Raw genomic sequence first — 144,179 nt, 5'->3', positions numbered from 1 at the left:
TTATTTAATGGATACATTTAGAATTAGTATATTGTTGTAACAAGATATGACTCTACAAATGTGTCGTATCTCAGGCTCTACTTTAGGAGAATTGTTAGTAAGTTGTTTGAATAGTTTTTACTATAAGTGGACACTTATTATTTTATAATTGATCCATATTAGAGGTAGTTAGGACATTGAGCTTATAAATAGCTCATTGCAAGAGTGTTTTGTTGTTCGGGTGTAAGCTCTTGCAAAATTCCAGATGTAATTGTTTTTCTTATTAATAAAATTACGTGTCTGAGGACACTTCTGCCATTATTGTGGTATCAGAGCTCCAGTAATGCTACAGCTGATGTGAGGAGGAGATTCCAGCTCTACAGGCACATGGAAAACTCCATTAATTTGGTCAGTTAATATTTGGTATCTAATTTTTTTTTATTTTTATATTTAGCAGATTTAAAAATAAAAAAAATTTCTTCAACATAAATGAAAAATTGCTTTAGCATAAATGAAAATTTCTTTAATTGTTTGTGGCATTGAGAGTTTGAATCTAAGCATTGGAGTAGCCCGTATGACTTTCTCATCATCCCCCACCCCTGTGTTGAGAGTCGCGCCTTGTGGCAGCTCGATTATAACCATGACGACATTTCCATTGTCCACCATATAAATGTTTGCCTCTTCTGCATTTTTGGATGCCTTTTGATGGGGCAGTAGAAGCTATGGCTTTTATTAATCTGTTCGAGAGGGAATATGGAAATTTCCATCCTACTTTCCATACAGCTGGCTTTATGGACACTTTGACGACCTCTCACGAAGAGTTCAAGTTATTGTTCGTTTAATTGCATTCTTCGGAACTTCCAAACACACCGACGTTCTGTCAAGATACTCTGTGCTCTAAGGTGGTCGTGGAATATATCAATCAGAATTTTGTTTCATGAGGACACTTCTGCGCAGGGATTCCTTCTGCTCCTCTAACCTCTAAATCATAGCAGTGAAGCTATTAATGATTTTTGCGGGTTCAGAAAGATTCACTGAATCGCTTATTAAAGTTGTGTTTCAAGAATGGCAACAGGAGGAGGAGCATTGGATCTGGCCTCTGAAATGGGAGGCAACATTGAGAAAGAATAAATGTTGACTGTTGTTGAAGAGTACAAAAAATATCACATGTACTAACCTTGGGGACCCTCATGATGCATTGGGGAGGTTGCCATTAGTCCAACAGTCACAAAGAAAGCAGGGCCACCACGTTCCAACAAAGATGGGGTTTGTTGATCACTAATTTGTTAGCAGCATCCAGAGAGAGAAGTTGTGGATTTTGTAATTTGGAGAGATAAGGAAATTTCTATTATTTGTAATATGCAGATATAAGGAATTTACTATTATTTGTAATATTTTTGAAGAAAATTTTGTAAATTTTGGGGTAATAAGGAGATTTTATTTGTAATTTTTTATTTAGAGAGATAAGTGTGACATTGTAACTCAAAGTAATTTTACTTTGAGGGGGGGTAACATTTTTCTTACCAGGATTTGCAAGAGCATCATTGTAAAAGTCAAATTTTGAAAGTTACCTTATAAATATTTGAGAAATTGACTAGAGCCAAGTGTAAAGCTCAGTCATTTTTCTCCTGTTTCAATGAATATATGAGGGTCAAGGCCAAGCTTTGATAGATCATTTTTTATTTTTCCATAGTGTGTTGCATGTTGTGATGCCCATCTTGATATTTTTTTCTGAGCCTGATTCTTGGTGTGAAGCTTCAACAATACAATGTCAAAGTTGATTAATTTGTTTTCTGATTTTAACAAACTTGAAGGCACAAAATCTTACAAAACATGGCAACACCTCATCGAAATCACTCTCATTTATAATGAACTGTGGCATGATATATGTGATGGATATATTAAGCCAAATAAACCAGATGTCTCTACACTAGCAAAATGTGAAGTTAAGAATGCCAAAGCATTAGTTCTCATTAAATCTTATGTTAATGATGAAATGTATGTCCATAAAGCAAATGCTACAGATGCATGGTCTTCTTTGTGAATTTTTAAAGACTTTTTTGATACTCAGCCTGAATACATCTCCCGACTTAAGAATATTAAGCAGGAAATCATTAATGTTGGTCTTCAAGCAGTAGATGATAGTTTTATGGTCACAATTTTAATTGTTGGACATCCTTCTTCCTACACATATTTTTTGGAAACTTTATGATTAACTGGAAAGTTAGAGAAGCTAAAGCTTGATGAGCTCTGCGAGATGTTGACCCAACATGATAAAACCTTTGGGAAGAAAAAGAAAGTTGGTGAATATGTCTTTTTCACAGAGGCCAGCACTATTAAATCATCAACTAACAGTGCTAGAAACAGAGGCAGAGGGAATTTCAATCAGAATCAAGCAACACATAATGTACAAAGTAGAGGTCGAAGCCAAAGTAGAGGAAACAACTTTAATAGTGGCAACAGTTCAGGTAGGAGTAATTTTCAAGGCAGATGAAACAGTCAAGGAAGAGGAAATAATAATCAAGGTAGAAACAAAATTCAAAGCAGAGGTAGAGGACAGTCTCCAGGAAGAGGAAGAGACTTAAGTCAAATTGTGTGTCAAAGATGTAAAAAAGTTGGACATTATGCTGAAGATTGTCAAACTTCTATTGATAAAATCCCCAAGTTTCATCAGCACTCAGCACAATTTGCAAATGATCAAGATGATGATGGTTTAGAATATGTCTTTACTTCTTCGTTGGCATTAAAACTTTCCTCCCATCTTAAAAGTGATTATGAGGCTGCTTGGATCTTGGATTCAAGGGAAACTCAGCACATGACTTATTGACGTGACTTCTTTTGGAATTTTCAAGATTTCCAACTTAATTCCATCTTTCTTGCATATGATACAAAACATAATACTTATCGAAAAGGTGCAGTTAAAGTTTCTCTCCCTGCCATTGGAGAGAAAATGATTTGAAATGTATTGTATGTACCAACCTTTAAGAAAAATTTGTTATCTTTACTCACAATTCGACAAGCAGGACATCAGGTAATTATGGAAGATGGCTTAGTTAAGATTAATTTGGTCAAACAGATCTTGCAAACTGTGATGACAGGTTATGAAGATGGAAATTTTTTAAGGATGAAAGGGACAGTTATTCCAAGGCACTCTGACTTTGCAGGGGTAGTGACTACAAGAATTTCACCTATAAGATTGTGGCATGTAAGATATGGACATTTAAATTTTGATAGTCTTTATCAATTGCAAAAACAAGGGATGGTTAAGGGACTTCCAACTTTCAAAAAGGAAAATGCAAAATGTGAAGCTTGCATTTATGGAAAACAAAGTCTAGAAGGTTTTCCAACAAGTTCTTGTCGTACAAAAAGGCTACTGCAACTAGTTCACAGTGATTTTTGTGGACCACTACAAACTTCATTCGGTGGTTGAAAATATTTCTTACTATTCATTGATGATTTCAGTGGAATGACTTGGGTTTATTTCTTGAAGCGAAAGTCAGAAGCATTTGAAAAGTTTAAAATTTTTCACCAACTTGTTGAAAATGAAGTCAAAGAAAAGATAGGCACTCTCAGGACAGATAATGGGGGAGAGTTCACTTCAACTGAATTTAAAACTTATTGCAATGATAATGGCATAAGAAGACATCCTACAAATGTTTACACTCCATAGCAAAATGGAGTAGTAGAAATAATGAATCGCACCTTGTTAGGAATGGAGAGATCTATGTTAACTTTCAAAAAGTTAAGTTCAACATATTGGGCAGAAGCAATTCACATAGATGTTTACTTAAGAAACAGATCTCCAACTGCTTCTTTAGACGGAACCACACCTTATGAAGCTTGGTTTGGTTTCAAACCTTGAGTTAAACATCTTAGAGTTTTTGGATCAGTATGTTATGCCTTAGTTCCGAAAGAAAAATGAAATAAGCTTGAATCAAGAAGTTTAAAATGCACAATGATTGGCTATTCTGATGAGAAGAAAGGGTACCATCTTTTGACCAATGGAAAATTTATTGTAAGAAGGGATGTAATTTTTGATGAAACAAAGAGTAAGAGTGCTGAAAAAATAGAAAGGCTTCTTCAAAAGTTAGAAACTAAAGGCAGTCAAAGAAATGAAATATGCAAAGTCAACCAAATTCACCAAACTGGTATGAACTTGATTTTCCTTCATCTGAAGATGATTCATCCAGTAAATCTACTTCAACAACACCATCTAGATCTTCTAGCAGTTCATCTGCATCTCCAAGCAGCAACAGTTCTTCTGACAGTGATTCTCCACCTCCAGAATCTTCAACTGATCAATGAACATCAGTTTATATTAATCCTCTTTAAAATGATGGTGACTTTTCATAATCTCAAACAAGTAAGCATCAACTACCAAAATGGGCAGTTCAACTTTTGAAAGATGTAAGGCCTAATGAGCAGAATAAAACAAGAACAAGGAAGTCACACAAAAGTGAAGGAAATTTTGCCTTGATAGCAAATGATTTTTCTGAACCTTCCACATACAATGAAGCAGTAAAACATAAATAATGGCAATAGGCTATGATTGAAGAATATCGAGCGGTAATTGATAACAACACTTGGAAACTTGTTGATTGTCCTCAAAATGTTAAACCCATAGGATGCAAATGGGTTTACAGAATTAAGTACAACCAAAATGGAGAACTTGAAAAGTATAAAGAAAGACTTGCGGCTAAAGTTTTTGCACAACAAGAAGGAATTTATTATGAGGAAGCTTTTTCTCCTACAACTAAATGGAGCACCATCCGATTAACACTTGCACTGGCCGCTCAGAAAGGATGGAAAGTTCATGAAATTGATGTAAAAAGTTCTTTTCTCAATGGGGATTTACAGGAAGAAGTATATATGACACAACCATCAGCTTTTGAAATTGAAGGGCAAGAACATAAAATCTGCAAATTGATCGAGGTTTTATATGGGTTAAAACAAGCTCCTCGAGCTTGGTATGAAAAAATGGATTAATACCTTAGGAAAGTTGGTTTTCAGTGAAGTGAATCTGATGATACTTTGTATGTGCAACAACAAGGTAAATATCTGGTGATGCTTGTTATGTATGTAGATGATTTTATCATTACTGGAAACAATGATGATCATATTGCACAGGTGAAAACATAATTACATGCAAGTTTTAAAATGACAAATTTGGGATTACTTCACTACTATCTTGGAGTTGAAGTCTTCCAAAATCCACATCATATTTTCATTTCTCAGAGTAAGTATGCAACAGAGCTTCTTGAATGATTTGGAATACAGGATTGCAAGCTCGTTCTTACCCCCATGGAGAAAAACTTGAAACTTTCAAATTTGAAGGGGGGGACATGGTGGACAACACTATTTATAGACAGTTGATTGGCAGCTTGATTTATTTGACAAATACTCGCCTTGATCTATCTTATGCAGTCAGTATTCCTTCACGTTTTATGCAGGAACCATGAGACAAGCAATGGAATGTTGACAAAAGAGTTCTTCGCTATATCCAAGGAACAAAAGATTTTGTTCTTATTTACAAAGAGACTAAAAACTTTGTACTTGGTGGATATTCGGATGTCAATGTTGTTGGAAGGATTGATGATCGAGCATCAACATCAGGTTAAAAATGAACACAGGGTCAACAACAGTGTCTTGGAGTTGTAAGAAACAAGCTACAGTGACCACGTCTTTAGCGGACATAGAGTACATTTTAGCATGGGACGTAGCATGTGAAATTGTTTGGTTGCACAAAACTTTACAGGAATTGGGCATTTCTCAGGTAGAAGCTACGTCATTATTCATTGAGAACTAGTCAGCTATCAAGATTACCAAGAACCCAGGTTTTCATTCAAAGACAAAGCATGTGGACACCAAGTATCATCATATCAGATCTCTCATTGCCAAAGATGTCCTCAAGCCAATTTATTGTCCTTCAGAAGATCATATCTCCGACATTTTCATGAAACCTCTTGGCAGAATAAAATTTACTAAGTTGAGGGATGAACTTGGTATATGTTGTAATGTATCCTTGGATCATCGGGGGGAATGTTAGATGATCCAAAATAAATATTATCATAGGTTATAAATTCAGAATAAAATAAATACTAATTTAAGATATCAAATTAATAATTATTAATCTAGAATATTTAATTATTTTATGGAGACATTTAGAATTAGTATATTGTTGTAACAAGATATGACTCTACAAATGTGTCATATATTAGGCTCTAATTTAGGAGAATTGTTAGTAAGTTGTTTGAATAGTTTTTATCGTAAGTGGACACTTGTTATTTTATAAGTGATCCATAATTAGAGGTAGTTAGGACATTGAGCTTATAAATAGCTCATTGCAAGAGTGTTTTGTTGTTCAGGTGTAAACTCTTGCAAAATTCCAGATGTAATTGTTTTTCTTATTAATAAGATTATGTGTTTGAGGACACTTCTACCATTAATTTTATAGAAACATTCTTTTTCTTTTGCATGGGAATACACTGACATGAGATGGATTGATCCTAAAACTTGAATACATCATATCTACATTGAACAAAATGAAATACCAATTAGACAACCTCAGCAAAGAATGAACCCAAATCTAAAAGAAATTGTCCAGGAAGAATTGAAGAAATTATTAAATGTAAATTTCATTTATCCAATATCTAACAGTTAGTGGGTTTCACCCCTAGTAATCGTCCCTAAAAAGAATGGAAAATGGAGAGTATGCATCGATTACAGGGATTTTAATAAAGCAACATTAAAATACCACTTTCTGCTACCTTTCATAGACCAAGTCTTAGATACTTTAGCAGGGAAAAAAAAAATCCTTCTTGGATGAGTTTAGTGGATACAACCAGATTCAGGTGGCCCTTGAAGATCAAGATAAAACCACATTCACTTTTCCATGGGGAAATTATGCTTACCGGGTACTTCCCTTTGGGTTATGTAATTCTCCCACAACATCCAAAGGGAAGTCCTTGGCATTTTCTCTAACCTTATCCATGATTATGTGGAAGTGTACATGGATGGTTTCATAGTCTATGGGGATTGTTTCAATGAAGCACTAGAAAACCTAGAGAAATTCTTAATAATATGTCAAGAAGAAAACCTCTCATTAAGCCATGAAAAATGTTTCATGATGTTTAATGAGGTAATTGTTTTAGGTCACCATATTTCTGGAGATGGAATTAAGGTAGACTCATCTAAGGTGGAAGTCATTTCCAAGTTATTAGTGCCAAGTTGTCAAAAGGATGTTAGAATTTTTCTTGTTTTTACTGGATACTGTAGAATATTTATAGAAAACTTCACCAAAATTGCATCCCCACTCTTTAAGTTACTTACTAAAGATTGTGAATTAAGTTGGGATTATGAATGTCAAGTTGCCTTTGAAACATTGAAAAAGAGAATTTCAGAAGCACCCATCTTAAAAGGACCTAACTGGAAATTTCCTTTCCATATCTCAACAGATGCTTCAGATCCAACCTTAGGAGTTGTTTTAGGACAAAAAGATCTCACTCCTTATGCCATTTATTATGCCAGGAAAAATTCAACCCTTGCAAAGTTAAATTATACTGTAACTGAGAAGGAGTTCTTCATTGTAATTCATGCCATTAATAAATTCAGACATTATATAACTGACTATGAAACTTTTGTCCACACAGACCATTCTGCCATTAGATACCTAATGAATAAACCAGTCACTAATGTAAGAATAACCAGATGGCTCCTACTTTTAAAAGAATTCAACATAACTATTCTATATAGGCCAGGAAAAGAAAACACAATCGCTGATTTTCTATCTAGAATATAAAATGAAAACAATGACTAACCCTGTTGGTGTCCAGGTAGGGGTGATTTATCCACCTTGTTCCGACATTAATTTTATCAATCCAGGTGTGTATCCTTTCAAGGCAACGCACAAGGTATATGCGAGATCAGACGCGTAATCCTTTCCAACCAAGTGTTCGTGGTTTAAAATTCAAAACATAACTGTAAGATTAACAAATTATAGAACTGCAGAAATAATCATAAATAGTAAAGAACTATAACAGCAACCATAAACTGATAAATCACACACACACAAAGATGCAGCACCTAATCAGAATAACGGGACCAGCTCTCTGATTAGCACTGCGTTAGCCACTGATAGAACTAGAACAACAAAATAGATGATCTCTTATTACTCGGTAATAGATATTTACAATACTGATGGGTGAACCCCCATTCACAAGAACAACCTGCAATTTATACATAGCAAGGGAGATTAACAAATCTCTCGGAAACATAGTAATTGTAGATACAAAGATGTACATCGGTTGGAACGATATCAGCATCAGATGTCCGAGATAGCAAGAAGGCCTAAGAATAGTTCAGGGATCCCGTTCCCCGAGCTGGCGACCTCGTTCTGGCTGGTCGTTACTAGATTCATTGCAATACGCTGAAGTGAGGGTTCCTGTTCTCATGCTACAGTCAAACACATCATTTAGTACCACAAATAGATAGAATCCATGCGTTTTTACTTAATTAATTAAAATATACCAATTGGACAAGTAAGGGGAATTTAACTTGTAAGTTTAACATAACAACATAGGTAAATGAGTGCAAAAAGGTAAAAAAAGGTAGTGGAATTGGTGAGAAAGATGGCTCGATTTGGTACCCAACATCTCCCCCCAACTAGTCTTCTGCATGTCCTCATGTAGTTTGCTGCCCTTGCAAATCTGGGTTTTGTAGACTGTATGTTTCATGAATCTGGGCAAGATCATATTCCGTGGCCATTTATGTTCCTGGAACTTTAAATCCATTTGAAAGAACAACTTCCTTCCACCAATCATTGGGGACATCATAAGCTGGAGTATAATTTCTCGTAGGCAACCAGAGAACACGAAACTGAAACCGGAGCCCCATCCATCGAGTCCCACATGTCTAGACACATGCCACATACCAGGGCACCCTAGTAAGTACTCATGCAAAATTTCGTGCCCCAAAAGGTTCTCTATGCCGGACAGTTGTAGGTGACATCATCCACCTCCTCTGGCAGCAACTAAGGGCCTCCTTTTGAAATGTGGTGAGTTGCTTGACACAAAGATCAAGACACCATCTTTGTGTCCTCGCCATTCTATCCTTGTTTCCCCCAATCTCCAGAAAGGTTTTGTGCTTCTTGAACATTGTGTCTGACCTCTCATGGTCCCCTCTTACTATAAATGGCTTTGTAACTTGATTGGACTCAAAACTGTTACAAGCCTTCTGCCAGTGAATCTGGTTAAAAGTGTAAGAGGTGAGGGCCCTTACATGAATGTCCGCCACATACAGGACCAGGTTAAAATCTCTGTCCAGCCACAGTAAGTACCCGTGTAAGTAAAATTCACACTTCAGATGTTGCGTTGGTACATCGTGACCCCTCAAAATTCAGAGGAATTTCACACCATCCTCCATCTCATAGTTGATCTCATTCTTAATACTTTCCATGCAAAACAAAAGGAAACATTTGGGAAAAAATAAGGAATAATAAGAAGCAGTGGGACGACATGCCATAACCTCTTGCACTAGATTGAACATCTGCTCCTTGTCGGCCTTCAGTTCTGCCACTTTCTTCTCCATGTGCTCCATCTTGAGTTTTTGTTTCACATGTTGTAACCTCATAACATCTATCCACTCCATATATCCAAAAATTGTTGTGGAGGCCCTTTCCTCAGTCCTTCTGATCTCGTTTTTGTATTGCGCCATAGTAGATTTCCAAGACAATATTTTAGCTGTTAAGGCATACTCTTGATCTTCAAATAGTCGTTCGATCAAGTCTATCTCGGTGGAAATAGAGGTCATGACTATCTGGTCTACTTGGGTTTTTGTGTCAACCCCAATAGTTTTGGCCTTTTTGGCTTGCTACTTGTGCTTCTTTATTTGTTTCTGCATTCTGTGCACCTTCTTTCTGATTTTCCTTACTTCCATTTTGAGCCGCATCGTTTCCTTGAAGTGCAGCTGATACTTTTCTTTCACTGGGAGCCTTCGTTGTTTACATAGCTATATCCACTCTTGCTTAACTAATATTTCTTCAACCGGAGGTAAATCCCTCGAAACATATTTTGTTGTGTTGACTGGGGGATTTTCCTTCCTTGCTCACTCTTCTCCACTTATTTCGTTCCCAACAGCCCCCTCGCCTGACTATATCGTTGGCTCATTCATCGGGACCATTTCACTTGGTCCCTCCTTTTCGCTAACAGTGATCTCCTCTTTGTGCACATGCACCGCAACTGGAAATGTGCTGGCGAGATACTTTCTTGCTGCTATGTCTGTTTGGATTCCTCCTGGTTATCCAACCTCTAGAATTTCTTTTCTCCTCTTCTTCTCCAAGGTACTTGCCACCTGAGTGGCTTCCACTCTGTAAGCTTGTGGCCTTTGTAACAAATTCAAAGCCACTGGAATTGCAAAATCTCCTTTTTCTTCCTATCGTTGGGAACGAGTTACCCTCAATCCTCTTGGAATCAAGGTAAAGAAAGGGAACTGGGGTGGATCTTCTACATTTGGCCTCGAAGTTGACATTGGTTCTTGTGGTTCAGTGTCAACCTCACGCCTTGGTCCTTCTGCTACTTCCTCCACAGGTCCCACATTTTCCTCAACTATGGGCCCTTCTTGTCTTTGTCCTTCCTCTTCTCTGAGTTCCATGGTTGGAGTGGTCACCACCTCCGTTTCAGCCAGGTTGTCCTCCTCCATCATCTCCATGGTGGTAGGAGATCTCTGTGGGGTTCCTTCGATCACCATATCAACCGCTTCACCCATGTTGGCCTATTGTGGGTCTGCTCTCGTGACTGCTATCATCAATTTTCTCTGCTAGTTCCACGGGTGAAGCTGGTTCTTGTGGGACAACCTCATTCGTGCTACTAGTGGGACTTTCTACATTAGCCCTTATATCTGCCATTGCCTCCATAATTTCTTCTTGATCTTGGGGAGCTACCTCATCCCCCAATTCCTCTGTTTCCATCTCAATTTCTTTTGGTTCCTCCAGGTCAACATAATCATCTTCTACAGGATCCTCCTCCATAGCTTCGGATTCTTCTACCTTGGCGGCCATAACAACTGTTATTGTTTCCTCTGTGGAGTCCTAAAACAACTCCCACGGAATCAGAATCTGTCCAATGGTGTCCATTTTTAGCAGCTGAACCAACCCATGATGAGTGATGACCTCCAATAACTATCGCGCCCCCTGACCCAAATGTGCCATTAAGTGAAGGCTCCTTAGCAGGAAGTAGGGCACATTCATGGAGAAAGCTTCTGCCTATGGGAATCATAGGTGAGCTAACATGCAGATATGGTATTTGAACATTTTGGAGTATATTCCTTCACATGTCATATATTTTATGACGAATTCTGCTACTCCCCACAGATATGGTATTGAATTTTTGTCATACCCCCGACCTTTCTATGTTATACTTTCTCCGGATTGAAGGAAGGCCTCGGGGAATTTTGGAAGGGTATTTCTTCTCACAAACCATCATTGCCAACTTGAGGAAGCCCATTGACTTCCGTAATGTTTTCTTCTATTACGGGGATCTCCACTCCACGAACCCAAGAGCCTCCTTCTCCCAAGTTCAATGCAAATTCCACTATTATTTCTTCATTAAACCCCCTCAACCTATCAAAATACACATCCCATATTGCATTCTGGAAAACCTACCATACCTCCCGATTATTCTGAACTGCCCTTATGTTCTTAGGTTCATGTTAAATATATTGGCCACCCATTGTTGTGAAGGTGGAATCAGCACATCAACTGCAGTTGGTTGGCAAAGGAGAATGACAGGTCTCCAAACCGTTGGAGATTGAAATAACGTCATGGTTGATTTGGAAACAATCGAACGAACAATACTGGTACGTATGGGAATAATGGCAAGTTAAGATGGTACTGTGGTGTGTTCTAAAAATTAAATGTGGCGTGTGGGGAAAATGGCCGATATGACTTGGCGCATACAAATCCGCATCCCAACACTTTTAAAAGTATTATTACGGGCTACTGAAATCATTAGATTCTGTGAAGCGGGATTTATGTGCATTAAATGATTTTTTGTGGTACGCCGTCATTTCTTATGACAGTTTCCCCCCCCCAACTTAATGACGGCCGTCCTCAGCACGTTCGATTGTCCTTTTTGGAATATTTAATTAAATCCATAAAATGACAAAGACGTACCTACGGACTTACCTGGCAGAGTGATAGCACAGTGGGTAGTAGCGCAATGAGTAGAAGCAACAATGAGTAACAACAGTTATGGTGTAATGGAATTTGCGGAGTAACATCATTTATGGTGTAATGATAGTTATAGAGTAATAACATCTACGGTGTAATGATAGTTATGGAGTAACAGCAGTTATGGTGTAACGACAATTATGGAGTGACAGCAGCTACGCTGTAACGGTAGTTGCGGAGTAACAACAGCTATAGTGTAACCGCAGTTGCGAAGTAACAACAGCTACGCTGTAACGGCAGTTGTAGAGTAACAATAGCTACGGTGTAATGGAAATTGTGGAGTAACAGTAGCTATGGTGTAACGGCAATTATGGAGTAACTGCCCCGGTGGAGTAACAACAGCTAGTGTAACGGTACTTAGTGGAGTCATGGTAGTTAGTGGAATAACGACAACTACAGAGTAACATTAGTTACGGAGTAACAACTCTTAATGAAATAAGAACACTTAGTGCAGTAATAGCACTTAGTGGTATACACCAGTGGAATATAACAATATCTTAATGACTGATGAAGTGATAGCGCCAGGTGTTACATTTCTCCTTGCCATATTTCTTTGTTGTTCCTCCAAAAGATAAACAAGTAAACAGCACTATATATATATATATATATATATATATATATATATATATATATATATATATATATATATATATATATATATATACATTTTTTCTTAGAACAGAGTGAGGCTATCTTGTTATCTAATGACCATTAAATCAGATGAAGTAGAAAGATTTTTAACAAAAGCATCTTTAGAGGCTGGATGGTGATATAATTCAAGACAATGTTTGTTTACCAGGAATGAGGTATGGTTTTCATCTATTGTACTTAGTCTAACCATTCCATTGTCGAACATTGCGTCTACTTGATATGGGCCCATCCAGCGAGTGCAGAGCTTGCCTTTGAAATCCTTAAATCTGGAGTCATACAGTAACACCCAGTCCCCCACATGAAACACCTTAGTTTTGATAAATTTATCATGCCATTTCATTCTCTGCTGTTGAACAGCAGTAGTTTTTTGGACAGCCACTGCTCGAATCTCGTCCAACTCATTCAGTTGTTCTAGTCAGTGTTTCTAGGCTTCTGATAAATCTAGGCCTACTTCCAGAGCTGTTCTGAGTGTACTAATCTCAAATTCCACTAGAAACAAGGGGGATTTTCCATATACTAATTCATATGGAGAAAACCATGTTGTATTATGCCATGTTGTTCTGTATGCTCATAGAGCTTCTAGAAGTTTCTTTGCCTAGTCTCGGTGATGGCTTGCTACCGTCTTTGTCAAGATATTTTCCAATACCTTATTTGTGATTTCTACCTGTCCATTCTCCTGGGGATGATAAGGGGTTGTCACTCTATGTTTGACCCCATATTTCTGCATTAGCTTTTCTATCATATGAGATTTAAACTATGATCCACCATCAATTTCTCTTGGAGTGCCATACCTGGCAAAGATTTCTTCAAAAAGGAAGACTTCCACCACTTGCTTTGTTGCTCTCGAGACTGCCCTAGCTTCCACCCATTTAGTTACATAGTTGGTACAGACCAAGATGTAAGCCTTCTGATGCGAAGGTGGGTTGAAGGGACCAACGAAATCAATGGCCGATTTCTCGAATGGTTCAAGGACTATCTGGGGCTACAGGGGTGTTTTATTTGCGTTCCTAGGTTGTCCCATCCATTGACAACTATCACACCTATGCACATAATCCCGAGCGTCATGAAAGATGGAGGGCCAATAATATCCCATTTGCAGTACTTTATGACCTGTTCTTTTGTCTGCAAAGTGTCCCCCACAGGGTCCACCATGTTCTGCTTTTAATATCTCAAAAATATCATCTCCTGCCACACAACGCCGAATCTGCTGATCAGCTACTGTATGGAAGAGATATCCTACCATCCATGAATATTGGGTACTCTGGTGAATGATCTTCCTTTGTTCCTTCTAGGACAGATGACAAGGAACTTTACCTGTAGCGTGATAATTAGGAATATCTGCATACGATAGAGTGTTAGCAGAAACTGCAAAAAGATGCTCATCGGGAAAATCATCTTCAATTGGTGTTTCCTTACCATCAGGTTCTATCCTAGATAAAAAAATATGCGACCACATTGTCTTTCCCTGGTTTAGCTACTATAGTGATATCAAATTCCTTTAGTAGCAACAACCATCTTGTAATGCGACCAGGGGTAACAGGGTTATTCATTAAATACTTGATAGTTGCATGATCAGTGTGCACAAAAGTAGGATACCTGGTAATGTAGTGTCAGAACTTGTTGATGGCATAAACGATGGCAAGAAATTCTTTCTCAGTCACTGTGTAGTTTATTTCAGCAAAAGCCAAATTTTTACTAACATAGTAGACTGCGTAAGGTACATTATCTTCTTTTTGTCCCAATACTGCACCAATTTCTATTTGAGAGGCATCTGTATGAATGTGGAAAGGTAATGCCCAGTTAGGTCCTCTAAGGATCGGAGCACTGCAAAATAACTCTTTAATTTTTGTAAATGCTGCATCATAGTCTTTTTTCCATACAAATTCTGAATCTTTTGTTAGTAATTGAAACAGTGGGTGTGCTACTTTTGCAAAATTTTATATGAAACGTCTATAATAACCAGCACAACCAATGAAACTGCATACCTGTGTGACTGTTCTAGGTGTTGGGAAGTGCATAATTACCTGTATCTTTGCTGGATCCATCCTAGTTCCTTTAGCTGAGAGCAAATGTCCTAGAACGATTCCTTCTTCCATCATCATGTGACATTTCACTGTACTCAAAGAGACAAGCGCTTGTATACACCTTGCGAGAACTTTTTTAGACTTTTCAATCCCACCATGAACGAGTCCCCATACGGAGTAAAGTCATCTATATAGATCTCAACACTATCATTTATCAAGTCAGAGAAGATTCCTAGAATTGCCCTATGGAACATTGCAGGAGCATTACATAGGCCAAAAGGAAGGACCTGATATGTCCCCCAGGGTCATCTGAACGTGGTCTTGTCCTGGTCTTCAAGAGCAATCTGGATCTGGTTATATCCACTAAACCCATCCAGAAAAGAGAAATACTTCTTACCAGCCAATGTGTCTAACACTTGATCAATAAACGGCAAGGGAAAGTGGTCTTTCTGCGTTGCCTTATTCAACTCTCGATAATCTACATAGATCCACCATTTTCCATTCTTTTTGGGGACCATTACCAATGGTGAGACCCATTGGCTGTCTGAGATAGGGTAGATAAAACCTACATCCAGTAATTTCTAAAGTTCTTCTTTCACCACATTCTTCAATGCAGGGTTCATTCTTCTCTGAGGTTGTCTTATAGGATGACAATCTTCCTTGATGTATATGTGATGGGTGCATAAGTTGGTAGGGATTCCCTTCATATCTGCATAATCCCAAGCAAAGGCCTCTTTATGTTTCCGCAGAACATCTATAAGCTGCTCCTTCTGAGATTCTGACAGGTTCGGATTAATATTCAAGGTTTTCCCATGTTCCAATTCCACTTGCATACTTTCATGAGGTGCATCAGCAAGTGGTTCCTCTAATCCTTCTGTTGTTTCCATAGTTTCCTGAATCTCAAAGCTTAGGATAGATTTTAGGATCTGCTGGTTCGATTCCGAAATAGAACAAGGATCATCCATGAAGGAAGTGATTACATCATCTTCTGATTCCATTTTCAATTGTAGGGCCTATCCGATAGTAAGGACTGTCATGTGGATAAATCGTTCTTGCGGACAGGACCGATCTCCCTAGTATCTATGGATATCTAGCGACAAGAAAACCAAACAAATTCTATCTTTCTCTAAATATGCAATTTGTAAATAAAGGATAATAGATGTTTTAGTCCTACCTCGGGTCTAGTGCTAGTTTGTGGAAGCTACGCTCCTTTCATCCAAATGAGTTCCCTTTTGAAGAATCTGTAAACACAAACAAGCATACATATCAAATAACACCTGAAAAGCCAATATAATAAACCATATTTATCATGATGATCAAGGAATTCATGAAATAAACCATAGAAGACAATTTATTGAGAAAAATGAATCTGATTGTATTAAATTTAAACAAATAAGAACTTTACAACCTTGGTGCCTTGATGTTGTACAAGCTTTGCCCAGGGTCCAGCAAGAATCTCCTCTACTTTGACAAGTTCCACTCTCTTCCCAAAGAATCCAAAAGGTATGTAATCTCTCCTCTCAAGCTCAAATAGGAAGTCTACATTCCAACAACATTTACCCTTACAAATCTTCAGCCTTCAACCTCCCTAGCAACTAGCCCAATGCCTCAATTTATAGTGCAAAGGAGAGAAGTTACTAGGTACTCCTTCAAAGGGATAAGCTCCTCTCATCAAGGGGTTAGCTCCTTTAGTTATGGGATGCATGAACCACCTAGGAGTGAACTTGCCACCTCAAGATCCCTTCTAGAAGTGTCCAGAATTAATCCAAAGTGAGTTTTTAATAATAAATTTGCGCCTTTTTGACTTTTACAGGGGTCCGCACCCACTCCTTTAGAGACAGAGCGGGCAGGTCCGCAGGTAACATGACCAAGGGGTGGGGGACCACAGGTAATGGTAAGAGAAAGTGCGGAACCAGAGTTTTAAAGATTTTCAAGGACTTTCTATCATTTTAAGGCTTTGACATGAAGAGCTAAGGTTTGAGACTTGCATAGGAGGACAGTATGAGTGATGATAGACTCACGCTGACTGCAGAAATTCATGGTAACAATATTTTGTGTAACAGACTGCCCCCTAAAGTGCGAAGTTTGTAGTAGATGAGGATTTCATTTATCATCTAAGAAGAGTGAAGTACGAGGATCATCTTGTGGAGAACCCGATTGGAACCTGTAAAAACATTCAATACAAAATATATATATGAGATCATATCATCGCTGAGGTAGGCATTCCCATACTCAGATCAAAACTGACTAGAAAACTAACTAAACTGCTTTGATATAGGAATGATCTTGAAATACATCATAAGTATAGACACATGTAGACACAATATGGACGCAGCCATCTGTTTATAAATAGCCCACTGTATAATGAATACAAAATTCCTCGCAGCCTGGATGGTGAAAACTAGATCCCGGGTCTTGATTTCTACTTCCCAAAATAGTACGATTCTATCCATGTGAATGAATGTGTCAAAGTCGAACATGGTAGAAACCACTTGATTACCAGTCAATGATGTAAACTATTAACAAGTGTGAGAGAAACCACCATTAATGTCAATGGTTCTCAAAGTACTCAGTACAATCCATGAAATGTGAATAGATGGGTTGATGTCGAACATGTCACAGAATCCTTTGATCAAAGGTCAATGATGCAACCTATCGTCGAAGGCAAGAAACCTGCCATTGAGGCATGCAGATCCTAAGGTACTGACGATTTCTAGATCATCTTTCTAGATAATGAGCTGAAGTCGATAGAAAGCGATCCGTCGTAGACAAGCCCACTACACGAAATCATAGATCAAGTCTGAAGAAATATAGTTGCAAGGACTGACTCAGGGATGGTCAAGATGGATGACAGATATTTTGCAGATGAATGGTTTATTTGCACTGACCTCTTGAACACATAATGACACAACAGATGGTTTGGTGACAATTGACCCAAAGTTAATACCCAGAAACTGGCTGAAGACTTTCAATATGGTTTGATTAACTGTTAGGCAAAGGATTTCCCAACCCAGGTGAAAAAAAAGTGTTGTGTTCAAGAGTGGTTAAATGTTTTTCTGAGACACAAAGTATGACAAACAGGTTCATTTTTCTCTCTTTTCCCCACCATTTCTGGCAAGTACCTCTTTATTTTTGACAAGCTTGAGGAGGATAACATTTGCTTGATTATAAGCTCATCCTTCGAATGAGTCCAACTTAGTTTAAATTCCAACCCTAAGAAGGAGTGGTCCGTTCCTATTTGTAACTGAACAGGTCCTTTACTATTAAATTTTAACGAGTCCAGTATAGGAGAAACTCGGCATTTTCCAATTTTAGGGAGTCAGGAGAAAAGCTTAAGAAAACTCCATGGTTGTCCTTTTTCGTAAATTTGTGTCTCCCAAGCCTGAAAAAAGTATAAAATAATACTTGAGAGAACCACTTCACCGTTATGATCAAGGATTACTTTTCATAATTAGTGTCTCTGATCCGAAAAAAGTAAAAAAAAAAAGCGATCAACAACACGTCGTTTTATAACCAATATCGAATTTGAAACGACAAAAATTCGGCAATCTTTTCATGTTTTTATGGTCAGAAAAGAGCTGTTAGTGGACCATCCTTTTAATTCCATTTTAACGAGCTTAACAAGAAAAACTCGGAAATCTTTTCATATTTTAGGAGTCATAAAAGAGCTTAAAGATGACTCTAATGTTTTTTGTTGAAAATAATCAATCTTTCCTGAAAAATCCGTTATCCTGCACAAAAACCCAAACATTACTCATACCTGTTTAAAATAAATAAAAATGCTTCAAAAGTTACCTCCTTAAAGTGAAAAATAAAAAAATAAAAAATTTATTTATTCAAAAAATCTTATAAAAGGGCTTTTGTAAATTCATTTTTACCATTTGACTTCAGAGTGAGAAAGGAGAGCTTTTGGTAAGAAACTTCCTGCGAAGATTGCAGAAAATCCGTCTGTTGGAATCAACCACCGTCACCTCTAAGTAATCCACATCACTTTACTCTTGCTTTTCAACCATTTGAAATTTGTTTTTAGGTTTATATTTTCATTTTTAGGAAATATTTATGTTAAAAGACCGCGCGCGAGGGTCCGCAGGTGTAGCATGCAAAACTTGCGGACCCCGACTTTTTCGTATGCAGAAAAAGTCAAGGGCCCACACCCGCTATTAAGGCAGAGTGCAGACCTACGCACTGTCTCTAACCTAGAGAGTGCGGTCCCCGTGGCATAGGTTTTCAAACTTAAATTTTTCAAATTTCACCCAAAAACATTGATTTAACATGTTCTAATCCGCCTTTTCTTTCAATGTAGAGTATACATCATGCTTAATTGGCAGGAACGAGAGCACGAGGATGTGGACCTCGCCACAATCAATCATCAACCTTCAATTAATGCATTAAAGGCATGCAACTTATTCAAATTATGGGCCATACCTGGCATGAGGGCCCAGGTGGACTTTTTGTAGTGGCTGGTAGACAGGTGGAATGTATAGGACCAATGCTTCTTTATTGGTGGCCACTAGCTCGAAATGGAGCTAGAGGACATTTACTCTTTGATTGGTTTGCCTAAGAGAGGTGAACAATTGACTCTATTCGGGACTAGGCCAGGTGGCCAGTTTGTCGATAGCCTCCAGCTAGAGTTTTGTCACGACCAAACCAAGGACAAAGGGATTGATACCAAAACCATTTCCCATCCTAAACTCAAAGTGATTGCATTTACTGTCACCAGACTCTATGGAAGCACAGTACTACATATGGCCATTGGATCCCAAATGCGGATGGCAGTGGACTGCTTTCAAGGCACCGTCTTCAATTGGTGTGAAGCTGTGTTGGCTAATGTAAAAGGCCAACTGACTAGAGCAAAGAACGGACAACTGAAAAACTTTGGATATGGTTTCTTTGTTGTGAGCATTGGTCTAGAGAGGGTCCCAATGTTGGTCCCACAACATCTTTCCGTTGAAGCTGGACTTCCCCAAGAGCCCAAGCTGATGCATTGGGTTGTAGTTAAGGCCCGTCATCCTGAAGAGGGTTCAGAGGTTGTTCGATTTCCTCCTTAGTATTTTCATTGGTTGGAGAACCAATTTTTTGCTATTCAGGATTTTCCTTATGCTGGGATGGATTATCGTGGTGACCCAAACATGGCTCTTCCACCAGGAGAGCAATGGGATGACTCAGGTAAAATCATTTTCAACATTTTCTAATTTAATTTTATTTTTATTTTTAAATCGTCTCAAAACTGATAGTAAAAAGTTTCAAATGCAGATGTAGGTCCACGGCGACCAGCCACTCTCCGGCCTTATGAAAGGAAACAACTAGCTGCAGCAGTACCAGCCCCACGGGATGAATCTACAGAGACCCTGGCCGAATTGGAAAATCATCTAGAGCGTTTGACAACAGACATTCCAGAGACTAGCATAAGTGACATTCCTCTTAGGCTACAACACTATGTGATTGGGGTCCTCGGACCTTTCAGAAGGTTCCTTTGTAGGGTGGCCCGTGTAGTGGTTTCTTATCGTGATCATCACCAATGATAGGATGATCGCCTGTTGTAGACTCATATGACATTTTTGTTTTTTGTACTATCATTTTGCCGATCATAAGGTGTTTTTCAACCTATGATCGAAGACGATGTATATATGACACACTTCTATGCTATGCTATATCACTATTACTAGCTATCTTGTAAAACATGTTATGGAATGTTTTTAAATTTACCATTTGATTATTGCAAATGTCTACTTAACATTTGAGAAGCAATTGCATCTGCTAATGTATTTAAATATCTTGGAATATGATGATATTCAATATAGTCAAATTCACATTCCAAGAGACGAACTCTCAAAAATAATCTCAATAACACTAGATTTCTAATGGCATAAACTCTATTAAGTTGTAACACAACGAGTTCATAATCTAACCTCACAATCAAACTCCAAATCCCAAATGATATGGATTCAGATAATAACTCAATCACTGCACTATACTCTGCAATGTTGTTCATTGTTTGACTGAGGCTTACCCCATGCATAGATACCAACTCATCAAAGGGTGAATAGATTACCCAAGATGCGGAAGAAATGTTCTGTGTATTACGACAAGCACCATCAGCAAAACCAATGTATGTTTGGAGAGACGTTGACATCTGCAATATCAAGAGTAAAATCAAGATAAGCAGGAATAATGACAAAAACACTCTCTAAACTAAGCACACTTTTTAATCTAAAACACACCAGCTAGAAAGAAAACTATCCTAATTAAAAATCTCCACACCCAGATTTAAGCATAATATCTCTTCAGATAAAGACCATTTATGGGATTTCCTAAAGAGACTCCATTAAAGTCTACCAATTCATAGGCCCCTTTTTCTAGTTTTCACTTAACAAAATAAGGACCATGCCACATGGGTACGAATTTTCCAGCACCTAACTTATCGTTTTCTTGATCGTACAGTAAGACTAGGTCTCCTTCCGAAAAATTACGAGTAACATTTCGATCATACTGAGCTTTAGTACGTTTGGCAAGAGTTTCAATTGCTAGTGCAGCATCATGTTGATTCTCATCTAGCTGAGCCAAGTACAACAAACGTTTCTCCTCTTCTGAAGTGGCTGGAATTAATTCTATGGCCATTTGCAATGACGGGATTTCACATTCAATAGGTAACACAACGTCCAAACCATAAACTCGTTGGAAAGGAGTGAAACCAGTTGATGTTTTTACTGAGGTTCGATACGCCCAAAGCGCTAAAAATAACATGTTATGCCAATTCGACCTATGAATCCCAATGATTCGTCGGATCATAATGACTAGAACTTTGCTTATGGCTTCAACCAGACCATTAGCTTGTGGGTAATATGGGGTTGAACTATCGTGACATAGGTCAAGTTGATCTGTTAGTTCCGTCATCATAATGTTTCGAAAATTACGCCCATGATCAGTGATAATTGCTTGTGGAACACTGAACCTAGCAATTATATGATTGAAAACGAAAATCGCAGCAGTTTTGTCGTCTGCCAAAAATGTAGGCATCGCCTCGGCCCACTTGGTAGAATAATCTACCGCAAGGATGATATATGCATGCCCCCCCGGCTGAGTGAGGGTTACATGTAATAAAATCGATACCCCATTTCGCAAAAGTACCGACGACAATTATAGGGTGGAGAGGATCAGGTGGAGCGCACATCTTTCAATCAAAAATTGGAAGTTGTGGCATTTTCGGACTGCGTTAATACAATCTTTAAACAAAGACGGCCAGAAATAGCGAGCGCGCAATATATTTTTGGTGTGGCAAACCCAGACATATGACCGCCACACGCTCCAGAGTGACAGTCATTTAGAACCCTTTCAGCTTCTTCATGGGTTAAACAATGTCGGAAAACAGAGTCCGCCCCACGATGATAAAGTGTATCTCCAATGATTTTATATTGTTGGGATTGGAATCGTATTTTCTGACGCTGAGATCTTGAAATTTCAGGCCAACAGGATTGGGTTTGGAGATAAACGATGATATCTCCATACCATGGATCAACAGTGCTGATTAGAAACAAGGATTCGTCCGCAATGGGCTCTTCTGCCATAGTTTCTGTATCAGCACGCGGGAAGTCACACATCCATTTCGAAAAAACTAAAGATTTCTTTGACTTAGATTTTTCAAACTCCAAGTCAAATTCCTGTAGGACAATAATCCATTTGGAATACTTGCCCCCTAGAAATTTTTTGGTCAAAATATAGATCATAGGGTTGCAGTTGGAAATTACAGTAGTTTTTCATAGTAAAATGTAATGACGAAATTGTTGGACAGCTTGAAAAGCGGCCAAGGCCAATTTCTCCACATGTGAATATTTTAGCTCAGTTGGATTCAAAGTTCGACTAAGGTAATAAATCACATGCTCACTACCGAATTCATCTTCCTGAACTAACACCATTCCAATGGTGGAATGAGAGGCAGCGAGATATAAGAAGTAGTCCTGGTTGTAGTTGGGAGGATGCAGTAATGGTGCATGGGTCAACGCGTGTTTTAGTGCATCAAAAGATTTGTCAGCTATCTCATCCTAATAGAATGGAGTATTCTATTTCAACAACCTGGTAAAACCCTTTGTTATCTCGGCGTAGTTAGGAATGAATCGACGTAAAAAGTTTGCTTTCCCTTGCAAACTTTGGAGTTGGTGAAGAGTCGAAGGAGGAGGAAATTTGATAATAGCTTCAACCTTCGAGGGATCGACACGAATTTCGGCTTTCGAAACAACAAATCCTAGTAACTGACCCGTTTCTATAAGGAAAACACATTTGTGTGGATTCAACCTAGATGATCGGCTCTATGTAATGGATGAGTAGGTAAATCATCGAGATAAGGTTGCACAATGTGCTTGATGTCATGAAACGCATAAGACATGGCTCTTTGAAAAGTTGCTCCGACGTTATTGAGCCCAAAAGGTAATTTTCAATAAGCAAATGTCCCCCATGGACAAATGAAAGCCGTTTTTGGTTGATCAGCAGGTAGAATATTTATTTGATTGTAACTCGAAAAACCATCCATAAAGGAGAATATTTCACTGTTGGCACAATCATCAATGATTTGATCTATATAGGGAGTTGGATAATTGTCTTTTGGACAGGCTCGATTAATATCCCTATAATCGATACATATTCTTATTGTTCCCTGCTTTTTGTTAACAGGAACAATATTCGATACCCAATCTGTTAAGGGAATTGAATAAATGAAACCTTCTTTAAGTAATTTTTCAACTTCTGCTTTAATAGCAGCAGCATTTCGCGGGTGAATCTGATGCAAACGTTTCCAGACGGGTTTAGCCTCTGGGTAAGTCTTGATTTCATGAACAACAATTGCTGGATCAATTCCTGGCATTTCCTCATATGACCAGGCAAAAACGTCTTAGAATTCTTGAAATAGGGCCTTGTATGTTTGAAATTCATCTTCCGTACAAGAGGCACCTATATGAATGTTTTCAATAATTCCAGGTTTGACTGAAATGTCAATAGGAATTGTTCGAGAAATACTTCCCAAATTTAACTCAGAATTAGGATTTTGCAATGGATTCTGAGGTTCTTTAACATAATTAGCCGTAAAAATAGATGAAAAATCATTTTCAAAATGATCAATCTTAGGTAAGAACGAAGATCCGTGATGAAGATCTTCCCATGGTAAATCATCAACACACAAATTTCACGAATTTTCTTATTAGTATGAACAAGTTTGGAAAATGTTGTTGAATCTGAGTTTGATGTTGAAAGTGATTCTTCATGGACTACATTCATTAAGTCAATTTCGGTTGAAGAAGGGTCGGAAAATGACTGTATGGCCTAATACACAATTTCATAGGGACTCAAAGGCATAGCATCACAAAATGAATCTATCTCAAATTCGAAAGGTATGATCCAAGGATCATCATAAACAATAGTATTTGATGAAATCGTATGAATGGTTGCAGTAGAAGGTGATACGTTAGGAGGAGGAAAGGAAAAAGTTCCTAGTAAACTAGAATCTTTAACTATTGCTACTCTAACATCCTTATAAGGGATAGTTGTTTTTCTGACGTGCTGGATACTTTCAGAAGAGGCTGGGTCAGATGAAAAGTAAGTTAGCTAGTCTATAGTTACGATCTTTCCATTATGAGGAAAATTTATAAGCCGAAAGACCGATGAAACAACAGCAGTCATAGCGTAAGACCAACTACGACCCAAGAGAAGGTTGTAATCTAAAGGAGCATCAACCACCTCCACATCTAGATTAACAGTTTTTCCTTCAACCCCTATAGGTAAATCTTGTAGAATGCCAAAAGGATGGAACCCACGGCCATCAAAAGCCTTTAAAATCGTTGGGGATTGATTAAGTGTAGGAGAACCAAGTGATCTCCAACACTGGATCAACATAATACACGTTGAAGCTCCCTCATCAATCACAGTCCTATAGCAAGGTCTGTTTTTGACTAACATTGGAATCTGGAAAGCCATTTGATGAGGTAAAAAAGGTGTACTATTTTCTAAATTGAATATTATAAGGTTCTAGTCCTAAATATCAACAGCTCCTATAACCGACAATAGCAATTTACGCTGTGTTGGACATGATTGTAGCACCTCCAAAGCCGACATTGCTGAAGGTGAAATGGCTAAATCTTCAATAATGTTATAATTCTGAGTAGCTCTCACATTTGGATTAAAAGCTGACTTTCAAAGTATACCCTTGGTGGGCGGTTTGATTACTAAGTCTGGGTTAGGTTTCTCGATCTTTAGCTAATCGGAACCGGGAGTTGAAGTTGATGGATTCGAATTAGAATATTTTGCTTCCTTACCACCAACATGACTTTTATGTCCATAATCTTGCGATCATGTCGCAATCCTAACATGGGACATCATCATTATGGGTCCTTCTGAGGCATTTGAGGAAGAACTTATCTTGACTAGGAAAAGGATCCTTCAAGACAGTAGGTGTTTGAGAACCTTTGACGATTTTTGCAACCTCAGCGCGATGAGGGCAGTCTCTTGTAAAATGCTCTTTGTCACAAATGAGACAAGGATAACGAGGTTTACGTTTCTCATCAGTAGATTCCGTTTTATCTGGTTTCTCTTTCGAATTTTTATCTGATTTATTTTTCTTCTTCCCCTTTCTTTTACCACCATATTTTGATTTGGCCGTAAATGACTCTACGACATGAATATCAACAGAAATTTCCGTGGAAGAGTCTCCTATCGGGGAATCTGGTAAAGTTATGATAGGAGAATAATTCATGGAAGATTTCTTCTTACTTTTGGTGTTAATTGTACCAATCATACTATCAGCGGCGTGAGACCCTAAAGGAGTAGCAATTATTTGATTTTGTTTAGGAATGTCGGGGATTTTCTCATGTAAAGTACCTGACTACGTATAAACAAGGTCAAGGTATTGAGCTTGAGCAATTACTTGCTCTTCAGTAACGACTCCTGCCTTAGCTACATCCTCAGTGACTTTTGGTAATAATGATTTAACAAACCATTTTGCTAAGATCTGATCTGGAATAAAAACTTTCACTAAATGTCCTCGACGTCTCTATTCATGAATGTGATCTGAAATGTAAGTGGACGTTGACTGTTTTAACGAAGTTAATAATTCCGTGTCATTGTCATATCTGACAGGCAACTGAAAATGAGTTAAAAACGAAGTATCTAACTGACTAAAGTTATAAAAAGTGGCTCTCAGTAACTCAATGTACCACTTGGCCACAAGACCAATTAGAGTGCGTTGAAAAAGACGTAAACGAATCGAATCATCTGAAATGGAGTTAGATGCACACCAGAGGTGATAAGTCATCACATGGTTCGACGGATCCTCTCCTGATTTACCTTCAAACTTTGGGATGTCATTGGGCAACTTATTCGGCATTGGCGGCCAAAACGGAAGATAATTAATCGGATCGTTCGTAAGGCGCGACAAATCAGGCAGGTCCAAAGTTGCAATGAATGGTAGCTGATGATTAGGGTCTTGAAAACCCTGGGTCATGAGACCAGCCCCAAGAGTAGGATATCTAGGATAACTAGGAATTGGAATTGCATTTGGGATATTATATCCTCCCGGAAAACCAGGATTAACCGGACCGTACTGGGGTTGTTGAGGTTGCTGATAAGTATATCCAGGGTACGGTTGATACTGATAGACTGGGTTCTGCACAGCAGGACCGAATTGGTACTGTCCTTGGTACGGTTGATAAGTAAATTGAGGTTGACTTGTGACAACCGTACTTGGACCAGGTTGTCCTACAGGCATTTGAACTGAAGTCTAAATTGTAGGTCCAGACTGAGGTAAAGATGCTTGAGGAATTGATGCAGGGACAGTAGAAACCAGAGCTATCGATACTCCAGAAGTAGGTGGGGTAGACGGAACAGATGTTGCAGTAGTTTCAGCAATCGTTTGAGGCGGAGTTCGAGGTGAACAAGGCCCAGGCTGAGAAACTACAGAAGGTGCAAAGGTTTGAATAGTAGGTTGGACAAGTTGCTGGGTTGAACCAGAAACCAAGGGTTGTCCAGATTGAGATGAAAACTGCACATTCGGTTGCAAGATCTATTAAGATTGAGATGGATCCCATACTATATTCATTCCGGGGTATGGACCCATAGAAGGTTGAGCATATTGAGGACCATAACCAGGTTGAGGGTAGGATTGATAATTCAAAGGTACATTTCCAGTTCCTTGGACAAATTATTGACCTGAAGGTGGTTGGAAACCTTGGGTTGGGTACTAACCTTGAGGTTGATAACCTTGAGGCACGTACTGATACTGTGGTTGACATTGAGGTATGTACTGAGTCTGTGGTTGACCATGAGGAATGTACTGTCCCGAAGGTATGTATTGTCCTTGGGGTCACCCCCCAGGCGGTAACTGGGTACCTTGAGGTTTCCCCCAGGCGATAGTTGAGGACCTTGAGGCTGAACCCCAGGCAGTAACTAGCTACCTTGAGGTTGTGGATTTGGAATGGTACTTGACATCATAAGAATATCTTCTACACTCAACGGCTTAGTTCCATTATTACCAATTAATAACCCTTGTTCAATAGGTTGAGGAGATGCTCCTGAAAATGTACCAGTAAGTGACTGATACCTAGAGGGAACAAAAGGACCGCCATATAAAAGTGTTTATGGAGATTGAAAAAACATGGATGACTGTCTCGACATATTCAGAGGATAATAACCTCTAGGAATTGGATGAAAAGGAATGCGAGGTGGTGAAAAACTTATCCCGGGTTTGCTAGAAAATTGGTCAATGAAAGATACCAAGCATCCCTCCTAGGTGGACTGTAAAAGATCGATTCACACTCCCTAAGTTCTATAGTTGGTTGATTTTCAAGGATAGGTATACCTTCTTCAGGAGTAACAAGTTCTTCAATAGCAATTAGTCCAGAAGGAAGATTTTGGGTAATGACTCTTCCTACCCTAGGTGAACCAGGACCACTGGAAGTTGGAGAGGAAAATCATGATGATGGAGTAGCAGTAGGTTCAGTTTCAGGTTCAAATATTTCAGGTTCCTCGGCTAATTCACTAGTAGAAGAAAAACTACCAGTGACTTCGGAAAATGAAACAGGCTCAATAATATACTCTGGTGCTTGAACTTGATAATCAGGATGCACAACTAAGAAGGTTCTCCTTCTTCTGGTGACCCAACTCTACTTTCACTAGGAGTTACAAAAGCTCCTAGCCCTTCAAGATGGCTTGGTGAAAACTCAAGAGGTTGGCCCCGAAGTCTACGGGACTGTCTCGGTAATTCAGCCGCGATTAAAAAATTTAATTACTTCACACGCAAACAAAGAAAAATCTAAATGAAAACCACCTAATGTCTCTAAAGAACCAAACAATTTGAATCACATGCCTAAAGAATCTATGAGTTCAAACCACACACAAACTGTAACTTTCCGTACCGAAAACACTAGTTGGTGATGAAATCCAACCTTGCAGAATTCAATATAGAAATGGCGGTTGGAATAGTTACCCCGACAACCTGCTTAATGAATAGAATAGCATAAGTTTCTCCACTAAACCGTCTCGAGTGAAGAGAACCCCCCAGAAAATCCAAGTGATTCTAGTCGATGTCTGCTCTAGGTATAGTGGGATCTTCCCTCCACCGTCACCTTAGGAAAGAATTCTATAGATTATGGTCACTATGGTTACCAATGGAAACAAATATACCTGGGGGAACAGTTTGTGATCCGATACACACGCAAGGGTAGAGTAGCAAAGCTCAATCCCCTTGAAGGCTCCTTGACATAATCCAAGGTTTACCATCAAGTGACCCCAGGCTCCTCGACAATGGTTAATTCGAGGTTTACCATTTTTTATATGTGTATATCTGCTATTGTTCCCAATGAGGAAGGATTGATTACCCCACTGGTTCAGATATGACCTCATGCTTGACTCCTTTAAGAGGAGCTTCCCAGAGCATAGATGTAACAATTGGAATTTATCTCCAACTCTAAGATACAGCTACTTGTTTGTTTTTACTATCTTGGAGAGTTAATTACTCCCTACTCCAAGATACTAGCCTAAGCTATGTTGGTGATAAAGAGCCCTAGAAATAAAAATATTACTAGATATATTTTACTTTAAGCGTTATTTTTATGGTTGTTTCTTAAGTCAAAAGGTGCGGAGATGAAACTTTATGGTGTGAAGACTCGACTCCAAAACACTAAAAATGCACCTAAGATGATAAACAATCCTTTTTCTTCAATGAATTTCTAGCTAAAGAAAGAGTTGAGAATGCAATTTCTTGAAAAAAAAAATCTTCCCTTAACAAACGAATAAAAAAGAAAAAAAAAATTGTCTTTTTCAATAAACTCAAAAACGAGACTACTAATTATGCTCACGAAAATATCCCTTTCTTTTCAACACTTCAAATACTACAAAAACAAATCTTTTCAAAGGAGATTTTTTTTTTTTTTATAAAACACTCAAAACTATTTTTAAAAAATCTAATCTTGAGACCTATAAATTATAAAAGTCTAATTGAAGTAAAAGCTTACAAAATTTCTTTTCAAGGATGTTTTACTTAGTTATCAGCAAACTAAGGACTAACTTGTTCACAATAACAAATTAATTAAAAAAAAAAACAGCTTTTGTTTTCTTTTTTAAAAATGAAAATCAAAACTTTCAAAACAAGTTCTTTCGAAGCTTCGCAAAGAGAAAAACGAGATGTATTCCTCACCAAAGGAAAATTTTACAAATCGGTCGGACTCACAAGAAGACCAGCAAAAACGAGGGTGATCTGACATTTCTAAGGCTTCTAAGCTTTGAGTTACTACAAAGACCAAAGGAAAATCAAGCCAGGCACACAAAACTTCTAGAAATTCACCTAAAACCTAAGTGCCAATGGAATTAACCTACGAAAAGTTTTTGACAAGACATGTGCAGATCTGGGCAGAGGCTAAAACAAATAAACAAATCCTAAACTTAACTGAATGAGAAAATTTTAAGTTTTTCAAAATTTTGACAGGGTCCGTAAGCCCCCATTACAACCATGTGCGGTACCGCTTTGTGTGTAAAGCAAAAGTGCGGGGATGTCCGCACTGTGTTAGAAGCAGAACGTGCGGTCCTCTTCCAAAAGCATGAAAAACAAAGAATAATTCAAAATCTAAAGAAGCTACCCAATCCCACACACATCAAGAAAAAACCATAAACAGAGAAACAGTTTCTCAAGTCAAAGTAAAAGCAAAGGAAAAAACCAAATTTCAATTCCCCAGCGTAGTCGCTATTTTGTCGGGCGAATAAATCATTCTTGCAGAGAAGACCGATCTCCCTAGTATCTATGGATATCTAGCGACAAGCAAACAAAACAAATTCTATCTTTCTCTAAATATGCAATTTGTAAATAAAGGCTAATAGATGTTTTAGGCCTACCTCGGGTCCAGTGCTAGTTTGTGGAAGCCATGCTCCTTTCATCCAAATGAGTTCCCTTTTGAATAATCTGCAAACACAAATAGGCACACATATCAAATAACACCTAAAAAGCCAATATAATAAACCATATTTATCATGATGATCAAGGAATTCATGAAATAAACCATAGAAGACAACTTATTGAGAAAAATGAATCTGATCGTATTAACTTTAAACAAGGAAGAACTTTACAACCTTGGTGCCTTGATGTTGTACAAGCTCCTCCCAGGGGCCAGCAAGAATCTCCTCTACTTTGACAACTTTCACTCTCTTCCCAAAGAAGCCAAAAGGTATGTAATCTCTCCTCTCAAGCTCAAATAGGAAGTCTAAATTCCAACAACATTTACCCTTAAAAATCTTCAACTTTCAACCTCCCTAGCAACCAGACCAATGCCTCAATTTATAGTGCAAAGGAGAGAAGTTGCCAGGTCCTCCTTCAAAGGGATAAGCTCCTCTCATCAAGGGGTTAACTCCTTTAGTTATGGGATGCATGAACCACCTAGGAGTGAACTTGCCACCTCAAGATTCCTTCTAGAAGCATCTAGAATTAATCTAAAGTGAGTTTTTAATAATAAACTTGCGCCTTTTTTACTTTTACAGGGGTCCGCACCCACTCCTTTAGAGAGAGAGTGGGCAGGTCCGCAGGTAACATGACCAAGGGGTGCGGGACCGCAGGTAATGGTAAGAGAAATTGCGGAACCAGAGTTTTAAAGCTTTTCGAGGACTTTCTCTCATTTTAAGGCTTTGACATAAAGAGGTTTGAGACTTTCATATGAGGACAGTGCGAGTGATGATATACTCACATTGACTGCAGAAAGTCATGGTGAAAATATTTTGTGTAACAAGGACGGGTCTTACTTCTTCATCTTCCGTTCCATCCTCCACCGTTGATACAACCTTCTTACCTCCTGCTAGTTTTATAGGTGAATTTGGTTCTGCAGATGGATATTACACTAAATTCTTAGTGTTATGCCCATTAGAAATGACCATATTCCCTAAGCGACACCCAATGTAAGCGTTTGTAGTGGCCAGCCATGGCCTACTCAAAATTAGGGGATGACCGCCCACTGAAGATTGTGTATGTAATATCAGGAAGTCTTTGGGTTAAGGCCATGAATCCACTGAAATTGTCACATATTCCAACTTTCCTATAGGTTTGACTGTAGACTGATCTGCTAATTCCAGTACTGTAGGTGTATGATTTAAATTACGAAGTCCTAACACATGCATAGTTTTGGTGGTGATGACATTGATGGCAGCTCCCAAGTCTACCAACACGTTTGGAATCTCTACCCCATCAATCTGTACTGTCAAGATCGAGTTCCCCAGATCTCAATATTTCACTGGCATTGATTTTCCCATCATAAAATCCGACAACTTTCCCATAACATGTATAGTGAGGGGATCTTTAATTTTCTTGGCAGTTTTCTTTGAACAATATTCCCCAAGAGTCTTTGCATAGATTGGCACATCCATAATAGCTTGTAATAAGGGAATTTTAACAAATAAGTTCTGCAATTCTCCTAATAAATCAAATTTAGATTGAGGACCTGGTTTACTCATGATTAATCTCTTTGGGTAAGGTGGTTCAGATTGATGTTGCTTGACAGGAGGCATCTGGGTTCTATCAGTTCACTTTGGCTCTTTACTGACCAACTCTGTCTCCTTACCTTCACTATCAAGTTGTTCAATGATAACTGGAGGAGGTTGGATATTAACTATCCAACCTAATCGCAAATTCATTTCATCCAACTCTGCAGTGGAGATACTATATGAAGGCAAGCTAAGAACATCAGCTTGATGAGCTCCCTTATTTTTGGGGTTAGGGTTAGGCTGCATTGGGAGCTAATGACAGGCAGGCTGGTTACTAGGAGGAACATTGAGGGGCATTTGAAGCTGCTACTGGGGCATCTGTTGTGGCATCTACAGTGGCATCCACTGAGAAAACTAACTAGGAGTGGATCCTCGCCAAGTTAGAGCCCACAAAGAGCTCGTATTGGCTTGGGGATTCCATTATTACCAAGGTGGGTACTGGTATTGTGGCCACATGGGAGGATAAGGCATGGTCTGAGGATTCATATTACAATTATTAAAATACTGAGCTGGATCCAGGTACATACCTTGATTTCCCATTGGTGGTCAAGGCTGCCATGGCTTCCTAGATCCCATGAGGTACAACTACTCCGTTTCGTCCCCCGTTCCTTGGAATATTGCTTTCAAGCCTGGTAAGGAAGGGCATGAGATTGTCGCATGATTGATCTCGTAGATCACACATTCCTCTATGGAATTTAGTGGACATTCCCTCTCTGGATGCTTCTTTCTACACTTCGGACAAAATACTTCCATAGTCCTGTCCAACTCTAGCTGCTTTTCTTTTACTTGCAAAGTGTCCATCTATGTTGATAGGGTACTGAGGATATCTGTTCTCAGGATGTCTAGCAAATTTTTGATTTCTGCTTTTGTAACACCCTCGCCAGATCCCTTAATTGAACAAATCCCCTGCTTGTTTCTCGCAAGCCCCCTTGAGCACTAAATACATATTTTGCAAATATCTTCAAAATTCTCCTTGGAGATATCTCCCTTTCCCACAATCTTCAATAGTTCCATCGAGTCTTCTCGAAGGGATTTAAGGAGGATAATCTTTAATATTTTCTTATCCAGGTCAAAATGACCCAACCTCCGTAAGGTGTAGTTGAACCTCTCCACACAATCTTCCAAGCTTTCATCTTCTTTCTGTGTGAACTTGAAGAGTTCCTCCTTAATGTTCTGGGATTTACAGTAATCGTGGTATTTCTCTAGGAACGTTGTCTGCATATCCTCCCATGTGGAAATGGATTTTCCTCCAAGGCCCATAAACCTTCGCAAAGCCATCCATTTTAGAGTGGAAGGGAAAATCTTCAACTTCTGGGCATCTGTTGTATAGTCATACCCCCGACATACTATATCAAACTCAAATAGAAATGTGTTGAGGTCTTCTGAGATAAGCCCATGGAAGGTTGGTAGAGCTGTGAATGGAACAGGCTTTATTGGTGCACCATTCTCAGATCTCCAATAGGGAAATCGATGGTGGAGTTTGTAGGAGCCATGAATATTTTCCAATAATCACTGGGGATTTCAACAAGCTCTGCACAGGGTGCCTGAGGATTCTTTGCTACTGGAATTAGAGTTTCCTTGGTAGCACTTCCCCGGTCTCTTGGTGATGTAAGTATCTCCTCATCTCTTTCTCCTGCAGCCTAATGGATTGATCCTTCGACTGCAACTCCCTTTCTTTTACTAGAACAGTCTGATCCTACCGATGCTTTGCTTGCAACTTCCTCCTCTGCTAACACCAGCGCAAGATTCTTTGGATTAGGTCTACTACTAGATGTTTCCTCCATAGTTAAAGGAACCTGCTGTGTTGAGTCACCACAGAATACTGCAGCCAATACTAGCTGTTCCACTGATTGTCCTTCTGACTTCACCCTTCCTGCTCCTGGTCTCACAGCTACATGAGAGGATTCTTCGGATTCAGCCTTTCCTATGATCTCTTGTATATAAGTTTTTCTTCCTAGGTCTGGTCTTCCCCTCCTTAGGTCTCTCCCTCTGCCCCTTTTATTTGATTCTTTGTTCATAAAAAAGTTCGATTGATGGAGGGTCTTGGTATGAACCTATAATGCTTCAGCCCTAGAGTAAGGTGTCAAAATGACCATTCCTTCACCAAGATGAAAGAACTCACAAAAAGAAAGGCAACTATAGTAAAAAATCTAGGGTTTCAAGCCTAGAGTAGGGCATGGAAGGACTCCTCCCTCCCTAGGGACAAGAACCAAAAGCAATCAAAAACCATGGGAAGCCCTAATATTCCCAGATCTAAAGAAGGGTGTAAAAAAATTATCCCTCCCCGGGGTAAAAGCTAGGGATTTCCCACAAAGAAAGCACACATAGGTTAAAAAAAAAAATCTAGCTCAAGGCCTGGAGCAGGGTGTCAAAAGACTCCTCCCTCCCTGGGACAAGAGAATGGCCCAAAATAATCAGAAAAACAAAAATAAACAAACAAACAGAGTACCTACGCTCAAGATTTTGAAGTAGAGTGAGAACACTCATTCTCTCCCCAGGACAAGAGATTGACCCCTGGTCAGTCCAGATCATTGTTTGCACCTTGTTAGCATCCCCGGCAATGACACCAAAATGTTGGTGTCCAGGTAGGGGTGATTTATCCACCTTGTTCCGACATTAATTTTATCAATCCGGGTGCGTATCCTTTCAAGGAAACATGCAAGGTATATGCAGGAGTAGACATGTAATCCTTTCCAACCAAGGGCTCGTGGTTTAAGATTCAAAACATAACTCTAATATTAACAAATTACAGAACTACAAAAATAATCATAAACAATAAAGAACTGTAACAAAAACCATAAACTAATCAGTCACACACACACAAAGACACAACACCTAATCAGAAGAGCGGGCCCAGCTCTCTGATCAAGGTTGTGTTATCCACTGAAAGAACTAGAACAACAAAATATATGATCTTTTATTACTCGGTAACAAATGTTTACAATACTGATGGGTGAACCCCCATTCACAAGAACAACCTGCAATTTATACACAGTGAGCGAGATTAACAGATCTCCTAGAAACATAGTAACTGCAAATACAAAGATGTACATCAGTTGGAACAGTATAAGCATTAGATGTCTGAGATAGCAAGAAGGCCTAAGAATAGTTCAGTGAGCCTATTCCCATAGTTGCACAACCTCCTTCTGGCCAGCCATTACCAGATCCGTTGCAATATGCTGAAGTGAGGGTTCATGTTCTCATGCTATGATCAAACACATAATTTAGTATCGAAAAGAGATAGACTCTGTACGTTTTTACTTCATTAATTAAAATATACCAATTGGACAAGTAAGGGGGAATTTACCTTGTAAGTTTAACATAACAGCGCAGGTAAATGAGTGCGAAAAGGTCAAAAAGTGTACTGGAAATGGAGAGAAAGATGGCCCGATTTGGTACCCAACAAACCCGTAGAAGATAAATTTGTTGATGAATATCTTTCTTCAATATCTACTAAATCACCTTGGTATGCAGATATTTTTAACTATTTGGCCCCAGGAAAAATGCCGTTTCATTTATCTCCTAGAGAAAAAGAAGAATAGTCCACAATAGCACATCCTAGTCATGGATAAATGAGGAATTATATAAGATAGGAACATACCTTATCATCAGAAGATGTGTTTCGGAGGACAAAAATACTAGAAATACTAAAATCTTGTCACAATGAGCCATGTGGAGGACATTTTTCTAACAAGAGAACTGCTTACAAAATCTTGCTTTTAGGATATTATTGGCCTTCCATTTTCAGGGAAACTGAGGAATATGTTAAGAGATGTGACAATTGTTATAGAATGGGCAAACCTACTCTTTCAAATGAGATGCCGCTGCAACCACAAGTACTTATCAAACCATTTGAAAAATGGGCATTGGATTTTGTTGGACCAATCAGCCCACCTTCAAAGCAAAAGCAGTATATTATGGTATGTACTGATTATGTCACTAAATGGGTAGAAGCTAGAGCACTTCCTTTTGCTACTGAAAATACTGTAGTTTCATTTCTTTTTGAGGATATTTTTACCCGTTTTGGTGTGAAAGGAGAAATTGTAATAGATCAATGGACACATTTCACATCCAGACTAGTGTAGAAGCTTGTGGACCAATATAAGATAAAACATCAAAAGTCAACTCCATACCATCCACAAGCCAATGGACAAGTTGGGTCCACAAATAAAGTGATCGAGGCTATGCTTAGGAAGACTATACATCTACACTGGAAAGAATGGGTGGAAAAACTTCCAGAAGCCATATGGGCCTATAGGACTACATGGAGGAATACTACAGGGCATACTCCCTATGATCTTTTTTATGGGAAGCAAGTCTTACTTCCAATAGAGTTCCAGATCCAGACGTATAAGACAGTAGTCCAATTAGATCTTGACTTGTCAGAAGCCCAGAAGAAAAGGATCACACAATTAAATGAGCTCGATGAAATCATTCAAGAAGCCTTCTAGAGGACCAATTTAGTGAAACAACAGAGGTCAATATGGCATGATAAGTACAGTAAAGAAAGGAAGTTTCATCCGGGATATTGGGGATTTCTCTTTGATTCAAAATTTGAAAAGTTTCAAGGGAAATTCCAAACCCATTGGCATGGACCTTATGAGGTTGAGAATGTCTTTGATAATGGTGCGGTTAGAATTAGGACTATTGACAAAGAAAGAACTCCTCTATTAGTAAATGGACATTGACTCAAGCTTTACCAGAAACCATTAACAAGAGAAGAATTTTTCAAAATATTTTAGGATAATTCAGAATTGAAGATGGTGAAGAATAATTCTTCTTTTTTTCCACCTTAAAAATTTTCATTAAGTTTGTTCTTCAAATAAAAAAAAAAGGAAAAAAAATATAGCAAAATTATATTATATGTATATATATATATATATATATATATATATATATATATATATATATATATATATATATATATATATATATATATATATATATATATATATATATACATATAATAATATGAATATATGTATATATATATATATATATAGATAATAAAATTGTATAAACATGAAAACAACATGTTGTTGGCATGTTTATACAGAAAATTTAAAGTGAAAACCAATTTTTTGGCACCTAAAATTTTCTTTTCAAAAGAAAAAATAATAAATCTCATCTACTAAAACTTTCTTTCTCTTAAGCTGTAGAACAACAACTTTTCACAACTTGGACAACTTTACGCAGCTTGTATAACTTTCTGTAGCTTGGACAACTTTCTGCAGCTTGGACAACTTTCTGTAGCTAAACAAATTTTTGCAACCCAATAATTTTGAAGTCTACAAGGATGCTTGGTGATCTGGATTAAAGGATAGTTGACAACAATGCACATGCAGGAGATTAAAGGACAACAAATGAGGTTAGCAGCAGAAAATTAAAGGTACATGCTGCTTTAATATAACAATTGGGAAAGATATATAGCATGTATGAGTAAGAAAATATAGTACTAAAGTGCAATCATTACAATGTAAGGGTAACGACCGCCTAACAAAATATCATATGCCACCACTCTAAGATTAATGTCATGACCTTGTGCCAAATATTTCAAATTAATTACCAAATCATAATTTTGAATGCGCCCAACGGTCGAATCGATTCCCATAATCCTCTTGATAACCCATATGTTCTTCTCTATTCCTACACTCCTCTATTCTTTCACAGTCACTCCATCTTTCCGCCAACTAGCAAACCCTACCAGTCCCATTTTCCTATCAAGATAGCCAATCTTCAAGGCAAATCATCCTTCAACATGGGTGTAATTGTTCGAACTGAGCCAATAGGGAAGAAATTCCTAGAGGGGTACCCACAAAATGGTTGTAGTTCATTGAGAAATCTAAGAACTTCCACAAAGAGGTAACCAAGATATTTGCGTGCTCATTCGATGGAATGGAGGCCAAAATTGGGGACATAAAGCTCACATTAACGAAGTCTATGGTTGTTGAGGCCAACGAGTTGCCAAGACATGGATAAAAATGGTTTAAAAATAGAGGGATTGACAATGAGGACTAGAAGGTTTTCCTCAAGAATCTGAACATGGACACAACAATCTACAAAAAAGGTATTCCAAGCTCTGCTCTTAAAAACAAGTGGAGAAACTTATTTCTTATGCTTCAAAAGTTTATCACTTGTGAAGGTAGGTTTGGACAAATGTACTTTTATCATGTTAGAAAGATGGTGCGCTTCCTTGAGGATCATCAGATGAACCTCCCCTATTTTCTCTTAAATAACCTCAGGAAAATGGCTACAAATGTTCAGAAGAAAATTCAATACATAGAAAACACCATGTACCATCATGGTCTGGTAAAAATATTGGTCAAATTTCACCTCCGAAGTATAGGGGATGACTGGGAAAGTTTCTTAATAAGGAACCATTTCGAGGAAAAATCCCCAGAAAAACCAAGTAGCAGTAGAGCCCTCGAAGGGAGAAAAAAAACCATAGAAATTATAAAGGAACATGCACCTCAAACTCAAACAGAGGTAACAGAAGAAGAGCTACCTATAGTAAATATTTTACAAAGAATGAAGAGGGGAAACCCTAGAAGAAACGAAGCTAGACCAGGTAAATAATAACTCTCACAAACTAAAACCTCTCCTCTAAAAGAAAAATCAAAGAATAATAGGAGGAAAGTGCAAAAAACACAAACCCCAGGGTTGAGAAGGAGCACGAGGTTGAGCACGACTAAACAAACAACCTCAAAGACTACATAATACATTAACCTTGAGGAAAATGAGCCAAATGAAAAGGAGCCAACTGAAGAGGAGCCAATAGAGAAAACTCCAACAGAGATTGAGCCAATAGAGAACACTCCAACAGAGATTGAGCCAACAGAGGACAAGCCAATAGAGGATGAGCCAATTGGAAGCTCTGGGAATTCTCCAAAAGGGTCACCAAGATCATCACCATAGCCTTATATCTCACCTCTAGGAAGCCTGATATATAATCCAGGTATTGACCCCACACAACAAGAAATATATGACTACATAGAGTCACTGGAAAGGATGGCGACAACAACAAAGGAGACAATACAAAGCTCTGGAGAAGGAAGCAACCAGGTGAATGAACAATCGGCCTCAAACATATTGAAGCAACAGATCTTTGAACTAGAAACACTGAATCTGTATCTTAAAAATGAAAATCAAGCCCTGAAGACAAAGAGTGAGATACAGATTGCCAAGAGCGAAAATATGATTTGACATCTAAGCTTGTGGTATAAGAAAAACAAGAAGATGAAGAAAGAGAACAGAATTATGCAGAGAGAGATAATCAATTTAAAGTACAAAATTCTATCAAGGAAGCCTAGAATTCCAATCTCTACCAAAAAGAAGAAAACATTGAAACAGGGAGATGACAAACAAGAGACACAAGTAGAAGACAAGGAAGAAGTTTATGAGGACATACGATATCTCCAATCCATTGGAATGTAGAGTTTGAAGATTGTCCTACCATGACACCCTTTTTGCCCAATGATCCTCTCTTTTTCATATATATTTACGACTTAATAAAGCAATATCTACTAGGTTTTGATGAAGGTATGAATTAGTATGTTTTCTTATTCATATTCAATTGTATACCCTATTGTTTTAATTAAAGTTTTAATTGGATACCGAATTAGTTTGTTTCTGCAGCTAGTCTATGATTTCGTAGTTGTCTTCATTGTTCGTGGGGTTCCATAGTTCCAAGTCAGCAACGAAATGTGCGAATGGATAGAGGATGACTCCCTCATGAATACCTTCCTATCCACTTGAAACTGTCTGCTAAAATAGGCACATGAGATCACAGTCAAACTCTGAGTCAAAAGTCGGATTAACGCAGAATAGAACCCGAGATTAGTTTAAAACTTATCGTTTTGCTTTTGAAATAGCAAAACAACGGTTTCACAATATAATTTTAGATAGGATTAAGAGATATTAGGCTTAAAATCTTCATACAGTTATGCCAAGAGACCTGCTATAAAGCTAATGGTTGTTATTTGGGTGTGCACCGAATGATATGTTTTATGAACAATTTGTCAATTTCGTGTGAATGAATTTGGTTTTTGTGTGCAAGCGTTGTATTGATTTGAAGCTCTAAACTACTATATGGAGGGCCCATACAAATAGTGGCAGGTTTTAATCAAATACAATCTGATTTTCTTTAATTCTTCAATTGCTTTGTTTTGTGTGGTAATGATGTATAATGATCTTGAATTGTTATCTGCATAAGAACTTTAATTTTCTTTATACCTAGCATAGACTGTTACCTAATTTTCTTTATACCTGGTACTACACAGTTATTTCCTTTACTTATTATCCAGCATAATTGAAGTGTGTTCAATTCATAGATGTTGCTTGGATTACTTTGTTTGAGCAGAAATTGAACAACCGAGAAAACCTCTCCCAAAACAATTGAGTTCAACAATATTCCTTCATAGCTGATAGAATATGTTTCTTTTTGCACTTCGAGAGTTAGGAGCTACAACCAATAGATTTAAGATAAAAAAAATCCCAACAATCTAACATAAGTAAAATCACCCTCGCATCATCTACAAACTAATTTGATAGATATTAATTCCTATGAAACTTAATCAACATCCCTAAGAATTACAACACAATACAATTGACAAACATCACCCCATATTAAGTTTAGATCTTGACAAATACATAACGACGTAGTGAATAACTTCTAAGCACATATTGTGCACTTGTACTTCATTAGTCTACGCACCCTAGTTGACAAATTGTGATTGCAAATTCAAGGACATTGAATTGACCAAACAAGAGAGAGGGAGAGAGATGGAGTTGGATTGGAAGAGAGAGGGAGGGAAGAAGAAATACATAGAGTGAGAATGGTGAAGAGAGATATGGAGCGACAAGGGAGAGATGGAGAGAGAGTGAGGGAGAGAGGATAGTGGGAGGGAAGAGGGAGAGGAGAGAGAGGGAGGGAGAGAAGGACAGAGAGAGAGAGAGAGAGAGAGAGAGAGAGAGAGGAAGGGAGGGATAGATAGGTAGATATGGAGAGAGAGAGAGAGTATGTTTGGGGGGTGAGATAGAGAGGGAATAAGAAAGAGACACATCGATACAAATATAGATATTATTAAGTATTATATAACTAGCTTAGATCCATCTTAACCCTGGATCTATCAATCACTGGGAGGGATCAAATCTGTGAAGTTGCAAACCTTTCCTCAAGTTTTTCACTAAAAAAAGATGTTTTACCTCAAGATATTTCATCCATATCGACGTTTGATAGATCCTGGGTTAAAATAGATCTAGGCTAGCTATGTTTACAGGTAAATTTTATTTTCTTTTTCCAAAAATAAGGGGGTCTTACACACCAATTTGGTGTTTGTCTTGATATTATTATTATTTAGTTTTAATGATTAGATGTTGAATTGAGCGACAAATTATTTGTTTGAGAGTGATATTACTTATTTCAAATGTAGTGATTCAACCCTTACCCTTGAATGTAACTTTGCTATTGAATTTATTTTTCTGTCTTTTCATTCTTATTTCTTCTCATCCCCTCACAATTTATTCATCACTTTGATACAAGACATTTGAATACCTAGAGGTGAGACCAAGCTAATGACGGTCTTGAATAACACTTTAGTGGTAATACAAACTTGAAAAAATGAGAATCTACTAGATTGGATGAGTGATTAGAGATACATTCACAATAAATTTCAAAATTGTGTAAGAGTATGAAATGTAGATAATTTCATTATCTTTCCATCATCTTTAATTATGAGAATTTTGAGTTTTCCAATGATTGTTATGTCATTTTTCATGCAATCCGTAATGCATATTATTGCATTAGTGCAACCTTCAAGTACATAGAATATGGAATATTCATAGAAAAAATGGTGGAGTTCTAGAAAACTAAGTGTTTTTGTGCATAACTATTTTTTGAAATTTTTTGATCTTGATTCCATATTTTTTTTAACTCTGAAAAACATTTATATCCTTGAAAACATAATGCCTTTTGTTAATGAACTCTAAAAGAACCTTAAAATTATCAAACAATCTTATTTATTCTTACATTGTAGGTCTTAAAGTCATTTAGTGAACCATATAATTTTTTTCTCAAATGGAATAGAAATAAAAAAGGGATGCATTTCAATATTTCAATGTATGTCAAGAGAAAAATAGATTAAAAATAGTAAACACCATACATATATATATATATATATATATATATATATATATATATATATATATATATATATATATATATATATATATACATAGGTGACACGATATGTGTATATAGTTTCATGGACAATGGATTTGTTTACAATATCAAAAAATAACATCAAAGATAAAGATATACATAAATTTTCTAAAAATTGATATTTTCATGTATTTGTAGCCCAAACGCCACGTTTTTTTATCTTCAATGTATGTATGGATCATCCAATTCATCATGCACAGAAGATCTCCCCCCCCAAAAAAATAATAATATATAATTTAAATTAAAAAAATTGTGTGCATACTTCTAACACTAAAAAGACATTCATGATCCAAGAAATAAAAATATGTGTAAATTTCCTATGGGGGCATTTCAATTGGTGATGGCCTTGTTATGAAGTAATATGTAAAATGGGAGATTCAATGTTCAAACTCCCATGGGTTAAGATAACTAAAAAAGGTGTGTGAATTACTAGTAGGAGAAACCTTTAGCTAGGGTCTTTAAAACATATACAAAGTTTGAGGTGGAGTCAAGGTGTAGGGGGAGAAGGGGAGGGATAGATGTGCCAAAATGGGGGGAGGGTGGGGGGCTAGCATTGGGGTGCGGAGAGAGAGAGGGATAGAGAGAAAGCATGGTATGGGTAAGAATGAGTTAGTTAGGTGCAACGAGGGAAAAGTGAGAGAGTGAGATTTGAAAAATGAGAGAGATAGGGAAATAAGGTGCAAAGGGAGATAGTTATGGGAGACACAGGGAGGAAGAGAGAGTCAAGTTTTGAATGGGGTGATTATCAAGGAGTAACTTAGGGAGGGGGAGAAGGATAGAGAGAGAGAGAGAGAGAGAGAGGGAAATGTAGGAGACATGGAGGATTGAGATTTTGTGTGTGAGTGAGAGTGCGGACATTGGGGGCAAGAAATAAAGAGGAAAAGTGAGAGCTAGAAAAATGATGGTGGTGTTATAGACATTTTTGTGCCTTACAGCATTGAGCATGAAATGTCCATAATCTAAGGGATCCAAAGTCCCTAAACATGTTGTTCCTACCCCTAGAGTAACAAGGCTAAATAACCACAGCAATTCACAGAAGTTCTCCACATGAAACCACTCAAAAAAAAGTCAATTCAGGATCATGTCAACTGCTCCACTGAGCATCTACGCTGAATGTCAACTGCTGCACTGGCTACCTGCATTGAATGTCAACTCCAACACTAGCTACCTGCACTGAGCGAGTTTGGGCAAGTGGCAGGCTCATTCCTCAATGTGTCAATGCTCAGGAAGCTTCCAAAATGACACTTGCCTCAGGGAATTCGACTGGTGATGAGTAAGAGGTTCCAAATCTCCAAGTGGAAGCAAGAACCTCCAAGTGGACTCAAGAACTGAGAGAGGGAGAGGACACTAGTCAGATCTCAAGCTAACTCATCCTCTCTCCAAAATAACTATATATAGATCTCTCCTCCATGAGATCTAGAGGCTGGAATTTTGTTATTGCAAAGAATTGCTGTTGGTTTGAGACTGGAAACATTGGGTGCTTAATGCTTTGAAGGGAGCTGAAGAAGGAATTCCATTCTGTTGGGAAGGAGATGCTGGATTGGAGCCCTCTGGGTTGTATCTCTTCCTGAACCTTGTTATCAATCAATAAAGCTATCTTGGTTTTCTCCTATATACTGGTGTATTTGTATGATTGCATTAGTGTATTTGATTTACTTCTAATCATGAATCATTTGTGAATATGAATATCTGTCTTTGTGTTGTGTTCTTCTCTTGTCGCAAGTAGTTGTTCTCTTGTCACAGGTATCTGTTCTCTTGTGATCTTGTGGGAATCAAGTAGTTGTTCTCTTGATCAAGTGAGGAGGCAAGTAGTTGTGAACACCCAAAGAGAAGAGGATCTAGATCGAGGGACAAACGGAAGACAACGGTAAGTCTATCGATCTCCCCTCTTTCACATTTCACAAAGGAAGAAATCAGAATAGATGTATCTGTTTGTTGCTAAGGCACTGTCACACCTTAGGTGGATAGGATCGTCCTGCATAGGCATTTTTCCCCACAACAGGTGGGGGGTGGGGGAGAGAGAACGAGAGATGGGGGGTAAGTGACGGGCAGAGTATGATAGAAATAGAGATATAGTGGGATGGAGGTAGTTACAAAGTTGTAAGTGAAAGTGAAAGCTATTAATAATGGGGTTCTTGTGAAATAAGGATTTATGGAGGGAGAGAGGGATAGAGAAATAGAAGGGGATAGAGAGAGAGAGAGTAGGGTGTTTGGCTAGATATATAAAGAAGAAGAGAGGGGAGATAAAGAGATAGAGATATGGAGATAAGAATTGGATAGAGAGTATGTGTGTGTGTGATGGGGAGAAGTTGATAGAGATAGTGAGAGAAAGAGTAGGAGAGAGGGAGAGATGGAGATATAGAAAGACATGAAGGGAATGGAGGTAGGGAATGAGAGAGAGAGAGAGATAAACACAAATATATATATGTGTGTGTGTGTGTGTGTGTGTGTGTGTAGATATGGAAAATAAAGCGAGATTATGGGAGATAAAGATACAAGGCGGGGGTGAGATACAAAGAGGGGAGGGAGATAGAGAGGGAACCAGAGGGAAACATATTGGGAAGAAAAGGGAGATATAGGGAGAGTAAGAGGTGGTGATATAGGGTGAGTGAGAAATAGAGAGGGGGGATGGAGAGAGAGGAGGGGCAGAGAGAGTAAGACTAATAGAGAGGAGGGGGAAGAGAGGTAGGGGGAGTGAGGGATATATGAGAGAGAAAGAGAGAACGAGGGAGAGAGATATGGATAGAGAAAATTTGGTTGATGGGGAGAGGGAGAGGGTAGATGGGATGGAGAGATAGAAAAAAAAAGGGAGGGATAAATTGATAGAGATGGATGAGGGATGGAGACAAAATAAGAGATAGATAGATAAATAAAAATATGTAAATCAAAAATAGAGAGAGAGAGAGAGAGTAATAGAGGGTAGGAATAGAGAGAGGAGTGGATGGAGATTGAAATAGGAGAAAGGTAAGAATAATAATAGAGAAAGTGTTGAAGGGTGGAGAGAGAGAGAGAGAGAGAGAGAGAGAGAGAGAGAGAGAGAGAGAGAGAGAGATGGTAGGGGACAGTGGGGGAGCAAGGGGGAGAGTGAGAGGATCAAAGAAAAAGTTAGAGATTGAAGTGGGATAGGACATAGGAGAGAGAAGAGTGAAGGAAGATTGATGAAGGAGAAGGGTTACAAGTAATGTTAAATAAATGTGCATGCATTCCTGAATGTGTGCTTGGTTCTACCAAGCTCTAATAAACTAGATATGGAAAGAGAGGAATATATGTAAGGCATTCATGGTTGTGGCAATTTATCTTAGGAATGGATGTGCATAACTAAAGACACATGCACATTCATAAGTGTGTGTGGACATTAATGAGAACACATATTATTGGGATGGTGTCCCCTAGGTTAGTTTGAGGTTAAGATAACCCAAAATTTGGTACAATTTTGTAAATAATGTAAAGTCTCTGCGATTTGTGGATGTGGAGCGCATAGATGAGTAGGAGTCAAAGGGGATTATCCCCTTGTATTGGATAAGTTTTGAGTCAGTTTTGAGATTCACCCGTGGTCCGAATACCATGTCATCGTATGAAAAAGTCTATAAATAGGGGTGTCTTAGGGAGTAGAAAAGAAGAAGGTGAGATAGAAGAGACAAGTGCTTGGAAAGGCTTAGAAGAAGAAAGGCTTTGTAGTTGAGTGCGCAGAGGCCTAGGTACAGTCCACAACTGAGTGCGCGGACCCCTACAGTTTTGTGCATAGGGGAGTTTCAATATGTAATCCTTGAGTTAAATATCAATAAACACAATTTTCTGAAGAATTATCGAGTATTTATGTTCATGTCTATTTATGTTATATGTTGTAAATGAATGACTCGTTTTATTAAATATTACTCGAATGCTACACGATTCTCTTGAATAGATATTAATAATGTATGAAATGCATGTTTAGATACATTCGTGAAGACTCTAGTGATTCCTCTTACGTTTATTAACAATTTAAGTAGATCTGCAAGAACACCAATTTTGGATTTCTTTCTGATGCGAATAAGCAGGTAAATTGGTTGTTAAATGTTCGCAAGGACTGATCATAGACCATTGCAACGTCTAAAGGTTGTTTAACAAAGTTGTTGTAATGAGCCCTAAGATTTTATCGATCTGCGCAAAGGAAAATATAAGGCACTAGAAGACATCACACTAGTCTCTGGATGTAGAAAATTGGTTCTTGCATCCCCTCAAACTGCTTCAAGTGACACTGTAGCCTGTGCTAGGCAGGTTGTTTTAGAAAGGGCCAGTAGTGTAGGGTTTTGTTGGTTGGTACAACTAACTTTGAACCTAGGTCAGGACCCCCTAAGCCAACAAATGGTTTCGCTGTCAGGACAAGGATCTGCTTGAAAGAGATGTGTGATGTCACATCATTAGAATCTGACCAAGAAAGAAATTGAAAAGTGGTTGGATCAGAATATTCACGAGTTCGCAGCCCAAGAAAATAGGAATCCGTGCCTGTCAAAGGAAGAGTGGTTGAATAGGTATCTGTATATGGATATACACAAGATCTTTTTATACACCTTCCCCGTTGAACTCTATGAATGATTGACTAAATTGACATATAGTCCTATAGTCCGGACTCGAGAATTAGTGTGATGACTAGAAACCTCTGAAAACAAGATCACGTGGGCTGTCGATAATTGGCTCGATCGCATTCTAGGAGGATTTGTTATAAAATTTGCAGTTGATACCTCAGTCAACTATAGTGAAGCAGAGCAAAGATTCTTAAAAGGACTGCGAGGTAAGTATTTAAGATCATTGAATACTTGGATTAAAATGTTGTTATGTGAAAATGGGTGATGTCATTAACTTGATGTTTGGAGCTACGTGAAGTGGACGATTCTTTAGAAATCATGAAGGATTAGGAACAAGTATAGTCCATTGATTGGATCTCCTTCAAGTTATGATGAATGGATAGGGTAGCCTATGCCGCGAAGTGTTGTTCAGCTAATCACTCAGGGGATTCCTCGAGAAAACCATTCTTCCACTCCACCTCTGCCTCCACCTCCACCGTATACACCTTCGCCGACACCTCCACCTCTACCACCACCATTTAACATGGTGAACACAATGAAGATGTTGATCTTCAAATGAATAGGAAGTGAAGATGCAGAGAAGTTTTGGTTTGTTGCAAACAATGTATGGACAACGCAACAAATTACTGATGATAATATAAAGAAGGCACAATTTGTTACTGATTTACAAGATCGTGTGCTAACCTGATACATTAGGTATTATTCTAATAATCCTATTGCAATGCTAGCATAGACTAAGGCGGCTTTAAACAAAGAGTTTAGGAAGCATAAGTTTTACTCGCAATCAGTAATTGGATATAAAGAGTTCATGATGAGGGTCAATGAGATGCTTGGGAATTTTATCAAAGGTTGAAGTGTTAGATCAGAGAAGCTAACATGCAGATCACAGATATCCAGCATCACAAATTGTTTATAGCGTCGCTCTTTCCCCACTTAAAAATTCTCTGTCACAACAGAAGATAGAAACATAGGAAGAAGCCTTGGAGATCGCAATGAGGTTGCACGCATCACCTATTCAGGATAAGAACCTGGGAGTAAAGTAGATCCACTCACAATTAGCAAGCTTACACCTAGAGTTACAAAGTTTGAAGAAACACAAGGAGACTAAACCAGAAGTGTGTGCAAAAGTCTAGTGCTTGATGTGCAAGGGCCATGGGAACGATAAAGATCACTATCCAGTGTATGCAAATTATATTACAAAAGGGGGGCCAATTTCCCTTAAGCTAGAAGCCCCAGTGGGGCCGAGCACAGGGGCTGTGCTATGGTGTCCTATTTGTTAGGTTGTTGGACAACATGCGACGGATAATTTCCATATACTTCAAAATTCTTTCTAGACACCCCAGCAGTTGTTCTGTAACTTTTGCAAATATGTGGGCCACGATGAGTGCCACTGTCGAAGCTATGCGCTTATGATGGAAAGGACACCTACATACTGAATGCAAGTAGAAACTTTGCCTCCAGATCAAGACATCGGAGGAACGCACAAAGGTTATTAGGGTCGAGGACATGGCTGAGGAGGAGGAGGGCTTGGTCGAGTCCGCGGTCAGATTATTTGCTACAACTGCAGACAACTAGGGCATTGTGCATGAGATTGTCAAAATCCTACACACCCATCATGTCAATGCCGCAGACAGTTCGACCATACTATAGAGGAATTCTCAGTGCTAATATATAAAATGAAAGGGAAGAAAACACAGCCTTAGCAGCCTATGCAGAATCTACAGATGATGAAAGTTGAGCCCCATGAAGAAGATCAAAGTGTTAACATTTTGCTAAGAAGTAGAATGACGACTGGCACTGATAAGGGTAAACAGTCTGAAGAAGAAGGATGGGTCCGCAATGTGCCAGAGAAAGAATCCAAATTTGATCTGGATCATGCTAAGGAAACGTTTATGGAAGCCAAGAAGAGCTTCTCTGAGGCCTCCACCTCAGGGACTGTTAGGCCAGGAAGTAACTCCATAAGGCAAAAATGATTCGCGTGTTATTCCATCAGGTAGGTCTTCATTATATACATGAGGGAGAGACTGTTCAGCTCATCTCCTGATGACTGTTCATATTTCTTATTTATTTATTTACATATACTCACCCAATCACAAGGATTAGGTGTCAACATTCCCCCCCTTAATCTGAAGGGATGTTGGTGAGTCCAAGCATCATTCTGAATTGTTCACATGATGTCAAATCAGATGATATTTAGTATTGATGTGCTTCATTCGATCATGGAACTTTGGGTTCTTGGCCAACTTTATTGCAGAGGTATTGTCAATCATGAGTGGAGTTGATTGTACTTGTTTTACCTACAAATCTTCAAGAATTTTCCTGAGCCACAAAATTTCTTTTATTGCTTCAGCTCCTATCATGTATTCTGCTTCTATTGTGGATTCTAATGGAACTGATTGTTTGTGTGATATCCAATAGATAGCTCCTGATCCAAGACTCATAGCATATCCTAAAGTAGATACCCCAGTTTCTTTGTCTCCATCGAAGTCTGAATCAGAGTATCCAATCAAGCTGAAGTCGTCCACCTGTGTATACTTGATTCCAAAGTCTTGAGTTCCCTTCAAGTACCTTAGAACTCTTTTTGCAGCAGACCAATGTCCCTCACAAGGCTTTTTCATAAACCTGGAGAGGATTCCAATAGAAAACGAAATTTCTGGTTTGGTAGTAGTTAGGTATTTGAGACTTCCTACAAGCTATCTATACTTTGTTGCATCCTCAAATCATTTTCCTTCAATAGATGTGAGCTTTAAGTTTTGTTCCATTGGAGTAGTAAGAGGATTGCACTTTGTCATGCAAAACTTGTTTAACAGATCTCCAATGTATTTCTTTTGAGAAATAAATATGGACTTCGGATGTTGGGTTACTTCAATGCCAAGATAGTAATGAACATAACCCAAATCGATCATTTCAAAACTTTTCCCCAATTCCTTCTTTATGGATGCAATGTAGATTTCATTGTTCCCTGTCATCAAAATATCATCTACATATACCACAAGATATACAATTTTTTTGCCAACTTTCTTGACAAATAAAGTTGCATCATCAAGATCATAATGTTTGAAATTGAGTTTCAAAAGATGCTCAATTAGTTTTTCATACCAGGCTCGCGGTGCTTGTTTGAGATCGTACAAGGACTTCACCAGTTTTCATACTTTTTGTTCATGTCCTTTCACAGCAAATCCTTCAAGCTGGGACATAAAAACATTCTCTTTTAGATCTCCATTTAAAAAAGCAGTTTTTACATCCATTTGTTGGACTTTCCAACCGTTCTGAGCTGCTAGTGCAAAGAGTGTACGGGTGGTAGTCCATTTTGCTTTGGGGGCAAAAGCCTCCTCATAATCGACCCCTTCCTTCTGTGCAAAACCTTTTTCCACAAGCCTAGCTTTGTGCTTGTCAAGTGAGCCATCAGCTTTATACTTTTTCTTGTAGACCCACTTGCAACCAATTGGTTTGGTTCCTAATGGAGGATCAACCAGCTTCCAAGTGTCGTTCTTTATGAGGGCATCATACTCCTTTTGCATTGCTTCTTTCCATTCATCATGAGATGCAACTTGTTTGAAGGAAGTTGGTTCAAAATTTGTAAACAAGTTCAATTCAAAATCATAAGAAACATCCATATCAACAGGTGAATTAGAGTCATCCACATCACCTCCATTTTTCCGGTTTGAATTTCTAGTTCCTGTCTTTCCAACCTCATCAGGATGAAAACTTTCAAGTGTCTTTGTCAACCACTTTGGGGGACCTTTCTCAGATGGTCCAAGCTGCTCCATTGATTGAGTTTGGACTGAATCAAGATTGAGTCTCCCAATTCTATCAATTACATCACTTAAAGCATCATCCGTTGTTGGAGTTTCATGCGGGGGAGAGTGTTCTTCAGAAGAAGATTCCACATGTTGATCAAGTATAGGAATCCCCCTTCAAGATGTGGAATTTGATTATCAAATTCTTCAAATGATTTTGCTTTTGCGAATCTATCCAAGTGATCAAGGTTCCGCTCAATAACATTGTCAGTTTTGGATGATTCAAGAAAAATTACATCTCTAGATACAACAAAATTCTTATTTACTTCATCATAGAGGCGGTATGCTTTGGAGGTGTTTGAATACCCCAGAAAGATACACTTATGACTTCTAGCACCAAGTTTGTTTCTATGTACCTTTGGTATCAAGGCATAACAGGTGGAACCAAAGACCCTGAGATGCTTTACCAAAGGAACATGTCCATACCACATTTCATATGGAGTCTTGTTTCTTATAGCATTAGATGGACATCTGTTCTTTATATATGCAGCACATAGAACAGCATCAACCCAGAACATTATCTTTACATTTTGAAGAAAAGCATGGATCATACCATATTTAAGATTGTCCTATTCATTCTTTCAGCTACACCATTCTGTTGGGGATTATAAGGCACAATTGTTTGATGTTTGATCCCATGTTGGCGAAGATAGTTTTCAAATTCATTTGATGTGTATTCTTTTCCATTATCAGTTTGAATAGACCCAATATGAGATTGTGCATCATTTTCAATCCATTTATGAAAATTCTTGAATGTTTGAAAAGCATCAGATTTGTTCTTCAATAAATAAACCCAACCCATTCTGGTGTAGTCATCAATAAATTTCATGATATATTTATTTCCATTTGCAGAAGAAACAGACATTGGACCACATAAATATTTATGAATGAGTTCAAGTTTTCTATGTGCTCTTGAATGTGAATCATGAAAAGACTATTTGCTATGGTTTCCTAGAATGCAAGCATCACATTGCTTAAGTTTCCTAGGAATTGTAGGTAAACCAGCAACACCATTTTTCTTCAACAAGCGGAAGTTGTCATAGTTCAAATGTCCAAATCTAGCATGCCATAATAAACTTGATGAAAGAGTACCTTCTTCATGATGAGAATTGTATGAGAAATGTTGTGCACGAGCAGAGGTTCCTTGCATCTTGAGAAGCCTTTCTTCTTCTATTCCCCTTATGACAAGTGAGTGGTCAGATGCTTTTCTCACCTCAAGCTTGCCATCAAACATATGAATGGAGTGACCTTGTTGGTGGATGTGAACCAAGGACAACAAGTTTCTCTTCAGCTATGGGAGATATAGAACATGGTGTAAAAGAAATTCTGGAAGACCAGGCAATTTAAGCCTGATTGTGCCAAGCCCTGATGGGTTGATTTTTGATTGGTCTACAAAGTATACTGCTCCATCAACATTGTCAGTGAAATCTTCAAAAAAATCTTTTCTATTAGTCATGTGACAGTTTTGTATTTTCAAAGTTTTGTGTATCGATACCATGTCAGGCAATCGTAATGTGAAAAACCTCAAAGCATCATTCACACACCAGCGTTCTGTTAGCCAACGTTAAAAAATACCAGAGCATTTATTCGAAAGTGTAAATATTACCAAGAAAAAAACAACCCTTTACAGGCCAATCGACTGCGTATATGGAGCAGCGCCTTGTATCAGCGTTCAACTCTTCCAGCGTTCAACTCTATCAACATTCAACTATACTAGCGTTCAACTCTTCGAGCTTTCAACTATACCAGTGTTCAACTCTATCAACGTTCAACTCTTCCAGTGTTCAACTATACCAGCGTTCAACTCTTCACGTCGGGTCCAGCTCACATTTATTTCGAGCTATTTAGGTCATGTCGTCCCTAAAAACAATGTGCAGAGGGCTAACGCTGAGCACCACACATTGTTGTGGCAGAATCATTGTATATACACTATTAGGTTGCTTGTCTTCTCAAAATAGAGTGCAAACCGCCACAGCAAGGCAAATGGAGAGTATTTTGTCGGTAATGGAGGGCATGTAGGGTTTGAACGTATCAGACATAGTGAGTAATCAGAGTCGCACGGAAAAATGAAATTCCAAAATGATGATGCTACTCAGCATTCAGGCCAATAAAAAATAAGGCCACTAACACCAATGTTTATGAAGCAGCGCTTTGTATGAAACGTTTATGGACAGTCCAGAGAGCTAGAGAGCGCAAGCAGTGTCAGGCTGTGAATTATATGGACAACTAATTGTATGGAGTAGAAGCGCTTCTATAGGAGAGTAGACTAGAGAGTTACAAGCGACATAAGAGCTAAGAAAAGGAGCTGGCTCTGATACCATGTCAGGCCAGGCAGTAACTCCATAAGGAAAAAATGATTCGTGTGTTATTCCATCAGGTAGGTCTTCATTATATACATGAGGGAGAGACTGTTCAGTTCATCTCTTGATGAATGTTCATATTTCTTATTTATTTATTTACATATATTCACCCAATCACAAGGATTAGGTGTCAAGAGGGAGCCAGGACAAGATGCAAGAAATCAACGCACCTGTAGATGTTGATTCCTCTGTACTCACTACATTTTTGGAGACCTGCATGAAACTATTATGCAATAGCAAGGTTTTAGAAGGCCTGTGGGAATTAATAAATAAATGCATCAGAAAAGAGAAAGTCCCTGATGGACACTGAGTGGTCAGAAAAATTGGAAAACATAAGGCATGAACAAGGTGCAAGATGAGGCTCACCGCGTAGATAGGTTATTATGAGATGGACTAGGTCATTTTCGATCTGGGGTCCGATGCGAACGTATTACCGAAACAAACATGGGAAGGGATGGGGAGACCTGTGCTGCAGTGGTCTCAGATTTAGCTTAGGATGGTGAACCATTAGAAAATCATCCCCATGGGACAGTTATATGGAGTAATAGTTGATATAGGATGTGTGAATGTGGTGGCTAACTTTGAGGTTATAGAAATATTTGATGACAGTAATCCCTACCCCATGCTCGTGGGAATTTACTTGGCTATTGACATGAATGGGGTCATTAATTTGAAGAAAAGGAGGAGGTCGTTTGAAAGAAAGTCGTTGTTGGTTATAGTGCCACTGGATCCTGCAGAAGGGGCGCACTATGTTGAACCAGTCTGCTATATTGGACCAAATTTACAAGATAACATCATGGGATCAAGACTGGATTAATCCAACGGTAGATGGAGAGATTGCATGGAACTGGGAGAGTTCCTCCAACTCTAATTTAGACAAGGAGTTAGAGCATTGGCATAATTTCTTGCATGAAGTGTCTACATTAAGATGTTATATGATGACGAAGTTGTTGCATTGTGTTTCGTTGGAGGTAAGAAAATTAACTTATTATGATGGTTTAAATTCCATAGATCTTTTTTTGGATGAATTTGAGAGAGAAGTCCTTGACGACCACCACTTCCAAGCATTAGAGTTGGCACTGCACGCTACATCTACATGATGGTGGGGTACACATAAGGATATTTTTGCTGGATGGTGAGATTACAGAAGAATGATGAAGCTACGGTTTGGGTGTGCTAACACTAGAATGACTGAGAAATATAATGGAAGGGACAATCCGCGTGATCACCTAGTGAAATGGACTAAAGCATGGAAAACAAAACTATAACCAGAGTGGGTACACATAGTCTTCCATACCTTGGATACAATAACCATGAACTGGAAACATAGCTTATGGCACTACGGAATGGGATGTATTGAAGGACAAGTTCTTATTTACTTTCAGTTTTGAGGACAGGTTTGTGAGCATCGATGAAGCACTGTAGGAAATTAAAGCGGTTATCTTCATAACACTGATGGAACTTATGGAATGGACCCAACCAGACTGGAGTACCTAACTGCGCCATGCACTAGAATGCTATAAGGTGACCTCTGAAGAGGAATAAGAAGACCCTAGGAACATCAATATCTGGAAGCTAAAGGACATCGCAAAGTAGAGGGGCCACAAATGGAAAACCCAGACATCTCCACACCTTTGAAAACAAAGCAGGTAAACATTGGCACTAAGGAAAAACTAAAGTTCACGAAAATTGGAGATTACTGGGGTGACACTACAATAGATAAAGTTGTTGAATTACTTCGCGAATACGAGGATATCTTTACAACTAAGTTTTCATATCTAAAGGGCATAATTTGTGACTTGGGTGTTATGAAGATCACATTAAATCTAGACGTGAAGCCTATTAAACAAAGGCCTTATCGCCTTAACCCTAAGTATAAGGAAAAGGTTCACCAAGAGCCGGATAAGATGCTAGAGGTAGGAATCATAGAACCTGTTGAAGAATCTGACTAGGTGATCCAGATGGTGGTTCATGAAAGGAAAAAAAGGGCAAAGTAAGAATATGCATAGATCTGTGGAAGCTTAATGAAGCATGTACCCACAATCTGTTTCAGACGTCGTTCACTGACGAAGTGCTAGAAAATGTTGGAGGGCAGGAGGCCTATTCCTTTACTTATAGGTTTTCAGGGTATCATCAAATCAAGATCGTGCCAGGAGATAGAATCAAAACGACCTTCACGATGGAGTGGGGTTGTTTCTAATACACTGTGATGTTGTTTGGACTAAAGAATGTGCGTGTGATATTTTCCCGCATAGTCATCACAATGTTCAAGGGGTTCATTCATAAGTTTCTAGAGGTATAATTTGATGACTGGACGATGTTTTGATTAGTGAAGTTCCATGTAGAAAGTCTGCGCCTGATTTTGGATACATGTCGCAGATACTATATCACGCTAAATTTGAAAAAATGCATATTCTGTGTTTCTTCTGGAATCTTGCTAGGTCATGTGGTGTGCAAGATTGATGGTGGACCCTGTAAAGATTGTGGTAATTGCAAACTTGGAGGCCCCTAAGAACATTAACTAGCTGCGCACAATGCTAGGACATACATGATACTATAGAAAGTTTATTAAATTCTATGCTCAAATTATTGTTGTCATGGAGAAACTACTAAAGAAGGACATCACATTCTGTTGGGATGAAGAATGTCAATGCAACTTAGACGTGTTGAAAGAAAAGATGGTCACTACACCGATATTAGTATTTCCTGATTGGAAAAAGGAGTTTCATGTACATGTGGATACCTCTTGCATTGCATTGGGTGTAGTGTTAACGCAGACCGATGAAGGAAAAATGGACCATCCTATAGCCTTTGCAAGTAGGAAGTTATCGAAGGCAGAGAAAAATTATTCAATGACTGAGGCTGAAGGGTTGGCCATGGTCTATGCATTGCAAAAATTCAAGCATTATCTGTGAGGAGGGCATTTCAATATGTACACTGATTATTCTCCCTTGAAGTACCTGGTGAACAAGCCTATGTTGGGGGGGAAGATCTGCATATGGTTGCTATTATTTTACGAATATGACTTTGAAGTCATTGTGAATCCAGGAAGGTTAAATGCGAGACCTGACCATCTGTCATGAATTGAAACAGGAGAGGAACCTAGTAATCTGGAGGAAGGGTTTCCAGATGTGCAGCTATTTGCGATGCGTGTAGCGGATGAACATTTTACATAAATTATTTATTTCTTGACTATGGGGATGGAATCAAAAGGATATACAAGTCAAGAGAATAAGGAATTAGTAGTGCACATGGAAATTTTTTTAGTTATTGCAGGACATTTGTATAAAATGGGTACCGATGAAATATTGCGAAGATAGGTGTCAAACTTTGAGCAGGACAACATTCTTACTGAAGCTCACGAGGGAGGTGTAGGAGGCAATTATGTAGGCAAATCAACCGCACATAAGATTTTTCGCGTAGGTCTATGGTGGCCAACACTACACAAGGAATCCAAGGAATATTATAAGGCGTGTGATGAATGTCAAAGAACTGGTAGACCATCACTAAGAGATGAGTTACCACTACATCCTCAAGTATCTTTTTAGCCCTTTGAGAAGTGGGTGATTGATTTTGTTGGGCCAATTCAACCCTCTCGAAAGAAATTGGGTGCACATTATATTATCACTGCAACGAAATATCTAACTAGATGGGTGGAAGCACAATCGATTAAGGATTGTACAGGGGCTATGATAGAAAAGTTCTTGTTTGAGTATGTTTTAACCAAATTTGGCTGCCCAAAAGTGTTGATGAGTGATAGGGGTACGCACTTTCTAAATGAAATGATCAACATGTTGACTAAGGAATTCTTGGTCTACCATCAGAAGAGTACACCATATCACCCACAAGCAAACAAAACTGTTGAAGCCTTTAACAATATTTTGGAGAACGTGCTGACAAAGATCTGCAACGCATAGCAGAACAACTGGGATGTGCGTGTACCTGTAGTACTGTGGGCTTAAAGGACTACTTGGAAGAAGTTGACAGGCACCGTTAAGATAAGTATATGGGGTTGAAGCCGTAATGTTGATGGAAGACATTGTGCCTAGTCTTCACATTGCAACTTTTACGAATATGGCGGATCGTGAGGCCTTGGAGGAACGACTCGCACAGTTGATGGAGCTCGATGAAGATTGATTTTTGGCAGGATTCCATCAACAAGTAAAAAAGGAATGCAAAAAAGCATGGCATGATCGCCATATCAACCTTTGCATATTCAAGGTAAACGATCTTGCCCTCTTATATTATAGTAAATTTACTAAATTTCTAGGCAAATTCCAAATGCATTGGTTAGGGCCATATATTGTCAAAAAAATTATAGATGGTGGCGTAGTTTAGCTCATGAAGCTGAATGGGGAACCCTTTTTGGGACAGGTGAATGGGAGAAGATTGACATTGTATACAGGGGATCCTATGCAATGACTATCTGGCAGCAAGATAGTCTTAGTGCTCCAGGTATTTGCAAAGGAGTGCAAGACTATAAACTACACTACTCAGCTTGGTGGAAAATGTAGCAAGTAAGCTGAGCGAAGAACGACGAAGATGCAACCAATGAATCTGTGATCAGGAGGCTACACTGGAAGGGAAATTACTACGCAGCCTAGCAAGAAAATAACCGTTGGAGTTAATATTCATGACTTGACAACTAGAAGATGGTTAAGTGGATAGGGGTGGCAACAATTAAGGAGAAAATCTTTGAAGATATTCTAACAAAACAAAATTTATTATCAGAATTTGGGGGGAATGGTCGGATTATAATTCAAAAACCCCTATAAATTACATGTGCCAGTCCAATAGAGAACATTTTACACTCTAATATTTGCTGATGCATTTCACTATCTGTTGCCTATGAGCCGAGCATTCTGGCAACAATTCATGTCATGAGAAAACGTTTCTCCTATAGCCTGCAAGCTATTTATGGAGAGAATGACTGCCACTAACCTAGCTAAAGCCCTGAGTTCAGAAGTCGTTGTGTATGATGCACCAAGACAAGAAGTGTCGAGTGTAGAGGCCACACCTGTGATACCCACGACGGCAAGGCTGCCTAGGCCAACATAGACTAGGACGAAAGACAAACAACCCGCCATGAAAGAGAAGAAACCTGCAGCAAAGGAAAAGAAGAAGAATCTGGTGCTAGTGCATGCATCAACAAGGAAGCATATCGAAACACAAGAAAAATAGAAGAAAGATAAGAAAATAGAAAGAGTAGTGGACCCGGAGGTAGAAGAATTACATGGAATAGAGGATAATGATGCTAAAGGATTGGAACCCATGATGAGCATACCTAAGTATATCCCTCCACAAAAGGGAAAAGAAAAGGTCACAAAGGACCTGGATACTCAAAAATTTATAGTAACCATGCCCCTGCTACATGTGCAGGTCCCTTTTGAAGGTCCTTAGCTCGTGAGGATCCCATTGTTAAGAATGGAGGCTTGGGACCTTGCGGACCACACTAAGTTTCCACATTTAGCGACAGAAAAATATATGTGGAAGGTATATTATGAAGAAACAGGTGTTACAACATTGGAGATGATGGAATGGGTCCACGGTGTCGAGCAACCAGGGTTTCTCAATCCATTGTTGGTGCCACATTATCATGCACCCCCATTAATATGATATGTGTGTGCCATATCCTCACACTAGTGCACAATGGGTGCTTATGGCTAGGAGAGCCTATCCCCATCACGAACATGTTGATTCACAGAATCAACCAGCTTCCTTACAAAGGTATGAACCCTGCCAAGGAGTTTGGATGGAAGACTGGGAGAAATAGCTTGCAAACAAGATGAAGAAGGAATACGACCTCCTCAAGAAGTCGTGAGGGTATACCATTACCTCTATTACAGGCCAGGAAGTTCAATTTTTTTCCCATATTGTAGCAGGAATGGTCATGAGAAAATGCCACACAGACAAAGTTCCGATGCCAGTAGTTTCACTTGCTTCTCAGTGCTCGAAAGGCATACAATTTAATTGAGCCTGGTACCTCTATCAGGAGTTTCTAGCAAACTGCTGCGAGGCCCAAGAGGAAACCAATGTGCTCCACTACGATTGGTTATTGATATCAATTATGCTTATCGTATGGATATTTCTAGAGGATAGCCAATTTCCTCCACTCGAGGAAGGATTTCTGGAGGCAGCACAATTTGCCTCTTTATGGGCTATGAGGGATGTAAGACGGATAACAAGAAAAAAGGTATTTTGGAACTTTATGGAGATGGATCTCCATATGGAAATCAATCAGTGTCCAAGGTTGTCCCATACCTTGTTCATGCATCTGTCATCCTACGCGATGTTCAAGGCTGACTTCCATAGAGTCTACATCCAAGAAGGAAAGGATTCAAAGCAGAAATGGTCCCAGTTTCCCTATTTGGTGACATAAACGGATGTGCAGGAGATCATAGGGGTATGGCCTATATATTCGTGCACCCCGTCATAATTAGATGTTGGAACAAGCACAGATGCAGAAAGTTCTAATGTGGAGAAAGGAAAGGATGCCACTAAGAAAGCTGCACGTACCCTAGCAGAACACAAAAATAAGGAAGCTGCAAAAAAGGCTCACTTTGATCAAGAACGCGCTACTAAGGAGCTAGCGAAACAAGAGTAGTGCGAGTCACAAAACAATGATAAGTCACCTTTGCTAGAGACAGAGGAAGAAGAGCTTTTAGGACAAGACGATAGAGGATATGAAGGGCACCAAACCCCCTTTATATTAAAAAGATGTGGCATGGAGCAGAAGGGTGGAACACGGAAGAAGAAGAAATATGATAAAAAACAGGGTGATCCCATGGCATTAACAGAGGGCAATCTTGATGAGATCGGTGATAAAATTTGGGACACCAAAACCGAAGTACTGCAACAGTTCGAGTAGAAATACATACAGATGCTTGGGGGTGTCCAGAAGGATCTGCGTGAGTTGCAGCTCCAAGCAACTATAATTCATAAAACTGTCTAACAGGTGAGCAATGTGCAAATCAGTTTGGGTCGAGGAAAGAGTACAGTTGCAGAGATAGACTAGTTGCAGGACATCATATTCTTCCCTTTACCAAAAGGATCAATCCGCGTCGAGACAAATGAACAGCTCACGGTGCTTCACACAGTAAAAAACATGGGACTGAACCTTGTCACACTGCCACTTGCATCATTACATGAGGGGTTCATGGAAGATCTCAGGATCATAGAACAACAAGCATTCACAGTCGTTAGTGAGTTAAAATTCAACAATCAACAACTATTCATTTAGAAGATGCATGCTTTAAAGGAAAAGGAGGTAATACAGGCGCGTAGTTCATGTCTGGAGTCAGTCGTAGCAGAGGCATGTAAGTCAATTCCTGAACTTCACATCCAAGAGGATGCACAGCTGGAAGCCAAAGTCAGAAAATTAGCCGCTGCGGTGGGTGAGGATAGAGAAAAATTTGGATGAGTCAATTTCGAGTTCAACATGAAGATTGCAGAGTTGTATTTAAAGTTGCAGCCGACAACTCCACCTGAGTTTCGGGAGTAACGTAGAGTCACAATTAAGGAAGGTATGGCTACCTTTGATGCCATAGTCACTGACTATGCAACGCTATTTGACTAGGCTATGGAGTTGTTGACCAATCTACAAGAGGACCTGAACCTGCAAACATTGAACATAGAGGTAAGGGAGACGAAACGCTAATATGATGAGTTCAGGGTTTCTGCGCACATCTTGGCACCAACACAACACCTTACCAGGTTACAGGAAGGAAAGCATCTACTAGCATAGGTAGAGGAAGCACAAAAGAAAGAGGCCTTTCTATAGGCCAGGTTGCAGCCTTGATTGGAGGAGGCTTATCAAGTCATGACGTCTATTCAAGATAAGCTTAAGGGACAACAGCAGACACAAAAAATTATGAGACTGGCAGTATAAGGACCAACCAGCAAAAAATTGGTCAAGGAGGTTCAACTGGAAGCGACACAGAGCGATGCTAAATTTGCAGTAATCCAGGTGGAGCGAGGGGTTCTTTGCAGTAATATTGTGATGCCAGAAGAGTTACTCGAGGGCGAGTCACAATCTTTGTGTTGGGGGCCTGTTGGGATGGGGTCCCCTCAGTTAGTTTGGGGTTAAGATAACCCAAATTTTGGTACAATTTTGTAAAATAATGTAAATTCTCCATGATTTGTGGATGCAGTGCGTGTAGATGAGTATGAGTCAAAGGGGCTTAGCCCCTTGTTTTGGACAAGCTTTGAGTCAGTTTTGAGATCCACCAATGGTTCGCATACCATGGCATTGTATGAAAAAGACTATAAATAGGTGTGTCTTAGGGAGTAGAGGAGAAGAAGGCGAGATATAAGAGCGAAGGGCTCTGAAAGGCTTAGAAGAAGAAAGGCTCTGCAACTGAGTGCACAGATGCCTTGGTATAGTCCACAGATGAGTGCACGGACCCCTGCAGATGTGTGTGCAGGGAAGTTTGAGTCTATAATCCTTGAGTTAAATATCAATAAAGACAAGTTTCTAAAGAATTATCGAGTATTTATGTTCATGTCTATTTATGTTATATGTTGTTAATGAATGACTCATTTGATGAAATATTGCTCGAATGCTATGCAATTCTCTTGAATAAATCTTAATAATGTATGCAGTGCATGTTTAGATATGTTTGTGAAGACTCTGGTGATTCCTCTTATGTTTATTAACAATTTAAGTATATATATAAGAATGCCAACTTGGGATTTCTTTCTGATGTGTGTGAGCAGGTAAATTGACTGTTAAAGGTCTATAAGGACTGATCGTAGACCTTCGCAAAGGTTTGAAGGTTGTTTAATAGAGTTTCAGTAACAAGCCCTAAGAGTTTACAGATCTGCGCGAAGGCAGATCTGAGGCACTGGAAGACATCAAACTACTCTCTGGATGCAGAAATTTGGTTCTTGCATCCCCCCATACTACTTCGGGTGAGAGTGCAGCCTGCGCTAAGTGGGTTGTTGCCGAAAGGGCCAGTAGTGTAGGGTTTTTTTGGTTGGCGCACCATAGTATCAACATAGTGCCTTACCAAGTTACAAGAAGGAAAGAATCTACTCACATAGGTAGAGGAAGCGCAAAATAAAGAGGTGTTTCTAAAGGCCTGGTTGCAGCCTTGATTAGAGGAGGCTTTTTAGGTCACGACTTCTATTCAAGATAAGATTAAGGGACAACACCAGACACAAAAAATGATGAGGCTAGCAGTAGAAGGACTAGCCACCGAAAAATTGTTCGAGGAGGTTCAACAAGCAGTGGCACAGAGCGATGTTGATGTTGCAGTGATCCAGGTAGATTTGGGGGCTCTTTGGAATAAGATTGCGATGCCAGCAGAGTGACTCGAGGGCGAGTCAAGATATTTGTGTTGGGGACCTGTTGGGATGGGGCCTCCTGGGTTAGTTTAGGGTTAAGATAACCCAAATTTTGGTACAATTTTGTAAATAATGTAAATTCTTCGCGATTTGTGGATGTGGAGCATGTATATGAGTACGTGTTGAAGGGGCTTAGCCCCTTGTTTTGGATATGTTTTGAGTTGGTTTTGAGATTCACCCATGGTTTTTGGACCATGGAATTGTATTAAAAAGGCTATGAATAGGTGTGTCTTAGGGAGTAGAGGAGACGAATGTGAGATAGAAGAGTGAAGGGATCTAAAAGGATTACAAGAAGAAAGGCTTTGTAGCTGAGTGCGCAGAGACCTTGGTAAAGTCCGCAGTTGAGTGTGAGAAATCTCTGTAGCTGTGTGTGCAGGCAAGTTTGAGTTTGTAATCCTTGAGTTAAAGATCAATAAAGACAAGTTTCTGAAGAATTATCGAGTATTTCTATTCATGTCTATTTATGTTATGTGTTGTTAATGAATGAGTCGTTTTATGAAATATTACTTGAATGCTACGCAATTCTCTTGAATAAATCTTAATAATGTACACAATGCATGTTTAGATATGTTTGTGAAGATTCTAGAGATTCCTCATATGTTTATTAACAATTTAAGTAGATCTGCAAGAGCGCCAATTTGGGACTGCTTTCTGATGCATGTAATCAGGTAAATTGACTATTAAAGGTCCGTAAGGACTGATTGTAGACCTTCATGAAGCTTTGAAGGTTGTTTAACAGAGTTTCAGTAACGAGCCCTAAGAGTTTATTGATCTACGCGAAGGCAGATCTGAGGCACTGGAAGACATCACACTACTCTCTGGATACAGAAACTTGGTTCTTGCATCCCCCCATACTGCTTCAGGTGAGAGTGCAGCCTGCACTACGCGGGTTGTTGCCAAAATGGCCAGTAGTGTAGGGTTCTCTTAGTTGGCATAGCAAACTCTAAACCTAGGTCAAGACCCCCTAAGCCAACACATATACACTATTTTATGCTAGTGATTTTATCTAATATAATTGCTTTTAACTAGCTCAACAAATGATAATCTAGTGAATAAGCATAGAAGAGAAATAAATATGTGAACACTAGATATGATTTTTTTGTGTAATTGGAAAGAATGTTCATATATACTTGTGATATTGGGAATCAAATTTTTGTCTTATCATATAAATACAAGAAAAATTTAATGTAATTAGAAGGAAATTTTAGTAATTTCAACACAATTATTCTCTTGTTGAGGAATATAGTCATTATCTTCTTGTGTAATTGGATCACAATATTTGTAACTAAAAGACAATTTGTATATTTATTTGTGTTTGCAAGGTAACTTTTGTCTCCTTGTAATTTCAATTCGTTTAAAAATGGGAAACCATCATAGTTATAAATTTTTGTTGTAAAGGAAAAAACCCCATAGAAAAGAACATTGAAACAAGAAAAAAGGAAAGTGTAGGTATGGAAATACATAGAATTTTAGAAAAGGAGAATCCAAGTTCTAGTACAATAGATGAATCCCTCATGACTATTATGTCTAAAGAAATTATTTTCGATGATCACATGATGATGTATTTTCTTGGAGTTAATGATAGTATGGATGAAATTAGAGAGGTGAAACATGCACAACCTATTAATGACAAAGCTATTATGGTGCGACTTCCTGTTCGACAATGTGACGTTTCAAAAATTACCCTTGAGCATGTCCAATTTGCAATCTTGGTGGATATCGATGGTCACACACCTATTCCACTGGTTCACATCATAATTTTTTATTTTTTTTTGTACAGTTATTTTGGTCTTGAACTTCGAAAGTCATTTTGTGGTGCTAAACAACATTTTTTAGCGAAACAAATACTCGACATTCATAGTTTTCCAAGTCTAATTGGAAAATTTACTTCTCAATAATAGATTTCTAATGGGCTACTAAGTTCCTCAAACTCAGATCATATGTCGTATTTAGGATCCTAGGAAGTTGGAATTCCAACATACCCTATCAGGGCCCATAAGCCTTTTGGTGCTTCATCTCCTAGGGTTAGGTTTTTTGGATGTTTATGGTTTTCTCATTGATTCTTTATGATAAAAATTCCTTATAGCTGTTGTGGGGAAAAGTATCCGATGCGGATGACCCTATCCCTACTCTAAAGGTGACAGTCTTTAGCAACAACTGAAAGTAAAGTTTTGATGTTCCACTTTATGAAAATACAGAGAGAATGAAAAGAAGGTCAACCAACCTGGTGTCTTTCGCTTAGTCGATCCTTGTCCTTCTCTCTTTGTATCTCGTTCCCAGCTTCTTACTCTCTCAGCCGGTCCAGCTACACACAGATCCTGCACAAAACAAGAGAGCAAACTACAAGATACATGTACTCATAACTAAAACATGGATTAGGGTGCATCAAATATACATGTAAACACAAAACATCTATGTAATACAAGTATATAGGAGAACATGCAAAACTTTATTGATAGAAAGTAACAGGGTTCTGAGAAGGTTACAACCAATGATGGCTCCAATCCAGCAGCACCTCCCCAGCAGCAAGAACTCTCCTCTTCACCTCTAGTAAAACAATCACCCAATAGCTCTAACTGTAATCCAACAGCACCTCCTTGCTTAATACAAAATTCCAGCCTCCTTAGACCTCATAGAAGAGCTCTATATATAGGAGAGAAGAAGAGAGGATGAGTCAGCTGGAGGCTGGCATATAGCTGACTAGTGTCCTCTCCCTCTTCAGTTAATCTTCAGTTCTTGAGTCCACTTGGAGATCCTTGGTTACACATGGTGATCAAGTACCTCTTACTCATCACAAGGCGAATCTGATGAACCAAGTGTCAGTTTGGAAGCTTCCTGGGTAGTTGACACCTTGCAGGATGACTGTGCCACTTGGCCAATCTCGCCCAGCGCAGGTAGCCTTCATTAATTTTGACTTCCAGCACAGGTACAGAGTGGGACAGTTGCATTACAGCGCAGAAGCTCAGTTAAGCAGCTGACATGATCCAAAATAAGCCTGTTTTGAAGTGTTTTCAGGTGGAGAACTGATTGGAAGTGCTGTTGTTTGATGACCTTGTTCTTTTAGGGGTAAGAACAACATGCTTAGGGACTGAGGATCCCTGTAATTATCGACATTTCATGCTCCATGACGCGAGGCACAAAAATGTCTATAACAGTTGCCCCCTAAAGTATGAGGCCGTTTATCGGGTGAAATGCTTTATCTAGAGGGTCCGAAGTTCATTCCAGTGCTGAGGAGGCGCCCTGTAATACAATACAATACAATACATTATTTTTCATTCTATTTTCATGATCTAGCTGAGGTGGGCATTCCCATGCTCAGCTTTTATAAATACATTTTGGTACATATGACAGACGATCGTCTGAAGGTAGACTGATAATTTTCTGCTGAAATTATCATCCTTTGGATAGGATGATCATCTGCTGCAATGATGTACATGGCAAATGCTTTTATATTTCCTGAATATATATCGCAGCCCGGATGGATGAAACTAGATCCGGGGTCTTCAAACTCGTTCGATCTTCACTCTAAGTACAAGTCGATCCATGTGAGAATTTCGCTGAAGTCGAACATGGAAAGACATCGCTTGATTACCGGTCAATAATGAAAACCGTTAACAAGCGCGAGAGGAATCACCAATAATGACGATGACCCTCAAGGTACTGCAGTACAATTCACGTGGCGTGAATAAAGGACTTGGCGTCGAACGCCACGCAAAATCTTCTGGTCGAAGGTCATTGATGTATACCTGTCGCCGGAAGTGAGAAACTTGCCATTGAGGCATGCAAGCTTCAAAGTACTGATGGGGGTGTTCCTAGATCCACTTCTTGGATAATGAGCTGAAGTCGACAAGAAGCGATCCGTCAAAGGAGGGCCTTAATGAATCCCACATCAATGATACGGAACGGAGCTAATGATTTTAGTGGAGGTGAAAACAAACTGTGACATATGATTCAGGGTGGCGAACATGAATGGATGAAGGATAATGTATGGCAGTGGATGGGACACGGTTGACACTTTCAGAATGACCCCTCTTGAACATATAACGACACTGATGCGATGGATCGGTAGCATTACCCCAAATGTGGATGGTTTGGCGAGGACCATGGCGATGAGACCGGTGAATGAAACAACCCAACCCGATGTGGTACGGAGGAAAAGTGTCATGTTCAAGAGTGACTTGCTACCATTAAACTTTGATGTTCTCCCAATTTTTCCCCAGTCATTTCTGACCAGTACCTCTTTATTTTTGTCAAGCTTGAGGAGGATAACATATGCTTGTTCTATAACCTGCCCTTCGGGCAAGCCCATCGCTATGATTTAACGAGCCTAGCGATAGGGAAACTCGTTCTCGTCTAAAGACAAGTTTGTCGCTATTTAATCATTTTAACGAGTCTAACGACAAGGAAAACTCGGTCCTTTTCATTTTTAGAGAGTCTGAAAAGGTACAGAAAGTTAACTCCATAATTCCTTTTCTGTCAGCTAATCCCTTAAGTCCGAAAAAGTATAAAACAATACAGAAGGGATGAATTTTCGATTGCTTTAACGAGCCGAACAAAACAAGTGCTCGATCTTTTTGTGTAATAATCCCTCGGGTCCAAAAAGATTAAAATTTAGAGGAGGGATAGCGTTCCGGTCATTTTAACGAGCTAGAAGGCCAAGACTCGGCAAACTTTTCATATTTTTCGAGTCAGTGAAAAGAGCTCAAAGAAGACTCGTCTTTTGAGGAACGAGTGATAAACAGGGATAGCAGCAGATTCCAGGTACAGGTTGGAATTTTCCAATCACGGCAGTGTCACAAGGATGGCTAGGTGGAATCACTCTTCACAGATGTTCCTCAAAATGGGTAAACACACAAATGGAAGTGAATGATCGGCCAAATGAAAAGTGGAGGTGACGGTGCACAAACACGAGCAAGGCTTTTATGGCTGATGAATTTACGATCTCAAAAGGTTATTTACCGGTACTGGGTTCATTTTTTAAAGAGCTTGAATGCGCCAAAACACTGTTCAAAAGCTTATGTTTATTTTTTAACGAGCATGAACTATGACGCTAAAACTGCTCGGATCTTTTGCATGCCCTCAGCATCATAATAACGCATGTCAAAGGAGGGTGCCCCCCAAGCTTCATTGCATTCAACTTGGTGATTGGAATGAAGGTTTACCTTTGAATTTTGAAAAGGGGATTTGTTTCATTTTTTTTTTTAATGAGGTTGACATAATAGAAGAACTATCCTCACGACTCCTTGTTTCATTTTTTAACGAGGTTGACACGAGATAAGAACCGTCCTCGGATCTTCATTTTTTAACGAGGTTGACCTGAGATAGGAACTATCCTCGGAGCCGACAAAATATCTAGGAATCTTCCGAATCCAACCAGAAGATTGGATTAGATTTCATTTTGTAGGTTTCCACCGTGGCCACTCCTGCCAGATTACTTGGAGGATGTAGGGCGAAAGTACCCATTAAGGCAGGGTCTTTTAGGAGACCTACTCCGATATTTTGAAGCAAATGATTCCTTCCATGGATCATTGGAATGCTTCCTGTAACTTGTGAACTGTTGGGGAGAAAAGTTTGTTGGTCGACGATTGTAATTCCTTCTTGGAAGGGAAATGCAATCTTCCTGAAATAGGTCGACACAACCGCGGCCATGGCATAGATCCAGGGTCTTCCTAGTAGGATGTTGTAATCGAGGTTTCCATCAATTACTTCAACATCAATTCCTACTGTTTTGCCCCCCAGTTCAACTTGAAAGTTACTTAAAATCTCGTATGGAGTGTATGATCGTCCATCAAATGCTTCTAACGTCGTTGACGATTTCGACAAGGGTGGTGAGCCTAATTCTTTCCAGCAACTCATCGACATAAGACATGTAGATGCCCCCTCATCAATGATTGTTCGATGAACAGTTTTGTTGAGGGCTTTCACTTGAATAAGGAAAGCTAGTTGAGCTGGTAACTGAGGGTCATATCCTTTATGGTCAAAGGCCACAAGATTGGAATTCATTGGGCCAATCCCACCTATTGCTGATAATAAAGCTTGCTCTTGGGAGGGGTGATTTTGTGGTACCTCAAGGGTCGACATAGTGGACGGCGATTGGGCCAGGTCCTTTACTATATTATAATTCTGTGCTCCTTTATCACGAGGATTAAATGTCGATTTGTGTACTACTCCCTTTGGTGATTTTATCATTGGCTCAGGAACGATGGGTGGCACAACTTCATTCAAAGTTGTTGTTGAACTACTAGGTCGTTCATTAACCTTGTTGTCCGACATCTTTGGATTCCTGTAATCTTTACTCCTTGTCAAAGCATTATTCTGTTGCTTAGAGGTAGACAACATAAGCACTTGGGATCTGGAAGCATTTTGATTAGCAACCAGATTTTGACTTGGATTAGGAAACGGATCAGTCAGCACTACTGGGGTTTTTGAACTCTTGAAGAGTTTCTTAACTTCAGCTATATGTGGACAATCTTTCGTCCAATGATCCTCATCGCATATATGACACCCTGTCGGGGGTCTCCCTTTCCTTTTCTTTATCTTCTTGCCCCCTGGTTGCTTCAGTTGTTTGCCTTTGTCAGTCGACATGGCATTTACTTCTGAGGTAAGAAGTTCTTCATTTGCATTTTGATTAGAATTTTTGCGTTTTCCAGTCACGCCATTACTGGCGTGAGAGTTAGTATTCGATCCAGGAGGGGGAGGAATTGAAAATTCAGGTCTAGGGGCGTCAGGTATTTTGTCGTAGAGCATGCCCGACTGAGTATATACTAAGTCTAAATATTGAGCACGAGCAATGACTTGCTCCTCTGTTACGACTCCTCCCTTGGCCACATCTTCCGTTATAGCCGGAAGTAATGACTTTATAAACCATTCAGCTAACAATTGATCGGGAACGTAAGTTTTCACCATCCTACGATGACGTCGCCACTCATGTATATGATCAGATATGTGAGTGGCCGTTGTCTGTTTGAAGTTGGTGAGGAGTTCTGTCCCTGTTTCATACCTTATCGGTAATTGAAAATGGGTTAAGAAAGTCGTGGCTAAGGAGCTGAAACTGTCGAAAGAGGCTCTTGGAAATTCAATGTACCATTTAGCCGCTGGTCCTGTCAATGTCCTCTGGAAGAGGTGAAGTCTTATCGAATCATCATTCAGGGTGTTTGATGAACACCACAGATGGAATGTCATCACATGATTCGACGGGTCTTCACCCGGATTTCCATTAAATTTAGGAATATCTAACGGAAGTTTATGTGGAATCGCTGGCCACCAAGGGGCATAAGCAATTGGATCATTCGTCAGCCGGTTTAGATCTGGTAGTTCTAGAGTTGCTACAAAGGGCAACTGTTGATTCAGGTTAGGCGAAGCATATCAAGGATAAGATGGTATCGCCTGAGCAATAGGTCTTTGCAGACCAGCATTATGCTGACAACTTTGACAAGGTTGATGGGCGTAACCATTATAGTATGGTTGCCCATTACTTACAAAGACTTGTTGCTCAGGTCCTTGATATGATTGCTGGAAAGGCGGTTGTTGAGATTGAAGCAGCTCTGGTTGTTGGACCATTTGCTGTTGACCAATACTGGATGATTGACCAGGATGAGAAGTCACAGTACTTGTTTGAGCCTGAGTCGCTCCAGATAAGGAGGCACTACCCTGAGCTTGCGATTGAGTCACTGAGCCAAGAGGTTATTGTATTACAACAGGTAACGCTTGTACTTGCGACATATTGGCCATAGCAGGTGTGGTGGTAATATTTGACATAGGGTGGACTGGTTGCATAGAATATACAACTCCTGGTTGTTGAGGCAGTATCGGTACCCAACTGCTGGATGTAATTCCAGTTTGACCTGAACTTCGTTGTGAACTCACGGATGGGCATCCTCCCGGAGGAGGTAATGAAAAGGCATACTGCCCCCCATATGGTATCAATCCGGAACTCAAGGGGATCGATTGCCCAGGTTGACCTCCAAATGGATCAATTTGGCGAGTTTCAACATAAGAAATACCAGATGATAATCCGGACGAAGAAATAGGAACTAACCATGTCATCGTCCATGAGGGGACTCCGGCTTGTTGTTGACAATTTGCCGGGACAGATGGTATACCAGCGAACATCGTTGGAGTAGCAGCAGGAGGCTCTGCTGCTGCTGTGTCGGACGACACAGTCCTAGATGTCGACGGTTGTTCAGACATATCTAGCCTATCCAAAAGATTTCTTAGCGATTCTACAGGAACTTCCACTTGTGGTGGACTAACTTCGAAGATCAACGAGGGAAGGGTGATGATTATTCCGCTTAAAATAAATTTTAATTAACGACGCTTTTAGACACAAACTTGCTTTTTCATGTTTTAAGAGTCGAGAAAAAGCTAAAGATGACTCTAGTCGCCTTTGATGTATTAACGAGCCCGAAGTGACAAATGCTCGGTTGGAATTTTTCAGTTATAGAGTTTGAAAAAGGCCAAAAGAAACTGCTCTGGAGATCTAGGCAGAGGGTGTGCCAAACTTTTCGCGAAACCACAGAATACGTTTTACGGTACGGGTGGTCGATCTTCGTGAATGCTGTGTTCACTGCATCGCGATCAGTAGGGCGGTCGACACGGCTTCCTATGGATAAAGGATAATTGCCTATAGGGGTCTCCCAATATATACGCGACGGTACGCAGGAGCACAAGTCCGTATTAGTGCCACCGACTCTCAGGAGGAATCACCCACCTTCGTAGAGATCAACAGTCACTATGTTTAACGACGCCGGAACACGTCTCTACCTAGACCTCTAGATGTTTGCGTTATGTTACAAAGCGTTGTTATGTAAATTGGGTTTATTTTAATGTTGATCTTGCTTAACAGTTTGTCTTTCAGGATCACCACGAGTTGTATTGGTACAAATTCCTAAATGCAGCTAAAATGATAAGCAAGCTTTTACAATCTTTTTATCTTTGAAAATCCTAGCTACTGAGGGGAGAGAAAAACAATATCTTTCCACACAGAGCACAAAGCACAAACTAATGCACTTTCTCCTAGATCAGACACGCAAACTTATCAAAAATGCAAATGCAAGATGCATGTATTTCTTTTCTTTTCCCTTAATGTTGATGTAGACAAAAGGAAATTGTTGTGTAATTTTCGAATTCAATTTGAAGCGTAAACAAACAAGTTTCGTCTAAATGAAAAGACACCTTACAGGTACTTGTTTCAACACTAAAAATATATGAATTCAAACCATAAGATGGAAAACAAACAAACTCAAACAGCCATGAACAGTAATAAAACTAGCTCTTAAGATCACAAAGACACTTTTACCGTTCAGGATCTAAGAGGCCACAGCTATACTGGTTTGCTTTTCAAAATGGGAAACTATAACTGAAGCAAGAAATACTGAAAGAACATTCACAGTTTCATCACACAACTGAGGCGGAATAATGTCAAGGAAAGTTGGTTACAGCAAGTACAATGACCAGCAATCAGCAGCAAAAAATCAGTGAAAACAGGGCTAAGACACAGTGGAAAACCTCTGGAAGACACTGGCTAACAGGTCCAGCGCAGGCTCTGGTCTGTCAAATTGACTTCCAGCGCAGTTCCCGAAGGGAGTACCTGCGCTATAATGCAGACTGCCTGTGGACAGCCTGCTCTGGGACACGAGAGTTGCGTTTACAAGGATTTCCGGGTCATAAAAAGCTCAAAAATGCACTGTTTTTGCTGAAATAAAAAGCTATAGGTCAAGTACAGGCTAAGGGATGATCAAGAGGATGAAGATCTATCACAAAGAGTAAAGAGTCTTTTGTAGATAAGCTCTTCAAATCTTGAATTTGCTCAGCAAATGAGCAAGAGTAGCAGTCCCTCTACTTCGCTTTTGATATAGTCAAAAGCTTTTCGATTTGGTACTCTTTTCTTCAAGAAATGAATAGCAAAATACTACAAACACCAACAAGATACTAGGCTCCCCAGCGGAGTCGCCAGTTTGTTGTGGGGAAAAGTATCCGATGCGGATGACCCTATCCCTACTCTAAAGGTGACAGTCTTTAGCAACAACTGAAAGTAAAGTTTTGATGTTCCACTTTATGAAAATACAGAGAGAATGAAAAGAAGGTCAACCAACCTGGTGTCTTTCGCTTAGTCGATCCTTGTCCTTATCTCTTTGTATCTCGTTCCCAGCTTCTTGCTCTCTCAGCCGGTCCAGCTACACACAGATCCTGCACAAAACAAGAGAGCAAACTACAAGATACATGTACTCATAACTGAAACATGGATTAGGGTGCATCAAATATACATGTAAAAACAAAACATCTATGTAATACAAGTATATAGGAGAACATGCAAAACTTTATTGATAGAAAGTAACAGGGTTCTGAGAAGGTTACAACCAATGATGGCTCCAATCCAGCAGCACCTCCCCAGCAGCAAGAACTCTCCTCTTCACCTCTAGTAAAACAATCACCCAATAGCTCTAACTGTAATCCAACAGCACCTCCTTGCTTAATACAAAATTCCAGCCTCCTTAGACCTCATAGAAGAGCTCTATATATAGGAGAGAAGAAGAGAGGATGAGTCAGCTGGAGGCTGGCATATAGCTGACTAGTGTCCTCTCCCTCTTCAGTTAATCTTCAGTTCTTGAGTCCACTTGGAGATCCTTGGTTACACATGGTGATCAAGTACCTCTTACTCATCACAAGGCGAATCTGATGAACCAAGTGTCAGTTTGGAAGCTTCCTGGGCAGTTGACACCTTGCAGGATGACTGTGCCACTTGGCCAATCTCGCCCAGCGCAGGTAGCCTTCATTACTTTTGACTTCCAGCGCAGGTACAGAGTGGGACAGTTGCATTACAGCGCAGAAGCTCAGTTAAGCAGCTGACATGATCCAAAATAAGCCTATTTTGAAGTGTTTTCAGGTGGAGAACTGATTGGAAGTGCTGTTGTTTGATGACCTTGTTCTTTTAGGGGTAAGAACAACATGCTTAGGGACTGAGGATGCCTGTAATTATCGACATTTCATGCTCCATGACGCGAGGCACAAAAATGTCTATAACAATAGCCTCATTGTAAGATAATGTAGTGAAGGCACATAGCCATCACATCTCTTCTCAGAGATAATCTACCATCGCTCAAGCTAGTTTGTTTTCATTATATATTTATGTAGTTTTATCACATTCTATTTATTAATAAAATTGTTAGGTCCCTACAATACTAGTGATTACCCCATTACTATTGTAGTTTCATCCCTTATTAATAGTGTTGTGCCCCTATTGTCCCCATATTGTTATTACTGTGCCCCATATAATCCATCTATTGTTATTTTTGTGCCTTTATATTATTATTGTTAGTTCGACTGGGTTATATTGTGACTCCTTATACTCCTATATATAGAAAGGAGGTTTTCTCATTTGAATCATCAAGGGGTCATTCATTTGTGTAATGTAAAGGAGGTTTCCCCCTCAAAGAGGCTGAATTCTAAGGCGTTGATCTATCTAATCTATCTTTTTGTGCATTGGTTTGATAACATTTGGTATCAGACCTTTGGATTCTAGGGTTTCGCTGCTCCATATAGGTCATCGTGGAATTTTTGCTATAACTTTTTTTCTGCAATGTTTCAGAAGTGAAAAAAAAAACCATTTGAGAAGAAATCACACTAAATCTCGGGTCCGAATTTCAGAGCTTTTTGCGCTATATTTGTGGAGATATGGTCTGAGGAAGTTGGTATTTTTGCAGACTTCTGAATCACATTCCAAACAGGTGACCTGGGAAAAATCATCATAACTTTCTCTCTAAGAATCATATTGAAATTTCATAAGAAAGCGCAGAAAGAGGATGGACTGTAGTTTCTTGCATATATTTTTTAGAGCCAAAGGTTGAAACAAAGACACGTGGCATGTCGTACAAGTTTGCTCTACTAAACTAGTCTATAATCAGGTCACTGTGGGAGATTCGGTATAACTCTTCCTTGGAGAATCCGATTTCGATCAGACTGGTGACATTGGAAAGAGGACACAGAGGGCTACTGCATATCACAATTTTCAGAACTGGATGATCCAAAATTACAGAGATACATCAGAGGCAATATCGAGCTCCTACAAAGTTAAAAAAAGGTGTGTAGATTTTTTTAAATTTTTGCTTAGGCTTCGTTTGAAAAATTATTTTGAAGGAATTAAAAGGGCATAGTCGAGCATTATTATCGGTAACTGATGCCCCGAGGAAAGAAAATTCAAACACCTAGTAAGCAACCTGAAAGCTCTAGCATGACTCATGAAGAAGAGGAAGAAATACTGCATGATATATCAAAATTACAAGACCAATTGCAACAAATGTCACTCTCACAAAAGCTAACAGAAGCTAAGATAAATGGTGTGGAATCTAAGATAAAGGGTGTGGAAGCTAAGATGAATGGTGTGGAAGATAAGATGGATGATTTGAAGATAGATTTGAAGAAAGATTTGAAGACAGACATGGAAGATTTGAAGACAAATTTGACAAATTTTCTACAAGAAATACCTACTAATGGTGAAAGGGTAGTAAAGGAAACTCATGATGCGAACAAAAGAAATGTTAATCATATTTTCATAGACTCTAATGTTGGATCAAAGACCCACCATATTCCAAAAATTGATATGAGGAAGTATGGTGGCAAGGATCTCGAAACATGGATATTACAGATGGAGAATTTTTTCGATCTCAATAGTGTGCAAAACACACAAAAGGTACGTATTGCAACTTTATATTTGGAACCAAATCAGTTTTTATGGTATCAATGGCTTTGCTCTCATAAACAAATTATCACTTGGGAAATTTTTACGGAAGAATTGATAGCACACTATGAGGATACAAAAAGCAACACTTTTTTTAGCCAATTGATAAGTCTCAAACAAAATGGTTCAATAATGGAGCACATTGAGGATTTCCAAAAATTGAACATAAGGGTAAAAGATATTCTAGAGGAGCATAGGATTGATGTGTTCATAGGGTCTTTAAAGGATAATATCCAACATGATGTTCGCCTTTCGAAACCTGATTCATTAGAGAAGGCATTCAGGTTAGCAAGAAAAATGGAAAGAAAAATTATGGCAACCAGGAAGCATACCACTCACAACTATAAACATGGAAGTGTTTTTCCCCTAGTCTTCCACAACCTCTAAGGTTGACACCACAAAAATTTGAAGAAAAAAGAGCAAAAGGGCTTTCTTACAGTTGTGATAGAAAATACACTAAAGGTCATAAGTGTGCTAAGAAGAAATTATTCTACATAGATTGTGAAGAGGTAGAAGAAAAGGAGCAAGAAAGATCAAAAGAAGAGGATATAGTCCAGGAACAAAGCCTATATAAATATGAAATGAAGCAGACCATATCTTGTAATGCATTGTGGGGAATTACCACTCCTCAAACCATCAATATAGAAGGACAAATCAAGAAGAAAAATGTAATAGTGTTGATTGATTCAGGAAGTACCCATAATTTTATTCATTGTAAGGTAGCAAAAGAATTGAATTGCTTCCTATATCCAGCACCAGAGTGTCAAGTGATGGTTGCAAATTGAGGAACAATAAATTGCTGTGGAAAGTGCCATAATATCAAGCTATCCATGGGAGAATATGTATTGACTAGCCCAATGCTTTCCATTCCAATGGGAGGTGTTGATGTTGTATTAGGAGTCCAATGGCTACAATCCTTGGGTACAATAGCTTTTAATTTTCAAGAAATTTTCATGAAATTTTCTGTAGAAGGAAAGGAAGTTGAATTAAGGGGTATTATAGGGAAACCGGGAAAGATAATCAGCTCTAACGGTATGACAAAGCTTCTAAAAAATGGAACAAAGAGGTGTAATTGCACAATTATGTTCACTAGATGTTTCCACATTGAAATCATATATTTCTCCATATCTCCAGAAAGTCTTGGACAATCATTCCAAGGTATTTGAGACTCCCAAAGGTCTCCCACCTATTCGTGATCATGATCATGCTTTCATCTGATTCCATGAAGTGTTCCTCCAAACATCAGGTCGTACAGATATCCCTATGCCCAAAAGAGTGAAATTGAACGTATGGTGGCAGAAATTCTAGAGGCTGGTATAATTCAACCTGGTCAAAGTTCTTTCTCTGCTCCAGTAGTATTGGTGCACAAGAAGGATGGATCATGGCGCATGTGTCCAGATTATAGGGAGCTCAACAAGCTCACTATTAAAGATAAGTTTCCCATTCCTGTCTTTGATGAATTAGTGGATGAATTGCACGGATCAATTTACTTCACCAAGTTGGATCTTCATTCAGGATATCATAAAATCAGAATGAAGATTGAAGACATTTTGAAAACAACATTTAGAACTCATGAGGGTCATTATCAATTTTTGGTCATGCCTTTTGGCCTTACCAATGCACCTTCTACATTTCAAGGTTTGATGAATTCCATTTTCAAACCCTTCCTTAGAAAATTTGTGTTAGTATTTTTTGATGATATACTAATCTATAGCAAGTCTTGGAAGGATCATGTTGAACATGTTGACAGGGTGCTACAACTATTGGAGGAGAAACAATTATATGCAAAATATCCAAATGTTTCTTTGGAGTACAAGAGGTGGAATATCTGGGTCATATTGTATCTCATGAAGGAGTTAAGGTAGACCCTAGCAAAATTAAAGCCATTAAGGAATGGAAAATCCCCATATCCATAAAGCATCTGCGAGGATTTCTCAGGTTGATAGGGTATTATCGCAAGTTTTTTAAGAATTATGGGAGAATAGTGGTGGGCTCCAGTATTGTAGCAATAATGCTACAACTCCTGGAGCTTCCTTCTTTAGTTTTATCAACCCGGTAGTTTGTAACAAACTTGGAAGCGACGATGATGTATGCACAAGTACTAGCTCTTGTTGCAGCTGTCACTTGGTCAGCTGGAAAAAGTCCGTTATGGGCTCAAGCCAACTTCTATGAGCTCTCAGAAGAAGATTTTTTAACTGATGGACGAAAGATAACTCAAAGGAAATTAATCTATTTGCAAAAAAGAACTGAAAGCCAACAAGAAATGCAAACCCTAGCAAACCCTAATTCTACCAACTAGTCCTACTGATGCAAAGGTGGGAATGAAAAATACTGAAAGAGATGCCATTACTTCTAGGGAGGTGAGATGCATGTGTCTAGACTACTTTGATCTGAAGAAAACATATTTTTGCATTTTTGTTCAAGTGGTTGGAATTATTATGCATGTGCTTCTAACTGGGTCTTTTACTGTGCAGGGGTAGATCAAGGGGGAAATGCTTGGAAAAGGTCAGGAAGGCTCAGAGAGGGTCTAAGGAGTCCCTAGCATCCTTTTAGAGAGTTTCACAAAGTTTGGATGCCAAGCAACCTTGTTTATGAGCTTCTACAGGAAGTCTACAGTGGTTTTACAAGATGTTCAGAATTTCTACAGGAAGTTCAGTAATTGCTACAGGATGTTCTACAATCGGATTCTTGGGTGATGGGTGAGTGGAAGAGGCTGCATGGATGGATAGGAAGGTAGGAGGGGAGTTGGTAAGGACTCAGTGACAGAGATATGAGATGAAGAGGGGGTGTGCAAAGCTAGGTTTCCTTGAAGAGGTCAGAGGGAATGGAAGGCCGAAGAAGGTAGAGTAACGAGGGTAATAGAATAGTTGAGAGACAAGGGGTCTAATTGGGAGATGAGTAGTCGGCCTGGGCATGGCTTAGAAAGGCAAGAGAGTGAGGGAGTAGTGCTGCACAATGTAAACGAAACAAATCATCCACGTCCTACACATAACCGAAATATTATTAACCTATTCTAATTGTTTAATAAAACCAATGAGCAACAGCGTTATTTCTAATGAGAATCATGCATGGTACTGAAACAAAGAAACATTCGAAGATATCTCAATGCATGGACACTTGTACACACAAAGATATTGCATCTAAGATTGCATGAACATGTAAACCAATGGTTTTGGTGGGCAACACTGTCTGCAATTCCAGCCCCTAGAAAGAGGTGAAAATGAGTGTGCAAGCAACCCTTTTCTAGAACCTTTATCAACTCTAATCTCTTCAATTTATTCTAAACAGCTAAAGCAACTCTATCTTCTACCAATGACCTACTTAACCATACCAAGAAATCTGATTCAACAACTGTGTTTCAAATGCATGTAGATAAAAAACCATAATGCTGAAAGAAAGATAAAAATACAAAGGAAGGACGCCTTAGGCTCTCAGGTTGGGCCCAACCCCGAGAGCTATGGCTCCTTTAAGAAATCAGAACTGAACTCAAATCTGCCTGCTTTCCATTAAAACATAACAATCATAAGTCAAATAACATGCCAATAATGGCTACAAAAGAGCAAAACAGAGCTAACAGCTCGTAGTTTAGAATGTGCAACAAGGTTTCAAAAGTCCCCTTCGAAGGCTAAAGCCCTATCATTTATACATCTTGAGGCCCCAAGCTGGCCTCCTAAATCAGTGTGGCTTGGCTGACCAAACTAAGAGTGATCTGCTGCTTCCTCAAAATCCGTTTGGCTGCCTTCTAGATCCGGTTGTGGTGGCTATCAGAGCTCGGAGTTGGGGGTGAAAATCCAGAGGAAGGTCATTAATGCTGTGGACAACCCTCCTACGAATCCTCAACCCCATCTTGGTTGTCTCCTAGCCCTCATCTGCGTGGTTTTGCTCCATTAAATGTCAAAAAACCTGAAATAAGTACGTGTTAGCCACCTAGGAATAGTGACTGCCCTCATTCGTACAAATGACATAAATATACTAAAAATGATGCATAAGTCATGAAAAATGAAGGGTTGAGCAAGGGTAGTTAGGCCAAATGAGCCCAAAATGTTACCAAATTTGGGGCTCATCATCACCCCCCAGCTAAAATTATTGCTCATCCTTGAGCAACTAATCCAGCTCCTCGTCCTTCATTGCTTTCACTGCCACCCTCACATCCCAGGCCTCTCAAGTGGTCTCCTCCTCACTGGCATGGAACTCAGCCTTCCTTTCCACCTCTTCCCACTGCTTTTTCTCCTCTTTTTCTGTGTTGCCTTCCATCAATCCTAACAGCAGAGGTGGGCTTAGCTTGAGGCCAATCCAACTTGCTTGAAGGTTCTGTATGGACTTTTTGTAGAGGGGCACCCGTGCTAGAGCTTCCCTCATTCGAGTTGGAGTATGATACTCTCTGATTTTAAGGCTGTGGGACAATGTGTTCCATCGGCGGGTGCAAACATGAACACAGTTGTCCCCTAACAGTCGTTCCATATCCTCGAAATGTGCTATGGCCTGTGCCTGCTGATCCATGTATTTCAATAAAGTTTGAGGGTTGGTGGCTAAGTGTTGGTGGGCCGATATCAATGCAGTGGGATCCCCTGGCTCTGCTCTGATCAGCAGTGGCTCATGTAATTCTCGGTCCATGACCTCCTTGACTTCTGCTGCCCTCTTTTCTTCATGGTTCAACCATGAGGCAAATGCCATCAATTGCATATCCCCTACAACTGTGTTGGGATCCCATGTAGTTACGTTAGGAAGGGCCAAATTATGGAGATAAAACTCCGATAGTTTGGCCTTATCCTCTGACGAACTGGTATTGCATAATTCTGTGAATTGCTACGGGTCTTGGAGTTGGGAGATACCCCTTTGCGCTAATTCATTGATTTGAAATTGCAGCCACTGGTCTCTTAGGTACAGGCCATAGGATTTGGCCGGCTGTCTGCATTGTATAGCATCCATGGCCCAACTGGCCATGCAGGCCAATTGTGCCTCTTTTTGCTTCAACTGTTGTTTGAGAGCTTGTATCTCAATTTGTGCTTGCAGTTCTTTTTCTTGTAGATGCGAGGTTGGCTCCCCAGGACCGACTTGTAGTCCTTCTCTGCCTTGTTGCTCTGCTATGATGTCCCCTAAGGATGTGCCCGTTCCTCTCCTCAACTCCTGTAGCTGCAGTTTAAGCTTCTCGTTCTCTTCCTGTAGGAACACCCGCTGGCAGTTTGCCATGTGTTTAGCCATAGCTAATTCCTTTCTTGCCTCCTTGAGTTGTTCCTCCAAGGGGCCTATGTCTGCCACACCTTTTGATTTAGCTATTTTCATCCACGTGTGGGTTGGTACCCTTTCTTCCTCCAACGCAAAGAAGAGTGGCATAGTGAATTTCTGTGGTATAATTTTTCTAGCTTCTAAGAAGTTATAATATGAGCTCAAACTTGGCTGGGGACTAGGCTCCGGAATATTCTCTTTTTCTTCTTCCCTTGGTGGCTCTACTTCATCTTCCCTCGGTGGTGATGAGGGTGCTTCTCCCTCCATCCTCTCTGTCTCCTTAAGTCGGGCCAAGGTTTCCTGTAGAGCGACCTCAGCATCCTGTAGCCGGGCTTTTGAAGCCAACCGGTCCATCCTCTCCTTCCAAGTAGTCGTCTTCGGGCTCCCCCTCTCATAAGTGACTGATATCTTTGAGGGGGACCTCTCCCTTCGTGAGGTGGAAGTATCTTCTATAGTAATTGAGCTGCTGGATGGAGGTTGGGGCTTGCCCGTTTCGATTCTCACACTTCTCCTAGCTTTGAAATATAGAGGGGCCTCCCTCTTTCTCTTTTCCTTTGGCTTAGGCAGTGTACTGAGGGTGGCCAGCACGGCTGTTGCCTCCCTTGCAAGAATTTCTGCTGACTTCTCCTTTGGTTCTTTTCTCAGGGCTTCCTGTAGAAGGCCCTTTAGCAGCTGATTTATGGCTTCGTGTAGAAGCCGGTTTTGGTTTTCCTGTAGAAACAGGTGGCATCGTTTTAGCTTGTTTGACTGCGGGGGCTTTGCTTTTTGACTTGGTTGGGGCTGTTGTCGAGGTTCCTTTACTGACGTGGACTTGCTCAGTCCTGTCCACCCTACTTTGTAACCTTTTCTCTCTGGGCGTCAGTGTGTCATCCTTCTCTTTGGCAACCTTTTTCTCTTGTTTCTCCTTTTGCTCTTTCTTCGGTGCTTTGGCCGTGGGTCCTTGGCCTTTTCCTTTCTTCTCTATGGGTACTGACTCCTTCTCTTCGCTGCTGGAGGAACCAAGCTCTTCGGTCAACATTTTTATATTGCCATCCTTAGTCAGATTTCGGAAGGCTTCCCATGAGAGAGGGACTTTGTATGTGTGGAGTGCATCCTCCACGAGGAGCTTAATGAGCCCATGATGAGCTACCTGGTCTTGTGTGCCCTTTCGTAATTTGGTGGCACATTCAGTCATAGACTGCAGGAGGAAGTAGGGGATCCTTAATTTTCTTTCTACAGGTAGGTCCATGTGATGTGTCAATTCAGTGAGTAGTCGGAAATAGTACCCATATACAATGCTAAACCGTCCTTCGCATGTGATGTATTTCATAATTTGGAGGCTGACCTCGCTCCAAAGTGGCAGTAAGCTAGCTCTGCGGACCTCGTTCTTATCCTCTGAGAATTTCTCCTCTGGTGGGAAGAACTCCTTTTTATCCTTTTGGCCTAATTTCCTCTCCTCCTTGTCCCACGGTACCCCCATTGGGAGCTCAGTGACTCGGTTGATGAACTGTGGGGTGAGTCTGAGACTCAAACCTCTGAAATTGACGGTGGCCAGCGTTTTTTATTTTGGCTTTAGAGCTCGCAAGAACTCCTCTGCCACCTCATCATCATATCCTTGAAGTTTGTCGCAGAACGACATCCATTGCGCACGAGTGAACGGTGAAGACGGTGGCATCACTATCATGATCGCAGGGCCCTCGGATGGCTTTGATAAATATTGCATGATTTCTCTACATCTTTTTCCCATTTGAGAATCACTTCCTTTGATAATTCAGTGTTCTGATTTGACTGTGCAGGTATTTCCATTGCATGGCGACTGGGGTGGTAGAAGGAGGTGACAGCAGTGCGTGATAGAAAAATAGTAGCTTGCATGCCTCCATGCCTGACCTCGGGCGTTAGATCTCCTCACACAGTCAGTTCTTGGCCGTCCCAAGCTTCTACAGGAAGTTTCCTGTAGAAATACAGGACTTCCTGTAGCTTCCTGTAGGAGGCTAAACTGTGATCAAATCGTGCCCAGACCTTGGGAGAGATGAGTGTTTCTGGAGGGAGTGCTGGTGAGGTCACCTGGTAACATCGTAGGGACCCTTGTCTTTGAATTGAGGGCCCTTTCTTCTGCATGGAATACCTGCAACCTGCATGCATTGCCACATTGTGAACTTGCTTTACCTGTTTTTTTTTTTTTTTTTTTTTGAAAGACAGCAGGGGCGCCTCAATGAGGTTTTCACCCCTTGCCATCTGCCTTAAGCGCCTCAGAGAGGTTTTCACTCAAGGGTCTTTTTCAAACCTCTTTTTTTTTTTTTTTGAAAGACAGCAGGGGTGCCTCAATGAGGCTTTCACCCCTACCATCTGCCTTGGGAGCCTCAGAAAGGTTTTCACCCAAGGATCTTTATTTTTTTATTATTTTTTCTCTTTCTTTCTTTTTTTTTCTTTTTTTCTTTTTTTTTAATATCTTCACGGTATGCCCAAAACAGAGGCAGAACCCTTCTCTATGACCGGAATTGATTTTTCCACAGTTTTGATGAATTCTTTTCTTGAGAGAGGTTTCTTGTAGATCTTCAGTCGATGCCCATTGACAAGCATAGGGATGGCCTCCTCATCAATGGTCCGAATAAGAACAGATCCATTGTCATGACATTTTTCCACTGCATATGGTCCCAGCCATCTGGTTCTCAGCTTCCCCTTGAAATCCTTATGCCTGGAATCATACAACAATGCCCAATCTCCCGGCTGAAATTGCTTGTCATTGAGGCGTTGGTCATGCCACACCTTCCTCTGAAGTTAAACCACTTCTGAGTGAAGGAGGGCCTACATTCGGTGCTCGTCCAATCCATTCAGCTGCAATAATCTTTCTTGTTGGGCATGGCTGAGATCTAGGTCCAGCTGAGCTGCCATCCTCAAAGTGTTGTACTCGAATTCAATTGACAGCAGAGCTCTCTTCCCATAGACCAGCTCATAAGGTGTGAAGCCGGTTGTGGTCTTCCAAGTGGTGTTGTAAGCCCACGTGGCCTCAACCACGCGATCTGCCCAATATTTCCTGTTGTTGCTCACCACCTTAGTCAAGATCCCTTCTAGTGCTCTATTTATGACTTCCACTTGCTCATTTGTCTGAGGATGATAGGGGGTGGAAGTCCTATGCTTGATTATGTGTTGAGCTAGCAGGTATTCAATTAAGTTGGAGGTGAATTGGCTTCCTTGATCGGTGACTAGCTCTCTTGGGTAGCCAAATTTGTAGAAAATGTTTTCTCTTAAGAACTCAGCCACCTTTTCTTCTGTCATTGCTTTTATTGCCTTGGTTTCTGCCCACTTTGTCAGGTAGTCTGTGCACACAATGATGTAAGACCTTTGCCTCGAAGGAGGATTGATTGGACCCACAAAATCCATACCCCACTTCTCAAATGGCTCAAGAGTCACTTGAGGTTGGAGAGGCATTTCATCCCTTGGAGTCGGTTTCCCCATCCTTTGGCATCGGTCACACTGGCTGATACACCTTATGACATCTTGATGAAGCGTGGGCCAATAGTAGCCTGCCTGCAAGATTTTGAAGGTAGTCCTTTTTGCTGCAAAATGTCCTCCACAAGGCCCATCATGACAGGTGAGGAGGATATCAAAGACTTCCTCCTCCCTTACACAACGCCTTAAGATCTGATCAGGGCCAAGCTTGAACAGGTTGCCCCCCGATCCAAGTGAATGAGGCACTTTTTCTGACGATTCTGCTCTTCTCTCTTGAGGATAGGTGCCGAGGGAACTGTGCTGAAACAAGGTAGTTTTCTATATCAGCAAACCATGGAGAGAGTACTGAAATAGCAAATAGATGTTCATCGAGCATCTGGTCATCCACTATTCCATCCTCATCTGCAGATAAATCTAATCTAGACAAAAAGTCAACAACAACATTTTCTTTACCTGGCTTGTCAACAATAGTCAAATCAACCTGCTACAACAAAAGTAACCATCTAATAATACAAGCATTCACATCCGGTTTATTCATTAAATATCTAATTGCAGCATGATCATTGTGTACAAATGTTTGATATCCAGTGATATAATGTCAGAATTTGTTCAGTGCATGGACCACGGCCAAGAATTCCTTCTCAGTCACAGTGTAATTCAGTTCTGCCTTGGATAAGTTTTTGCTGACAAAGTAAATGGCATATGGAAGTTTTTGTTCAACTTGTTCTAAGGCTGCCCCTATGGCTTTGTTCGAGGCATCAGTGTGGATGTGGAAAGGTAGGGCCCATTTTGGACCTCTCAAGATTGGGGCAGACACCAACTTGTCCTTTAATTCATTCAGAGCCTTCTGACAATCGTCAGTCCATTTAAACTCAACATCTTTTGACAAGAGGCTAAACAATGGCGAGGCTAGCTTGCTGAAGTCTTTGATGAATCTCCTATAATACCCTGCTAATCCTAAGAAGCTTCGAACATATCTTACCTTCTGAGGGGGTGGAACCTTCTTGATGAGAGCGATTTTGTTAGGATCCACTTGTAACCCCTGGCAAGAAATGGTATGGCCTAGCACGGTCCCTTCAGTCCTCAAGAATTCACACTTTTCAAGACTAAGGGAAAGATTCATCTCAATGCACTTGGTTAGGACTTTTCCCAGATTGGACAATTCTTCCTGGAAGTTGGACCCATAAGGAGTGAATTCATCCATATAGATTTCCACCGCATCATGGACCAGCTCAGAAAATATGCTCAAGACGGCCCTCTGGAAGGTGGCAGGAGCATTCCATAGTCCAAAGGGAAGAACTCGGTAAGCAAAAGTACCCCAAGGACAAGTGAAGGTGGTCTTATCTTGGTCTTCCGGGCTGATTTGGATCTGGTTATACCCGCTAAACCCGTCCAGGAAAGAGAAAAACTTCTTTCCTGCCAGTCCATCCAACACTTGATCTATGAAAGGTAGAGGAAAATGGTCTTTCTTGGTAGCTTTGTTCAGTTCTCGGTAGTCCACACAGATTCTCCACTTCCCGTTTTTCTTGGGAACCAACACCAAAGGGGACACCCATTCGCTATCCGAGATGGGGTAAATGAATCCGGTATCGAACAGTTTTTGTAATTCCTCCTTGACGATGTCCTTAAGGGTTGGATTCATTCTCCTTTGGGGTTTCCTAACTGGTTTACAGTCTTCTTTGATGTAGATGTGATGGGTACAGACCGCAGGATGGACTCCTTTCATCTCCTTATAGCTCCAAGCAAAAGCATCTAGATGACTGGCCAACCGACTACACAGCTCCTTTTCCTCGGAAGGAGATAGGGAGGAGCTGATCTTTAACGTTCTCTCAGGACCGAAATCCACATTTTTGACTCTGGGAGTGACAGGGTTGGTCACACAAAGGTCCACTAAGGTGCTGGCTTGGGCATCCTCCACGAATTCCTCTAAGGACAATGCACTGGGAGGTGGATTCTGGATCAAGGTCTCAATCAAATCATTCTCGGTTGGGGGGTCTCCCTTAGTGGTGTCTAGGGTGCACAACGATGCTGTGTACACCTCATCCTCTTCTCCTTCCTCCAACCAAAGTGGTAAGTCATGCTCTAATGAGGGTTGGGCAGGAGGGTATAGGACTAGTTGCTTGGACATAGGACCATTATTGATGGTCATGTTTCCTACACGGCAGCTTATGTAAGCATCTGCAGTGGCTAACCAAGGCCTTACCAAAATAAGAGGGTATCCAGTAAGGTTTGCCTTTTGTTGCAGAACCAAGAAATCTGCAGGGTATTCCCAAGAGTCAACAGAGACCAAGACATCCTCTACAATCCCTTCAAGAGTCACGGTGGAGCGATCTACTAGTTGTAGGACTGTCGAGGTCTTTCTCAAGGAACCCTGAAGGTTGAGTTTGAGCATGGTATCTCTGGTCATCACATTAATGGCAACCCCCAGATCAATCAATGTGTGAGGTATGATGGTGCCATTGATGTGGACATCAACTACAGGACTCCCAGGATCCAAATACTTTGGGCAGATGACTTGTCCCAACATCAGATCAGATAGTTGTCCTATGACATTGATAGTTGAAGCATCTCTCTTTCGCCTGCCTGGGTGTCTGAAACACTTTTCCTTAACCAGTTTGTTGTATATCGGTACATCTTTGATGGCTTGGAGAAGTGGTATTTTCACACACAACTGTTTGAGCTCTCCCAGAAGCTCATCCTCCTCTGGGTTGGGTTGTGTGGTGGTTGTTAGTCTCTCAGGAAAGGGTGGAATGGCCACTGGTTCACTTTCCTGTTTATCTTCCTCGTCCTCTGGGGGAGGAGGTTGGCGATCCAGAAGAGTCTTCCCCGATCGCAGATTGATCTCCTGGATCTCCACAGCATAGGTAGGGTATGTTGTTTCCCCAATATATACCTGCTGGGCCTGTCTGTTGTTGGGGTTCGGGTTCGGTTGAGCAGGCATTTGGGGTTGCCTTGGAGGAGCAGGAGGTAATGGTTGTGGTTGAGCTGGTAGTGGAGGCAGAATGGTGGGAGGAGTATTGTACTGGGGCTTCCACCCCGGTTGAGGTGCATTCCACTGAGGTTGTGGCTGGGCATGTGAGTGAAACGAAGGAGTAGTGGGATGAGTATGGTACTGAGGTGGGTAAGACCATGGAGGAGGTATAGACCAGGAAGGATGAACAGGGAGCCCCCAGGAAGGCATAGGAGCAGATTGGTTGGGGCTGTAATAGGTTTGGGGTGTCCCTTGCATCCCCTATTGGTAAGGTCTAGGTCCATGTGGCCTTCTTTGGTTGAGGAAATAGAGAGGTTCAGTGGGCGCTTTTGTCCCTTGATACATGCCTTTAAGCCCTGTTATAGACATTTTTGTGCCTAACAGCATGGAGCATGAAATGTCAATAATCTGAGGGATCCAAAGTCCCTAAACATGTTGTTCTTACCCTTAAAGGAACAAGGTCATCAAACCACAGCACTGAGAATCAGTTCTCCACTCAAAAACATGCTATTTCTGGATCATGTCAGCTGCTCCACTGAGCATCTGCACTGAATGTCAACTGCTCCTCCTTGTACCTGCGCTGAAGGTCAAAACCAATGAAGGCTACCTGTGCTAGGCGAGATTGGCCAAGTGGCACAGTCATTCTACAAGGTGTCAACTGCCCAGGAAGCTTCCAAACTGACACTTGGTTCAAGGAATTTGCCCTATGATGAGTAAGAGGGTCTTGATCTCCAAGTGGAAGTAAGATTCTCCAAGTGGACTCAAGAACTGAAGATTAACTAAAGTGGGAGAAGACACTAGTCAGCTTCATGCCAGCCTCAAGCTGACTCATCCTTTCTCCAAATTTCCTATATATAGAGCTCTCTCATGAGGTCTAAGGAGGCTGGAATTTTGTGCAAGTAAGGAAGTGTTGTTGGTTTGTGGATAGAGCCATTGGGTGTTTGCTTGAAGGAGGTGAAGAGGAGATTTCATACAGCTGGGAGGTGTTGCTGGATTGGGCCCATTATGGTTGTAACTCTCTTAGAACTTTACTTCTATTATCAATAAAGTGTTTGAAGTTCTTCTATATGCATGTGTCTTTGATGAATAGATGCTTGTATATTTGATTTATGCTAATCCTATAATCGATTATGGATGCATGCTTCTCGTAGTTTCCTTTTTCTTATGCTTTTACAGGATCTGTGTGCAGCTGGGCTGGTGAGAGGACAAGAAGCTAGGAGCAAGAAGCAAGAAGTGAAGACTGGATCAAATATTAAGCGCAAGATAACGGTTAGTAGATCATCCTTTTCTTCCCTCTCTCATCTCGTAAAGAAGAAACTTTGAATAGCTTTACATTCAGTTGTTGCTGGAGTACTATCACCTTCAGAGTGGGATAGAGGCATTCTGCATTAGATACTTTTCCCCCCAACAAATTGGCGACTCCGCTGGGGAACCCATCTTCTTGTTGGTTGTTTTGTGTTTCTTGCTATTCATTTCATAAACAAGGAGAGTACCGAATCGAACTGTGTTTGAATCCATCAAACACAAAGTAGAGGGCAGCTACTCTGGCTCAATTTCTGAGCAAGTTTATGATTTGAAGAGCTGATCCACAAGGACTCTAATAAGCTCTTTGTGATAGCTTTTCATCCTCCTTTACATCCCTTACTGTTTCCTTAACTGATAGCTTCTGATTTGAGCAAAAACTGTGAATTTTTGAGCAATCTGTGACCCGGAAACCAAGACGGACGAAAGTCTCATGCTTCATTGCAGGCTGTACACTAGCAGTCTGCATTTCAGCGCAGTTCCCGAAGGGGCTACCTGCGCTGAAGGTCAAACAGGCAGTGTTACACCTGCGCTGGACCAGTCTTGGCTTGAGTTACTGTGGTTTCCTGCTGTGTCTTGCCTTGTTTTCACTGTTGTTTTTGTTGTTTGCTGCCAGTCAGTAGGCCTATCTGAAACCATCTTCCTTTATCATTATTCCGCCTCAGTTGTATAAAGAAACTCTATTTGTTCTTTTGTATTTCTTGTGTCATTTACAGTTTCCCATAACGATAGCGAACCAGTCTTGCATTGACCTCTTAGATCTAGACCTGTGATTAAGTGTCGTTCTGATCTGAAGAGTTAGTTTATTTGCTGTTCATAGCTGATTGAGTTTGTCGCTTTCGTTATATGGTTTGGATTTATAAATTTCTAAGTGTCGAAACAAGTGAATCGTAAAGGTGTCTTTCGATTTTTGGATAAACTTGTTTGCTTTCGCTTGAAATTGAATTCGGAATTATACAACAGCTTTCTTTTTGTATTGCACAAACATTAAGGAAGAGAAAAGAAATACTTGCATTTTTGCATTTTGCATTAAGTTTGTATGTTGATTTAGGGAAAAAGTGCATTAGCGAGTGCTCTTTGATCTGTGTGAAAAGGATTTTATCTCTCCTTTCCCTCAGTAGTTAAGATTTTCATAAGTCAAAAGGATTGGAAAAGCTTGCTTCTCATCTTAGACTGCATTTAGGAATTTGTATCAATACATCTCGTGGTGAACCTTGAAAGGCAAACTTTAAAAATATCAACTTAAAATATATTGAATGAACCTAACAACGCTTTGAAACATAACACAAACATCTAGAGGTCTAAGCTAGAGACGTGTTCCGGCGTCGTTAAAAATAGTGACTGTCGATCTCGACAAAGGTGGGTGATTCCTCCTGAGAGTCGGTGGCACTAATACGGATTGTGCTCCCACGTACCGTCGCATATATATTGGGAGACCCCTATAGGAATAAAGCCTTTATCCATAGGAAACCGTGTCGGCCACCCTACTGATCGCAATGCAGTGAACACAGCATTCACGAAGATCGACCACCCGTACCGTAAAACGTATTCTGTGGTTTTGCGAAAGGTTTGGCACACCCTCTGCCTAGATCTCCAGAGCAGTATCTTTTGGCCTTTTTCAAACTCTATAACTGAAAAAATCCAACCGAGCATTTGTCACTTCGGGCTCGTTAATACATCGAAGGAGACTAGAGTCATCTTTAGCTTTTTCTCGACTCTTAAAAAGTGAAAAAGCAAGTTTTGTCTAAAAAGCATCTAATAAAATTCATTCAATTCGGAAACACAAATTTCCCCTTTTAATATTTTGGTTGATCGAGTAATCCGCAATCGTGGAAGAAAGTCAATTGAAAATCCGTCGTTCGCGGAGGCTTGCGAGTCAACCGTCTTTGTCCCCGGAATCGAAAAAAGTACGGGCAAAGCGAACTCGTTTAACCAGTTCAAAATCTCCTTTGAAAGTTAGAACAAGTTTTCCTACTACATCTGAGGTTCTGGTTACTCCTAACATTTCTGGAAACCCTGCCTCTATAGAAGAAGTTCAACAGCCACAGAAGGACAGTAATATGGATCCTAGTCTGGGGGCAGATACTTGTGCAACTGAACCAGTTCCATCTGTAACCGGTCCAGAAAGTTTCGCTCCTCAAACAACTGTCGCTGTCGAAGCAACCACTTCTTCGGCACCAGAAATATTTTACGGACCTGACGGTCTTCCTCTTCCACCGGGTTTGATTGCGATAGAGGAAATTGCAGAGGATCCGCAAGCAAGTACTCCAACTCATTTTGGGGTCAGGGTCACTCTATTTCCTTCATCAAAAGTTAATCCACCACAACTGGAAGTTCTTGTAGAATCGCTAGGCAATCTATTGGATAGACTTAAAATGTCTAAACAACCGTCATCATCTAGGACTGTGCCAAATGACACAGCGATAGCAGAAGCTCCTGCCGTCACTCCGACGATGTTTGCCGGCATACCAACTGTCCCAACTAGTTCTCAACAGCTAGAAGGAGTCCACCAAGGGACTATGTCGACAATGTGGTCTGTTCCAGTTTGTTCATCCGGAGTAATACCCGGCAACTCTTATGTTGAAACTCAACAGATTGATCCTCGTGGAGGTCAATCTGGGCCATCAATCCCTTTTAATTCCGGATTGCTACCGTATGGGGGGCAATATGCCCTTTCATTACCCCCTCCGGAAGGGTATCCATACGTGAGTTCACAACAATTTTCAGGTTATACTGGAATTGCATCAAGTAGTTGGGTACCCATGCTACCTCAACAACCAAGGATTGTTTATTCTATGCAACAGTGTGTACCTATGACGAACATCCCAACCACACCGGCTATTGTAACCGTGTCACAAGTTCAAGCAATACCTGTTACATGTCAACCTCAGGTTGTAATGCAACAGTCGCTTGACCATGGGTCACAATCACAATCTCCAATTGGTAGTTCGACACAAGTACAAACGGGTACAATTACCCCACACCTTGGTCCAATGGTTAGCATGGCACAACAAAATGTGGCGTCACAACCATGGCTTGTATAGTACCAACAATCGCAGTTCCAGCAAATGTATCAAGGTTCTGAGCAGCAGATCTTTGCGAATAGTGGACAACCGTATATCCAAAACGGTCAAAACCAACCTTTGTATAGTGGTCAAGTCCACCAGCCATATCAATCATACCAACATCAATTACATTATGCTGGTATGCAAAGACCCACTGCTCAAGCGATTTCATCGTACCTTGGTTACGCTCCGCCTAACCTGAACCAACAGTTACCATTCGTGGCGACTTTAGAGTTACCTGATTTACATCGATTAACGAACGATCTGATTGCTTATGCCCCTTGGTGGCCAGCGATTCCTCATAAAATTCCATCTGACATTCCTAAATTCAATGGAAATCCAGGTGAAGACCCGTCGAATCACGTGATGACCTTTCATCTGTGGTGTTCGTCGAACACCCTTAACGATGATTCGATAAGGCTTCGCCTTTTTCATAGGACATTGATAGGTCCAGTGGCTAAATGGTATATTGAATTGCCGAGAGCCTCTTTCGACAATTTTAGTTCCCTAGCCACAACTTTCTTAACCCACTTTCAGTTACCGATAAGGTATGAAACGGGAACAGAAATATTAACCAACTTTAAACAGACAACTGCTACCCATATATCTGATCATATACATGAGTGGCGTCATCGTCGTAGGATGGTGAAAACATATGTTCCCGATCAGCTATTAGCTGAACGGTTTATAAAGTCGTTACTTCTGGAAATTACGGAAGATGTGGCCAAAGGGGGAGTCGTAACAGAGGAGCAAGTTATTGCTTGTGCGTAGTATTTGGACTTGGTGTATACCCAGTCCGGCACACTCTATGACAAAATACCTGACGCCCCTAGACCGGAATTTTCAATTCCTCCCCCTCCTAAATCAAATAGTGACTCTCATGCCGGTGATGGCGTGATTGGCACCGCAAACACGAAATCGATAAAGGCTTCCGCAAAGAAAGCACGTAAGAATTCGGATCAAAATGCAAAAGCAGAAATTCTTGCTTCGGAAGTAAATGCCGTATCGGAAGATAAAGGCAAAGAAACCAATCAACCCAGAAGCAAGAAGAAAAAGCAAAATAAAGGGAAGAAGAAGAAACAGGGTGAGTCATCCCCTGGAAAAAATTCTTCAAACCCTCCTGGCAAAAGGAAACCAAATTATCCATGTCTAATATGTGATGATAAGGATCATAACAAAAAGAATTTCCCATTCAAAGCTGAGTTAAAAAGATTCTTTAAAAGTTCCCAAACATCAGCTGTGTTAACTGATCCGTTTCCCAACCCAAGTCAAAATCTGGTTGATAGCGGCAATGCTTCCCCGTCACAAGTACTTATGTTGTCGGTTTCGAAACAGCAGAATGATGCTTTGATTTCGACAAGGAACAAAGATTATGGGAATCCTCAGGTGTCGAACGAAAAAGGTAAAGATCAACCAAGTAGTTCGACAACAACCTCGACAGAAGTTGTAACGCCTACCATCCCTGAATTAACAATAAAACCACCAAAGGGTGTAGTACACAAGTCGACATTTAATCCTCGCGCCAGAGCGGCGCAACATTATAACATAGTGGAATATTTGGCCCAATCGCCATCTGCTATGTCGACCCTTGAAGTGCTGCAAAATTGTCCAACCCAAAGGCAGGCTTTGTTATCAGCAATTGGTGGGGTAGATCCTAAGGATTCCGATCTAGTATCCTTTGATCACAAGGGATATGATCCTCAGTTACCAGCTCAGCTAGCTTTCCTTATTCAAGTGAAAGCACTCAACAAAACTGTTCACAGAACAATAATTGATGAGGGAGCCTCGACATGTATTATGTCAATGAGTTGCTAGAAAACTCTAGGATCTCCAACCTTGTCTCGATCATCGACGACATTAAAGGCCTTCGACGGAAGGACTTATACCCCTTACGGTATCCTTAATAACTTGAAAGTTGAACTAGGAGGAAAAACAGTAGAAATTGATGTAGAAGTCATTGATGGAAATCTTGACTATAACATCCTACTGGGTAGACCATGGATTTATGCCATGGCAGCTGTCGTGTTGACTTATTTTAGGAAGATCGCATTCCCATTTGAAGGAGGGATTACGATCGTCGACCAACAGAACTTCCTCCCTAATGGTTCACAAGTTACAGGAAGCATTCCCCTGATCCATGAAAGTAACCATTCAATTCAAGATATCGGAGTAGGATTATTGAAGGATCCCATCTTGATGGGAACTTTCTCGCTACCACATCCTGTTTATTCAGGAAATGTACCGTTTGTAGCAACCTGCAATATGATATCTTCCACGAAGGTCAGCATGGATCATGCAATGGTTTTTCCCCCAAGCCCTCTGGAAATATTGTAGCAATCAATGTTTCAGGCATGGGAGGCGAGCCCAAATCAACGCTCGTCAAGCGTTTGGGAAGATAGGTCTAAAGAATATGGAACCCCACTAGATCCTTGGTCGAAAGTACATGGGACTGACGAAGGAATCTTACAATCAATGATGATTGAGGGGACACCATGGAATGATCACTACCATCGTTCCCTTCTTCCGGAATGTGAAGAAGATAATCAAAAGGACCTTTATCACCCTTCAATATTTGAATTCCTAACAAATACTGTAAATACGGTGGATTCCGAGTGAAACCTATCCAAATTGAAGAGACTATAGCCATAAATATCTCGACCAAAACAGATGTTGTAGAGAATATTTATGTCAGCAAAGGTTGTTCCCCTTCAGAACTGGAAATATATAGCGCTCTTTTTCGCGAATTTAGAGATGTCTTTGCTTGGTCATATGATGAAATGCCAGGCATCGACTCGAGCATAGTTGAACATGAAATTAAAATGTATCCCGATGTCAAACCAATAAGACAATGGCTTCGGCAGGTGCACCCAAAGAAAGCCGCTGCCATTAAGGCAGAAGTTGAAAAACTTCTCCATGCTGGATTCATCTACCCGGTTCCTCTAACCGATTGGGTATCGAATATTGTCCCTGTTATGAAAAAAGAAGGGACAATTAGAGTGTGTGTTGATTATAGGGATGTAAACCATGCTTGTCCGAAGGACAACTACCCTACACCCTTCATCGACCAGATAATTGATGAATGCGCCGGATGTGAAATCTTTTCATTTATGGATGGATTCTCCGGGTATAATCAAATAAATATCCGCCCACAGGACCAGTCAAAGACTGCATTTATTTGTCCGTGGGGCACATTCGCTTATCGAAAATTACCCTTTGGTTTAAAGAACGCAGGGGCGACGTTTCAGAGGGCAATGAATTATGCCTTCCATGACATCAAGAACATTGTTCAACCTTATCTCGACGATCTTCCAGCTCATTCGCGAAAGCGGACTGATCATCTGCAACATTTAAGAGCGATATTTCTACGTTGCCGACACTACAAGATAAGACTCAATCTGCACAAATGTGTGTTTTGCGTCGGTTCTGGTCATTTACTTGGCTTTGTAGTCTCTAAAGATGGGATTCGTCTCGACCCCTGTAAGGTTCAGGCAATAATTAATTTTCCTCCACCTTCAAATTTGCTTCAGATTCAGAAACTCCAAGGGAAAGCAAACTTTCTGAGGAGGTTTATTCCAAATTACGCAGAACTTGCTAAAGGTTATACTCGTCTTTTGAAAAAGGATGTACCTTTTGTCTGGGACCAGGTAGCGCAAGATTCCTTTGATGCTCTGAAAGAATGTCTAGTAAAAGCATCATTAATGTATGCCCCAGACTATCAAAGAGATTTTAACCTGTATCTGGCTGCAGCGGATACGACCATTGCGATGGTTTTAGTTCAAGAAGTCGGTGGAATTGAACATCCGATCTATTATTTAAGTAAAAACTTAAATGATACAGAAAGTAAATATTCTTATGTGGAAAAACTAGCGCTTGCAGCTGTTCAAGCGATTCAAAGGTTTCGACATTATGTCCTCTTTCGGAAAACTACCATCTTGTCAGATTGCAACCCCATGACTTATATACTGTCGCGACAGTTGCTTCGGGGCAAATATTCAAAATGGATAGCGATCCTTCAAGAGTTTGATCTAGAATTTGTAAAATCCAAATCAAAGAAAGCTCTAGTTTTCGCAAAATTATTATGTGATTTCCCATCGTCGTCCAACGATGAAACATCGGAAGAGTCAATCGTGGACGAAAGTTTGTTTCTCATATCTGTAAGCGATGAGTGGTATGGAGATATCATAGTTTACCTCCAAACCCAAAAATTTAGGTCTAATACCTCTCACTCAGAACAAAAACGTATACGATACCAAGCAAAAGGCTACATGATCATCGGTGCTACACTTTACCGTCGTGGTGTCGATACAGTTCTGAGGAGGTGCCTTACCCATGAGGAGGCTGAAAAAGCCCTGAATGATTGTCATTCAGGCGCGTGTGGGGGGCATCAGTCTGGATATGCAACAACACAAAGAATCTTACGAGCAGGATACTTCTGGCCAACCATTTTCAAAGATTGCATAACTGCAGTCAGAAGTTGCCATGCTTGTCAAATCTTTGATAGCAAAACCAAACGACCACCCGCACCCTTGCAGCCTATAGTTGCTGTTGGGCCCTTCGCCAAGTGGGGCATCGATTTCATGCAATGTAACCCCACCTTGACCGGGGCGCATGGGTATATAATAGTCGCTGTTGACTATTTTACCAAATGGGCCGAGGCGATGCCTACATTGGATAACACTGGTGAAATAGCTGCCCTTTTCTTTTTCAATCATGTAGTCGCTAGGTTCGGCGTACCACAAGCTATAGTTACAGATCATGGATCACATTTTCGCAATCACATGATGGTCGAATTAGCTGCCAAGCTAGGGCTATCTCACGACAGCTCTACCCCATATTATCCGCAAGCCAACGGGCAAGTTGAAGCAATCAACAAAGTCCTGAAGCGTATGTTGCAAAGGATGATCGGGGTTCATAAAAGAAGATGGCACCTAATCCTGTACTCAGCTTTGTGGGCTTACCGGACCTCGGTAAAGAATGCAACCGGGTTCATGCCTTTTCAATTGGTGTATGGCCTGGAAGTAGTCTTGCCAATCCAGTGCGAAATTTCGTCGCTTAAACTCGCGATCGACCTCCTCCCCAAAACTTCAGAGGAAGAGGCTCGTTTCTTAGAATTAATCCAATTGGATGAAACCCGTCGTGATGCCACTTTGGCTAACGAGGCCCATAAGAAACGAGTCAAGGCTCAGTTCGACAAAAATGTCAAACCCCGTGTCTTCTCAGAAGGTGATTTGGTCTTTCTTTATGATCAAGAATCCGATAAATTGGGAGCAGGTAAATTCAAGGCCTTATGGATGGGTCCCTATATTGTTAAAAGGGTGTTAGCAAAAGGATCCTACGAGTTAATGGATTACGATGGAATTCCACTGGCGCAACCCCGCAACGGGTTGTATCTCAAGCGTTACTATGCTTAAATAGTAACCTCCATGCTTTTGTTGTATTTTGTTTTCGCTAAAGTATTTGTTCTGGTCGAGTGATCCACCTTTTTCATTGATGGCAGATGTCGAACCTTATGGAGACATGTGTTGGATATGCTGACGGAGCGAGTCGTAGTACGCGGAACCTGTCCTCCGCAGCCTGGGCCATTTTTGATCCAAGCGGCGAGTTAGTAAGTTTCAGAGGTGTATGTATTGGGCAATCAACGAACAACATCGCTAAGTATAGCGCGTTGATAGAACTACTCTCTGATGCCATCACACGTGGCATATGCCGACTAATTGTCAGGCTAGACTCACAGCTCGTCATACTACAACTCAATGGTATATATTATGTTCGCAATCCAGCTATTTATCACATGTTCCTAAGGGTTAAGATCTTGGAAAGGCGATTTGATTCAATTCAATATCAACATATTTCAAGAAATTTAAACACATTAACCGACTCATTAGCAAACTATGTGTTAGATAGACATTCGCAACATTTATAAAAAGGACACATCATAAAAATTTGTACATATGGATCACATAAATCAACCAGAATAAAATCCGAAAATCAAAATATATAAGCTGTTTATATAAGTTCATGCATAATGTTCTGTAACCAAGACAAAATTGGTCATATGACCTGAAAACTCAAAAAGATGCTAGGGGGCACCCTAGCCTAATGGTTCTCATAATAGTACGTCACGGCCTGTGCAATCATGCGCAAGAGACGAGTCCATCGTCTAGGCACACCAATGGTGTGACGCTGCATCTGTAAAGGTAAATCGTCAATCTGTACATCCGGAAGGCCACGAGTAAGGCTCTCGACCTGCTCCTGCACAGCTGTAAGAGTCTCAGTGTCGTCAAGATCGCGGATAACAACTCTCCTAGCAGGCTCCCCTGCTGGGGCAGCAGCTGGCGATCTCGGATGAACTGCTGGACGAACAGGACCAATATCTGCATGCACCCAAGAGTACAATTAAAAGTCTTGATAGAATAAAGCACAGCAATGTTATGAACAAGAACAATAAACAGTAATGTGGTCAAAGAGTTTACCAATAGCACCCCACTGCTCGCCATCCTGTAGAACCAAATCCGGATCACCTCGGAAATCCATACCCACATATGGATACTCAGAAAACGCCATCTCCTGCCGCTCGAACCACCTAAAGAAGGCCTCAATGAAAGTAATCTGAGGTTGACCTGCATGCCTAGACATGTGGTCAACCCACCTCTGCATGCGTGGCTCGGTCGGAGAAGGCAAGTCAAGTATGATGTACTGAGGCTGCATCAGTGGGATTTTCTCCAAGGCAAAGGCAGTCAAGATAGAACCAAATCCAAAGTTCTTCAGCTTCCCGTCCTTTATCTTGGTCAATTGACTTTTCATCTGAACAAGTATTGCATCACACCAGTTGAATAATTTCGGTTGGAGACACTCCAAGGCGTGCTGCATATAGGACCTGTTGGCAACATGTAAAGCTGTGCTACCGGCCATCCTACCAATAGTAAACAGAATGGACCTGAGAGCCCGATCAGTAATCTTACGGATAACAATCTTGCCATCTCTGCTCGGCTGAGAACCTTCCCTGCAATACTGGCGGACATAATCTCTCGTGGAATCAATACCTCGTGTCGTACCTGATAAGGAAACAGAGGCACCACGTCTTGACAACCCAGTCAAGAAGTACATGTCCTCTATGGTCAAGGGGATGGTCTTCCCCCTAATCTGGAACACTTGGTTAACAGGATCCCAAGCATCAAGCATATACTGCAGTAAAGAAATCTGTGCTCTCATACTAGAGATCCGGAAGAACTTCAGCCGGCCACAGTTCCGCAGCGCGTTCACCATGACCGGGTCATGGAGGGAAATCATGTCCTCCTCTTCATGTTCTCGTTCTCGCCATGTAAGGGACATTTTGCTCAAGTCACCCTGCAAAACAAACAAGAGAGAGAATGAGTTCCTTTTTCGATGAAAAACTGGCGAAAAAAAATCATCAAAAATAACCTCAAAACTCAGTCCTTTTGAGCCCAGCGCAGGCAGCGAGTCTCCCACTTGCGCTGAGGGTCAGACTGCCTTAAGGCAACTTGACCTTCAGTGCAGGTTTCGAAAGGGAAACCTGCGCTGATCCTAGGGCGCCCTAGCAAAACCCCAGGGGCTCAGAAAGACTGTAAAACAGGTAAAAAACATGAAAAGAAAACCATGAAAAGAAAGAGCTAGGGTTTAGCTCCTACCTGGTCCAGACGGCGCCGAAAATCGTCCGCAAAATCTCCCGGAATCAGCTGGTGAAAATCAAGGGGGAAGAGGCACCTCCAGAGCTCCAATAAACCAAATGCAAATGAAATGGTAAATGAGAGGTAAAAACTCCTTTTAATGGTTTTTTACAGAGTTTAAAGTAAAATATTAGGGTTATAATCTCATTTTCATGCAAATATTATCTGTTTCTAACATTGTTTGTTACAGCAATTGAAAATACAGTACTACATTTGAAAAGAGAAAAGCTAGTAATGGTAAAAAATCAAAATTTGACCACAAATCGAGCAGTTTTAGCATAAAGTTCATGCTCGTTAAAAAATAAATGCAAGATCCGAGCAGTTTTAACGCGGTCTTCATGCTCGTTAAAAAATAAATATAAGCAGTGAGCAATTTTTCCCCCAGAGTTTAAGCTCATTTTTAAATAAAAAATGAACCTTTCCCGGTAAATAAAAATTGTGATCGTAAATTTATGAGCCATAAGAGCCTTGGTTGTGTTTGCACCCGCCACCTCCATTTCATTTGGCCAATCGTTCACCTCCATATGATTGTTTACCCATTTTGAGGAACAGTTGCGAAGAGTGATTTCACTTAGCCATCCTTGTGACACTGCCGTGATTGGAAAATTCCAAACTGTACCTGGGATCTGCTGCTATCCCTGTTTATCACTCGTTCCTCAAAAGACGAGTCTTCTTTGAGCTCTTTTCATCTGACTCGTAAAATATGAAAATTTTACCGAGTTTTGGCCTTCCAGCTCGTTAAAAGGACCGGAAGAGCTATCCCTCCTCTAGATTTTAATCTTTTTGGACCTGAGGGATTATTGCACAAAAAGGTCGAGCGCTTGTTTTATTCGGCTCGTTAAAGTTATCGAAAATTCATCCCTTTTGTATTGTTTTATACTTTTTCGGACTTAAGGGATTAGATGACGAAAAAGGAATTTTGGAGTTAACTTTCTGTACCTTTTTAGACTCTCTAAAAATGAAAAGGACCGAGTTTTCCTTGTCGTTAGACTCGTTAAAATGATTAAATAGCGACAAACTTGTCTTTAGACAAGAACGAGTTTCCCTATCGCTAGGCTCGTTAAAACATAGCGATGGGCTTGCCCGAAGGGCAGGTTATAGAACAAGCATATGTTATCCTCCTCAAGCTTGACAAAAATAAAGAGGTACTGGTCAGAAATGACTGGGGAAAAATTGGGAGAACTTCAAAGCTTTGATGGTAGCAAGTCGCTCTTGAACATGACACTTTGTCCTCCGTACCACATCGGGTTGGGTTGTTTCATTCACCGGTCTCATCACCATGGTCCTCGCCAAACCATCCATATTTGGGGTAATGCTACTGATCCATCACATTAGTGTCGTTATATGTTCAAGAGATGTGTTCAGAAAGAGTCAACTGTGTCCCATCCACTGCCATACATTATCCTTCATCCACCCATGATCGCCACCCTGAATCATATCTCACAGATTGTTTTCACCTCCACTAAAGTCATTAGCTCCGTTCCGTGTCACTGATGTGGGATTCATTAAGGCCCTCCTTTGACGAATCGCTTCTTGTCGACTTCAGCTCATTATCCAAGAAGTTGATCTAGGAACACCCCCCCAGTACTTTGAAGCTTGCATGCCTCAATGGCAAGTTTCTCACTTCCGGCGACAGGTATACATCATTGACCTTCGACCAGAATATTTTGCGTGGTGTTCGACGCCAAGTCCTTTATTCACACCACGTGAATTGTACTGTAGTACCTTGAGGGTCATTGTCATTATTGGTGATTCCTCTCGCGCTTGTTAACGGTTTACATTATTGACCGGTAATCAAGCGATGTCTTTCCATGTTCGACTTCAGCGTAATTCTCACATGGATCGACTTGTACTTAGAGTGAAGATCGAACGAGATTGAAGACCCCGGATCTAGTTTCATCCATCCGGGCTGCGATATATATTCAGGAAATATAAAGACATTTGATATGTACATCATTACAGCAGATGATCATCCTACCCAAAGGATGATAATTTCAGCAGAGAATTATCCGTCTATCATCAGACGGTCGTCTGTTATATGTACCAAAATGAATTTATAAAGCTGAGCATGGGAATGCCTGCCTCAGCTAGATCATGAAAGCAGAATGAAAATAATGTATTGTATTGTATTTTATTGCAGGGCACCTCTCAGCTGATTGAATGAACTTCGGATCCTCCTAATAAAGCATTTCACCCGATAAACGACCTCATACTTTAGGGGGCAACTGTTATAGACATTTTTGTGCCTAACAGCATGGAGCATAAAATGTCAATAATCTGAGGGATCCAAAGTCCCTAAACATGTTGTTCTTACCCTTAAAGGAACAAGGTCATCAAACCACAGCACTGAGAATCAGTTCTCCACTCAAAAACACTCAAAAACAGGCTATTTCTGGATCATGTCAGCTGCTCCACTGAGCATCTGCACTGAATGTCAACTGCTCCTCCTTGTACCTGCGCTGAAGGTCAAAACCAATGAAGGCTACCTGCGCTGGGCGAGATTGGCCAAGTGGCACAGTCATTCTGCAAGGTGTCAACTGCCCAGGAAGCTTCCAAACTGACACTTGGTTCAAGGAATTCGCCCTATGATGAGTAAGAGGGTCTTGATCTCCAAGTGGAAGCAAGATTCTCCAAGTGGACTCAAGAACTGAAGATTAACTAAAGTGGGAGAAGACACTAGTCAGCTTCATGCCAGCCTCAAGCTGACTCATCCTTTCTCCAAATATCCTATATATAGAGCTCTCTCATCAGGTCTAAGGAGGCTGGAATTTTGTGCAAGTAAGGAAGTGCTGTTGGTTTGTGAATAGAGCCATTGGGTGTTTGCTTGAAGGAGGTGAAGAGGAGATTTCATACAGCTGGGAGGTGTTGCTGGATTGGGCCCATTGTGGTTGTAACTCTCTCAGAACTTTACTTCTATTATCAATAAAGTGTCTGAAGTTCTTCTATATGCATGTGTCTTTGATGAATAGATGCTTGTATATTTGATTTATGCTAATCCTATAATCGATTATGGATGCATGCTTCTCGTAGTTTCCTTTTTCTTGTGCTTTTACAGGATCTGTGTGCAGCTGGGCCGGTGAGAGGACAAGAAGCTAGGAGCAAGAAGCAAGGAGTGAAGACTGGATCAACTATTAAGCGCAAGATAACGGTTAGTAGATCATCCTTTTCTTCCCTCTCTCATCTCGTAAAGAAGAAACTTTGAATAGCTTTACATTCAGTTGTTGCTGGAGTACTATCACCTTCAGAGTGGGATAGAGGCATTCTGCATTAGATACTTTTCCCCCCAACAAGCCCAGGTAAGGTTGGACATTGGTTTGTGGGGTGGTCCTCCTCACAGACAAAACATACCTCAACCGAATGCAATGGGCACTCATTCTTAGGGTGTTTTCTTATACACCTAGGGCAGAAAATAGCCAAAGCCCTCTCAGCTTCCTCTTTCTTCTGCTAGATTCGGAATTTATCAAGTTGCATGGCGATGGTCTGTCTCACCTCACTCTTGAGATCTTCTAATTGATTTGCAAACTCATGTTTGGAGAAAGGAATACTAGCTGAGAGGAGGTTTCCTCTACCTCGTTTCTGGGCTGCCCTAGAGTGGTTTCTAAACACATTCTTTATGTCCTCATAAGGCAGTTGGTAAATATCTCCTCCAGCTAGCATGTGAAGGGTATCTAAGAGGTCTTCAGGGACTCCTCGGAGCAGGACCAACTTGAGGGATTCAGGGTCAAGTGTGCACCTGGCCCGTTTATAGCTGAGTTGGAACCTTTCCTCGTAATCTTCTAAAGAGTCATCATTCCCCATGGTCATCCGAAAGATTTCTCCTTTGGTTTCCTTAGACCTATAGTAGTCCCTGTACTTGGTATTGAAAGCTTGCTGCATCTGAGCCCAAGTGGTGATATTGTTCCCAGGTAAGCCCATGAACCAGCGTAGTGCTGCATCCTTAAGGGTTGAGGGGAAGAGTTTCAGTTTCTGCTCATCTTCAGTATAGTCATAGGTTCGACAAAGGACAGCAAACTCAAACATGAAGGTATCAGGATCTTCAATAGTCAGTCCATGGAAGTGAGGTAAAGCGGAGGGACTGATGTTCTTCATTTTCATGTCTCCATTGGTCTCTCGGATGGGGAAGGCACCTTCAATTCTCTCATCTTCTCCCCTATTGTCAGCCATAGCTTCAGATGGAGTGGTCTCTAACTCTTCTTCTGCTATAGGATCTTCGTATATCTCAGGAGGTTCACCTATAGGTTCTTCAGGATCATTGTCACCAAAGAAGAGAGAAGGGTGACTTAGTGATGTGGTGGGGGTGTTGGGTAAGAATTTGACTATTTTATCTCGGTTTCTATGAGGCATGAAATGAAAAGACTTCTGATTGCTTTTTGTTTTTCTGGTACCTGCAAAACTAAAATAGATTGAACTGCAACTAACTATCTTGCTGAAATGGAAATGCGGAATTGAAATAAAAGCATGAAAGAACTAATCTATTTTGCTCAAATGAAATTGCAGAAATGAAATGCTAAGCTACGCTTGCAGAAATGAAATTCTAATCTACGCTTGCAGAAATGAAATTGCGGAATTGAAATGTTAATCTATGAAAGCAGGAAATGTCTATACTACTTTTGCAGAAAGGAAAGTGCAGAATGGAAATGAAATACTACTTAGCAGAAGGTGAGAGTAGGAAAGTAGAAGAAAAGCAACAATCACTAATACTCTGACACTTCGCCGGCAACGGCGCCAAAAATATGGTGGGCTCCAGTATTGTAGCAATAATGCTACAACTCCTAGAGCTTCCTTCTTTAGTTTTATCAACCCGGTAGTTCGTAACAAACTTGGAAGCGACGGTGTTGTATGCACAAGTACTAGCTCTTGTCGCAGCTGTCACTTGGTCAGCTGGCACAAGTCCACTAGGGGATCAAGCCAACTTCTATGAGCTCTCAGAAGAAGCTTTTTTAACTGATGGACGAAAGCTAACTCAAAGGAAATTAATCTATTTACAAAAAAGAACTGAAAGCCAACAAGAAATGCAAACCCTAACAAACCCTAATTCTACCAGCTAGTCCTACTGATGCAAAGGTGGGAATGCAAACTACTGAAAGAGATGCCATTACTTCTAGGGAGGTGAGATGCATGTGTCTACACTACTTTGATCTGAAGAAAACATATTTTTGCATTTTTGTTCAAGTGGTTGGAATTATTATGCATGTGCTTCTAACTGGGTCTTTTACTGTGCAGGGGTAGATCAAGGGGGAAATGCTTGGAAGAGGTCAGGAAGGCTCAGAGAGGGTCTAAGGAGTCCCTAACATCCTTTCAGAGAGTTTCACAAAGTTCAGATGCCAAGCAACCTTGTTTATGAGCTTCTACAGGAAGTCTACAGGGGTTCTACAGGATGTTCAAAATTTCTACAGGAAGTTCAGTAATTCCTACAGGATGTTCTACAATCGGATTCTTGGGTGATGGGTGAGTGGAAGAGGCTGCATGGATGGATAGGGAGGTAGGAGGGGAGTTGGTAAGGACTCAGTGACAGAGAGATGAGATGAAGAAGGGGTGTGCAAAGATAGGTTGCCTTGAAGAGGGCAGAGGGAATGGAAGGCCGAAGAAGGTAGAGTAACGAGGGTAATAGAATAGTTGAGAGACAAGGGGTCTAATTGGGAGATGAGTAGTCGGCCTGGGCATGGCTTAGAAAGGCAAGAGAGTGAGGGAGTAGCGCTGCACAGTGTAAACGAAACAAATCATCCACGTCCTGCACATAACCAAAATATTATTAACCTATTCTAACTGTTTAATAAAACCAATGAGCAACAACGTTATTTCTAAGGAGAATCATGCATGGTACTGAAACAAAGAAACATTCCAAGAGATCTCAACGCATGGACACTTCTACACACAAAGATATTGCATCTAAGATTGCATGAACGTGTAAACCAATGGTTTTGGTGGGCAGCACTGTCTGCAATTCCAGCCCCTAGAAAGAGGTGAAAATGAGTGTGCAAGCAACCCTTTTCTGGAACCTTTATCAACTCTAATCTCTTCAATTTATTCTAAATAGCTAAAGCAACTCTATCTTCTACCAATGACCTACTTAACCATACCAAGAAATCTGATTCAACAACTGTGTTTCAAATGCATGTAGATAAAAAACCATAATGCTGAAAGAAAGATAACAATACAAAGGAAGGAGGTCTTAGGCTCTCAGGTTGGGCCCAACCCCGAGAGCTATGGCTCCTTTAAGAACTCAGAACTGAACTCAAATCTGCCTTCTTTCCATTAAAATATAACAATCATAAGTCAAATAACATGCCAATAATGGCTACAAAAGAGCAAAACAAAGCTAACAGCTCGTAGTTTAGAATGTGCAACAAGGTTTCAAAAGTCCCCTTTGAAGGCTAAAGCCCTATCATTTATACATCTTGAGGCCCCAAGCTGGCCTCCTAAATCAGTGGGGCTTGGCTGACCAAACTAAGAGTGATCTGCTGCTTCCTCAAAATCCGTTTGGCTGCCTTCTAGATCCGGTTGTGGTGGCTGTCAGAGCTCGGAGTTGGGGGTGAAAATCCTGAGGAAGGTCATTAATGCTGTGGACAACCGTCCTACGAATCCTCAACCCCATCTTGGTTGTCTCCTAGCCCTCATCTGCGTGCTTTTGCTCCATTAAATGTCAAAAAACCTGAAATAAGCACATGTTAGCCACCTAGGAATAGTGACTGCCCTCATCCGTACAAATGACATAAATATACTAAAAAATGATGCATAAGTCATGAAAAATGAAGGGTTGAACAAGGGTAGTTAGGCCAAATGAGCCCAAAATGTTACCAAATTTGGGGCTCATCAAATAGCAGCACCTCTAACAACATTATTGAAGAAAGATGCATTTTCATGGACTCCAGAAGCAACAAAGGCCTTCGAACATCTTAAAGAGGCAATGTGCCAAGCACCAGTCTTAGCTACACCAGACTTCACAAAAACCTTTATTGTGGATTTTGATGCTTCAGGAAATGGAAATGGTGCCATTTTAATGCAAGATGAAAGACCCATTGCTTTTGAAAGTCGTCCAATCAAGGGAAAGTTTTTACACAAAGCTATTTATGAAAAGGAAATGTTGGCAATACTACATGCACTTAAGAAATGGCGACCCTACCTAATGGAAAGACACTTTGTTGGGGGGAAAATGCCTATTTAGGACGATCCTATCCACCTAAGGTGTGATAGCACCTTAGCAACAAATGAATGCAGCTATCATGATTTCTTCCTTTATGAAATATGAAAGAGAGGAGACCGGCAGACTTACCGTTATCTTCCGGTTGTCCCTCGAACTAGATCCTCTTCTCTTTGTGTGTCCACAGCTACTTGCCTCCTCGCTCGATCAAGAGAACAGCTACTTGAATCCCACGAGATCACAAGAGAACAACTACCTGTGACAAGAGAACAACTACTTGCAACAAGAGAAGGACACAATACAAAGGCAAATATACATATTCATAAATGATTCAGGATTAGAAGTAAATCAAATATACCAATGAAATTACACAAAATACACTAGCATATAGGAAAGAATCAAGATAGATTTATTGAAAGTAACAGTGTTCAGGAATAGATACAACCCATAGGGCTCCAACCCAGCATCTCCTTCCCAGCAGAATGGACTTCCTTCTTCAGCTCCTTTCAAAGCATAACACACCCAATGTTTCTAGCCACAAACCAACATCAATTCTTTGCAAATACTAAATTCCAGCCTCCCTAGACCTCATGAGAGAGATCTATATATAGGAGTTTTGGAGAAAGGATGAGTCAACTTGATGCTGGTATGAAGCTGACTAGTGTCCTCTCCCACTTCAGTTCTTGAGTCCACTTGGAGGTTCTTTCTTCCACTTGGAGATTTGGAACCTCTTACTCATCACCAGTCGAATTCCCTGATCCAAGTGTCATTTTGGAAGCTTCCTGGGCATTGACACCTTGAGGAATGACTGTGCCACTTGTCCAAACTCGCCCAGCGCAGGTAGACAGTGGAGCACTTGACATTCAGCGCAGATGCTCAGTGGAGCAGTTGACATGATCCAGAATTGCCTTGTTTTTGAGTGTTTTCAGGTGGAGAACTTTTGTTAAGTGCTGTGGTTTGCTGGCCTTGTTCCTCTAGGGGTAGGAACAACATGTTTAGGGAATTTGGATCCCTTGATTATTGACATTTCATGCTCAATGATGCAAGGCACAAAAATGTCTATAACAGTTGCCCCCTAAAGTATGAGGCCGTTTATCGGGTGAAATGCTTTATCCAGGAGGGTCCGAAGTTCATCCATCTGCTGGGAGGAGACCTGTAATAAAATACAATACAATACATTATGATTCATTCTATTTTCATGATCTAGCTGAGGCGGGCATTCCCATGCTCAGCTTTATAAATTCATTTTTGTACATAGAACAGACGATCGTCTGATGGTAGACTGATAATTTTGGTGAAAATTATCATCCTTTGAGTAGGATGATCATCTGCTGCAATGATGTACATGTCAAATGTCTTTATTTTTCCTGAATATATATCGCAGCCTGGATGGACGAAACTAGATCCGGGGTCTTCAAACTCGTTCGATCTTCACTCTAAGTACAAGTTGATCCATGTGAGAATTGCGCTGAAGTCGAAGATGGAAAGACATCGCTTGATTACCGGTCAATGATGTAAATCGTTAACAAGCGCGAGAGGAATCACCGATAATGATGATGACCCTCAAGGTACTGCAGTACAATTCACGTGGTGTGAATAAAGGACTTGGCGTCGAACACCACGCAAAATCTTCTGGTTGAAGGTCATTGATGTATACCTGTCGCCGGAAGTGAGAAACTTGCCATTGAGGCATGCAAGCTTCAAAGTACTGAAAGGGGTTGTTGCTAGATCAACTCCTTGGATAATGAGCTGATGTCGACAAGGAACGATCTGTCAAAGGAGGGCCTTAATGAATCCCACATCAGTGACACGGAACGGAGCTAATGATTTTAATGGAGGTGAAAACAATTTGTGACATATGATTCAGGGTGGCGGTCATGAATGGATGAAGGATAATGTATGGCAGTGGATGGGACCCGGTTGACTCTTTCTGAACGACTTCTCTTGAAAATATGGCGACACTGATGTGATGGATCGGTAGCATTACCCCAAATATGGATGGTGTGGCAAGACCATGGTGATGTGACCGGTGAATGAAACAACCCAACCTGAATGTGATACGGAGGAAAAGTGTCATGTTCAAGAGCGACCTGCTACCATCAAAGTTTTCTTGATCTTTCCCAATTTTTCCCCAGTCATTACTGACCAGTACCTCTTTATTTTTGTCAAGCTTGAGGAGGATAACATATGCTTGTTCTATAACCTGCCCTTCGGGCAAGCCCATCGCTATGTTTTAACGAGCCTAGCGATAGGGAAAGTCGTTCTTGTCTAAAGACAAGTTTGTCGCTATTTAATCATTTTAACGAGTCTAACGACAAGGAAAACTCAGTCCTTTTCATTTTTAGAGAGTCTGAAAAGGTACATAAAGTCAACTCCAAAATTCCTTTTTCTTCATCTAATCCCTTGAGTCCGAAAAAGTATAAAACAATACATAAGGGATGAGTTTTCGATAACTTTAACGAGCCGAATAAAACAAGCGCTCGACCTTTTTGTGCAATAATCCCTCAGGTCCAAAAAGATTAAAATCTAGAGGAGGGATAGCTCTTCCGGTCCTTTAACGAGCTGGAAGGCCAAAACTCGGCAATCGTTTCATATTTTACGAGTTAGTTGAAAAAAGCTTAAAGAAGACTCGTCTTTTGAGGAACGAGTGATAAACAGGGATAGCAACTGATTCCAGGTACAGGTTGGAATTTTCCAATCACGGCAGTGTCACAAGGATGGCTAGGTGAAATCACTCTTCGCAGCCGTTCCTCAAAATGGGTAAACAATCATATGGAGGTGAACGATCGGCCAAATGAAAGTGGAGGTGGCAGGTGCAAACACGACCAAGGCTTTTATGGCTGATAAATTTACGATCACTGTGGTTATTTACCGGGATAGGTTCATTTTTTAGATAAAAATGAGCTTAAACACTGGAGGAAACTCTGCTCACTACTTTTATTTATTTTTTAACGAGCATGAAGACCGCGTTAAAACTGCTCGGATCTTGCGTTTATTTTTTAACGAGCATGAACTTTATGGTAAAACTGCTCGATTACCCAGTCATAAGATAAGAGTGTCTCATGAAAGATTCCATTTTTTATAGAGCTTGCGCCTTACCAAACCTATGCTCCCTCTCATCCTTTCTTTATGCAAGTTCGGAAACGGCTAACCTAAAAAACAGATAAATAACTGCTCTTTCCTTGCACTCCAAAAGGTTTGCATGCCCCCAGGTATAAAATACAATTTCAAGGTTGCCCCTCCTCCTTCTCAACTCTGCTTTTCTTTGGGTGTTCACAGCTACTTGTCGTCTTGCTAGTCCAATTTTAATGATACTTGTCTTCTCGTTAATTTTAACGGGTCTATACGATACTTGTCTTCTCGTCAGCCCAACTTTTAACAGATTTTTCGCAAGATCGCAAGAGAATAGCTACTTGCGACAAGAGAGCAGCTACTTGCGACAAGAGAACACTACTCAAAGACAAAAAATTTGTGTTACTGAGGGAGGCTTACCTCTTTCTGGTTACCCAAAGATTGTCTCGTTAAATAAAACACGTCCTTGGCCTACCTTTTTCAGGTTACCTGAAGATTGTTTCGTTAAACAAAACACTTCCTCGGCGATGTCTACCGAAATAGACAAAGGTGAGTGACGACCCCCACCCTCTCACATAACTTTGACAAAAGAATATTATTCCAGAACAACCCCTCTTCCAACCACGGACGGGGTATGGACTAGTCATATTCTCTCGTGGAAATTCTACCTTATACCTAAAGTTCCCCTGCCGAAGCAGGCCAGGATGCATGCCCCATGGGTTCCAGTCATATCCTCCCAGATTACTCGCGCTCATCAGGAGGACGGACCATGGGTTGAGACACTTCTTGCATGAATAGACCATTTAGGGATGGCACATGACTATTTGCGATGTGGGATCCAGGAAACGAAAGTTGGTCCACGAGCTTAACCATTCTTCCTTCATGCGGAAAACACATTACTCTAAATAGTGAGGAGACTACAGCTCCCATGCAATATATATAGTCTCGTCCAAGGAGTAGGTTATAATCCAAGGGTCCTTGAATGACCATCACGTTCATTTGAACTGTCTTCCCTTTCAATGTTATAGGCACATTGGGCAGGATCCCTAAAGGTCGACTGGTTCCTTTATCAAAACCTGATACATTTCTCATCTCAGGTAAGAGTGCTGGCGAACCAAGCACTCTCCAAGCAATAGAGGACAGGATACTCACATATGCCCCCTCATCAATGATAGTGCCAGCCATTACCATTCTGTATATTTGACAAATAATTCTGAATGGCACACTGGCTGGCAACCGGGGTCTGCCTAGTTGGTTCCAATCAAAGGACACAACCAGGTTGCTTGGTGGTGGGACCGAATATATGGCCGGATAGCGCTCTGATGAACTTACTTCCTGCGACAAAGGAATGGTGGCATTGCCCCCTTGATCATCAGAGTCAGTGCTGATGAAGAGAACTTGGACGGTGTCGTCTGTATTCTCCTCTGTATGGTGTCATTCGAAGATGGAGCCTCTGAAGGCAAAACCGGGTCAACTGCCATATCAACCTTTTGACTTTCATCAGGCATGGATCCAGACGGTTCTTATTCAATGACAGGTGCTTCGGCTGACCATCTAAGTGGCTCGACCGGATTCTCAACTATTGAGGGACTTGGCTGGAGTCTTTGATATCCAGGAGGAAGATTCGCTCGTAAAATCAGACGATCTTCCAGAACTCTTTTTTCCTCGTCTAAGAAGGGACAATGGTGGATGGCGTGATCGCCTTCACACAGTCTGCAGGGAAATTTAACTTTCCCATTCTGTCCTGGAGCTTCATTCCCACTAGTTGACGGTGAGCAGTCAACATGGCTATCAGAGGTCGATGCTCCCGAATTGTGGAAACGGGGGGACCAGTCTCTTAGTATCCGTGGGATACAGGGACAATCTCTATGGAAGTGGTCTCCCCTGCATATGATGCATGGCGATTTAGGCCTTACAAGTGCGGTGTGTGGATTTTTGTTAGATGACATTTGTTTGCCTCCAGTCGCCTTAGGATCCTTCTTCTTTTCTTTCTTCTTCTTCTCCTTCTTCTCCTTAGGAACCCGATTTTTTGATCGACCAGTTCTGTCAAGTGAAGAGGAAGGATGGGAGGAAGATGAAGTGGAAGGCTGGGAGGCAACTCTTGTCTGATCTAACTGTTGACTCGACTATTCAGGAGTGGTGGTATTCTGAACGACATTGGTCGAAAAGAGCCAAACTGGTAGGCCAATTGTCAGTCCTGGAAGCGACAATGTGGCCATGTGGGGCGCACCAACATCTCCCCAAGAGGATAAGGGACTAGGATTTCCACCCAAGGGAACTCCTTGGTTGGTGTGCTCCATCTTTTTGACCTAAAGATCAACGCAGGATTAAAGGGTGATTGTTCCGTTTAAAATAAATTGTTAACGACGCTTTTAGACACAACTTGATTTTTCAGTTTTAAAGAGTCGAGAAAAAACTAAAGATGACCCTAGTCTCCTTCGATGTTTTAACGAGCACGAAGTGACAAATGCTCAGATGGAATTTTTCTGTTATAGAGTCTGAAAAAGGCCAAAAGAAACTGCTCTGGAGATCTAGGCAGAGGGTGTGCCAAACCTTTCGCAAAACCACAGAATACGTTTTACGGTACGGGTGGTCGATCTTCGTGAATGTTGTGTTCACTACATTGCGATCAATAGGGCCGCCGACACGGCTTCCTAAGGATAAAAGATATATGCCTATAGGGGTCTCCCAATATATACGCGACGGTGCGTGGGAGCACAATCTGTATTAGTGCCACCGACTCTCAGGAGGAATCACCCACCTTCTTCGAGATCGACAGTCACTATGTTTAACGACGCCGGAACACGTATCTAGCCTAGACCTCTATGTTGTGCGTTATGTTACAAAGCGTTGTTAGGTTCATTCAGTTTATTTTAGGTTGATCTTTTTAAAGTTTGCCTTTCAAGGTTCACCACGAGATGTATGATACAAATTCCTAAATGCAGTCTAAGATGATAAGCAAGCTTTACAATCTTTCAACTTTGAAAATCCTAGCTACTAAGGGAAAAGAGAGCGACTATCTTTTCTCAAAGAGCAATCAACACACTCTAATGCATTCTCCCTAAATCCAACATGCAAACTTATCAAATGCAAAATGCACAATGCATGTGTTTGTTTTCACTTTCTTAGTATAAATGCCTACAAAGAAAGCTTTTTTCACAACTTTGAATTCACTTTTACAATGATCAAAATAAACAAGTTCTCTTTTCTTCGAAATCAACAAGGGTAGAAGAGATTACAATCACTTTGCGATTTTCGAAATAAAGACTCGTTTTGATACTTTGAAAAGAACAAATTCAAACCAATAAGCAAAAGTAAAACTATAATCAATCTGAACAAACAACCAATGAACTCTCTTCTAAGGTCGCTTTCAATCAGATCTGAAACAAAGGCCACAGAAAGGCTACTTTACTCATGCAAAGGAAGACTGTAAATGACGCCACAAACACATAAAAACATTCACAATATTTTTGTACAAAAATTGGGGAAGAATTCAGGCAAAGAAAAGGGTTATCAGACCAGCACCTATACTTGGTTAAAGGCTGCAAAAACAGAGACCAAAACAGGGCAAAAAGGACAAAGAACCCCAGCTACACAAGGCCACACTAGTTCAGCGCAGGTAGAACACTGTCAGTTTGACATTCAGCGCAGGTAGCCCCTTCGGGACCTGCGTTGAAATGCAAACTGCCTTCACAGTGCCTGCGATGAAGAGAGAAACTCTCGTTTCTCTGGGTTTCTGGGTCACAAAATGCTCAAAAATACACTGTCTCAGGCCAAATCAGAAACACAAGCAAGGTATAAATTGAGGGATGTTTTGATAGGGTACTAAAGACTATCACAAGGATCAATCAAATCGTTTGTGGATCTAGTTTAGATCATAGACAAGTACAACATACTGGATCAAAGCAACAACTTTTACTTTGCAGTTCAAAGTTGTTGTCAAGTCTATGAAGTAAACAAATGACGGAAACACAAACGAAATGAATAAACAAGTTCTTCCCCAGTGGAGTCGCCAATTTGTTCGGGGGAAAAATGCCTATTTAGGACGATCCTATCCACCTAAGGTGTGATAGCGCCTTAGCAACAAACGAATGCAGCTATCATGATTTCTTCCTTTATGAAATATGAAAGAGAGGAGATCGACAGACTTACCGTTATCTTCCGGTTGTCCCTCGAACTAGATCCTCTTCTCTTTGTGTGTCCACAGCTACTTGCCTCCTCGCTCGATCAAGAGAAAAACTACTTGAATCCCACGAGATCACAAGAGAACACTACCTGTGACAAGAGAACAACTACTTGCAACAAGAGAAGGACACAATACAAAGGCAAATATACATATTCATAAATGATTCAGGATTAGAAGTAAATCAAATATACCAGTGCAATTACACAAAATACACCAGCATATAGGAAAGAATCAAGATAGCTTTATTGAAAGTAACAGTGTTCAGGAAGAGATACAACCCATAGGGCTCCAACCCAACATCTCCTTCCCAGCAGAATGGACTTCCTTCTTCAGCTCCTTTCAAAGCATAACACACCCAATGTTTCTAGCCACAAACCAACAACAATTCTTTGCAAATACTAAATTCCAGCCTCCCTAGACCTCATGAGAGAGATCTATATATAGGAGTTTTGGAGAAAGGATGAGTCAGCTTGATGCTGGTATGAAGCTGACTAGTGTCCTCTCCCACTTCAGTTCTTGAGTCCACTTGGAGGTTCTTGCTTCCACTTGGAGATTTGGAACCTCTTACTCATCACCAGTCGAATTCCCTGATCCAAGTGTCATTTTGGAAGCTTCTTGGGCATTGACACCTTGAGGAATGACTGTGCCACTTGTCCAAACTCGCCCAGCGCAGGTAGCCTTCTTTGCAGTTGACATTCAATGCAGGTAGACAGTGGAGCACTTGACATTCAGCGCAGATGCTCAGTGGAGCAGTTGACATGATCCAGAATTGCCTTGTTTTTGAGTGTTTTCAGGTGGAGAAATTTTGTTAAGTGTTGTGGTTTGCTGGCCTTGTTCCTTTAGGGGTAGGAACAACATGTTTAGGGACTTTGGATCCCTTGATTATTGACATTTCATGCTCAGTGATGAAAGGCACAAAAATTTCTATAACACACTTCAAGGTAAAAACAGATCATGATAGCCTTAAATACTTTTTAGAACAAAGATTATCCTCTGAAGAGCAACAAAAGTGGGTCACAAAGATGTTGGGTTATGACTTTGAAATCGTCTACAAAAAAGGGAAGCAAAATGTGGTGGCAGACACACTCTCAAGAAAAGATGAGGATGTGGAAGCATTGTTGTGCTCCATTTCTATTATCCAACTAGATTGGATAAATCAAGAAAGGGAGGAATGGAAGAATGATGAAGAAGTGTGGGAACTTATTCAAAATTTACAACAAGATTCTAGTACATCTGATACATTTAGCCGGAAAAATGATTCATTATGGTACAAAGATCGCTTATACCTTTGTAAGAATTCCCAACTCAAACAAAATATTCTTATGGAATTGCACACTTCTCCCTTAAGAGGGCATTCAAGATTTTTAAAAACTTACCATAGGGTTAAGAAGGAATTTTTTTGGGACGGCCTTAAATCAGATATTTAAAAGTTTGTGGCAGAATGTTTGGTTTGCCAACAAAATAAATTGAAACAATTAAGACCCCAGATCTATTACAACCTTTATCAATTCCAAGCCAACGTTGGGAGGAGGTTTCAATGGATTTTATCACAGGTTTACCCAAGTCCAAGGGAAATAGTGTCATCATGGCGATAGTTGACAGACTTACCAAGTATGCACACTTTTTTGCATTATCACATCCATTTAAAGCCATTATAGTTTCTACTGCATTTATGGAAAATAAAAGCTACATGGAAATCCAAAGATTATTGTAAGTGACAAAGACCCCATTTTCACTAGAAATTTTTGCACAGAATTATTTTCTTGTATCAGTACCCAGTTAGTTCATAGCTCATCTTATCATCCTCAATCTGATTGGCAAGCTGAGATAGTAAACAAATGTTTGGAAGGATATCTTTATCACTTTGTATCTGATAAACAGACACAATGGGTAAAATGGTTATCTCTGTCTGAATGGTGGTACAACACTTCCTTCCATACAACAACAAAAATGACCCCATTTATGGCACTTTATGGATATTAGCCACCACCCATCACATCATATTTAAGAGAAAATTCTAAGGTTCAAGCAGTGGAACATCACATCGAGCATCAACAACAAGTCTTCCAACTCTTAAAGGATAACCTCGTGTTGGCGCAGAATAGAATGAAACAATAGGCAGATCAACATCACAGTGAAAAAAGTTTTGATGTAGGTGATGGGGTATTCCTATGGCTACAACCATATAAACAAATGTCCCTCAAGCAAGCTAAGAATGATAATAAATTATCACCAAAGTATTATGGTTCGTACAAGGTGTTGCAAAAGATTGGTACTATGGCATAAAAATTGGAGCTTCCTGCAGCTTCTTGAGTGCACCCACTTTTCCATGTTTCATGTTTAAAGAAGGTTATAGGTGATAAGCTCCCAATTCAAACAATATTGCCAGAACTTGGTGAGGAAGGAAAAACTATATTGGAACCAGAAGCAATCACAGAAACAAGAACTCGATAGCTACGAAATCAATCAATTTCAAAGTATCTCATCAAGTGGAAGAACTTATCTACTAAAGATTCCACATGGCAGGATGCAAATTTTATACAGAAGCACGCAAAACTACTCAAGCGTTGAGGACAACACTTTTTTGAAGGAGAGGGGCATGTTAGGTCCCTACAACACTAGTGATTACTTGGGTTATATTGTGACTCCTTAGACTCCTATATATAGAAAGGAGGTTTTGTCATTTGAATCATCAAGGAATCATTCATTTGTGTAATGTAAAGGAGGTTTCTCCCTCGAAGAGGCTGAATTCTAAGGTGTTGATCTATCTAACCTATCTTTTTGTGAGCTGGTTTCATGACAAAAATTCAAGTTTCATTGTATCTATATATTTTGGTTACCAATTTTTGTACCATTTCATTCCCCTCATATTTTCATATTAGTGGTATTAGAGTAATCTATTGTTCATGTATTTTTTAGTTCATGTCCCCAATGAGGTCAATGTATAGGGAGTTGGAACTCAAACTACTTGAGCCCTTCCAAGACCTTCCTCTCTAACCTCATCAGCCTCGCATGGCAGAAGAAAATAAGGATGAGGCAGTAGGGTATTACATTAAACTATTTCTCGAAGAAGCCCTCGAGTGAAAAAGGAACAAGTGATGGATAATTTTTACAAGATCCTTCGATGGATTCCAATAGAGGATGCATCTTCATCAAGCAGTCACATTTAAGGTGTAACCCCCTTCAAGGTATAAGTTAATTTTCATATTCCTATATTTGAAGGCCATATAGATGTCAATGCTTTTGAAAAATGGTTAAATTATATGGAAGGATACTTTTCAATGCACAATTTTTCTGATAGAGAAAATATTACCTTTTCACTCTTGAAGGCTGCCCCCATGTCAAGGATTGGTGGGAAACTTACAATGAGCGAAAGGACATGGAGGAATCCACACTATTTTCAATTTCACTAACTTGTGACTCTTTTAGGGAAGCTGTTAAGGAACAGTATCACCTCATTAGAAGATTTGAATACCATCACATGATATGGACAACACTATGGTAGGAGAGGGACCAAGTAGTGGTAGAGTTCACAAAATTTCACACCTTTTGCACCAACTTGGGTATATAACACTATTAGCAACATCTAGTGCTCAAGTATTGTGCATTTCTACATAAAAAAATTTAGACAAAAATGGATTTCTTAGACATCTACTCACTTGGCATAACATACCGGTATGTCGTCACAATTGAGTAAAATTTTAAATAAAAGAAGAGTTACTTTTGACTTGTGAATCCCTCATAGTAGAAGTATGCCAAGGTAATCCTCAAATCACATAATAATGGATAGAGCTAGGGAAAACCACCCAAGGATAACTGATTTGTGCCACAAAAAAGGAATAGTAATGGGAAGATGAATAAACACATGGGAAAGTGGTGTGAGTTCCACAAGATATCCTCTCATAAATCTAATGAATGTTGCATAAGGAAATCATTATTGACCAAACTAAAAGGATTAGAGTCAGATGTAGGTTCTTTCTATGAGCTATACCTTGATAAGGGAAGAAATATCATTGATGTAAAACCCAATGGCACCATTTCCATGACCATGGTATACCAAATGCACTTGAAGATCTAGAGGAAGGTGAGAAACTCTTTCACTTACATATGTGGGTGAAGGGTGATCCACTTCCTTTCATTATTGATAGTGAGAGTCAAGTGAATATCATTGTAGTAGAGTTTTTAATGTTATTGGGCCTACAAACAACATTACACTAATATCCATACAGCATTAGGTGGCTCTAGCAAGGGTGAGATGTTTTCTTTATCCAATAGTGTCACTTATCCTATGACATCAAGCACTTCAAGGATGATGTATTATGTGATATTTGTGCACTTGAAGTTTGTCATGTTATTTGAGTCCAATGATACTTGTGGAAGCATCATGTTATATACGAGTATAGACCTTGTAGTGTTATTATTAATTTTGGTAGACAACTATATAGGATACTAGAGGTAGACTTGCCTACTTCCATTTCATTGATCTTTTCTAAGAAATGTAGTAAGATCATGTCCAAAACTAGGAAATTTTTCTTCTTATCAATTCACTGTCAAAGTAAGGGGAATATTGTGGCCACATCCGTGGCCTCCATAAAGAGCTCCTCCGTCAATAGGGGACAATGGACAAGGTCATGGAAGAATACAACAACATATTCTACTCACCCATTAGGGTAGCTTTGTACTCTCATGTCAATCATTCAATAAAATTGACCCCTAATAGATCTTTACCCAATTAGCCAATCTACCACTATTCTCTTATTGAAAATAATGAAATAAAGCAACAAGTCAAAGAGATGCTCTAAATAATGCACAAATGACCAAATTTCTCAGCCCATGGAAGCCCAATTGTACTCATGCAAAATAAAAATAGGACCTACTAACTCAAAATTAATTATTTTTCCCTACACAAAATCATAGTGAATACTAGTACCCAATTACCTAGGTTAAAAACCTTCTTGACCAGCTCAAGGTGGCCAAGAAGTTTAGTAAGATTGATTAGAAGTGCAGTTGCCACCATGTACTAATATATTCGGCTATTGTATGGATGACTACTTTGAATTCTGAGGGTATTCTTTAGTGGTTTGTCATTTAGTTTGGAAAATTATATGACAACTTTCAAGAGGTTGATAGATGATATCTTGCGGCCTTTCACCAACTCTTTTGAGGTTGTATAACTGGACAATATCCTTGCTTCAACAAGAGTTGGGAAAACATTTGCAGCATATTCATTATTTTCTTCACACTCTGCAGTAGAAAAAGTGATGTGCTAAGTTGGAAAAACATTCATTTTTCATGAACAAGGTCCAATGCCTAGGATAGATTATTAATAAGAATGTTGTGAATGTGGATCTAGCCAATATCCAAGTCATTCAAGAATGGACAGTCCCGATAACTCTAATAGAGCTTGGAAACTTCTAGGGTCTTGCTAACTTCCCTCAGATATTATTGTTGGGGTTCTCTTATATCGCTTGGCCTTTAAGTCAATTGAAAAAGGGTGAAATAAAGGAGGATATTTTTATTATGAGTTATGATAGAAGGAATTGTATGAACTAAAACACCACATTTTCTTTGCACTACTTCTCATCCTACTAGACATGCAACAACCATTTGAGATTGAGACAAATTCCTTTGATTATGCAGTTGGTTGAGTCCTTGTTTAGAATGGACATTTAATGGAATATCACTTTGAAATTCTCTTTGATAGTGTTTGGATATACCCAACCTATGATAAAGATATGTTTTCCATCATGTAGGCTATCGACAAAGAAAACATCATATTTTAGCGAAGGAGACGATAATATGCAATGGTCACATACCTCTATAATTTATGTAGACGCAATGGAAGTTACTAAATAACCACCATCATAAATGATCAACATACCTACAAAAATTCCATTCGAACATAAAATAAAAGAAGAGTAGCATTGATCATGTCATATACTACCTTGGTCAACCCCTAGTTGTAACATTAGCTATAATTCCCAACTCTGGTGGGCATTATTGCAAGTGTGACGATACTAAGAGGGGGATTGAATTAGTATTTTATCGAATGGATCATTTTAACCACTTTTTTCCTTCTTTTACAATTATTAACTAAATCATGCATTAGTACAACACAAGGAGATAGTTTCCTTCCACATTCCCAACTCCTTATTTTGGAATTCCTTTTCACCTCTTGGTGCAATTGCTAGTTTTATAAACATTGTTACTTGAGGTGCAGTTCACCCCATCCTATCCAAAGAATTTTTTTGGTTGGCCTATAGCAAATTACACAATGACTTTCATGCAAGTTTCGCAGAACTCTAGCAAGTTTCACAGAACTTTAAGTGAGTTTCAACGATTCAAGTTGAGTTTTCACCTCATTTCAAGAAGGTATTCAACATGAATCATAAGACTTGGGAGACATCAGTAATCCATCGTGAATGATCGATTTGATAAATTTGGAGGTTTCACTCTCATATAACACATGGACCTACATTGTGCATTGGAAACCTCCAGGGAAGGAAAGAAGGAACCAAACACCCATACCCTCCAATCACTCAAAACAAAGGATCACCTTCCAGAGAAATAAAATACTGTGAGATAATATTTTTTTATAGTTTGGAATGGGGATACTTCGACATTGCATCCATGATACTAGTCCATGTGATTGATGAGCCTGTCCGTGAACAAATAGAAACCCTTGTTAGCCTTGCAAGCCCAAATATTTCTGATAACACATTGAGTGGGTGGTTGCCACATAAATTGGGTACGCATTCTAATATTTGGTTGATCGATGTTTCAGGAAACGATTTTAAGGGCCCTCTACCTAGAAATCTTCCTAGAGAGGAATTTTTTTTTGAGTTGGTTATATTTGTGAAAACATTTAGTGGGAATTTGTAGCCCTTGGACTCTTGTAATAATCTACAATATCTAAAAAATGACAACAATCGGTTCAACAGAAAGATTTCTACACAAATTGGACATCTGAGGAATCCCTTAAAGTTCAGTGCAAGCAATAACCAACTGTTTGGGCCTCTTCCTGATGAGATTTCATACATTCCACGCCTCTTGGATATCAATCTTGCAAACAACCGATTAACAGGTGATATTTATGCATTGTTAGGCTCCTTAGAAAAAATAAGCTTTGTTAAACAATCAACTCAGAGGGGAAAATTCCTCCTGAATTGGGATATCTGAAAAATTTAACCTTTTATAGTGTATCTGGCATCCAGTTGTCTGGTTGAATTTCAGCTAGTATCAAGAATTTACATTATAGATATAGTTTTCATTCCAATCCTTACCTATGTGTGGAATTAGCTTTGGGGCTTAGGGTTATACCAAAATATCAGGAAGAAGGTACCCAGTGAAAGCACTCTCCCAAGAGATGGACTAGGTCCTCCAAACCTCAATAATGTGCATACTCCCCCAGGTAATTATTTATTGTATAGTTGACACTTTTCCACTAACCCTTCATCAAGCCAACAAACTTTGTGGAGTTTTCTTCAGTGTTCTTCATTCAGCCTCGGATGTTAGGAGAGAAAGGATCATCTTCCAAAGAAATAAAAGACTATGAGATCAGAATTTTTTATAGTTCGACATGGGGATACTTCGACATTGCATCCATGAGACTAGCCCGCATGATTTATCAGTTTGTCCGTGAACAACTAGAAACACTTATTAGCATGCCAACTAAATCTTTCTTATAACAAGTTGAGTGGGTGGTTGCCACATAAATTGGGTACACATTCTAATATTTGTCTTATCGATGTTTCAGGAAACGATTTTGAGGGCCCTCTACCTACAAATCTACGTAGGGAGGAATTATTTTTTATTTGGTTATATTTGTAAATAATTTTGGTGGGAATTTGTAGCCCTTGGACTCTTGTATTAATCTGTTATATCCAAAAATTGACAACAATTGGCTCAGCAGAATGATTTCTTCATATATTGGACAACTGAGGAATCTCTTAAAGTTTATTGCAAGAAATAACCAACCATTTGGACCTCTTCCTGATGAGCTTGCATACATTCCACACCTCTCGGACCTCAATCTCGCAAACAACTAATTAACAGGTGAGATTGTTACATTGTTAGGTTCCTTAGAAAATTTAAGCCTTCTAAATCTGTCAAACAAACAACTTGAGGGGGGCATTCCTTCTGAATTTGGATATTTTAAAATTTAACCTTTTATAACGTATTTGGCAACTAGTTGTCTAGCTCAATTTTAGCCAATTTCAATAATTTTCATTATAGATTTAGTTTTCTTTCCAATCCCTATCTATGCACGGATCTAGTTTTGGGGCTTAGGGTTAGAGCAAAATATTGGGAAGAATGACGCTAATGAAAGCACTCTCCTGGGAGATGGACTAGGTCCTCTAGACCTCAAAAACATGTGTACTCCCCTAGGCAATGATTTGTTGGATAATTGGCACTTTCCACCGAACCTTCACAGGGACAACAAACTTTGTGGAGTTTTCTTCAACAACAGACTTTATGTATTTTTCTTCAGTGTTCTTCATTCAACCTCAAATATTAGGAGATATGGCTCTGATCCTCATACCCATTAGCTCATGATCCTCTATGCCAGGGTATTCCATACATTGTATATTTTATGTTCCTTCGTTGTATCTTTTATATGCATACACTATATTTTGTATAGGAGACTGTTTGGTTCTCCCGCATTGTATGGAAATCATTGTACTCAATAGTCCCTAGGACATCAATGTACTTAATAGGCCCTTTGACCTAATTTGTGGTCAATAGTTGGACATAAATATAATTATCTTATCTTATCTTATCTTCTCTCCTCTACAACCAAGTATTCAAGATTTCTCAAACTAAGAATCCTAGAAGGTAGAGACCCAAAGAACAAATTACTGCCCACATCCAACAACTGCAGGTTTTCATAGTCCCCCAATTCATTAGGAAAAGTCCCATAAGATTTTTTTTTTAACATTCATATGAGCCATAGAATTTGGAATGCATATTTGACTGGGAAAGTTTCTGACAAGACTATTGAACAAGAGTTTGAACCCCACAAGCCTCCCACATTGTGACGATTCAAGGCATTTGAATCATTGATGACTCATAGACTCTCTTGTGGCATTTGTAACCAAGACATTTAAAGGATTTGTTTGAAGTTTGAACTTCCTGGAGGGGTATGTGAGTCTATAAATCATTATGTATGTCTTTTAGTGGTGATTTGAATAGTCTTATCACTTCTTAATGTGGCTACTTGAATCAAGCATAGAACTCCATAAATTGCTCAACCATGAAGCAAACAGATTTTTTCAAAGGCCATTTCATCCATGGTGATATTGTTATCTCCCAAGAGAGTATTACATCAACCAACCAGGCACTTGGATATTAGTAAATATCTTACCTGTTGTAAATTCTAGCCAACAAATCCCATCGTACACCGACATTGATCCCAAAATTTACATAGAACCTTAGGCATAGAATTCTTGGCCGGAAAAGAAGAAAAAATAGGCTCGACTCATGTATATGAATACTAGAAGAATGGAATAGTTGGCCTACCAATAGATAGCTTAAAGACTGATTCTGGGAGAAATTAGGTAAACAAGAATAGGTAAATGCCTTTTTTTTATAATGCGCAAAACAAATTTTAGTGGGGTTCCATTCTTGATATGATATAATGGATGAAGTAGTCAGAACATGTTCTTCAAATGCCTCTACTAATTTGTGTTAATGGACAACTATTAGTAGTGGCTCTACTTCACTAGTCCACTAGATAGGGTTGCCTTTTTGCCTCTTGTTTATATGTTGTTGTAGTCAATGCTCTAGGATATCTTTTTACAGTTGTTGAAATCAAGAAATTTTTTGAGGAACTCACTTCTCAATTAAGAGCAGTTACCATTTTGTTGATGGTTCAATTCTCACTCCCAACCTATATTGTAACTTTGTTAAAGACAACCTATCATATGATTCTGTTAAAGATGCAAAGCTCTATGCTGACACGACAATTTCACAAAAGTTTCTAGAGCTATTGTGGGGAAGGAAAATATGGGCATTCATCAGAGAGCAAGAAGGCTTTCCAGTGTGGCTTGGCATCTAATGGAAAATCATCCAATCATGGCATATGGAAATCCCCGTTAGAAAGAAATCTTCAACATTAGATAGCCCAATATGTTATGGTTTAAAGGTGAATCACTATCATGTTTAGAAACCTGGCTGCAAGAATGCAAGTCATGTTTTTACTTTTCTTGTCTAATTCGTAGTGTAGGATGCCAACGATAGAATATTTTTCTTTGACCCTTCTCTAGGAGAATAAGAAAGGCAGGAAAATTAAGCTATTGTTTTTTTTCTTGAAGCTCTACTTGTTGTCTATAAAAGGATGGAAGGATTGGACAGATAGATATTTGTATTCAAGGGATAGAGTCAATAGAAAAATGGGTTATCAAGTCCATAGGTAGAAATGTGACCTAAGAGTTACTTGTATAGAATTTCATATGTAATGACACATGTAGAAGATATACCAGAGAAATATGAACATTGCATAGTGAGCTCAAAGATTTTAAGATATCCAGGTCATTTATAATTAAGTAGATATGGAAAGCATGTTTGTTGGTTTCCCAACAATTTTGTTGTTATGATGACTAACATCAACACTACACTATTTCATTGTTTCTTTGTAGCCTGAAAAACTACCTCGTGGAGTAGGTCTTGTTGATATCACTCCCATAGTTTATGCGTAGGCCAAAAAATTAGTGACTGGTTTCTTGTATAAATTTCCATATATAGGGGAGTCTCTACCCTCATTTGAGCATTGTTCAGGAAGTTAAAACCATCTATTAGGTAATGATTATCTATCTTATATATGCATTGTGTTTTAACCATGGTATCAAAATGAGAGTTTGAGTGCTCAACTATATGAACATGCACATTGGTGTCTGTGGTAGTGAAGAATATTACCTGTCATTGAAAAGAAGCTCTTGATTTTGCATGTGTTTTGTGCATGACATGTAACAGTTGGCCAGTTCACTCTATATAACTATTTTACATACAAAGGCATTGTCAAATAGTGAAGTGAAGATCACAAATGCAATTTTAACGCCCATGTACATTTTCATTTTATCTGAGTCTCCATTGATGACTAGCAAAGTGTGATTGTTGTGGGGGGCCAACATGGGACACAATACCTATCAACTGTAGAAAAATGATCTATGTAAAGACTACCACTAAATGCAACAACCTTGTAGGCCATCACAATTGTGGATCCTATTTCGGCTCTATTGCACTACAAAAATAATGGGGTGAAGGTACAAAGAGGAAATTGGGATTAAGCTCATTTCCCTCTTTAATACAAATTCCCTGTGTTGTTTAGAGAAGTATTGGATAACCTAGGAAAATATGTTGAACCAATAGGTACAACCATGTACAAATGAGGGAGGAACCTCTTACTCTTTGTAAGTAACTACTCCATAAACCCAATGTTCAGTCAATTACTTGCATGCCAAACCCCCTCCAAGGGAACATGTTGTAGAAAACACAAGGTGTGAAGGTATGTAGGTATTGGTGCACTCCATATTTTCATCAAGGCCACACAACCAACTGTAATTGAGGCCTTAATAATCTCTTTTCCTTGAGCAGGCAATATGTGAATCAAATAAATAAAGGCCTGAACCCCTGACGGTGATTAGGTATTCTTTAATATTCACATTTGCTACTTTCTATTAGATTACTATGTATGTCCTCCCCACTAATATCATTCATTATGGATGCACTACTTGTCTATCCTGATTTCCATCCTCGATTCAAATTTTCAAACTTTAGAATCTTTCTTTTTCTACTATTGAAACACATTGCTAGAGATATTCTCTATATTGACTACCCATATTAATTTGTTCAATCCCCTGATTGGAGCCCACACCTGGTATGCCATAAATAACATGTTATGTGTTCTTTTAAAGCTTTGCTACTATTTTCAAATACAAATCTAGGTGTTGCTTCATATGCCATGTGTTTCTATGATTGACATTTGCATTGTTTGTCGATCGTGATTCAATATCCTTTCTTATGTGTTTGGCCCTAGAAACTACCATCTTTCTTATTCCTAGAACAAACTACAATATCAAATACAGAGCCTCTGCATTTACAAAGAATATGCAAGTTCAACATCTGTGATATTATTTTGTGCATCACTATATCTAAAATTTAAATTCTTTGGCAAAAACCTCATGTATAAATGGGTTTCGATTTCAGAGGTTCTATTAGCTCTTTCAGGAAAGGAACTTCTAGGAAATGGTATAACTTTAGGCTTTCTGGGAATATTTTTTTCATCCTCCTGGGTTCACTTGTAACTATAAACATAGCAAACTCAATTGCAATGTATAGCCTAAAAAAATTGCCATGTGAAAGATGCAATATTTAAGAGAACTCGGGCACCATATTCTTTGGTTGATTTTTCACTTGATGAACTGGAGATATTTCATTGGGAATTAGATGACGATTACTATTTTAAAAATGGTGATGTTGAGCAAAAATACAGTAATTTCCTAGCTATTGTGATAGGAAATTCAAACGGAAGTGATAAAGTGGCACACAATAATGAAGATGGCGATGATTATGATGAAGATAATGATGCCACATTATGTACAATCTTGATAGGCTCAACTTGACATCAACAATGCTATTCAAAAGAGATATTCTCTATGGATAGAATAAACTTTCTTGATTGACTTATATAGGTGGTTGCATGGAACACATTGTGAAGCCTTTGGGAAAATTCTTGGTGTTGGAACCAAATAGAATAAGATAAGATGATTTTATTTATTTATAACTAATCATCACAAAAGTAGGTCAATGGAACTAAGAGAGGATATCCAATGTAATTAAAAAGTGGGACTGTGAAAGAAACTCTCAAATCAATGCTACCAAAAAGAAGATAAAGATAAGGATCAATTCCCCAGCTAAAATAAACTTTAAGAGAAGATAGGAGTACAATAGAAATGCTAACAACTAAATCTGGATGAATGGGTGAAATACAATAGAGAGTATGTCTAGGGACCCTAAAGATAGTTGTTGAGGCCAAATGAATAGAGTGAGAGGCAAGCTCCTCATTGGGGTCATCAATCACTGTAGAAAGGGTTGATGTACTAGAAAATGACGTCCTTAGGGAAGTGACTACATGATACTATCAGGAACACAAGAGCGAGGAAGCACCACTCTCATAACATCCAAGAGAGTGGGGAAGAAGAGAAAATGTGGTGCATTTTAGACTTTTTCTTTGTCAACATATAGAAGCCACTTCTTCCTATCACTTTAATATGAAAAAATATCAAGACCTATGACACAATAAGTATACCATGTTAGGATATTCCGACACATAGGAAATAGTTAAGTTCAACTTGGTCTAGTATAGAGTTAGGTATAGAGTTAGGTAAAGTGTTTTTCTTTACCGTTGTACATTTTGTAACTTACAATCCGACGGTCACGATATGTAGTGATCTGACGGTTCACTCTCTCCTCGGTATTACCGACACTTGATCCGTGGCTTGACACCCGATTGGTCCATGAGTTCTATTTAAAGCGCATGGAGGGTCATTGTTCGGGTAATCCATGCATGAGAGAAGCTTATGTAAATTTTCATTCTTTGATTAATAAATTGCCTGTAGTAGCCACATTGGCACAGGCCATGGACTGTTTCCCTCTTTGAGGGTTTTAACCACGTCAAAAATACTGGTGTATTGATCTGTGATCTGGTTTTGAGCGGTGTCCTTTTGGTGTTCTTTCTGAGGAACTTACCCTGTAAATTCCTACATGGTATCAGAGCTATTTGAGGGCGGCGTCCGTTGGCGATCCAAATCTGAAGCCGGTAGAACTGCATCCGACTGCCGTTTCCTAGATTTGTTGTTTCTGACTGCTTTCGGGCAGAGAGGACTACTCTGTTGTGTTCAGAGCATCTGTTCCAGTGAGGAACCCCTTTCATTTCACGCGAAAAGGTTTCCGGTAGCCCTAGCTGCGTCATTTTTAAGATCTGGAGGTATACAATCTTTATTTGCAGTTTACTGTTATTTTCTCTCAGCTTATTTCGGTTTCGGTTTATTTAGCTTTTTTTTAACCGGATCTATACCTTTCATTTCTGTGTATGCTCTTTGCCCTGCGACTCTATGCGATCTGGGAAAATCAGAAACAGAAAGAAAGGATTTTTCTCATGCGTATGCTTTTTTCCCTGCACCTTAATGTGATCTCGGAAAATCAGAAACATTGAGAAAAATATTTAGTTTTTCGGCTAAAGCTAACTTTGAGCCGCAAGGTTCATTTTTTAAAATATCTAGTTTTTTGGCTAAAGCTAACTTCGAGCCATAAGGTTCGTTTTCTTTGCATGTCCGTGTTGGGTTTTGTGTTTTGTAGGGAAAAGAGCTTTCTCAAGGCAAGCACGCAAACCAAGGCCCCCCCCTCTCTCTCTCTCTCTCTCTCTCTCAAATTTTTTGTATAGATCAATTGGTTCAAAGCTATTTTAAGAGAGTAGAGGTCTTGGGTTCAAGTCTCCATTTTGTGGGGGCGGATTTTTTCATTTCCGCACATTCGCACTTTGCCGACAACTTCAACAAATTTTTTTCAAAAAGCCATAAATTCTTCATCCGGAAGCCTTTTTCAGAGCCCTTTTTTTTTAAACCGCCTAATTTTTCGAGATCTATCGATTGGAACACTTACCTTCAGCATCTTCAACTTCATTTTTTTTTTTAAATGGAAAGTCCATGCCAAGTCATTCTTGACAGCACTAACTACTTCCAATGGATATCCTACATGGAAGATTTACTTAGAAGTAAAGGTCTCTACAGAATAGCCACAGGCCAAGAGAAGAAACCAAAAGATGAAGACAAGGCTGCAAAATGGGAAAATAGACAAGATCAAGCACGTGGTTTGATAGGGATGTCTATTTCTCCTGATCTTAGATTCCATATTGCAGAACTTGATACTCCTCATGAAGCATTGGAACAAATCACTAAAGTTTTTGGGATTAAAAATGAAATTAGAGCCCATCAACTTGAAAATGAGTTGCTTACATTGGATCCTAATAATTTTTCTTGCATTGAAGATTTCTTGTCCAAATTCAAGACCCTTAGATATCTCTTGGAAGGTGTTAAGGTTAAGAAAGAAGATAGTAACCTTATTTATTCCATCCTTACTAAGTTGGGACCAGCCTACTCTATATTTGTTTCCACTTTCCATTCTACAAGGGAAGCTTTCATTTGTCAAGGAAAAGACTACAAGGCCCCTTCCTTTGACTCTTTTTGTGATTCTTTAATAATAGAACAAGAAAACCTCTCACACCTTGGTCTTTTTAATCTTGGAAACTCTTCCAAGAAAGCGTTAGCCGCCCAGCAGCAACCAAATTCAAAGAATCCTAAGAAGTCTTATCCTAAAAAGAATGGTCCTAAACCAAACAAGGGTCCTAAGCAAAATCAGCCTCAAACTGAAAGATCATTTCAGAAAAATGATAAGACCAATAAAAACAAATGGGAAGAAGACTGATAGACATTGTAACTTTTGTAATCGAGATGGCCACTTAGAATCTAAATGCTTTAAGAAAATGGAAGCCTTGGAAGCCGTAATGAAGAAACATAACATCCATGTGGAGCATAATTCAACTTCAACTTCAGGAATGGCACTTTCTGCATGTCGTTGTCAATCATCTCAGTCTGGTTATGCATTAAATGTATCTTCCTCTTCTCATTCTCATGAGTGGCTCATTGATTCTGGAGCCTCTTATCACATGGCCAAAAACCAAGCCATGTTTTCTTCTTTAAATGATTGTAACACCAAAAATATATATTTTGGTGATGATAGATCTCTTAATGTTGTAGGGGTTGGAACTGTTCATCTAGACAATGGTCAGTTTAATGATGTATTATGTGTTCCAACCTTATCCTGCAACCTTCTATCTGTATATCAGATAACTCATTCAGGTGAAGGTAAAATTGTTGAATTTTCACCTCATGATGTTGTAATCAAGGATCTGAGAGATCCTAAACAGATTCTAGCTACTGGTATTGCTGATGATTCCACAAGGTTGTATAAGTTTCACAACTTTGGGTCATCAAATCTTCCCTCAGTATTTGTTGCTCATAATGATAAAGTGAGAAAACTTTGGCATGATTGATTTGGTCACTTAAACTATCGCTCCCTTCAGCATCTATGTAAAGAAAATATCGTGACAGGTCTTCCTATGGTATCTTTCAGAGATGGTGTTTGTTCCGGATGTGTACTCGGAAAACATCATCGGGACAGTTTTGAAAAACGTGCCTCTTGGCACGCCTCAGCCCCTTTACAACTTGTGCACAGTGATTTATGTGGTCCACTTCCTATTGCTTCATTCTCTGGCTGCAAGTATTTCTTAACTTTCATTGATGATTTCTCCAGACGCACTTGGGTATACTTCTTAAAACTTAAGAGTGAAGTATTTAACACATTTTTGGCCTTCAAAGCCTTTGTTGAAAAACAATCTGGACATCAAATTCTTAAGCTAAGAACTGATAATGGTGGAGAATATGTTAAAAACACATTCATCAACTTTTGCACCCAAAATGGAATTCAAATGCAACATACTGTTCCATACACTCCACAAAAAAATGGTGTAGCTGAAAGGAAAAATCGCACCTTAAAGGAAATGGCTAATTGTATGCTGCAATCTAAAGGACTCAGTCTTAGTTTTTGGGCCGAAGCAATTAATTGTGCAAATTATATAATCAATCGCACTCCTACTAAGGTTCTAAAGAATATCACTCCAGAAGAAGCTTGGAGTTCCATTAAACCAGATGTAAGTCACTTTCGTGTTTTTGGAAGTGAAGCATGGGCCCATATTCCAGATGAAAAGCATAAAGCTTTAGAACCTAAGAGTGAGAAATGTACTTTTGTTGGATATTCTGAAGATGTAAAAGGTTATAGACTTATTCCATTTAAGTCCAAAAATGTTATCATTAGAAGAGATGTAAAATTTGATGAAAATAAATCGGCCTGCGAGCCTAGTCCGGCGGATGTGCCACCTCTTCCTATCTCTTCTACTTTTGAAAACATTTCTTCTTCAGATGATGAAAGTGAGGATGATAATCCTCCCCCACCTTCTCAGGATCCTCAACTTCCAAGATGGGTCCGTGCTACTCGGGATGCAGCAGGTGATCTTGCCGGTGATCCTACAGATCAGCAACGTACACGTTCTCAGTTTGAACGGGCCTCTTCTTTACTGGCTCAAGCTCCAGTAAATCATGATCCTGACACTTTTGCAGGAGCTTCAGGCCATCCACATCGGGAAGCAACTATGAATGAAGAATATCATTCATCGTTGGCAAATGATACATGGGATCTTGTTCCTCTACCAAAGGGACGCAAACTTGTTAGATGTAAATGGGTTTACAGAACCAAGTATGGACAAGATGGGAAAGTTGATAAACATAAAGCTCGTCTTGTTGCTAAGGGATTTTCACAGGTTGAAAGCATTGGCTACACTGAAACCTTCTCCCCTGTTGCCAAAATTAACTCTATCCGCCTTGTTCTTTCCCTTGCTGCCGCTTTAAAATGGGAAGTCCATCAAATGGATGTTAAATCTGCCTTCTTGCATGGGGACTTGCATGAAGAAATCTATATGGAACAACCCACTGGCTTCATCCAAGCAAACTCCAGCCTTGTATGTTGACTTAAGAAATCTCTTTATGGTCTCAAGCAAGCTCCTCGGGCTTGGTATGCCAAAATGGATAGCTTTCTTTTAGAATCTGGCTTTTCTAGGTGTTATTCTGACAATACTGTCTACACCAAGAAAGTGGGCAACTCTCTTATCATCCTTGTTCTTTATGTTGATGATCTTATTCTTACTGGTAGTGATCCCAACCTTATAAACCATGTGAAGTCCAGCCTTAAAAAGAAATTTGAAATGACAGACTTAGGACACTTACACTATTTTCTCGGTCTTCAAATCTTGCAATCCAAGGAGGGTATTTCCCTTTCCCAGTCCAAGTATGCTTGTGATATTCTTCGTCATTTTCACATGGAAGACTGTAAGCCAGCCCCTTCTCCCTTTCAGTCTGGAGTCAAACTTTCAGTCTCTTGTACTTCTCCTAAAGTTGATGCTACCTTATACCGTCAACTTGTAGGAAAACTCTTGTATTTAACCCATACTCGTCCTGACCTTTCCTTTGCTGTTGGCCTTGTTGCTCATTTTATGCAAAACCCCCGTGAAAGTCATTGGAAAGAAGCTAAAAGAATACTTCGTTATGTTCGAGGTACAGTACAGTTTGGGATTCATTACAGTGCCAAAGCAGCTCCTCTATTAGTTGGTTTCACTAATTCTGATTGGGCTGGTGACGCTGATGATCGGAAGTCTACTACCGGTTATGTCTTCACTCTTGGTTCAGGACCTATTACATGGGCTTGTAAGAAACAGGCTGCCATTTCTCTTTCGTCGGCAGAAGAAAAGTATCGTGGTGCCGTGGAAGCTAGTGAGGAAGCCTTGTGGCTTCGTCAGATCCTATCAGAGTTTGGCTTTGAGCAGCAGCATCCAACCACACTTTGGTGTGATAATCAAAGTGCCATTCAGCTATGCAAAGATCCAGTCCAGCATCAGCACAGCAAACACATTGAACTACACATGCACTTCATCAGAAAGCTCATTCATGACCATGTTCTTGAAGTGCAATATTGTTCAACAGATGATCAGGTTGCAGACATCTTCACAAAGGCTCTCACAGAGGCGAAGTTCACTAAACTTCGATATATGCTTGGAGTTCAGGAAGTTGTCACTAAGGGGGGACAGGCTCTAGTGCCTCCTTCCTTCTCCTATTGTGTCATATTTGTAAATCCTTCAATCCTATCCCAAGTTGTTCTTAAGGGGGGATGTTAGGATATTCCGACACATAGGAAATAGTTAAGTTCAACTTGGTCTAGTATAGAGTTAGGTAAAGTGTGTTTCTTTACCGTTGTACATTTTGTAACTTACAATCCGACGGTCACGATATGTAGTGATCCGACGGTTCACTCTCTCCTCGGTATTACCGACACTTGATCCGTGGCTTGACACCCGATTGGTCCATGAGTTCTATTTAAAGCGCATGGAGGGTCATTGTTCGGGTAATCCGTGCATGAGAGAAGCTTATGTAAATTTTCATTCTTTGATTAATAAATTGCTTGTAGTAGCCACGTTGGCACAGGCCGTGGACTGTTTCCCTCTTTGAGGGTTTTAACCACGTCAAAAATACTGGTGTATTGATCTGTGATCTGGTTGTGAGCGGTGTCCTTTTGGTGTTCTTTCTGAGGAACTTACCCTGTAAATTCCTACATGGTATCAGAGCTATTTGAGGGCAGCGTCCGTTGGTGATCCAAATCTGAAGCCGGTAGAACTGCATCCGACTGTCGTTTCCTAGATCTGTTGTTTCTGACTGCTTTCGGGCCGAGAGGACTGCTCTGTTGTGTTCAGAGCATCTGTTCCAGTGAGGAACCCCTTTCGTTTCACGCGAAAAGGTTTCCGGTAGCCCTAGCTGCGTCATTTTTAAGATCTGGAGGTATACAATCTTTATTTGCAGTTTACTGTTATTTTCTCTCTGCTTATTTCGGTTTCGGTTTATTTAGCTTTTTTTTAACCGGATCTATACCTTTCATTTCTATGTATGCTCTTTGCCCTGCGACTCTGTGCGATCTGGGAAAATCAGAAACAGAAAAGAAGGATTTTTCTCATGCGTATGCTCTTTTCCCTGCACATTAGTGTGATCTCGGAAAATCAGAAACATTGAGAAAAATATTTAGTTTTTTGGCTAAAGCTAACTTTGAGCCGCAAGGTTCATTTTTTAAAATATCTAGTTTTTTTGCTAAAGCTAACTTCGAGCCATAAGGTTCGTTTTCTTTGCATGTCCGTGTTGGGTTTTGTGTTTTGTGTTTTGTAGGGAAAAAGAGCTTTCTCAAGGCAAGCACGCAAACCAAGGCCCCCCTCTCTCTCTCTCTCTCTCTCTCTCTCTCTCAAATTTTTTGTATAGATCAATTGGTTCAAAGCTATTTTAAGAGAGTAGAGGTCTTGGGTTCAAGTCTCCATTTTGTGGGGGCGGATTTTTTCATTTCCGCACATTCGCGCACTTTGCCGGCAACTTCAACAAATTTTTTTCAAAAAGCCATAACTTCTTCATCCGGAAGCCTTTTTCAGAGCCGTTTTTTTTAAAACCGCCTAATTTTTCGAGATCTATCCATTGGAACACTTACTTTCAGCATCTTCAGCTTCATTTTTTTTTTAAATGGAAAGTCCATGCCAAGTCATTCTTGACAGCACTAACTACTTCCAATGGATATCCTACATGGAAGATTTACTTAGAAGTAAAGGTCTCTACAGAATAGCCACAGGCCAAGAGAAGAAACCAAAAGATGAAGACAAGGCTGGAAAATGGGAAAATAGACAAGATCAAGCACGTGGTTTGATAGGGATGTCTATTTCTCCTGATCTTAGATTCCATATTGCAGAACTTGATACTCCTCATGAAGCATTGGAACAAATCACTAAAGTTTTTGGGATTAAAAATGAAATTAGAGCCCATCAACTTGAAAATGAGTTGCTTACATTGGATCCTAATAATTTTTCTTGCATTGAAGATTTCTTGTCCAAATTCAAGACCCTTAGATATCTCTTGGAAGGTGTTAAGGTTAAGAAAGAAGATAATAACCTTATTTATTCCATCCTTACTAAGTTGGGACCAGCCTACTCTATATTTGCTTCCACTTTCCATTCTACAAGGGAAGCTTTCATTTGTCAAGGAAAAGACTACAAGGCCCCTTCCTTCGACTCTTTTTGTGATTCTTTAATAATAGAACAAGAAAACCACTTACACCTTGGTCTTCTTAATCTTGGAAACTCTTCCAAGAAAGCGTTAGCCGCCCAGCAGCAACCAAATTCAAAGAATCCTAAGAAGTCTTATCCTAAAAAGAATGGTCCTAAACCAAACAAGGGTCCTAAGCAAACTCAGCCTCAAAATGAAAGATCATTTCAGCAAAATGATAAGACCAATAAAAACAAATGGAAGAAGACTGATAGACATTGTAACTTTTGTAATCGAGATGGCCACTTAGAATCTAAATGCTTTAAGAAGATGGAAGCCTTGGAAGCCGCAATGAAGAAACATAACATCCATGTGGAGCATACTTCAACTTCAACTTCAGGAATGGCACTTTCTGCATGTCGTTGTCAATCATCTCAGTCTGGTTATGCATTAAATGTATCTTCTTCTTCTCATTCTCATGAGTGGCTCATTGATTCTGGAGCCTCTTATCACATGGCCAAAAACCAAGCCATGTTTTCTTCTTTAAATGATTGTAACACCAAAAATATATATGTTGGTGATGATAGATCTCTTAATGTTGTAGGGACTGGAACTGTTCATCTAGACAATGGTCAGTTTAATGATGTATTATGTGTTCCAACCTTATCCTGCAACCTTCTATCTGTATATCAGATAACTCATTCAGGTGAAGGTAAAATTGTTGAATTTTCACCTCATGATGTTGTAATCAAGGATCTAAAAGATCCTAAACAGATTCTAGCTACTGGTATTGCTGATGATTCCACAAGGTTGTATAAGTTTCACAACTTTGGGTCATCAAATCTTCCCTCAGTATTTGTTGCTCATAATGATGAAGTGAGCAAACTTTGGCATGAGCGATTTGGTCACTTAAACTATCGCTCCCTTCAGCATCTATGTAAAGAAAATATGGTGACAGGTCTTCCTATGGTATCTTGCAGAGATGGTGTTTGTTCCGGATGTGTACTCGGAAAACATCATCGGGACAGTTTTGAAAAACGTGCCTCTTGGCACGCCTCAGCCCCTTTACAGCTTGTGCACAGTGATTTATGTGGTCCACTTCCTGTTGCTTCATTCTCTGGCTGCAAGTATTTCTTAACTTTCATTGATGATTTCTCCAGACGCACTTGGGTATACTTCTTAAAACTCAAGAGCGAAGTATTTAACACATTTTTGGCCTTCAAAGCCTTTGTTGAAAAACAATCTGGACATCAAATTCTTAAGCTAAGAACTGATAATGGTGGAGAATATGTTAAAAACACATTCATCAACTTTTGCACCGAAAATGGAATTCAAATGCAACATACTGTTCCATACACTCCACAACAAAATGGTGTAGCTGAAAGGAAAAATCGCACCTTAAAGGAAATGGCTAATTGTATGCTGCAATCTAAAGGACTCAGTCTTAGTTTTTGGGCCGAAGCAATTAATTGTGCAAATTATATAATCAATCGCACTCCTACTAAGGTTCTAAAGAATATCACTCCAGAAGAAGCTTGGAGTTCCATTAAACCAGATGTAAGTCACTTTCGTGTTTTTGGAAGTGAAGCATGGGCCCATATTCCAGATGAAAAGCATAAAGCTTTAGAACCTAAGAGTGAGAAATGTACTTTTGTTGGATATTCTGAAGATGTAAAAGGTTATAGACTTATTCCATTTAAGTCCAAAAATGTTATCATTAGAAGAGATGTAAAATTTGATGAAAATAAATCGGCCTGCGAGCCTAGTCCGGCGGATGTGCCACCTCTTCCTATCTCTTCTACTTTTGAAAACATTTCTTCTTCAGATGATGAAAGTGAGGATGATAATCCTCCCCCACCTTCTCAGGATCCTCAACTTCCAAGATGGGTCCGTGCTACTCGGGATGCAGCAGGTGATCTTGCCGGTGATCCTACAGATCAGCGACGTACACGTTCTCAGTTTGAAAGAGCCTCTTCTTTACTGGCTCAAGCTCCAGTAAATCATGATCCTGACACTTTTGCAGAAGCTTCAGGCCATCCACATTGGGAAGCAGCTATGAATGAAGAATATCATTCATTGTTGGCAAATGATACATGGGATCTTGTTCCTCTACCAAAGGGACGCAAACTTGTTAGATGTAAATGGGTTTACAGAACCAAGTATGGACCAGATGGGAAAGTTGATAAACATAAAGCTCGTCTTGTTGCTAAGGGCTTTTCACAGGTTGAAGGCATTGACTACACTGAAACCTTCTCCCCTGTTGCCAAAATGAACTCTATCCGCCTTGTTCTTTCCCTTGCTGCCTCTTTAAAATGGGAAGTCCATCAAATGGATGTTAAATCTGCCTTCTTGCATGGGGACTTGCATGAAGAAATCTATATGGAACAACCCATTGGCTTCATCCAAACAGACTCCAGCCTTGTATGTCGACTTAAGAAATCTCTTTATGGTCTCAAGCAAGCTCCTCGGGCTTGGTATGCCAAAATGGATAGCTTTCTTTTAGAATCTGGCTTTTCTAGGTGTTATTCTGACAATACTGTCTACACCAAGAAAGTGGGCAACTCTCTTATCATCCTTGTTCTTTATGTTGATGATCTTATTCTTACTGGTAGTGATCCCAACCTTATAAACCATGTGAAGTCCAGCCTTAAAAAGAAATTTGAAATGACAGACTTAGGACACTTACACTATTTTCTCGGTCTTCAAGTCTTGCAATCCAAGGAGGGTATTTCCCTTTCCCAGTCCAAGTATGCTTGTGATATTCTTCGTCATTTTCACATGGAAGACTGTAAGCCAGCCCCTTCTCCCTTTCAGTCTGGAGTCAAACTTTCAGTCTCTTGTACTTCTTCTGAAGTTGATGCTACCTTATACCGTCAACTTGTAGGAAAACTCTTGTATTTAACCCATACTCGTCCTGACCTTTCCTTTGTTGTTGGCCTTGTTGCTCATTTTATGCAAAACCCCCGTGAAAGTCATTGGAAAGCAGCTAAAAGAATACTTTGTTATGTTCGAGGTACAGTACAGTTTGGGATTCATTACAGTGCCAAAGCAGCTCCTCTATTAGTTGGTTTCACTGATTCTGATTGGGCTGGTGACCCTGATGATCGGAAGTCTACTGCCGGTTATGTCTTCACTCTTGGTTCAGGACCTATTACATGGGCTTGTAAGAAACAGGCTGCCATTTCTCTTTCGTCAGCAGAAGCAGAGTATCGTGGTGCCGTGGAAGCTAGTAAGGAAGCCTTGTGGCTTCGTAAGATCCTATCAGAGTTTGGCTTTGAGCAGCAGCATCCAACCACACTTTGGTGTGATAATCAAAGTGCCATTCAGCTATGAAAAGATCCAGTCCAGCATCAGCACAACAAACACATTGAACTACACATGCACTTCATCAGAAAGCTCATTCATTACCATGTTCTTGAAGTGCAATATTGTTCAACAGATGATCAGGTTGCAGACATCTTCACAAAGGCTCTCACAGAGGCGAAGTTCACTAAACTTCGATATATGCTTGGAGTTCAGGAAGTTGTCACTAAGGGGGGATAGGCTCTAGTGCCTCCTTCCTTCTCCTATTGTGTCATATTTGTAAATCCTTCAATCCTATCCCAAGTTGTTCTTAAGGGGGGATGTTAGGATATTCCGACACATAGGAAATAGTTAAGTTCAACTTGGTCTAGTATAGAGTTAGGTAAAGTGTGTTTCTTTACCGTTGTACATTTTGTAACTTACAATCCGACGGTCACGATATGTAGTGATCCGACGGTTCACTCTCTCCTCGGTATTACCGACACTTGATCCGTGGCTTGACACCCGATTGGTCCATGAGTTCTATTTAAAGCGCATGGACGGTCATTGTTAGGGTAATCCGTGCATGAGAGAAGCTTATGTAAATTTTCATTCTTTGATTAATAAATTTCCTGTAGTAGCCACGTTGGCACAGGCCGTGGACTGTTTCCCTCTTTGAGGGTTTTAACCACGTCAAAAATTGATCTGTGATCTGGTTGTGAGCGGTGTCCTTTTGGTGTTCTTTCTGAGGAACTTACCCTGTAAATTCCTACATACCAGGCTACAAGGATAAATGGTGAAAATAGGTTGGATATATACAAAAGTTAGCCCAAGGACACAGTTATACCTTCTACAATTCCTTTTCACAACACTTTCAATGATTTAATGAATCAACAAATCTTTGATCATGAAAACAAAATTAAATTCTTGGAATGTTAGAAGTTTTGTGCATAGTGAAAAGAAATATGCAATACTAGTAGGCAAGGTTGTTCAATATAGAAGGGCAGCCATTATAATCTATAGGAATTCAAAGCTCAAAACTTTGATGGGGTTTAATTTGTAAGGAAAATGATGGTCCGCTAGTTCTATACAATTGTACAATAGTGGATATAGATAGTGCTAGATCTTCTAACATAATTAGAAACTAAATTCTAGACATCATTTTATGATGGTTCTATGTTATAGTAGGATGCAGGGGAAGACTGTACATTGATTGATCCCTATAAGAATCATACCCTTATTTCCTATAGGCTTTGAAAAAGTTCTTGATTTGAAGGTGAAACATTTAAAAGTTTTGGTTTGAAAATTATACTATGGATGGTAAAGAATTCCATCAATTTTATTTTTCTTCATTTGGAGAATTTCCAATCTGAGGTATGAACCTTAGTTACTGAATTGTATGCTTTTATTATTTTGTCCATTTCGATATCTTCATTACTACCTTGCCAAATATGTTTTCTTCATGAGCCCTTATCACAGAGATAATATCTTATAACAATAGGATTACCAACAACTAAGTGTTATGTCATCAATGATGCCTTACTTGCACTTGATATAACACTGAGACATAAGTATTGTAGAGAAACATCTATATTGTGATTATATTCACTGTGAATATATCCACTTCATAGATCTAAACTTCTTTATTGAGATTACTACCACTGTGATCTGAACTTTAGTATTGTTGCCACCTTAGACTTGTTGCCCATGCGATCTAAGCTTTTGTCTTGCTACCACCTTAGACTTGTTGCCACTATGATCCAAGATTTTGTCTTGTTGCCACCTTAGACTTGCTTCCACTGTGATCTAGGATTATATGGGTATCTTATTCCCTTCAACATTATATCACCAATATTGTTTGAAATACAGAGAGACCTTTCTATGGACATCTAAAACTATCTTACTGTCTTATCCACCGAAAATTTTAGAGGTATGCGAAGTCTATTATGTGGTAATACAATGAGCCTAGGCTCCTATATATAGTGATTCATCCATATACTTAAGCCGACCTGAGCATCCGAATGGGTGGGTCTCCTTAATGTGAGCCGATATGAGTTTGTCACATTATTTGGAAGCCGACATGAAGAGAGGACTCTGTGCTTGTCATTGGAGGGCTACATAGACTTCTATTTATTTGACATATGCTCAAGAAGAGCTCTTCATACATGACATTGACTCTTTGACTCTAATGATAAATCCTAAGGCTCTCAATGGGAGCCACTAATAAATAAAATCTCTTGATCATGAAAGGAGTGAACGTCTCCATGAGGCTGCCCTCCAAGATTCTCCCAGCAGGCCATCCCTTGGTACAGGGAATATCTCTTTCTTTTTCTACCTGTTTTCTCAGTTTCATCCCTCAAGACAACATATTAAGAGGGGAAGACAAATAAATATAGTTTCTCATGGTCTATAAAACTTGGCCAAGGTTCCATATCACTCATGAACCATAGCCTCCACATGGAAAAAAATTGGGACTATATCCCAAATGGGGTTAATGAAAGTCAACAACACAAAAGGCTTTCTTTTTGTTTATTTCCATCAACAAGCATGTTTTCCAGTCTAATGATAATTTGGTGAAAAGTTTTGTTCCCTAGAATGACATGTTTGTGACATTTTCAAAAGTATCTTCTTTGAAGAAAATTAAGACAAAAGAAATTAATGGAAACATAAATAAAAGTATAACATGTTCTAATGCCTCTGGGATCCATTGGATCATGGAGTAGGGTTTAATGGAGATGAAAGACCAAAGAAAGTTCAAGTTGTCCATTGAATGTACTTAAAATTATTATCTTCTTAACTCTTTATCAAATAATGACAACTTTAAGGAGTTTAATGAGGTAAAAGGCTCTTTTGTAGTTTAAAAATATTCTATAATGATCAAGAAAAGAAGGTTCTATGAGAAGCTTTTACTAAATGGTTGATTTGTCAGAGGTTCCTATAGCTCAAGAAATCTATGACAAATTAACCAGGTAGCCAATAATTTTTCAATCCATGAGGAGAGTTCCTTCTTATGAAGACAGTGAAAAGGTGGACAATGGTCAACTCTTGGAATGTGGAATCAATGTGCGGCTTTGGAAGTGTCAACATCAGCACAACTTTTAAATGAGAGTAATGCTAAAGAAATTGTACAAGCTAGGTTTTGGAACATGATTGATATGCCACATTATGTAAAATCTTAATAGGCTCAGCTTGACATCAACAATGCTATTCAAAAGAGATATTCTATGTAGATACAATAAACTTTCTTGATTGGATTATATAGGTGGTTGCATGGAAAACATTGTGAAACCTTTGGGTAAATTCTTGGTGTTGGAATCAAATAGAAAAATATAAGATAATTTTATTTGTTTCTAACTAATCATCAGAAAAGTAGGTCAATGGGACTAAGAGAGACTATCCAATGTAATTAAAAAGTGGGACTGTGAAAGAAACTCCCAAATCAATGCTACCAAAAAGCAGATAAAGATAAGGATCAATTACCCATCTAAAATAAACTTTAAGAGAAGATAGGAGTACAAGAGAAATGCTAACAACTAAATCTAGGTGAATGGGTGAAATACAGTACAGAGTATGTCCATGGAAGTTGTAGCTAGTTGTTGAGGCCAAATGAATAGAGTGATAGGCAAGCTCCTCATTAGAGTCATCAATCACTGTAAAAGGGCTAATGTACTGGAAAATGATGTCCTCAGGAAAGTAACTGCATGACACTATTGGGAACACAAGAGCCAAGAAGCACAACTCTCATAACATCCAAGGGGGTGTGGAAGAAAAGAAAACTTGACACATTTTAAGTTTTTCTTGGTCAACATATAGAAGCCACTTCTTCCTATCACTTTACTATGAAAAATGTCAAGACCTGTGACACAATAAGTATACCATGCTACAAGGATAAATTGTGAAAATAGGTTGGATATATACAAAAGTGAGCCCAAGGACATAGTTATAACTTTTACAATTCCTTTTCACAACAATTTCAATGATTTAATGAATCAACAAATCTTTGATCATGAAAACAAAATTGAATTCTTTGAATGTTAGAAGTTTGGTTCATAATGGAAATAAATATGCAGTACTAACAGGAAATGTTGTTCAAGATAGGAGGGAAGACATTATAATCTATAGGAATTCAAATCTCAAACCTTTGATGGAGTTTAATTTGTAAGGTAAATGATGGTCCACTAGTTCTATACAATTGTACGATATTAAATATAGATAGTGTTAGATATTCTAACATAATTATAAACTAACTTCTAGACATTTTTTTATGATGGTTATATGTTACAAGAGGGTGCAGGGGAAGACTATACATTTATTGCTTCCTAGAAAAATAATACCTTTACTTCCTATAGGCCTTGAAAAAGTTCTTGATTTGAAGGTGAAGCATTTAAAAGTTTTGGTTTCAAAATTATAATAGGGAAGGTAAAGAATTCCATCTATTTTCTTTTCCTTCATTCAGAGAATTTTTGATATGAGGTACGAACCTTGGTTACTGAATTTTATGCTTTTATTATTGTTTCCATTCTGAGATCTTATTTACTACCTTGGAAAAATTGTTTCCTTCATGAGCCCTTATCATAGTGATAATACCTTATAACAATAGGATTACCAACAACGAAGTGTTATGTCATCAATGATGCCTTATTTACGCTTTATATAACATCAAGATAGAAGTATTTTAGAAAAACATCTATATTTTGATTATATGCACTATGAATATATCCACGTCATACATCTAAGCTTCTACATTGAGATTACTACCACTGTGATCTGAGATTTAGTCTTGTTGCTACCTTAGACTTGTTGCCCCCACGATCTGAGCTTCTGTCTTTCTGCCACCTTAGACTTGTTGCCACTATGATCTGAGCTTACATCTTTCTGCCAGCTTAGAATTATTGCCACTGTGATTCGAGCTTCTAGAGGGGTCTGATTCCCTTCAACATTTTATCACCCATATTGTTTGAAATATAGAGACCTTTCTATGGAGATCTAAAACTCTCTTATTGTCTTATCCAATGAAAATTTTAGAGGTATGTGAAGTCTATTCTATGGTAATGCAAAGAGCCCAAGCTCCTATATATAGTAATTCATCCATATACTTAAGCCGACATGAGTATCTGAATGTGTGGGTCTAGATAATGTGAGTCGAGATGAGCTTGTCACCTTATTTAGAAGCTGACATGAAGAGAGGACTTTGTACTTGTCGTTGGAGGGCTACATAGACTTCTATTTATTTAACATATTCTCAAGAACATCTCATCATACATGACATTAACTCTTTGACTCTAATGTTAAATCCTAAGGCTCCCAATGGGAGCCACTAATAAATAAAATATCTTGTTCAGGAAACGAGTGAACGTCTCTATGAGGATGCCATCCAAGATTCTCCCTTGATACAAGGAATATCTCTTGCTTCTTTCGCTTATTTTCTCCTCTACATGCACTGAAGACAACATATTAAGAGGGGTAGAAAAATAAAGACAATTACTCATGGTCTAGAAAACTCAACCAAGGTTCCATATCAATCATGAGCCATAGCTTCCAAATGGAAAAAAGTTTGAACTATATCTCAAATGGGGTTAATGAAAGTGAGCAACACAGAAGGCTTTCCTTTTACTCATTTCATTCAATAAGCATGTCTTCCGGTCTAATGATAATTGGGTGAAAATTTTTTTTTCCCTAGGCTGACATGTTTGTGACATCTTCATAAGTAGCTTCTTTGAAGAAAATTAAGACAACAGAAGTTAAAATTAATGGAAACATAAATAAAATTATGACATTTGCTAATGACTCTGGGATCCATTGGATCATGGAGTAGGGTTTACTAGAGATGAAAGACAAAATAAAGTTCAAGTCATCTATTGAATATACTAAAAACAAGTATCCTCTTAACCCTTTTGGCAGACAATGAAAACTTTAAGGAGTTTAATGAAGAAAAAGCCTCTTCTGTATATCAGAAATATTCTATAACGATCAATAAAAGAAGGTTTTATGAGCAATGCTTACTACATGGGTGATTTCTCTGAGGTTCCTATAGCTCAAGAAATCTATGATGAATTAACCAAGTAGGTAATAATTTTTCAATCCATGAGGATAGTTCCTTCTTATGAATACAATGAAAAGGTGGACAATGGCCAACTCCCAGAATGTGGAATCAATGTGTGGCTTATCAAGTGCCAGAATTGATGCAACTTTTAAATGAGAATAGTACTAAAGCAATTGTTCAAGCTGGGTTGTGGAACATTACTGATATACCACATTATGTACAATATCGATAGGCTCAACTTGACATCAACAATGATATTCAAAAGAGATATTCTCTGTGGATACGGTAAACTTTATTGAATGGATTATATAGGTGGTTGCATGGAACACATTGTGAAGCCTTTGGGAAAATTCTTGGTGTTGGAATCAAATAGAATAAGATAAGATAATTTTATTTGCTTCTAACTAATCATCACAAAAGTCAGCCAATGGGATAAGAGAGAATATACAATGTAATTAAAAAGTGGGACTGTGAAAGAAACTCCAAAATCAATGCTACCAAAAAGAAGATAAAGATAAGGATCAATTCCCTACCTAAAAGAAACTTTAAGAGAAGATAGGAGTACAAGAGAAATGCTAACAACTAAATCTGGGTGAATTGATGAAATACAATAGAGAGTATGTCCAGTGACGTTGACGCTAATTGTTGAGGCCAAATGAATAGAGTGAGAGGCAGGCTCCTCATTGGAGTCATCAATCACTATAAAAGGGCTTATGTACTGGAAAATGATGTCCTCAGGGAAGTGAGTGCATGGTACTATTGGGAACACAAGGGTGACGAAGCAAAAATATCATAACATCCAAGTGGGTGGGGAAGAAGAGAAAATTTGGCGCATTTTAGATTTTTTCTTGGTCAACATATAGAAGCCACTTCTTCCTATCACTTTAATATGAAAATATGTCAATACCTGTGACACAATAAGTATACCATGCTACAAGGATAAATGGTGAAAATATGTTGGATATAGACAAAAGTGAACCCAAGGACACAATTATACCTTCTACAGTTCCTTTTAGTAATGCTTTCAATGATTTAATGAATCAACAAATCCTTGATCATGAAAACAAAAATAAATTCCTGGAATGTTAGAAGTTTGGTGCATAGCGGAAAGAAATATGCTTTACTAGTAGGCAAGGTTGTTCAAT

Source organism: Pinus tabuliformis, chromosome 3_2 (genome assembly GCF_031772625.1).
Source record: "Pinus tabuliformis cultivar Carrire ecotype Pingquan chromosome 3_2, CPIR1, whole genome shotgun sequence".
Lineage (NCBI taxonomy): Eukaryota > Viridiplantae > Streptophyta > Pinopsida > Pinales > Pinaceae > Pinus > Pinus tabuliformis.
This window is presented reverse-complemented; position numbering follows the sequence as displayed.